General features: G+C 52.8%; 4 protein-coding genes across 5 annotated transcripts in view; all 4 read left to right on the plus strand.

The window, feature by feature from the left end:
- Positions 1–45530: 45530 nt before the first annotated feature.
- On the plus strand, positions 45531–92807 carry PLEKHA6 (pleckstrin homology domain containing A6). Its single transcript, XM_035010248.1, has 25 exons — positions 45531–45730; positions 47839–47919; positions 48573–48687; positions 53535–53639; positions 54321–54393; positions 57222–57322; positions 60728–60930; positions 62841–63326; positions 64567–65089; positions 65587–65673; positions 70807–70887; positions 71809–71877; positions 73175–73255; positions 73469–73618; positions 74670–74765; positions 76234–76345; positions 76933–77072; positions 79440–79569; positions 79786–79892; positions 81169–81345; positions 82325–82492; positions 82590–82723; positions 83241–83386; positions 88163–88286; positions 88914–92807. The coding sequence occupies exons 1-24, from the start codon at positions 45699–45701 to the stop codon at positions 88276–88278; spliced, it is 3513 nt and encodes a 1170-aa protein (XP_034866139.1). The 5' UTR covers positions 45531–45698; the 3' UTR covers positions 88279–88286; positions 88914–92807.
- A 4759-nt stretch (positions 92808–97566) lies between these two features.
- Positions 97567–111053, plus strand: GOLT1A (golgi transport 1A). The gene is made up of 5 exons (XM_035009520.1): positions 97567–97683; positions 106696–106787; positions 107807–107985; positions 110001–110064; positions 110717–111053. Exons 1-5 carry the CDS (start codon positions 97659–97661, stop codon positions 110753–110755), a joined length of 399 nt encoding a protein of 132 aa, XP_034865411.1. The 5' UTR covers positions 97567–97658; the 3' UTR covers positions 110756–111053.
- Positions 111054–114617: 3564 nt separating this feature from the next.
- Positions 114618–117241, plus strand: KISS1 (KiSS-1 metastasis suppressor). Its single transcript, XM_035009521.1, has 2 exons — positions 114618–115045; positions 116928–117241. Exons 1-2 carry the CDS (start codon positions 114943–114945, stop codon positions 117239–117241), a joined length of 417 nt encoding a protein of 138 aa, XP_034865412.1. The 5' UTR covers positions 114618–114942.
- A 14744-nt stretch (positions 117242–131985) lies between these two features.
- REN (renin) overlaps positions 131986–139452 on the plus strand; it is a 10214-nt gene continuing 2747 nt past the window's right edge. For both annotated transcript variants that reach the window (XM_035009523.1, XM_035009522.1), the window contains exons 1-5: positions 131986–132083; positions 135115–135265; positions 135826–135949; positions 136552–136670; positions 137645–137841. In XM_035009523.1, coding sequence (XP_034865414.1) covers positions 131986–132083; positions 135115–135265; positions 135826–135949; positions 136552–136670; positions 137645–137841 — 689 coding nt within the window. The remainder of the gene's footprint in view (positions 132084–135114; positions 135266–135825; positions 135950–136551; positions 136671–137644; positions 137842–139452) is intronic.

Below are 139452 nucleotides of genomic sequence, written 5' to 3' on the forward strand. Positions count from 1 at the left end.
TAGGGGTTGGACTTAGGGCTCAGACAGCAAAAGTTGTTTGTCAGAAATGTGTAGTAAGTTGAAGTAAAGCTTGATTGTCTAGCCCATAGAGCACTGCTTTGTGAGTTAACCAGGATTTTGGCTTCTCTTCTTTTCCCTTTATCTCCACGTCTCTGCGTGCGCTCACTGGGGCAGGGTGCATGGGGCCACAGAGCGGGGCAGCCGTACTCGCAGGCCTCAGAGCCTGAGCTGGGCCTGTCTGTGGATCTCCACTCCCTGTGCCCTCCTGTCCCTCCTTGGGTTCTGAGTCTGGGTCTTGACCGCCTCAGTCTCTTCCCCAGTGCTTTGCACACAGTTGGGCCCTGATAAAACATTTACTGAATTAAGAAATGACTAAGTTGTGTGGAGGCAGGAGAGAGACGCTTTCTCCATCCTGACGTCTCGAGCCCTGTCTCTTCTCCCTGGCCCTTGAATGGGGCAGACTGCCTTGAACGGACAGAGGAGCCGAGCGTCCACGCCTGCCTGTGGTCTCCATGAACTCAGGGCCCCAGTGTGAGCCTGGGCTCTGTTTCAGCTGGCAGAAGGGGCATGGAATTGGAACCTGCCTTCGGCCATGGAGAAAGTCGGCTACAGCAGGACTGGACACGTCGCGTGCTCAGCAGCCTGTCCCACAAAGCAGCTTAGGAGAGAATTAAGTGGATTCAAGCCAGGGGAAGTTCAGCTCATTGTGCTGGACTGGTTAGGGAGGGGGCTGCGCAGGGCGAGGAATGGGGCACTGCCCCCTTTTCTGCTCAGTCCTGTCTGTAAGTTAATCGCAGCTCAGCTGTGTTTGGCGCTGGAAATGGCCCTCATTGCTTCTCCCCATGCCCATCCTTTGACCCCTCGTTCACCCCAGCCACTGAGATCTTTGTAGGACTAAGTGACCTCTGGGGACAGCCAGGAAGCAGAGCTCTGCTCTATGGCCTTCTCCTGGGTTTGCTCACAGGCTCCTCCAAGAAATCACCAAGGACCTTTCTCAGGGTTCCGGGTGCTGAGCAACTTTAGTTCGTCTCTAACAGTATTTTGTCCTCTAGCTGGAAGGTAAGCTTAGTCAGATCTGGAGGAAACAAGGCCCAGGGCTACGCCTGCAGGAACATGCGTGCCAAGGGCTCACCGGGATGGGCATCTGGGCACTCAGCCCCCCAACCAACCCTGTGATGTGAGCTCTCAATATTTCTGAGCGTGAAAATTTCATGAGGTGCCCATGAGTGCTTTGCCAAACCAGAGGCTTAGTTCCCGTGTGAGTGCTTCCGTAAGATGACCGATGTGTCTCCGTTTTAGTACTGAAAGTCCTGCATTTGAGAACCCCCTCAGTGCTGGGCAAACTGGGAGGGTCGGCCACCCTCTGCCAGCCCTCTAAACCCAGTTTGCACTTCTCTCCGTGACTTAAATCACGGGGAACATCTCTTCCCACCGTTCAGCTTCTGTGCGCTGACCCCAGAGATGGGGGCTGACACATAACGGAGCAGAGATGTGACCTACCCGACAAGCACAAGGCATGTCTTCCTTATCTCTCACCAGCCGCGAGACAATCAAAATAGTTGTTCCTCTCCGCCTGCCATCGGGGCAGCCGAAACCCAGCCAGCCCGTGGCTCCTGCCTGTCCACGGCTGAGCCCTCTGCGCAGACCCTGCCTTTCCACATTTCCTGTCCTCTAGGCAACTCCAAGTGACATCTGGTCTCTGGTCTCTTTTACCCTCCCAAGTGCCCTCTGCCAGAGGACAAAGACACGTACAGGTGAAACAATACCCTTTTTTTTAATAAATGAAGACGCTGAAGTCCAGTATGGAAAGTTTAGAAAGCTGTTGGGCCAAGGTCACATAGAAGCACTAAGACCAGAACCAGCTTGTGAGTCAGCACCTTTCAGCACAAAGCCTCCGGCTTTTGTGACTTCTGGGAGAGTCTCCCCTGCTCCAGATCGCTTCTTCTGTGACTTATCCCTCCCAGTCCAGATTTTTGTCAGAGACACCCGGCCTTAGAGGTGATTATTTCTCCATTCTCATTCTTTGGCCCCTGGCCTCCGTCTAGACAGTGGTGACACTTTCCTGTCTAAGCGTCAGCCTCCTTTCTGGCGGGGCACGAAAATTAGCCTGAACTGGAGCAACCCAGCCCTGTCCTTCCCATCCCATCCCATAAAGGGGTTATTCACGGAGGCCCCTCTCTTTATTCTATTTATAAATCTTTTCAGCATGTTTTTGTCCCCTGACAAACACTGCTCTACCCTCCTTAACCCTGCCCTCTCCTTCAGCTTTGGTTGAGATGCTAGAAGTTTCCTTCCACCCTCTGCCCTTCGCAGTCCATGGCCCTGGCGCTTACCAGGCCTGTCTGGCCATCAGGTCAGAGAGGGGAGCTGCTCTTTGGGGGACGGGCCGCGGGTAGCATAGGGCATGGACACCAGACAGGATGCATGAAGTCCCACCCCCCTCATGACAGCGGGGGTGACTCATGCAGACTCCCGCGGAGCCCTGGGGTCCAGGGCAGAAGTGTGACTTCAGTCATCACTCAGCCCCCATCAGAACACTCAGTCGGTACGCGGGTAATGAGAAGGGAGCGGCTGCCAGGGATGGCGGGAGCGGATGACCCGCACTCATGGGGCTGCTGTTACTAACTAGCTCATCCCCTCTGCCCCTCACCTCTCCAGTGAGTGGCTCATTCATTCATTTGGCAAATACCTTTCAAGGGCCTGCCATGTGCCAGGAATACAAGGGTAAACTGGTGCAAAGTTTCCAGTTCCACCAGCACCCCTAATGCCCTCTATTTTTGCCCCAGCCTTCTTTCTTCCTTAAGGTCTAGGGGCAGTGAGAGAGGTCGAGAAATGAGTGGTCACGTAGGTCCCATCTGACTCTTAAAGAGCCTTGTCTGCGTGGTGGGGCAGAGGCCACTCTCCTTGGGAGTCAGGGGACCTGAATTCTGTTGATGACCTGGCTGGTAGCCAGCAGGAGGCCCTAGGACAGGTCACCTTATCTTTCTGGGCCTTCGCAGCCCCATCTTTAAAATGGAGTAATAACCCCTTCCATCCTACCTTGTAGGGGAAGCCATGCAGATACGAGATAATGGAAGCACAAGCTTTAGTTTTTTGGGTTTTTTTTTTTTAGTTTTTTTATTTATTTGAGTAATCTCTACACCCCATGTGGGACTCGAACTCAATCCTGAAACCAAGAGTCACATGCTCTTCTGACTGAGCCAGCCAGACACCCCAAGTGAAAGTGCTTTGTAAATGTCAGGGGCCGGGATGGACCAAAGAGGAGACAGTCCCCGAGACAGATCCCAACCTACGTGCAGAGGCGGGCCTCCCTCAGGAAAGGGCCTGAGCACAAACCCCTTGAAGGCAGTGCTTGGCAGAGAGTAGACACATATGAATGCCTCGCCCATAGTTGTAGACCCTTAGGAAACGTTTGTCAAATGACTGAAATGTAACAAATGGATCCAACCAACGTAAATGCAGGAGAGGTATTAAGTTCTGAGAAAATGCAAAGCAAAGGCAAGATCCAGATGGGGCATGGTGTATCAGGGAGGGCTTCCTGGAAGAGATGGTTCAGATTTAGGATGGGAAGAAGAGGAAGAACTTGCATCAGTAAGGTGACATCCCGTGGGACAGGGCGGGCCTTTGCAGACTCCCCAGGGCCGGCTAGCTTGGTTTGTGCTTGGCGTGGGGGAGGTCACAGAAGAAAGAAATGAAAGGAGTAGAGGATGTGGGGAAAGAGCCCTTGGAGCCCCGGCAGAGGCGTTTGCATGGGCAGCGGCCACAGCTGGGTTTTGAGAGAAAAATGCGTGGTGGGGGAATGCGGAGGAGTGTGGGAGAAGTGTGGTGGTGGTTGGTGGTGAGCAGACCCCAGGAGGCCCATTCTCTGCTATCTCTCCACTAAGGGCAGAATCCAGTGGCTGATGGCTCTGGATGATAGGGGCAGTGGTTGTGGCTGCCGGGGCCTGGGACCACCTGCCAGGCAGCCACTAATGACACTTTGAAGGTGGCAGGAGGTGGCTGGCAGCACTCTGTTGTACAAGCCCACTGGCTGCCCCGGCGGGGCGGCAAGCTGGCCTGGCTCATTAGTGTTCTGGGAACCTGTGTCGCAACAGAAAAGGAAGGGAATAGAGAATTTCCAGAAGGCCACCTAGGCAGCGAGGACTGAAGTCATGCAGTTTAGAGCCTTGAGGTTGACAAATCATTATTTCCTCCCTTTAAAAAAGAAGTCTAGGCGCACGCAGGTGCTCGTGTGTTAGTGTGTTTATATTGGGCAGCGTGAGACGGAGGGTGAGGGAGGATCCCACGGACCCGAGGTCCCGCCCAAGCTCTGCCACCTGCTGTGTGACCTTGAGCAAGTTTCTCAGCCTTTCTGGGCATCACTTTTCTCATCTACCAAGGCCTTTGTCAGAGAGTTGATTTGAGGATTAAGAAAAACCATGTGTCAGAAGCACTGACTATAGCTTAAAGCGAAGTGCTCGGAAGCGGTCATGGTTTCTGCTTTTGCTCTCTTCTTGCCTTTGTCCTCTGCTAAAGGACTGGAGGCGGAGCATGCCCTGCAGGGCCCTGGGGGCAGCTCCTGGCACCTGCTTTCCCCGACTCTGCAGCAGGCCGGGTCCTCAGCGCTTGCACTGTCATGAACTCAGGGGGCACAGAGAACGCTCCCGAAGTCTCGGGGGATGAGGCCGCAAGGGAGGCTGGCCTGCGAAGGGCCTTGACCGCCTGACCCAGGAGCGTGGATTTCACCGTTCAGGGCTACAGGCAGGCAGGGGCGCCGCTGGTTTCCTCTTCCTGCCTCCATCCTTACGGCCTTGTGCAGATGAGTTGCCTGAGGCTCAGAGAGGCTTGTGGCCTGCCTGAGGGTACACAGCAGATTTGCTGTAGGGTCAGAAAGGGAGCTCAGGGCCCTTGGCTCCCACTAAGTGGCGCTTTGTGTAGCAGACTATCCTATTGGTGTTGCTTGACTCCTTCTCCTGTCCTTGAGGACACTCCCAACGGTGACCTCTGGCTAACACTGTCCCCGATTCTACCTTTCAACATCAGCCTTTTCCATTCAGGGAGCCCAGTGTGATTGAGCTTGGACCCCCCCCCCTTCCCCACCCAGACCTTGGCACAAAGGAGAAGCCACAAGATCTCTTGGAATACCTTCCTGCTTCATTTCCAGGTGCCTGGCTGCCTGGCATGGGCCAGGTTTGGCTCAGGGACTTGTTTTTCAAAAGAGATGGGGCAGCATTTGCAGACTGTAATGGCATTATTCTGGATGTTTTGGAGAAGGCCGAGAACCCCCCTCTCCCCCAATCCTCCCTTCACCTCTTCCAGAGATCTAGTACCAAGGGTTTACCCCCAGGGCCAGCATGCCTTGCGCATAGTAGGTCTCCACAAACACGTGTGGGGGGTATGACTGATGTATGAGTAATGGACCATGTGGGAGGAGGTAGGGGACCCGGTACTTTCTAGAAAAGGAGATGCAGTGGGGGCCCCACAGGGGTTCAGTCTGCATAGCAAGTCCCCCTATCTCCTCCAGCGAAATTCCGAAGAGAAGCCAACCTGTTAAGTTGTGGTTTCCAGTGGTTTCTCTGGGTCATGCAGGGACCACAGCTGCTGCTCGGGAGCCCCTTCCTCTAGAAGCCACTCCTCCCTCCTGCCTCACAGCCCCTCAGGGAGGCAGAGCTTGTGTTGGTGGTGAATCCAGGTGGAGAAACACAGCTCCTTCCTCAGGCTCCTGCTGACACTAACTCCTCACCCAGGAAGGACCCCCAAAACACCTCCAGGGTTGGGGGTCCCACAGCGGAGTCTCCCCAGCTTATGTCCTTCATTCTCCTAAATCCATCCCATCCTCAGGACAGGCAGGAGCCTGCCTTTAACAGGTGGGAACAGCAAGGCGGGAGGGGGCAGTGGCGCATGGCAGAAGAAAAGAAGGAAAACTGCAAGTGGTTCTCACTTTTTGGAGGTGGGAAAAGAGGGAAAGAAATAATGATGGGCAGCCATGTCTGGAGTCCTGGGCAACTGTCTGGCCTCCTTGGCAGCTGAAAGGCTGCCCCTTCAGGTGCTCCTTACCTATGTCCTGGGAAGGGTCGGGGGCAGTCTGTTTCCAGCATCCCAGTGAGACCAGCAGAGGCCCCCGTGCTGTGGCCCAGTTCCACCGGCTTGACGTGCCCGTGATCTCCTGGAACCTGCTCACCCTCCTCCCTCGCTCCTACCTGCCTTCCTGCTCTCTCCTCTGCTCCCTGGTCTCCCTCCCTCCCCTTCCATTTCTTTTTCTCCGCCCCTTTCTCTTTCTCTATCCCACTTTCCCTCCCTCACTCCTGGCCGGTCTTCCCAAACACCAGGAATGCCAGACACCAGGAATGCAAAGATGAGTAAGACATGGCCACCGCCCCTAAAGAACTCTATGGGAGAGACAGACGCTTCAGCAAATCAGTGCTGTACAGGATGGACTCAGAAATACCTGTGTAGGAGTTGAGAGAAAGCACCGGAGAGGGAGGGGTCACTTCTGTCAGGGTGGGGAAAGGAGGATTTATGGGGGGAGTGGAAGTTTCTGCCTTCCTGGGCCCTGCCCTCACTTGAATTCACAAAGTCTGACCAGGAGCAAGCCCCCCAGCCTCTCCGGACCTCAGTTTCTCCGTATGTTTGCTGGTTTTGTTTTGTCATCAGGGTTTGAGGTTTACCACAGAAGGAAAAGATCCAAACAGAAGTCCTGGATGTTGCCTGGGATGAGGGGGTGTTCTCGAGCTCTCCTTGGAGAGGACAGTAAACGGGGACGCTGGGGATTTCAGAGGGAATGATCCAGAAGGCTGATGGGATAGAGGAACCTGCTCCCCCTGTTGCTCAAGCTCTGGGTTTTCCCGAGCCAGGTAAAGGCCGGGGGGCAGTCCCCAATCACAGCCCCTGTTGTCTTCTTTCTCCTCTTTCTCCCGTCAGAGGGAGCAGCTGGGTTTGATGAAACCCACGGTGGCTCCAGAGGTAAACTGAGGGCCTTGTGCCAGGGAGGCGGGGGTGGGGGGGAGTTCCCATCCATGTCAAGGCGGGAGCAAAACAGGGGCCAACCGGGAGAACCAGTGCCACCAGGCCCTTTGAGACAGAGGGGACCTAACTCCCCGGCTCCCCAGTCTTCACGAGGAGCTCACTCACTCACAGGATGACCGCTGGTAAGACTGGGCTTCTCAGCGCGGGGAAAACAGGACAGTGGGGCCCCTCCTGGCGTCCCGGGGCTGTGGAGAAGGTAAAATGAGACGAGATCGGAAAGAACCCGGGTCTTCTGGGATAAAGGGTGTGGGGGAGTCTGGTGTCTCTATGCAAGTTCATACTGTTGAGATTAATCAAGTAGGGAGCACGTCATGTGGTTATGAGCCTTGTTCACCACGTTTATACTTCCAACTATCATAGTAGAACTCTCTGGACTCTATGGTGGGAGCCGGGAAGTGCTCTATCCTCAATTCAAGCCATTAGAAAATGAAATTGCTTGCTTTTAAGGCGAGCGCAACCCCTCTTACAGCAGGGCCACCTCCTCAGAACCTTCCTAGGTCTCGCTTCCCTCTCCTGTGTGAGAAGTTGGCATTAAAGTGAAGCAGACAGTGGGCTATAAGGGTCAAAAGCCCTGATTTGGGAGGTAGAGCTCAAAGCCTAGCTCTAGGTCTTACTAGCTGTGTGGCAACCTAACCTCTCTGTGCTTCTGTTCCCTCTCTTGGAGATGGGATTCCTAATACCCTACATAGGGTTGTTTGTGGATTAAATGACTCAGTTGGGACGCACTTAGCATGATGCTCTCGGTACCCACGCTGCCCGGCCGTGTGTTCCTTGCGTGACCTTTGCCTCTCTCCCCAAACAGAGGTGTGCAAACACCTGTGAAGCCTCTGAGACTTGGGAATTTGTCTCTAAGCGAGTACTGTCCTTGGAGAGACAACTAGCTTCTCCCAGAGCAGTGGTTTTCAGTTTTTTTCTCCACACTACAGAAAGATGTTTACCTTGTAAACAAGGAAACATACACATCCATGCACGCACACACCCCTTTATATGTGTATATAAATATATGAAATTATACTTTTATATACAGCTCTTGTGCCAAGTGCTTTTCCAAATGCTTTATGTATATTAACTAACATTATCCTCACAATAGCCTTGTGAGGTGGGCACTGCCGCTGTACCCATTTTAAAGATGAAGAAACTGAAGCATAGAAAGCTCAAGTGGCTGAGTCAAGAGTCCAACCCTCTGTGTGTTTGTGTGTGTGTGTGTTATGGCTTTTAATACTTTCACAGAGTGCTGTGTGTTCTGATATTTTCTGTTCTGTTCCATTAAAATTTTAAAATGCCAATCTTGATTTACTAAATTGTAATTCAGAGATTACAGTGTGGGGGCGCCCGGGTGGCTCAGTTGGTTGAACGCCCGACTCTTGGTTTCAGTTCAGGTCATGATCTCAGGGTCTTGAGATCAAGCCCGGCGTCTGGGCTCTGCGCTGAGTGCGGAGTCTGCTTGAAATTCTCTCTCTCCTTCTGTCCCCTCCCTGACCTTGTTCATGTGTACTCTCTCTCTCTCAAAAAAAAAAAAAAATTCTAATGTGAAATTCACTATCCTTTGGAATGTACTCAGAAAGCAAGGAGGGTAGTGAGGGGGACACCCCTGAGGGGCTTGGAGTGGCTTCTTTTCAGAAATAGGTGGGGCTCTAGCTGGGAACGCTGGGGCTCTGGGACGGTGGGAAGGTACCTCGTGGTTCTCAGATGGGGGACTCTGAAGAGAGTGTGTTCAGACCCCAGGAGATGGCTGTAGCTGGGGTCAGGCGTTCCTTCCTGGGGCCCTGGCTGTGGGGATTTTGCTCAAACTCAAAGCAGGGGCTCCAGCTTGGAGCCCAGAGTGTGGGGCTCATTGCTGAGGGCTTGAAATACCTGGGGGTCTCTTAATGAGCCAATTGGTGTACTGTCGACATCCACTATATTTTGCCTTTAGATTTGACTTTTGAAATATTTTTATAATTATCAAGTTATTTTACACTCACAAGGGCTGAATTAGGTAAACCGAGGTTCTGTTCTGTTGCACAAGGGAAGGAAGAGAAGCACAGGTACTCAGGGATTCGGCCAAGGTGCAGAGCAGACCAGAGCACAGTTCTCCTGGCCTCCAGTTCTGGCGATTTCAGCTGCAGATTACACGGTCGATGATGTGATTCCGTCCGTATAAACTGTGGAGATGCTTCAGGAAGTGGATACAAAGAGGCCTCTTCACCTACCGCCTTCATCACTTGGTTCCCCTGTCCTTCAGCTCTGGCTGCCCGCTGGGGAGGTTCGGTAGAGTCATTCCCACCCTGTCCTATCCGAGCGCGGGAGCCAGAGGGGTGAGGACTGCACTGTGGCTTCCACCTGTCCTGTCCCTGGTGTCCTTCTTACCTGAGTAAATCTGACATTTGTATTGACTTCCCCAGGGGGAGATGGATTTAAATTCTGGCCAGCCAGATAAAGGTTAACCCAAAGACCGGGAGGCTGGAAAAGGTGGAAACCAGGGGGAATCTTGTGACCTTTTGGAAGGGACCCCCGTCTCTCTGGAATGGGTCTGCTAAGGTGCTGTCCCTGGGGGGAAGGAGGAAGGACAAGGTCAGTTCAGGAGGCCCTGCCCGCTCAGAGGTGTGCTGACGGAGCCTGGCTTGCACAGGTTCCACACTGACATTGGGGACAAGGGACCTCTGGAGAGATCGGGTCCCCCTGGGCTAGCCCATTGAGACCATTTCTCCTGGGTCCCTATTCTGAGCAACCCACAGCTGTCCTTTGGACAGCTGTCTGCCCAAGCCTTGCTGGGGTGTCTTGTGGGGCCAGGCAGTGCTCTAACACCTACGCTCACATCCTGCAGCAGGAAAGCCAGGCTCTCGCCCAACCAGTGCCTCTCCTCCGCGCATCGGCCCCGGTGGTGCTTTTAATAGTCTAAAACAGAGAGGAAAACATGTTTCAGAGCCATAGTTGCTCCCGAAGGATCCTGCCTTCCTTCTGCTGGGAGTGAGCCTTCAGAGATCATTTTATCTGTTGCTCAGTGAGAAAATATGAATTGAGCAGGAGCCACACTGTGTGCATGGTGGGACTCCACAGCCTGGCCCCCAATACTCTTCCAGCTTCAGTTAGCGATGAGGGATAAAGGAGGCCATAAATAGAGAGCAGGTCCAATAGTGTCCACGGTAAACACACAATAGATGTGTGTCTATTCCCTTCCTATTGTTATTCTTACCTCCCAGCATGACCCCTGACCTAGCCCAGGGGCCCCAGCATTCTCCCACCTCTTCATAGTGCCTTTCTTTCTGGAATGCCCACCTTCCGTCTCTCCGAAGCTCGTGGTCCCCATGCTGCTGCCTCCCTGGACATCTCCTGACTCTTCATTCATACCGCCCTCATCACAGGTGGCTTTGAGGGGAGGATGGTTTTGGGAGTTTGGTCTGTGTCCAGTCACTGCATTGGGGGTTCTTTGAGCCCAGGGACCCCATCTTATCTCAGACCCTGGCACTATGGATGCTTAAGACATGTCTAGGGAGGGGCGCCTGGGTGGCTCAGTCGGTTAAGCGGCTGCCTTCGGCTCAGGTCATGATCCTGGGGTCCTGGGATGGAGCCCCACGTCGGGCTCCCTGCTCAGTGGAGAGTCTGCTTCTCCCTCTCCCTCTGCCTGCCTTTCTGCCTACTTGTGCTCTCTATCTCTCTGTCAAATAAATAAATAAAATCTTAAAAAAAAAAAAAAAGACATGTCTAGGGAATGCATGACCAATACACACCTGTATCTTCATGGGGGGGCACTTTCTGTGGGCTGGGGTGTTTAACAGGGGCTTCCCCGAAGAGGTGGCCTTTGAGCTCAGCCTTATATCCATATCCACCTGCTTCTCCCAGGAGATTTACATTCAACAGGTGTCTAAGATGGAATTGGGGAATGGGTTTTGTAGGGGAGTTCCTCGGGTTATCAGATAATCAATTTGGCTAAGCTTAACCTTAAAGGTTGGCTCGCTGTGGTGACTGGAGAGGAGTGGGGCCTCCTGGTGAGAGGGAGGGGGTGGCCTGGCTGCACACAGAGATGACCAAAGCCTTCGGGGGAAATTTCGAGAAGCTGTGGCCTGATTAGAAAATTGACCCACAGGGCAGTGGAATATGCCGTCTAAAAGATGAACAGGCATGCGCTCTAGTGGGTGTTGGGTGCCAAGGAGTTAGTCCTTCCTGCGGCCAGGAGGGGAGGGGACAGCCACTGGGAATTTCTGAGCAAGAGCGTAACATGATGGAAACAGGCATTAAGCCCTACTCTACCGAGGGAAGTTGGCTGTATTTCTAACACACAAGGCAGAGTCCTAAACTTTCTCTTATCATTTGTTCCAAGTGCTTCTTGGTGTCTAACCTAAATCTTTCCTGCTGTAATCAATGCCCAAGTTGTCTCACTAGAGTTGGAAAACAGCTGGGCAGGGCCCAGCGACTGGAAAGAAATGTTATTCTCCCATTTCTGTCAGAGAGAACCCACCTATCTTGACGGAATGAGAGTGTGCCCAGGGTTCTGGGCCAAGCCGGCAGAGCCCTGGGGCACGGCAGCTCCCTGAGGCCTGCATTGATACAAGGGTGTGGGTTGGGGGTAACTGGAGCTCCCAGGGGACTAGAAGCCCTGGATTTGTCCTGAGGTGCTGTTCCCCCCCCCCCAAACACTGGCATACACACCGTCCCTTTGAAAAGCTCAAGAGCACCTAGCCTCCTCTGCCCCATTGCGAGGCTAAAAGAGATGAGGCTGACAAAGGTCTCTGGGCTGTGCGACAAGGCGACAAGATATGATTCAGGGAGGGGCACAGGAGAAGACGTTAGGGGGCCCTCATTGTTTGTTGCTCCAGCTTGTTGGGGTGCCGGTCTGACACCTGAGAGGGGGATCGGCCAGGATCAAGGGAGGCAGCAGGTGTCCTTCGCTTCCAGCCCGCTGCTTTGACCATCCCCAGGCTAGGGGGAGCGGGCACGAGTTCGAGTCCATCTTGTCTTCCCAGGATCCTCCTCTGCTGTTGTGCTTGTCCCATTTCCTGCACCTGCCATCCGCAGCAGTCTCCGAGGGAATCCTAGAGACTCCAGTCTCTAAAGAAGAAAGCTCTTCTTGAGCACAGAATTCCACCCCCCCCGGGCTCCCAGGGCAAGTGGAACATTCCATTTAAAGGGTGAAACAGGAACAGGTGAGCAGACAGTGCAGAAAAGGGAGAGGACTCAGAGACACAGGGGGGAGGAGTGCTGAGCCACCCACGCTGCCCACCTCCACCCCTGCCACCTTCCTACCAACCTGCTCGAGGGCTCCTTGCTTCCTGTGCCCTGACCCCAAAATGCCAGCCCAGCAGCATATAGCTCTGTGACACCTAAAAAAGCCAGGTAGGCAGACATCCTCTCAGAACACCCTGTCCCTCCCTCTCAGAACACCCTGTCCCTTCACTTTCCCAACTACCTGGGGCTACTGTGTCCCACAATTCTGGGGGCACCATTCACACATGCTCTATGTGAACGGCCCCCCTCCCCGGGGGTATGCCGAGTCTGGGAAGTCGGTGCCGGCAGATAAGTAGGAGGGCAGAATCAGACACTTTTCTATGTTCCAGGCAAACAATAGGGACCTTTCCAGGAAGCTCGGGGGAGGGAGTTGACTGTAAGAGGATCCCTGGGTGGATGCTCTGTGGGGTGGCTTGAACAGGTTTCTGCATTTGCTGCTGATTGCTTAATTAGGCACCTACATAGGACTCTCTGCTAATGACCACGTCTCCCGGGGAAATGGCAGATAAAAGGGTGGGTAGCTTGAGAGTGCCAGGTGCAGGTCTCAAGGACAGCTACCTGAGAATGGGGGCAGGAGAGGTAGAGCATCATGGGATTTCCTTGGGCCAGTCCAGACTAAAGACTAATCAAGAAGAGTGGGTGTCTTCTCTGCCACGATGGAGAAAAGAAGCAGTGGGCTCGGGGCCTGTTTCTGTCTCCAACATTCACATCCTGTGTGAGCTTTCAACTCCTGGCTGTGGTTTGCCCTCTTGAGAAACGGGGAGGGTCATCTCCTGTGTCTAGGTAGTCTCCGGGGCCAGATGAGCCCAGGCATGTGCGCATCTCCGGAGGTAGGCGCTTGGAGGTGGAGAGTAACCAGGTGTGTTTCCAGGCACCTGCAGGGTAGGTTGGAAAGAGAGCCAGGTAGGGTGGAGGAGGGCATCACAGCACTGTGAACCCCAGCCGGACAATCAGGAGCCACTCGGGGATTTGAAGCGGAGCTTCGCTAATGGGCTAAGAGCCTGGCTGCAAACATTTCAGAGCTGCTTGGAGGGTGTGGGAGGCGCAAAGCATGCAGGCAGTTCTCTGCTGAGGCCTGGAGGAGTGACTGGATCCAAGTGTTTGTGGTTCCTCGGTGCCTAGCCCCAGCGCTCCACAGCCCATCTTCCCAGAACCGGGGTTGTCGGGCTGGGGGTCGTCGTAGTGGCTCCTGGCCCGCTATTGGGCGAGCCAGACAAATATTTGCCAAAAGCAGGTTGCATAGGGAAGGTGCCAGGACCCAGGTCAATGTTGTGTTTGTGCTGCCCAAACAATGCCATGCTTCGTGGGCTCCTGAACGTCACAGTCCTGTCGGGAGGCCTGGAGCCGGGCCCCTGTGAGGCCTGGCTGATGGAAAGCACAGGGTTGTGCACCATGCGGGAGCTGGGGAGATGCCACTCTGCCCTTGGGGGTGTCTGGGGGGGGGCGGGCATCCTGGCGTTGGCCTGAGTTTGGCCTCATTCCTGCCATCCCGGGAAGGCCTGAATGCCTCATGAGGACGGATCTAGAAGGGGCTGCAGGACTGTTATATGTGGTGATCTCCCCTGGGCTTTTGATGGAAATATTCATTTCTGCCCATTTCAGAAGCAGGGTGAGGTTGACAAAGATGATCAAATGTCATGGAAACTTTGGACCTTAGGGAAAACACTGTGGCTTTTAAAGCTGGGCAGGCCTAGGTTTGAAGCCCGGCTTTAGAACATACTAGCTGAAAAAACAAAACAAAACAAAACAAAAAAGAACATACTAGCTGTGCGACTTTGGGCAAGCTAGCTAACTGCTCTCCTCATGGGTTCCCAGTAGCATAAAATGGGATGTTAGGACCCTCATTGCCATGGGTGATTGTGAAGTTTCCTTCTGTAAGGAAATAAAACCATTCCTTTTACTGCATAATCTGAATGCTTTCATGTTGAAAAGCAGGAAAAGGGACTCTATTCAGTTTCATTCAATAAACATTTTTGGGCAAAGGTATTTCCAGTTTCAAAGAGTCAATGATTTTGTGTCTTTAAAAACCCTTTGAACATCTTGGAAGGAAGAAGTATTTGAAAATGCTATTATATTTGGCAGTTATCATTAGTTTTTTGTTACCCACTCAGAAAGTCTTTATCTGTTTAGTTCCAGAAGTGGAAACAATGGATGGAAGCAGAAAGTGTGCTTAACCACACTCTTCAACAGTGGAACAGGCTTACCTGCAAAAGCAGTGAGCATCTCATCCCTGTGCGAGTTCGGGTGGCAGGTTCATCTTTCCTAGGTGCTGGAGAGAGCTTTTCCTGCATTGGATGGAAGGGCAGATTGCTTAGTGCTGAGGTCCTCCTGAAACATGGGAGCCTCCAATTCTGAAATCACCTGAATTCCCCAGCTGAGGATCGGGGGTTTCCCTACCATACTAGGTGAATGCATGAGAGATTGGGATTAGGAGAAAATCCCCCCACAGGGCTTCCAGACTTCCTTCTCCAGAGCAGAGCCCCTTTTATTTGGACCAGATTGACTCCAATGACTCTCCTCACCCCTCCTTGTTCTTTACTACGATCGAAGGCTTTGCGCCCGTGTGGACTCTTGCCCTGCGACGTGTCTCAGAACCAACTTCTGTTCTGGATGCATCTTTCCCCTGTGTTCCACACCGTCTCTAGTAGGATGGGGGATTAACAATCAAGCGACTATTTATGGCATTCCATTAGGTGTAAGGCCCTGATGTAAGAGCGGAGAGGGAAGGCAAGGAATGACTAGTCAGTCCCAGTCCTTCAAAGGCTTTAGTCTCTCTTGGAAACGAGCCTGACCCAAGTAGAAAGTCAGCTGAGGGAAGAAGGCTGTAGGACAGGACAGTGGAGTGGTAGAGGGCAATAATAGGCGTGCTTGGGAGAGGAATAGCTAGCTAGTTGTGGGCTGAGGCACTGGGGTGAACTGGGCCAGTGGATTTTGGGCACCGATTACTGTCGGGTAACAGACTTGGGTGGGAGAAAGACAAAGTCGACCTGGGGGTTACGAGCCTGGGACAGTTAACGTTGATATTAATAGAAGTAAGAGAACTTGGATGGCGAGCCCATGAATAATTGACCGCGTCTGACCTGTGTAGTTTGCAGTTTTCAAATGGCACAGAATAGTTTCCAGCGAAAAGTTTCCCTCCTGCTCCGTCGCGGATCTGCTCCCAGCTCCCTCCTCGGAGGTGACCACTGTTACCAGTGTCTGGTGTGTCCCTCCTGAGATGCTCTAAGCCAGTCTCAGCCAAGACCCACGGGCCAAATCCATCGCACCACCTCATTTGTTATGAACCATGAGCCAAAAGTGGGGCTTATATTTTAAATGGTTGAAAAAAAAAATAGGATTTTTGATTCATTAAAATGATATGAAGTTCAAGTTGTAATATCCATAAGTAGAGTCTTGTTTACAGCCACGCTCATTTGTTTATGTTAATTCATTTATGCTCATTTGTTTATGCGAATTGACTCATGCTCATTTGTTTATGCTGGTTTGTCTACATATTGTCCGCGGCTGCTTTTGCACAATAAAGGCAGAATTGAGTATTTGCAGCAGAGACTCCATGGCCCATGAAATATTTACTGGCCCTGAAAATATTTACTCTCTAACCCTTTACATAAAAAATTTACTGACCCCGGCTCTGTAGAAACATACAGGTAGTTACAGATTATTTCTTAATCCAGATGGTAGCATACCAAGTTAATTGCTCTGCCCCTCGCTATCCTCATTTCCTGTGTCTTGGAGACTTCTCCACATCAATACTATCATATGGTTGGTCAGGGCATGGTGAATCTTAATTTTAGACATGCTGACTTTAAGGCAAAGACTAGTTACCCTTGAGGAAGATGCTCAGTAGGTGGTTGGGCTCCAGGGGACTGAGGCTTGGAGCCTGGAGGTGGAGATGTGAGAAACACCTGCGGGGAGATCTTCAGTGCCAATCTGTGACCTCAGCCTCTAGGCCAAAGATCTCCCTTTATAGAAGCGAAGTGTTGCATTCTGAGCACTGCATCTAGTCAGCTATGGATGTTAATAGTCAGATTAACATAAAGACCATGCATGAGAAAGAGTAAACCAAGACCTGAAGGAATAGTAAATACTACAGGCAATTTAGAGTTACCTTCTTGAGTGAGAAGCAGACTGGTAACAGGTGGTGTGCAATACTGACCCGAGCAGGAGGGCAGTGGATCTTTCTGAGGGCCTCCTGCCTATCCACTGCTTCACCTTATTTGAATTGTTACTCTCTCGGGTGGTATATTTTGCTTCATTTTCCAACTGAGGAAATTGAGGCCCAGCAACGGTAAATGATTTTTCTCACAATCAGTGCTTCAGGTGAATATCTAGTTGTATTAAAATGTGATTCCATCTGCCTTTTTTTTTTCCCATATGACTTTGAAAGACTTCTCTTGGTTCTACCACCCAAGATGCCAAATCAGGCCGGGAGTCACTCCCCAGGTTTGACAAGCCGTTTCCTCTTTCTGGCCTCAGCTCCCTCATCTGCAAAATGGGGTCACTGTCCCCATGCTTTCCCTTCTCACTCTCATGTGGCCTAATCCTATTGTGGGTGAACCGTAAGGAAAAAGGGTGGCTCCATAAGAGCCAGATGTGGAAAATCAGAAGAGGAGTAGAGAGGAAGGTGAGTTTAGCAGTTAGTCTATGCCGGACCAGTTATCTGGAATCTGATCCTTAGGAAAATATTATTCCTTGATGTGGAGGAGGAGTCTAGAAATCTCTGCTCCTAAACTGAGAACTTGCCCATCGCTCTTCTGCCTTGACCCTGAGGGCCACTTGAGCACCCGGTCTTGCGCTGCTGGAGGAGTTAGGGTTGGGCCTGGGAGAGATGTGGACAGCGCCTGACAGGTCCCTTCCTGTGTCTGCCAGGCTCTGCTTGGCTCCGCTCGGGGTTTCTAGAGGAGCTGCAGCTAGAGGGCTGTCTGATGTTACCAAGTTGCAGGCAGGGTGGGGAGGGAGGAGAAGGGAACGAGGGCGGGTGAGCCATCAGACCCCAGGAGCCAGGGGTGTGAGTGTGTTTATATAGGACTCAGCCAACCTGCAGTTTCAGATTTCAGACCCCCACTTTATCAGGAGACTTTCCCCTGGTTTTCAGGCAATGCTGTAGCTGCGAGAGAGCTAACACCAGAGCCTTCCTGGAAGGCTAGGGAAATTCTGGATTCTCTGGCTCTCTCCCTGTCTCCTTCCTTCTCATGGGAGCTGCATCGGCCACCCCTGGCAATTTTCTCCCATCTGGAGTGTTGTTTCCTTCCTTCCCAGTCAGCTGTCTGCGTCTTCCAGTTGGTTCCTGACTTCCAGCATGGAAGGTAAAATCTGGGGTCCGGGGTACCTAGGCTAGGAAGAACTGGGGCTACCCAGACTTCCCGTGGAGAGGACGGGGGCGGGGGGGGCGGGAAAAGGGCGCACATGTTGGGCAAAGAGGAGTGGTTCACAATGAGTGAGCGACAGAGAGGAGGGAGGGAGGCAGGAGGGAGGGAGAGAGTGAGAGAAAGAATGTGGGGGGGGGGGCATGTGTACTGGGGGCACTTCTATTATATTTGGAAAGCAAATTTTCTTCTTCTTTCATTTAATTCCTTTCTCTACTAACAAATAAGAATGTCCCATGCATGTCCATCAAAAAGTTAGGAAAACCCTTCTGACTTCTAGAGTGTGACTATTTCCTTACTTGGAGGTAGGGGGCTACGGAGGGAGCTTAGGAACATGGGTCTGTCCTGGAGATAGGCATCTAGAGGACTAATGCCCCCAGAGCCAGCCTTGGTTTTTGCAGGCACTTGGAAACCCTCCCAAAAAAGCTAACTGTAAGTGCTGTAGCTGTCTGTGTGGTGGGAGGGTGTAACCAGCATGTGGAATTAGCTTGAACCAGGCTAAAGAGATCAAAGCTGTGAGAGACAAGTGCCAGGAGCCTTTTCTTCTCCGTGGCTCAGAATTGGGCAGGATGCAGGCCAATGCCTGGGACAAGGGGTGGGTGGGTGAGAGGGCATGGAGGACTTGGCATTCCTCCCGAAAGCAGAAATTTGGGTGGGGAGGTGATTGGTGGGTGGTGGGGTAAGGCTGGCTGCATGTGGGTCTGCCTTCCCAGGATTTGCATGGTGTTTCTCAGTGGCCAGGAGCAGAGACCAGAGCCTTACCTCCTACGGGGGCTGGTGGGTGGGCAGCCTGCCCTGGCTGCTGAGACCTGTTGGTATAGTCATGCCCATGGGCAGCCTGCCCTGGCTGCTGAGACCTGTTGGTATAGTCATGCCCATGGGCAGCACACCCTGTGTGGAAGGGTCCAGCAGAGATGGTGGGTGGGCCAGGCCCATGAGACTCGGCAGGAGCCTGGAGGTGGCTTTTGAAAAGCAGGTTTAGGGTGATGAGATAAGCATTGGAAATGGACTGCAGCAGAGTGAGCTGGAGGCAGAACACGGTGGATGGGAAGGAATAAAGAGAGAGGGCCAGGGAGTCCTAAGCTCTGGTACCTTCCAAAGCTGCAGCCAGCCAAGGGACCTCAACTCTCAATATAGATGTAACCTCAAATAGGAGAGAGAACCAGGGTTTATCTACTGACTTCTGAATACAATGAGATAGATGGATGAGAGGCGATGTGGGCAGGACAAAGGGAAGTAAAGACACATTCTCAGAAAGGAAATTGTATAGTGCGGTTGAATCTGGGATGCAATCACACAGCTATTTATTAGGCAATATAATTAATGGGCTGTACAGTATGGTTATATTTGAAACTATGGGCATTTAAAAATTATTTTTTATTTACGATCACCATCTACTTCCAAAGAGAATTCCAGTGTCTTTGTGTATTTGACAGATGGTGTGATGCATACATAATTTTGGCCAATGGATAACAATAACCCTTCCTTTTATTCAATTGTGCAGAGCTTCCCAGCACGGAGCGCGCTTTCACAGACACTCTCCCATTCTGGCTCTAAGTTTAGCAGATGTTTACCAATCGCTTTCCTCTCCTGGGTATTGTGTTAGATATTGAGGTCCAGATATGGATAAGACCTGGTTCTGGGGGCACCTGGGTGGCTCGGTCGATTAAGCGTCCAACTTTGGTTTCTGCTCAGATCATGATCCATGGATTGTGAGAATGAGCCCCGCGTCAGGCTCTGCACTCAGCGGGCGTTTGCTTGAAGATTCTTCTCTCTCTCCCTCTCCCCCTCCCCCACCCCACTTGTGCATGCATGCATACACAGTCTCTCTAAAAAAAAGAAAAAAAAAAAAAGAAAACCTGGTTCTGTCCTCAAGGGTCTCATAGTCTAACTGCAGTCCCATAAGGGAGACAGAGAGAATATCATTCTTACCATGTAGATGAGGAAACCAGAACCAAGAGGTACCATAGGACACATGGTTAGTCAGCAGGTGGTCAAGGATGAGGATCAAGATCCAGCTCCTCATCCAGGGCCTTTTTTGTATTTTTTCCTCCATACCACAGTGCCGCATCCACCTCTCTGTCCTCTTCCTCCCCCATGCCTTCCTTGTCAGAACCGTGAGCAAGAAGCGATTCTCTGTGGTAGGCAGAGCGGAGCAGCTGCTCCCTGGAAGAAAGTCCGTCCTCACTGGGCTCTGAACTGTATGTGTGAAATGGCATCAGTGGGTCTCTGTCTGTGTCACGCCTGGTTTGCTGCCCTTGACCACTCACCAGAGGCTGCCTTTATCTCTCAGGTCATTCTTGACTCGGTGGGGTAGATTGGCTTCTTCCCTCTTCTCCCCAGCTTATCTTGACAGGCGAGGGGGCTGAACAGTCCAGGGGGCTCCCCAAAACTTGGGAGGCTCCACGTGGAGGTCGATGCTCCCTGAACACTGAATTTATGAACACAGCAACCAACATCTGTTCAGGTCTTTGTAGCTGAAAGAGTGCGTTCCCATACGCAAGGCATAGCGTGTGTGTTCATTTCTCCCGTCTCCCTCCCACATTTGTCCAGCTCAGGTCTCCTGGGAAGGTCCAAATCTCTAAAGCTTAGGGTCTTTCTCTTAATTTCCAGGCTTAAGCTAAAAGGGGCATAGAGAGGTCACCTGGCCCAACGATTATCACTTTTGGGTCAGTGACAGAGTTTCACCAGTCTGAGGTGAAATGAGAGAAATAGGGAAAACATACTGATCTTTTATTTTTCCCCAGAAAACAAAATATATTCAGTTCAAAGGTTTTCTTTCAGGGGCAGAAGATCTGCTCCAATATTTATTCTGGGTTATGGCTTTTTTATTCTTTTCATGAGCTGGTGGTGAGAGTGGATGGTAGTTGGGCTCTTAAAATGTCCTTATTTGGCAAAATAAAAAGTTGGCAGCCTTATAGTGGTTCCTTAAATTTCATTTTTTGAAATTTAACTGGTGCACGGAATCCAAAAATCTTGCCTCCAGGCAGGACCTTCTCCAAACAGATGAGAATTTCCCTGATAACAGCTCTTTGGGGCAGATACCTGAAAACCTGGATTCGGGCCTTGTCACCACTCTTCTTTCCCTGTGGGTCCTTGGGTCATGATAAACTCATAATGAGTCTTGGTTTTCTCATTTTTAAAAGCTGTGGGAGGTTCTTACCTCCCAGAAAAGGCTACTCTCTGGCAAAGGAATATGCTCTTACTTCTTCCTCCTCTTTATCAGAGAGTCAAAGACTCCCTTCTCTCAGGGGCTCCAATATCAGGCTTTGCCAATTCTTAATTCCTGTAGTATCTTTTGGAAACAATGGAAATCATTTTCTATCCTTGGAAGAGAGAGGGAATTTGTGGATTGGATTATGGGAGCAGTATGAGGTATATTTTATATCTGGTGTCCAGTGTTAGTCATTTGGAAATACCCCTTTAGATGGTCAAGAGTTAAGGGCACTTAAAAATCTTGCCATCAGTTTTTGAAATGGTGGATCTTCTTGAACTCCCAAGAATATCAACTGTAATTTTCCCAAATCTGCAGTGCAGGCTCCTGGAGCCATGAGAACGTCTGAGTCTTCCACCTTCTGAGGAGTCAGGCCTAGAATAGCAACAAATATGTGGGAATCCCCAGGCAGCCCTAGCTGCCAGACTGAGTCACATGGTTGGGTGTGCAAGTGTGCAGACCTCTAGGGGAGAATGCGTTAAAGGGAAAATCAGTTTGGAATCACCCTAGACATTGAAGTAGATGCTCTTTTTGAGATTTCTCCTAGGACCGTTTTTCTGAAAGCAGATGCCAAGGAAAGAATTTTCTGATTTTTCCCCATTTTCATGTTCTGAAACAAGAGCCCTCCGAGCCTAGGAAAGCAACTGAGGTTTGACTCAGGTTGTTAAACTTGGGGGAGTGAGTAGCACAGCCTCACCTCAAGCTTGCTTGGGGCAGAGGGAGAAGTAGAACAAGCTGGTGAGAAACATGGGAGCCTCAGGTTCGGACTTGGAAGACCAAGCCCCAGTGCATGAAAGTCTCCTCTCCAAAAGGTTGCTGGGTAGTGATGGGTCAATAGAACAGCACAGGACTCAAGAACAGCTAGAGAAAAACACACAGCTGTGACTGATGACAGACACCATAGACCTATTCAAAGCAGCCAGAGGGAGGGAGACAAAGTGAAAAAGGATCGAAGACGTGCAAATCAAAGATCTCTGCCACCTGAGGAATTTCTGCAGGTTAGAGTCCTCCGCAGTCCATGTGATGGCCCTACCTGGGTGTGGGGCAGGCCGATGATGGTGACATGGCAATTGTTCTCTTAGCATATCTCTGGTCACCATCAATGGTGGCTTTCCTCAGGGAGGCTTTAATGAGGATTTTGTCTTAAACTTTGGATAAGTTTGGGACACAGAGTCAGGGCATACAGCCAAGTTCCTGGAGATTAAGATCTCTTCTGATGTTCAAGCCAGAAGGGCAGAAGGTGTTAACCACTCAGCATGGCTTTTTCTGGCTATAAAGGTCAACAAGTACATGATTGGGACCTTCAAGATGTCCCCATCCTTATCATGGTGAAGACTATGGAAAGCAAGCTCTGGACTCCAAGGCCACCTTTGTCTTCAACTGGCTGCCTGATCTTGGGCAACTCAGTCCCTCTCTGGGCCTCCTGATTCCTCATCTGTAAAATGAGGGGGGTGAATTTGATTGCCACCATCCTACTTAACACACCTCAGGTCTCCATTTGATTGACAGCAGGGCCTTTCCCAGAACTTCAGGTAGACTTACTGCTCCACGAGGTAGAGTCTGCAGGTCTGTGTCCTGCAGCTGTATGTCTGTTGAAAAAGTGTCTGTTGGCTCGAGGTGGCAGGATGAGACAGGTATTCTTGAGACAGCAGATCCAGGGTCAGAATTAGAAGCCCACCTGGATGACTGTGCCTCGGAATGGGTCAAGTCCTTCATAATCACCAGTAAATCCCTAAAATGTACAGCTAGAGCCAAGAGATCTGAGAGGACCAATCGCCCGATATTGCTCACAGTTATTGGCCAGGGCTAGTCTCCCATTTTAAAAGCCTCCTGGGGCCATGAAACAGCATCAGGAGAAACACGCCAAACCTGTTCCACTGTGTGCTGGATGTGTTTGTTTCTCACCCTAGAGTGGCCCATCTTCATCATCTTTCTCACACTCAGTGTCTCTTCCTTCCTTCGGCCCAACTCTCCACAAACTTTGGACCCCTCCACCCCTTAGTGTTCCCTGAGGCTTAGACACTTGTTCTCCTGGGAAGGCCTCTAGGGAGTGGGTAGCACAGATGGAGTTGTGGGGTGGTGATGGGGTAGAGAGAGGGCGGGAAGCCCAATGAGGTGGGGAGTTGGGAGGCAGGCTTGGAATATTCAGGCATGTCTATACCTGAAGTCCAACCAAATAACAACAACACGTGGCCTCTGCCCACTCTGTTCAAGTGGGAGGCAGCAATTCTTATGGGCTGATGGGCTGGTCTTTGGATCCTCTCCCTTGCCCCATGCCACCTTGTGTTCCAGGGACCTGGCTCAAGGCTGCAGGAACCAGGGACCCGGGAAAGATCCAGATTGCAATAAGGCAAGTGCAATGTCTGTCAGTATCTTTAGCCTAAATAACTCTGGTGGCTCTCCTGAAACCCCTGTCTTCAGGGGCCGGAGGAGCAATATAGACAGCCCACAGCCGGTCTGTGGGTAACATGATGCACATACTGTGTACTACATCAAACTTCCAGCAGGGTCTGGAGCAGCTCCCAAATCAAACATATTAATATTTCTGCAGCAACGCTTATCTAAAGAGTCACATAACTGGGATAAAGAAAGGCTATAAAGAGTCTCATGCCAGTTCAGGTCACGCTTTGTTGCTAATTAGGTTCGAGTCAGGTTGGGGTCTGCCATCCGTTGAGTTAGGAAAAAAATGCTTAATTTTTAGGTGTTTGTGGATTTGGGGATGCTGTTAAGGCATTGTGGTTCTGTACGCCTCATAGAATCCTATCGGGTGCAATTAGCATTCCTATTTTACAGAGGAGGAAGGTAGGGCTCAGAGAGAATTAGTAACTTGCCTAAGGCCATTCAGCCAATAAGGGTGATTCCAGTCCGGAGCTGTCTGCCTCCAGGGCCAGGCTTCTTCCTCCAACGTGTGGCACACTTTACCTCTCCAGCAGCGAGTGAAGGAGAGTTGAGGGTGAGGGTGGGGAGCTCTGACTTTGGAGTCATCCCCAATGAGGGAGGTGCTTTTTGCACATCTAATAGGGATCATTTATTGGCTTGTTCTTATTTATACATTGACTTGTGGGATCCCAGTAGGCTTAAAGCTCAGAAGAGAGGAAGCTAAAGTTCAGTCAACTTTGTGGCTTACAAGAAGAATCCAGCTGGCTTCATGGGGGCTGAGAGAGCCAAGAACAAATGGGGTCAAATTGGGTTTAGTGAGAGAAGCATCATCTGCAATGGAAACAACCCCCGTGCAGAACCAGAGGAATGCACAGTGCTTCCGGCTTCCCCACCCATTGCCTGACTGTGCAAGTCTTGCCTTGAGTAGGGACTGGTCTTCCGAGAAGGACTGTCTGGAAGGATCACAAAGCCCAGATATGGGTGAGAGTGATGTGCAGCTTGAAACAAGAATTCAATTAGGGGGTCTCACTGGTCTTCATTAGCGATGTGAAAAAAGGTCAAAGGAAGTGCTAATTTAATCTGAAGATTCACCATGTGCTTTTAACCCTTGATTGGAAAGACGGACATTGGTCTGTTGTGGGGGCAATGGCGTAGATAACCTCCCTCCTTCTACCTTCACGTGCTGTCAGAGGACAGCTGCCAGGCCTGGGCCATCTCTAGGTCAGATAAGATCTGAACTCCTAAAATCTAGGCACACAGGTGTCCGCGTGTTCCCGTGCAGTGAGGAGCCTGACGCCCGCGAACTCTGCTCTTGTAATGGAGTGGCTGTGCTGTGCCCTTCACTAGGAAGATACCCATTAGGAAGGGTGGTAGGTTCATTGCCATAGGAACAAGGAACATCTGCTCCAGCCAACTGGAGAACAGATAGGAAAAAAAATATTCTTAAAGGGACCGTTAGCTCATGGAATGGGTGCCAAGGAAGTAGTTTATCTGAAGGCCTGAGCGGTGGACCAGACCCCTTGGCCTGAGAGCACTGTGAGGCTCTGAGGCAGCAAAAGACCCCCATTTGCTTTGGAAAGTGCACAAGATTTGTTTTTTCTCCCCTGAATAAGGGCTGTCCTCTGAGAACATGTCTCAAACGTGAGTCAGCTTGTTGGCCCAGAGCTCCCCGACTCCCTCTGTCGGCAATGGTCACCTGCCCCCTTCCTTAGGGATCTTAGCTCCCCTCTGTGGTTGCCGGCTCCCTCCTAAACATCCCAGAAGCTTTTCTTTTTTTCTTTTTTTTAAAAGATTTTATTTATTTATTTGACAGAGACAGAGACAGCGAGAGCAGGAACACAAGCAGGGGGAGTGGGAGAGGGAGAAGCAGGCTTCCCGCTGAGCCGGGAGCCCAATGTGGGACTCGATCCCAGGACCCTGGGATCATGACCTGAGCCGAAGGCAGTCGCTTAACCAGCTGAGCCACCCAGGCGCCCCCCAGAAGCTTTTCTAAGCTGAGTAGTAGCAAACTTTCCTGTTTTCTCTGACCCTTACCCTCATCCTTGCCCTCTCCAATGACCTGCTCTCCAGGCTGACCTGGTTTTCTGCTGCCTTTGGGTGAGGATCCCAATCCCTTTCCTTCTTCCTCTGCTTACCTTCCATTTCGCCTCATACCAACCACGTGTGCAGAGTTGATGAGACGTTGGGTCCTCCAGAAGTCATCTTGTCCCTCTTTCTGGTATCAATAAGGACTTCTGAGTACATGTTGAAGCTACTCAAAGCAGCTTAAGCCCCAAAGGGGATTTTATTGTAAGGGTCAGAGAAATGTCTGGATCACAAGAACAAACGAGAACCAAGAAGCCGAGCACCACAAGTACAATGTTTTTTTGCTCCTCTCCTTGTGCTGGCTTCAATCTTTCCTCTTACTGCAGAGAGGCTGCTCAGCTTCCTGGTCCATCTACAGGGTACAAAAGATGGCCTCCAGCGGCTCCCTGGTGTACAGGTCACCTGGAGAAGGATTGATCTCTTTTCTCTCTCAGTCCCAGTTCCCATCCCTGGGGAGAGTTTCGGTTGGGTTGAGACCAGGTAGCTACCCGTCTAAGGGAACATGGTGTCAGGTTTAAGAACACGGCTGTTACCACAGTAGCTATGTGGGTGTTGGGGTGGGGACAGTTTCTAGAAAAGGTGGGTACTTTCTAGTACACGTTAGGCCTTCTTGGGCCTCCAAGCCTAGAGGACTTTGGCTTGAAGACTTTACACAGCCCTGACCTCGCTTGTTCAGCTCTTTTCCTGCCTGATCATGGGGACCGGTAGGTACCTAGTCGGTGGCCCAGCACTATGACCGAAGGAACCCAGGGCATGGCTGTGGTGTCACTGCCATTCCGCATGAGGGGCAAAGGCACAGAACCTGAACCTAGAAGGCCGATCAGGACCCCGCCTTCCCCATAAACTCTATCCTTTTAGGAGAGTCCTTTATAAAAGATTTTATTGTTCCATCAGACACTAGCGCGTCAACATCTAAAAGCCTCACAGTTGGAAAGCCCATTACTGTTTCTAAACTCAGTTATTCATAATGTAATTGAATCCATTGTCCTTCATTCCATCCTGGGCTCAGGAGGAGGACCGATGCCCACCATCTTGTTTAGGTTAGGATTGAATCAGTGACTATGAAATCATCCTCTTGCATGAGAGAACGGGAATCTGTGCCAGGGTATATAGGGGATTTGGAACCATTTCTGGCTGACTGCTGCCCTTTATCCAAATGAACCTCCAAGAAGAGACAAATTGTACGGGGGTCAAATTGTGTATCTTTCCATGGTGCTACACCCCTTTTTCTTGATGCCCTCCTTCACGCCTTCCTCTGCCAAACCTCTCCCCTCCATCTGCTGTAATGGCAGACATGGAGCAGAAGTCCTGGGGCTGGAAGGAGCAGGGGGGAGGCAGGCCCCACTTGGCTCTGTCTGTGAGGGGCATGTGGGAGGGGAGTGGAGAACGGAGCACTTCCCTCTGATCTTGCCTGACTCCCCTGGAGCCTGGGAGGTGGGGGTGTCTCCGAGTGGAGCAGAGGGAGAGCCTGCAGGGGCCCAGGAGCTGGGCTATTTCTGCAACACAGAACACATCTGCAGCCAGCCGCAGAGCAGGTCAAACTCTGGGCGCAGGGCTGGAAGGCAAGGGGCCAGGAGGCGGGGAGAGCTGTGGTGTTGCCCCTTCTGGCAGCTTGGAGGGCCCCTGCGACGCCCTTTGGGGAAGGTGGGGCTGGTGGAGTGGTGATGGTGTAGTGCATTGGAGGAGGCTTGTGCGATGGCGCAAAACCCAAATACCTCTTGCGCAGAGGTGGGGAGGAATGTAAGTCCGAGGTACGGGGCCAATAGTTTGCGCTCTCTGCCATGAAGAAGTCAGGTCAGGCAAAGCACGGTGTGCAGGGAAGGCGAAATCGGGCTGAGGTAGAGGCAGCGAGGCTCAGACGAGCACAGGTGAGTGAGCGTGCCCCAGTGCTCGGAGATGCGGACAGTGTGGGGGCCGGCTTACCATGAGCCGTGCAGTTCAGTTGCAGCCCCTTCCAAGACCCTATCTAATTTGTACTTGTCGTCTTTTTCTTTTTCTTTTCTTTTCTTTTTTTTTTTTAAAGATTTTATTTATTTATTTGAGAGAGAGAATGAGAGAGAGAGAGCACATGAGAGGGGGGAGGGTCAGAGGGAGAAGCAGACTCCCTGCCGAGCAGGGAGCCCGATGCGGGACTCGATCCCGGGACTCCAGGATCATGACCTGAGCCGAAGGCAGTCGCTTAACCGACTGAGCCACCCAGGCGCCCTTGTCGTCTTTTTCTTGATGAGGAATCCTCCAATTGTGTAAGCTTCAGACCCCACAAGAGCTGGCTCTGCCCCAGCATCCCCAGGCACCAACATTTTCCCCTGCCCTCATTCCTTTGCTGCCACTGAATTCACGCAGCCCTGTCCTCGAGACATACTCCTCCCGGTGTCTTCCATGCTTCATCCTCATCCCCACGCAAGCCTGTATGTGCTCTGGGGCTTCTCGAGTGTCTGTTTATAGTTAGAAAATTGCCCTGTTTCAGACCTGCCTTTGTCACAGAGGGGCCATCTTGGCTAAACCTGACTGGTGCTTGACCTTTGGCCACCCTGCCGTTGGCCTGCCTTGCTTTAGCACCTGCAATGAATAATCTGTTGGTTTATGTTCCTTCTTGTGCTATGGGTCCTCCCTAGCTGAACCCAAACCTCTGCAATGGGGACAAGGCTCCTGATGAGAAATTAGCCCGAGAGAGGGGCTTTCTCGAAGAACCTGAAGTCCTCAGGTCTCCAGGCAAGGTGATTCCCAGTCTCCTGTCCAGCAGGCTCCAAGGGGCAAGCACTTGCCTGCATTTTCTTGCTGGGTGGGTATAGTGCAAGCACTAGAACTTGGGTCTTCTCCGTTAACTCCTGCCCAGTGACGTAGTCCCTGGAAATGACTTGCTTTTCAACTTCCCAGTGTGATGTGACCCAGGAGAAAAATATCCATCTCCTAGTTCAAAGTATGCTAGGGGCAGACCTCCCTCCCATCAGAGATTCTCAGATGTTGATTATTCTGGCTCCTAAGGATGGGGGGACAGGTGACCACTGCAGATGATCTCTTGGTCTGAGGTGCATAGTGGCTTAAAAGCATTACAGACTAGATTTAGGGATCGCTAAGTGCCATCTTTTTTTTTTTTTTTTAAGATTTTATTTATTTATTTGACAGAGAGAGAGAGACAGTGAGAGAGGGAACACAAGCAGGGGGAGTGGGAGAGGGAGAAGCAGGCTTCCCACCGAGCAGGGAGCCCGATGCGGGGCTCGATCCCAGGACCCCGGGACCACAACCCAAGCTGAAGGCAGACGCTCAACGACTGAGCCACCCAGGTGCCCTGCTAAGTGCCATCTTGATGAAGAACTTCTCTCGGAGCAATTATTAAGCATCCTTTCTTATGTATTAACATGCCAAGGGGCTTTATAGTCAGAATTAGGCCATTGCTTGCTATGAATGAACAGTGCAAGGCAGAGGCATAGATAAGAATGATTACTGGCATTTACTGATCATATACTCGGTTGCCAACACCTCTCTTATATTCTCTACTTGCATAATCTCATATAATCCTATGACAAGCCTATGAGGTAGGTGCATATATTATCCCTTTTCACAGATGGGGGGATAAAAGCACAGAGAGGTTGAGTTACTCGCCCAGAGCCCTTTAGTCAGTCACTGGTGGAGCCAGGATTGTAACTGGGGCAGTCTGACTCCAGAGCCAAAAATCTCAAGACCAATGCAGATTCAACTCAGTAAAAATAAACTAAAGGATTAGTTTGTAGGATGATGCATGAGAAGGGAATTTCAAGTTGCACAACTAACATGAAGTGGGAAGAGAGCCGGCTTTGGACTGTGTCCTGGGCTGTAATCCCAGCTCTGCTACTTCCTAAGCCTGTAGCTCCAGGCTACTTACCTGACCTCTCAGGTTCCTGCTCCTTAGGCAGGATCACAGTACCAACCCCGGGAAGTGAAGCAGAGAATGTGCTTGGGTAGGTGTTAATTTTCTTTTAGGTGCCACTTGTCAAGTCTTCCTGGGGAGGGTGAGGAGTGATGTGGGAATTCAAAATTAATTCTTGTTTTGGGAGGAAACTGTCCAGCCAGTCCTCTAATACCCGATCTTTTGGACAAGCCTTTCTGCCAACCCCATTTCCTACTGTTCCCTCTTGGGACTGCCCAGAACAGGAGGAGAGCCGGACCAGAGCATGGGGCAGGGGCTGGCGGGGCGGGCTTCATGCCGCTCTCAGGCAGCTTTTATCCTCGGGGGGCCCTTCTTTCTGCATCATCTTTTTTTTTTTTCCCTTTTTAAAAACAAGGATATTCTCTTGCATAACCACGGTACAAATGAACAGATTTAGGGAACTTAACATTGATGCAGGACTAGTATCTAATATACAGTCCACATTTAAATTTTACCAGTCGTCCTAATAAAGTCATTAGAATCCAAATCCAGGACCATGTCTCTTTATTCCCCTCTAATCTAGAAGAATTCCTCAGCTTTTTTGTTTGTTTGTTTGTTATTCATGCTTAAGGTTTTTTGAAGAGTGCAGGGACCCTCCCTAGCCCTTTCTGGGCCTTGTCCAGTCTTCCCAGCTCCCTCCCAGACCGCCCCCCGCCCCCAGCCTCATCCTGGAACAGGGCTGACTAAGGTAAGGGATGGGAGTCCCCTTGTAGGTGCAACATTGAAGGAGTGTCAAAATACTCAATTATCAAGAGCAATATTTAAAAAAAAAAATCAAAATTAGTGCCCCAGTTTCATCAAGAACACAGTATCAACAGTTTTAAGTAAAGACAGGATCAATAGCCGTACTGCTCAGACAACAGGGAAATTCAGTAGTACCGATCCGGTTTCTATTTAAAACATGTCATTTATCATGGATTTTTTTTTTTGCATTTTTATTTTGAAAACTATTCCATGAATAAAATATTAATCCATCTCGATCACTGACTTTTTGGATGCCGCCTACATTTCGTGCCCCCTTGCCCTGCAGGGTAGGTTTCTCCCCCCCATCATCCTGTCCTCAGAACAAGGGAGAGAGAGAAAGGTGGGGCTCGCAGCCAGCCATGGTTCTTGTGCCCTGGCCACAGCAGTGGAGGAGGAAGGGTGGGGCACGGAGAGAAGAGGAGGGGAGGAGGGGTACAGAGGTCTGGAGCCCAGCCGGGTGGCTGGCCTGGAGCCCTCTAACAGCTTCCAGCTGCTTCCACACCCACCAGACTTCCTGCCTTGGGAGTGGTGTTTGGTTGTCCCCCTTCTCGTCAAACGTGTGATCTAATTAGGTCCTTGGATCCTCTCATCTCTAACAGTCTCCTCTCTCTCAACACTGCATGGCTCCCTTTAGTTGATCCTCTTCTGACCCTATATCTGCTCCTGTTTTCATCCATCCTGGGAGCCCCTTCCGGGTCTGTAACTGGCCACTGTTCGAGAGCAGGCACCTGGGGCAGGGTGAGTACCCAGACCTGGGTCCACGTTCCACACTCTGGCAGCGGAGCCTGGGCGGACGGACACAGGCGGGGTGTCAGCCCCACCGCGGACAGGTCTTGTGGCAAAAGGAAATAGCTGCGGACCCAGGGTCTAGCCTTCCCGCCCATACGGCAGGTGGGTCATCTTGGCCAAGACTCTTTACCTCCTGGAACTTCAGGGTTTTTGTTAAAATGGGAGGTGGTGATATTTGGCAGCCTACCTCATTGGACCATAAAAGAACCAAATGAGTTAACGATGAGGATCATCAAGGGTTATACTTAATATTTTCCCTTCTATCATAAGACAGATAATCCTTTATTTTTATAAAGACCATATTTCAGGTCTGCCACATTATTCTTTTTTTTCTTTTTTTCTCTCTCAGCCACATTATTTGACCTGACCCCATGAGAGGTGTGCAGGCTGATTCAGGGCCCATGCTCCTCCCTGCCTTGAACCAGCATTTCTGTCAGACTAAAGCGGGTCACTAGCAAAGCAGGAGCCCCTGCCTCTCCCCCAACCCACTGGCCTATAGTCCATCACAATGTAAACAGAACGGGTAGGACCCAGGAGTAGCTGTTGGGTTGTTTTGTTTTGTTTTAATATTTCAAGTGAAAGTTTTTCTCCTTTATTGAGGTATAATTAACATAAGATAAACTACATCATCTAAAGGATAAAATTTGATGTGTTTTGTGAAACTACGAGCACAATTAAGATAATGTGCCTGTGTGCATCACCCCCTGGTTTCTTCCTGCCTCTCGGAAATCCCTCCCTCTGCCCCTCCCACCACCTCTGATCTGCTGTCACTGTAGATTAGTTTGCATTTTTAAATTTCATATAATGGAATCGTACAGTATACATTTTTTATTTGAGGGGTCTGGCTTCTTTCACTCAGCATAATTATTTTGAGATGCATCCGTGCTGTTGTGTATATCAATAATTCATTTCTTTCTATTGCCAAGTCCTATCCCATCATATGGATGTAACACATATATTGTATTCACCTGTTCATGGACATTCGAGTTTTTTTGTAGTTTGGGGCTCTGACAGGCAAGCTGCTATGAACATTTGTGAACAAGTCTTTATGTGGACATATGCTTTCATTTCTTTGGGGTAAATACCTAGGAAGCAATGGATTGTATGATAACTATATGTTTAACTTTTTAAGAAACTGCTAAACTTTTCCAAAGTGGATGTACCATTTACATCCTCACCCGCAGTGGACACGTTCCAGTTCATCTACATTCTTGTCAGCACTTGGTATGATTAGTCTTAATTTTAGCTATTCCAGTGGGTGTGTGTAGTGTTATTTCATTGTGGATTCAATTTGCATTTCCCTAATGACTAATGATGTTGAGCATCTTTTCATGTACTTTATTTGACATTGTGTGTCTTCTTTGGTGGAGTGTCTGTTTAAATCTTTTGCCATATATTTTTTTATTGTGTTGTTTGCCATCTTCATGTTTAGTTGTAAACGTTTTTTATACATTCTAGATAAAAATCTTATGTCAGTTATATATCTCACAAGTATGTCCCCTTGGTTTATGGCTTACCATTTCCTTTTTGTCACAGCATCTTTGGAAGAGCGGTTTGTTATTTTGGTGAAGTCCAATTTATCGATCAGTTCTTTAAAGTTGGTGAATTTTGTGTCTCGTTTAAGAAATTGGCCAAGCCAAAAATCACAAAGATTTTTTTCTCCTATGTTTTCTTCTAGAAATCTTATAGTTGTGGCTCTTAGATTTAGCTCTTTGTCCATTTTGAGTTAATTTTTTATGGGAGGGTCAGGGGGCTTGTTTTGGGGTTTGTTTTGTGTTTGGTATACAGATCTCTGCTTTTTCCGGCAACATGTATTAAGAAGGTGGTCCTTCTTCACTGCATTACCTTTATGCTGTTTTGGCAAACCGAATGACCATATATGCATAGGTTTATTCCTCGATTCTCTGTTCTGTTCCATTTATCTATACATGGGTCTTTATGCCAATACCACGTTCTCTTGGTTACTATAGATTTATAAGTCTTGAAGTCAGAGAGTCTAAGACTCCTAACTCTGTACTTTTTTTTTTTAAGATTTTATTTATTTATTTGAGAGAGAGAGAGAGTGAGAGAGAGAGCGCAAGAGAGGGTAGGGTTAGAGGGAGAAGCAGACTCCCCGCCGAGCAGGGAGCCCGATGCCGGACTCGATCCAGAGACTCCAGGATCATGATCTGAGCCGAAGGCAGTCACTTAACCAACTGAGCCACCCAGGCACCCTCTGTACTTTTTTTTCTTAAAGATTTTACTTTTGAGTAATCTCTACACCCAACGTGGGACTCAGACTCACAACCCCAAGGTCAAGAATCACATGCCTAGCCAGCCAGGCACCCCTAACTTTGTACTTCCTTTTGAAAGTTTTTTAGTTACTACAGGTCCCTTGCATTTCCCTATGAATTTCAGAATCAGCTTACCAATGTTTACAAAGAACTTATAAGGATTGTGTTGAATCTATAGAAAAATATGGAGAGAATTGATAATCTTAGCAATATGGAGTCTTCTGACCCAAGCAAACAGTATATATCTTCTCTTATTTATATTTTATTTAATTTCTCTCAGCAATGTCTTATAATTTTTAGTATATAGGTCTCGCACATCTTTTGTCAAATATATTCCTTAATGTTTCATGTTTTTAATGCTATTGTAAGTAGTGTTTTTTTTAAATTTTGATGTTCATAGAGGTACAGCTGATTTTTCTATAGGGACTTTGTGTACTGAGCCCCTCCCCCCCTTTTAAAAACTCAATTTAGCAGAGCAGGAGCCTGGAAATACTGAGGTGCTAGGCATTTGCATGCTATGATAAGCATTTAAAGTGGCATCAGCCTCTTTCCCTGTTTTAAGTCAGTAAGTCATTCCGATAGCAGCTCATTTAAGCCTGGCTGTGAAAGGGCACAGGAGGGGGTGGGGTGGTGAATCTGACCCTCCACAGGCAGTGCTCTCCTAGATTTCTGGGGGTATTCTTAAGGTCGGACTAAGTGGGAATGCAGTGCAGCCCCTTTAAGAGACTAGGGACAACCAGCCATCAGGCCACTGGGAAGGCAGCCCGGGAGATAAGATAAGGCCCCCGGGCTGATTTAAGCCAGGGTCCTGAGCCTCGGTGGCTGGGCTGCTGATAGACAAACAGGAACCAGGGGTGATAAGGAGGAGGTGCCAGCTCCTAGACCCAGGCTGGCAAGGGGTGGAGCAACCAGCTCACCCGCTGGGACCTGAAAGGAGAAGGGGGTATTAATGGTGGGTGTGCAGGGGGAGGACACTTGCATTCTCCTGTATCCTAGAGATTTACAATCATGTTTTTAAAACCCTAATGGACTACACCTAAAGGCCTTCCATGTAGTACATGTTCAATAAATATGTTGGTTGAGTTCTCTATGTTCTCTCTACTGATATCTTTATGCTCTAACATTCCATCTATTTTTTTTTTAAGATTTTATTTATTTATTTGAGAGAGTGAGAGAGAGAGAGAGCACATGAGAGGGAGGAGGGTCAGAGGGAGAAGCAGACTCCCTGCTGAGCAGGGAGCCCGATGCGGGACTCGATCCCGGGACTCCAGGATCATGACCTGAGCCGAAGGCAGTCGCTTAACCAACTGAGCCACCCAGGCGCCCTGATATCTTTATGCTCTAGTAAGATGCTCTGATAAGCATCATAAGGTTTTGAGACTACCTGATTTCTTGCTCAAACTAGAAAAATCCTGGCAAGGACTTCCTCCGAAAAGCCCGGAACTGCTCATTTGCACATATCTGCATAGATTTGCATGTGTCCTACATGTAGATACTTTTATGCTGGATTTAGATTTCCCCAAATCAGAAGCCTATTTTTAAAAGGGATAAAGAGGGGATTTGTCTCTACTCATTCTTGCCCACCTTTCATCTGCATCCTCTAAAGATAAAAAAAAAAAAAAAAACAAACCCAAAACAAAAGAATTTCTGCAGCTCTGACACATAATGAAGACCACCTGTGGCTGGCATCGTTAATGTGGATACAAGCAACCCTTTGCCCATCAAGGTGTTTCCTTTCTTGGTTTCTATTCCAATTCCTGGCTCCACTCTCCAAACTCCTGAGTGAGGCAGGAGTCCTGAAGGCAAAGAAACCCTCTAGCTAGACAGCTCGGAGCTGAAATGCCCAGAAGCCTTCAAGGACTGTGCACTGTTACCTGGACAGAGAAGCTGGAGGCTCGGGAGTCCACCTGAAAGCCCCTTCCCGCCGCCTCCCGTCCCAGGGCTAGGGATGTGAGGACTACCTTTGTCTGTTCTCCCTCCTCCAGGAGTAAATAAAAATATCATCCCCTCCCCCAGATCCCGGCTCCTCTATTGGCCTGCTAGGCAAATATTTCATAATGTGGGCTCATCCAATTGGGCACCATGCCAGAGCCAAGCGCCTCAGGTTGTGAGTGCGCTCCAATCAGGCGGGGAAGCCTGGGTGGGACTAGAGGGCTCTCGTTCTCCACATGGGAGGCCGGCGTTACTCAGGTGGATGGCATCGCGGTGGGGGTTGCCGCTTTGCCCAGGACTGGGAAGAGGGGACGGGGCTGTCCATCAGCCAGCTGGAGGCAACCCAGCGTCGAAGGGGTTAAGGCCAGTCCGCCTGTGTGGCTGTTAATGATTGCTACCCACCAGGGACCTGGTAAGTATTAAAGGAAACCTTTTCCCTATTCCTGAGTGTGGAAGGAGTCAGGGCAAGAGCACTTGCAGGGGGACCGCGGAGAAGAGCCGGGGAGTGAGTGGCTATCTGTCGGCGGACTGTTTGTCTGGGTGGCTCAGGAACAGGTACGGGACCTAGATACACCCATTCCATCAGCTGGAGCAGGCTTTTGTTACAACCGGATACAAATTCTCAGCGTGGGGCCAGATTTCGGATCATGCTGTTTATTAGAAGGAAATGCGGAGGGTTTAGTGCAAGGGGGTGAACTACTTGGCACAGAAGCTGGAGATACAAACCATTGTCTGTCCTGCCGCCGAGACAATGGTCTTGTGTGGCCACCCTGCATGCACACAAAGCTGTTGTGGCTGCTCTTCCTCCCTCTCTGAGCCATTGTCTCCAGAGAGGGGCTCCGGAGCTCTGGGCAGAAGCGCCATCGGCCTCTTGAGGGCCGATTTCCCGGGACCGGGCAGGAGGGAAGGCAGAGAGGGCCCAGCCAGAGGCCGGGATAGCTGTGGCTCACCTTTCGTCCTTTTTGCTTAGAGTCAGGTGTAGAGAGGCGCAGGGTAGGACGGAACCGGTGGGAGGCGGTGCACGGAGTTGGCAGTAGGAGGGGGTGGGAAGGCGGCTCTGAAGTCCTTAAGAAGACAAAGTTTGTCGTTTGGGAGCCAGACAGTCCAGAAAAAGAGGGCCAATCTTTTGGGCTCAGGTGTCTCTCGTTCCCTTTCTCTCAACTTCCTATTCAGGTCCCTCCTTCCCTCAGCCTCCAAAACACGAGTGCTCTTTGACTCAGGCACCTCCTGACAAGTCAGACGCATGCAGGGAATGTGCACCGGAGCTCCTGGGTTTTGTTGGGAGGGGCAGATGGACTTTTTTTAGCTGATGGTGGGGTCTGTGTGCGTGTGTGTGTGTGTGTGTGTACTCACACATGCACATGTGACCAAAAAAATGAAAGCCTTATCTGTCTCCAGAGCAGAAATGTTGACTTGTCCCCCACTTGGCCGGGAACACTTTGGTCCCCTGCCTCTTTCTTGGGAGGGGAAAAGGTTCGATGACATAATGATGATGTTAGGTGGCCCTGGAGGGGTCTGTTGGGTGGAACAGAGAGCTCCCTGTGCCCATCTCGGAGGCAGATTCGAGAGATAAGGCAAACCCAACCCCCTGGTGGCTGCCTCCGGCCGGGCTGCCCACAGGCAAACAGAAACCAGGCACAATACAGGGGAGGGGCCGGGCCCTGGACCCAGCAGGGCCGGATCAAAAGCAGCCAAGTTTCTGGGCATGTGAGCCAAGAAAGGGGGGAAGTACAAATGGGAGGAGCGGGCCACTTGTTGTGTTCTGTCCTGCACTGAGACGGGGAGCCGCGGATGGGCACTGGCCCCCTTCCGTGCTCACACTGCCCGCGGAGGAGCACGGCCCAACCGGCGCTCCCAGGCAGGGCGGCCTTCCTGGGCACACACCCCGCACAGGTGCCCCGCACGCTCAGAGGGGCTTGCTTTAGTGCTCTGCTCTCGCCAGCCTGACATTCTGAATTTTCGAACAAGGGGCCACGTATCTGTATTTTGCACGGGGCGCTGTGAATTATGTAGGTTGCGCTATCCCCAGGCCCGGCCAGGAGTTGCAACCGCAGCATAGATTGCTCATGTGCTCCAGTAGGTGTAGGCGGACTCACGTGTTACTCCGGTGTCACCAAGACTGGCTCCTGTCCTGGCCAGGACCAGCACAGCATCCTTCTGCCTCCCCTCCTCTCCACTCCCCTCCCAAAAGCATTCTGTTCCTCCTTGTTGCAGCTTCCCCCCTAGTCTTCCTTAGGGGCTACTGCATGGCAGGCGGACAGGGATGGGGATATCAGTGTCCCTTACCTGATTCCCTCCTTCCTGTTTCCCTCTTCCCTTTCCTCCGCAGGCCTCCTCTTTCCCTTATCTGGGTGCTAGGCTGGGGTCTAGGCTTGGGAGCGCCTCTCCCCTTCCTCAGAGATCTTCCTCCCTTCCCTGAGCCTGGGTGATTAATGAATGCACTCTGGCACCTGCTGCATGTGCTGTTTGCTTAGGAACAGACTGCTTCCCTGCGATTACCACAGGCTCCAGGTCTGGGTGGTAGGGTGGGGGTGGGACGTGCAGGGGAAGGAAGACTCCCACGCCCACTCACTGGCCCTGGTGGCGGTCCCTCTGGCTTTTCCCTGCATGCTGCTCTTCCTGCTCTAGACCAGAGGACCCTGCAGACCCTGCAGACTCTGCAGACAGCCTCTTTCCTCTGCCAGATGTTGGCCCAATCCTAGAAGGAAAAGGAAGGCAGGGGAGGAACAGGTCCCCCATTCTCCCCTCTTTGCCGCCTCCCCTCTCCCCATCAGCTGGAGCTGCCATGTAACCTTCCCCCCAGGGCCTCCCCAAGCCTGCCCCCAACAGGGCTGTCAGTAACAATATTTTCAAACCTTGGAGGGGAGTCTTGATGCCTACGATTTAAAAATGGTGGATTATCCAAATTAATTTTGATGGGGCTTTGAAATGTATCATTTGACTTAAAATTTTTTAACTCTGCTGTTGGTGGCCACGATGCCCTTCTTCTTGGTTTAGCTGAGGACTAGAGGGGCCCCTGTATCCCCTGAGCACCCTGAGCACACATCAGCTGGGGGACAAACTGCGTTGGAAGGAAATGTTTCAGAGGATCAAACAATATTAGTGCTGGAAAGCAGCTTGCAGAACCTCCAGCCCCGTGTTGTCCAATAGACTAGACTGTTCCACAACAGTGGGACGTGCTAGGACTGTCCTGTCTGATGTGGTCACCCTAGTTACTGTGCCCATTGAGCCACACAGTGAGATGTGACTAGCTGAGGGACTGAAATTTTAATTTTATTTCATTTCCATGAATTAAAATGTAAATCGCTACCCATGACTAATGGCTGCTGCATTGGATGGCACCGCTCTGGAAGAACACTACTTGTTTTATGTGATTCCTTTACTTTATTAATAATTATAACCTCAGCTATTTGCTGAGCAATTCTTATGTGCCAGGCATTTTCCTCTGTGCTTTAAATTTGTGATCTTGTTTAACCCAGCAACTCCGGTATCTGTCCATGTTACAGCTGGGGAAACTGAGACCCAGAAAGGTAAAGTGATCGGTACTGGTCAGCCACAGAGACTCCGGACTCCAACACCACTGCTCATACCCTTTTCCTTAAGGCTAATCCACACGCTGTCCATTCTTTGTCTCCATGTGACAACTGTCTTCAACAGGTCTCCAAGTCCTTTCCCTTCCAGACCTCACCTTTCCTCCCTGGGATGGCAGAGCAGCTCGCTACAGTTGTCCTTGGTCCACAGAGGGGGAAGACGGCAATAACCTTCCCTAGGTCCAGCCGTTTTCTGGCTGGTTCCACTGGTGGCCTGTGTTCCCAGGCTCCCTTTGGATCCTCCCTACAGCAAACAGCAATCTGGGGAGATTCCTCTGCCCTCAGAGCCCTTGGCAAGCTCCCCAAGTACATGGCAAGTTCCACGCTCCTCACTCCTGGTAGAAGGAGGTGTTCAGAATTTCCCACAATCCACCTGTGTCATCCCCTCCCCCCGCCCCCATGCCCGTTACTCCCAGTCTAGGAGAGGAGCAGCTGAGCCCTCCCTGCGGGGCAGGGGCAGACTCAGCCCCCCCACTGCCCCGGGGCAGCTTAGGGGCAATACTAACACTAGAGCTTTGCTGCCATCCCACCTCGCTCATGTGACTCCCTGAGGTAGGGGGGCTCCTTCCCCCAGAAGCAGTTGTTGTCCAGGCTCCTGCTCTTCTGCTCCCATTGATTTAGTGCTCTCCTCATCCCCAGACAAAGCCCCTGCTTCGTAGACTCTTATCAGAGTCGGCTGGCCAGTTGGGAGGGGGAGGGAGAGGAGGGGCCCCAGAGCAGATGGAACCTGCCTTCACATCCCCCCAGCAAGAGGGATTGGAAGCTGAGCCCTCCTGCCTCTCTCACTCACAATCCAATATCCCAAAGCAGAATGGCATGTGTCTGCTCCTCCCACCGCGGGGGGACCACAGGCCTGCCTCTGCAACTGCCCCATCAAACAGAACCTTCTGCTCCTGCCGTGTGTCAGGTGCAGGCCCCGGAGGAGCAACAGAGAAGGCCCAGGCGGTAAGCAGCGCTTCCATAGCTCTGCACCTAGACAGCTGCACCTAGATAGACTAACGTTTCTGGGTCCCGAGGTCTATAGCCCACGGGGTTACGAGTGAGAGGGTTTGTGGCTTTCTTCCTTGTGTTCTTGGAGCTGGTGTCTACCCTCTGAATCATGCAGCTCTTTCCTCCTTCTTCCCTGGAGACAAGGAACTGAGGGTGGACAAATAGCAGGAACTTTGGCTTCTCTCTCCTGTGGCTGTAGTTGGAGCAATGGACCTCAGCTTCCCTGACTCTGAAGTGGGCCTTGCCTTCCTCCCAGTGTGAGGACCAGACCGCGGGAGCTTAACTTTTTCCCCTTGTTCCATACCCCTTTGTCCACCTGTATTGTCTACTTCGGAAGGCATACTTATGCCCATGGTTTCATTGTGAAAGCAAGGAAGCTGAAGTGCCGAACAACTTGACCCTCACAAATTGCTGGATTGGAAACTGAGAAGGCATTCTAGCTTTTGAGGGTGTGGAAGGAAGGCGGGACATCAGCCTGGTTGCATTGCTTTCTGAGCACTTACTTTGCAAAATTCTTTCCCTTGGGGTGGGCTGGGTTGGGTGGGGGTGAGACTGCTCTCTGTGGGATACCAGAACCAAATCTGCTGCGCTCGGAACAAGGAGAGCTGGTTTCAATGACCTTGCAGAGGCCCACAAGCAGACAGCTGGGCCCCCTCAGCTTCTGAAGCGTAGAAGTTTGGGATTCAGCTCAGAGCTGGGGGAGGGGGTAATTAATTATTGCCCTGTCCCTTTGCCTCTTGGGACCCTTGCTGACTGTCAGGAGAAGGCCACTTGGAGGCTGAGGGAGGAGACTGGGGCCTTCCCCCTGCCCCCATCTAGCTTAGCTGGGGCCACTCAGCAGAGGAGAGGAGGAAAAGGTAGAGCCAGGAATTTAGCCCTTCCTTCATTTCCTTCCCCTCAGCAGGGAGCAAAACCAAAGCCTGAGGGCCAGGAAGGCAAGGCGCCCCAGGGAGCCAGGTTGCCCCAATTCTTAGTTGGGTCCAGGGTGTGAAGGGGGAAAATCCCCCGTGATGACTTCTGGTCGCCAGAATCACAGATCTTAACACTTGCAAGGGCCGTCAGTGCTCTGAGAGTTCAGGCTTGGCTGTGCCAGGAATGACATTCGTCGACCAGAAAGGGCGCAGGCCTGGCCTCTCGGAGGGCCCCGTGGTATCTCCGGATGTCCGTGAGGTGGGGGGGCCCGGACGCTGGCCAAGAGGTGGGGAGGACGGCGCTGGAGAGGCGCGGTGCGACAGCTCTTCACCAACCAATAAGGAAGAATGTCAGCATTTTAATAACTGGCATGGTTATGCCTAATACCTGTCCTGGTTATCTTCATCTTTCAGAAGGCAAATGGAATTCCATAAAGTAAAATAGTTTGAAGACAAGCTAATCCAAGCTGGATTAGCATGAGATCAGCATGAAGAGTCCCCGTGAAGTTGCCCTGAGCGATAGTCACTACCCCCCCCACGCCCCCCCCCCTACACACACATTATGAAGTGTGACCCAGACTAAAGAGTACACAGCCTGCTTACCCTGCTGTCTGAGGCTACTTTCCAGGCCCAGGGCAGGGGCTAGGGGATGATACAGTGAGAGACCAGGGAAGGACACGGGGCGGGGCAGGGGGGATCCCGGGTCTCATCCCTGGATTTGTGATTTCCATCCCTTGGTTATTGAGCCAGCTCATCGCTTTCTATCTGAGGTAGGGGCCGAGCTCTGGGTGAACATCCCCCGGCATTCTGTAACTGGCCAGAGTAGGTAAGGAAAATGACTTTGGACCCTTTGGGGTGGGGCTGGGGGTTGTGAGGATAGGCAGAGTGAGGCAGGAAAGAGGGCGGCATGAGTCTTACCTCCTGGACACTCAGCCCAGTGGCCTAGCATTTTAGGACATCCCAAGCTTGCTTGGTGGGGGGGAACTTACCCTATTCTTGACGGTTTGGGAATTACTGTGGCATGGGAGGGGGGAGGGTGCAAGGGCAGAGAGGAGAGGCGAGAAGTAGTGCGAGTGTGAGGCTGGCAGCTGGTACTTTGCCCTGTAGGCAGCACAGGGAAAAGAGACGCTGCCGCGTGGAGGGGCTCCTTCCGCCCTGCAGATACCGAGGGGGGCCACCAGGGCCTGACCTCCTCTGGCCTCTTCTTGTGTGGCAGCACTAGGCAGAGGACGGAGGGACTTGGTTGGGGGGGCGGAGGAGAAGTTGGCTAGGACGGTGAATTTTTCCCTGGGAATGACCAGGAGCGCTCCCGGAATCAGGCACGCGCGCACGGTTGGAAATGTTCGCCGAGCTGGTTCTCACTGGGACAGAATGCTGGAGCAGATAAAGCTCCCTGAAACTAACGCTACGATCCAGAGGGGGACATGGGGGGCAGGAGCCAAAGTTCTCCTACCTTCCCCCCCTCCATCAGCAGCAGCCATCCCTGGAGTGCGGACAGTCCTGCTTGGAATCTGCTGGCCAGGGAGGAGAAGGAGGGAGTGCAAGGCCTGGGCACAGGCAGCTCAGCCCGGGTCCTCTCTCCCTGTAATGAGCTGTGATGCCAGAAGCCAGAGCGCTCTCAGGATGGGGAAGGCTCGCCAGGGCTAATTGTCTGTCAGCAGATTCTCAGGAGCCATGGAAATGAAGCAGCTTGGCGTCGGCCGATAACCAGGAGGCCCAGGGGATGGAAGGAGTTGAGCGTATTTTTCTAGTCATTCAATATTGATCACGGTGGGAGCTCCGGCTGTGCAGCCTGGGTGTGTGGATGTGCGCGCGTGTGTGTATGTGCGCGTGCGTAGGCCTGCCAGGGGTTGTGAAGACTTGGGCTGAATTTGCTGCTTTTGTGTTTTATTTTGTTTTGTTTTGAATATGCTGCTTTTGACTGCGTTGTGCCAGGGAACCCTCCAGATAGAGGCTGATTCTTGGAGAGTGTGTTTGGAGACAAATCAGCACTTGGTGGGCTCTGTGCTGAGGCTGTCGCTAGGACCTAGAGGCTGAGAGTGTCTCTGGAAGGAGGAAAGCTTGAACTAGATGGGGAGATTTAACTAGATGGAGAGATGCTTGCGAAGTGGAGAGGATTGGCCTCTGTTCTTTGTAATTTACTGGTCTTGGCACTTCTGGAATGCGGGCCCCCCGCACACGCAGCCCCCACTCCGTATGCCGCCTTCTTAGGCCTGACACGGTGTGGTTTCATTTTCTGGCTCCTGCACCTCGCATAGTTCTTGATTTGCTTTTAAGCAAAATAGTCATAGCCATTATCTCTTATGCATAAAACATTGCAGCTAGGAGCACCTGGGTGGCTCAGAAGGTTAAGCATCTGCCTTCGGCTCAGGTCATGATCTCAGGGTCCTGGGATCGAGCCCCCACTTTGGGCTCCCTCCTCAGTGGGGATCCTGCTTTTCCCCCTACTTGTGTTCTCTCTCTGTCTCTGTCAAATAAATAAATAAAATCTTTAAAAAGAAAGAAAAAAGAAAAGAAAGTTTACAGCTATTATTTCATAGAATTAGAAGGTACCCCATTTGCTCATGAGAAAATGAAGAGCCAACAAAGTCAGGTCACACTGCTAATTTGTGCTGGGTCTTGGACTGAAAGCCTGGTCTTGCCAAATCTCTTTTCACTGATGGTACTGCCACTGGGGCCACCTTCATAGGTCCAACGGATATGGTGACCGCCTAGTAGGCGACCCGGGACTTTCGGGATGTCACTGCTCCATCACAAAATCTCCTTTACTGCTTGAGCTGCTACCCCTCTTTGGGTGGAATTCAGGAGGTCCTTTTGGAGATGAACTTGTAACCCTTTGTCCCTGAGAAATGGAAACCTTTGACAATCCCCCCTCCCCCCCACAAAAAAAAAAAGGAAAGAAGAGAGAAAAAAAAAACTAGTTATCTAGCCTTGTTTTCCTTTTTAACTATTGTGGGCCTGGTAAGTTCTTCCTGATGTCTAACCTAAAATGAAAATCTATCATTCTGTGCAGTTTAGTGGTGAAGGAAAAGGAACCCAGCTAGACATTCGGTGTGCCTGAATCCTGAGGGTTTCCGAGCGCTCACCAAGCAGGGGAAACCCCTGAGCCTTCATTCCCTACCCCCTTGTGCTAGCTTCACTGGGCACGGGAGAAGTAATTTAACTTACAACTTAAGCAAAGCCTGTGGGAGGCCCCTGAGCTCAGCTTGAAGAGAAAGGGGATATTTTTGCCTTCTAGAGGAAGAAAACTCATTTTCCCAATGCACCCCCACCCCCTCCTCCTGTGCAGATGAGCTTAATTTTCTTCCCCTCTTAATGAAGATGGATCAAAGCCAAGCTATATATTCAAGGGGGAGCCAGTCAGGGGAGCTGAGTGGGGTGGGGGGAGAGGGCAGAAACAGAGTTTCTCTCATGGAGAGGAAGTAATTAATTTTAAGAGAGAGCAAAGATAGGGAAGCTCTTGGTAATAGAGTGTCGAACTCCAAATGCAGGTGGCTAAAAATTAAGTCAGAGCATGGAGAGTTTCTTTTGTTTGCTCATTCACTCACTCCTTGATTCAACAAATATTTATTAGGCACCCACTGTGCACAGGCAGAGACCTCAAGCTGGCATCAGGAGAGGGCCCAGATCTTCATAACCATAGCAGGGCTCAAGTAATCGGACTGGGACAGGGAGAGGTAGGATCTGGCAACCGAAGCCTCTTGTCACCATTTGCCGAAGTACCACGAAATGGTTGAATGTATCAACCGTTTGGATTTAGGATTCATTGCTTTGTTGACCCCAGCTACATCCAACCAGCTTGTCCCACCACGGGTTAGGTAATAATGTTGTCCATTTGCTTTTCCATTCACGGATTGCACTGTTCTCTGACTGAGTTCTGACCTCAAGCCAAAAAATTAGATTAGCCCTTCCCTTTTCAGTGTCTGTTGTGATATAACAACGGACTATGATGACAACAGACTGCTTAGTGCTGCAATAAAGAACCACGTTGATCAGAAAGGATTCTGCCATCCAAAGACAGAAATGGAATGATACAGAAAGCCAGAGGGACTGAAATTTGATATCAAAAAAAGCACATCTCGGCAGCAGAAGGTTAACAGTGGGTCCGGAGCCTCCCTTGCTAGAATGCTTTATGAGCAGCCAGGGCACTTAATGAGATTGATTGCAGAGTGAGCTGGCCTGTAGGCAGGGGGATGGAAGACATGACCTTCAGAAGGCCCTTGCAGTCCCAGGACCCTAAGACATGGAAGGCATCAGGAAAAAGGGAGATCTGACCGTCTTCGGCCCCCAGAGAGTTCGGGGAACTTCGCGGTGATGCAAACCTCCTTGCCCCTGAGCAGATCTGACAGTCGCCAGCTGGGATTTATCATATGGCATCTGGGAAGATTTTCAGAAGTAAACACATGGTGACCCCCTCTGAGCCTTGTGTGCCGCCCTCTTCCTTGCGAGCTTCAAGAGGACGCTTTCGTTCAAGTTCACCCGAGCAAAGAAGCCAGGACCTTGCCACCAGCTCTGGCTCCACGACACCCACGCCCATGGGCTCCACATGCCCCTCAGCTGGACCCCGGGCAGAGAGCCCACCGGCTGGGGCTGTGTCTTAAGGGAGCGTGCTGGGGACGCCGCACAGAAGCCCCGTTCACTGAACCCCGGCTACACAGAAGTCTGGGCAGGCTAGGAGGCGTGGGGAAAGTTAATCTCAGCTTCTAGGCAGCCCCACGAGTCTGGAGCCTCGTTGAACCCTTGTGCCCACATGATCAGAAGGGTCTCTGAGAAGCACGGGGATTGCAGCCCAGGGCCCTGCGTTCTGGGCTGGGGGTCGGGAGGCAGGGAAGACCGCCGTCCAGCTCGGGCTGGCTGAGTGTCTGCCGGGCAGATGGGAATGCAGCCCCAGACTGCTCCGCCCACCAGGCTACTCTGTGTCCTCAGCTCCGAGAGGTCGGACTACCTGGAAGTTGTACACCTGCTCTGCACACGCCTGCCTCCCCGTGTCAGCATTTTCTCCACGGGGACTTGAACTGGGACAATATCATCCCTGCTCCCTTATTCTGCCTCCGGCACTCAGACGGCAGCCTTGGGGCTGGATGCTAGGAAGCCACAGGCCCCCCTGGGGCACCTGGGCACCCCCTACCACCACCCGGGGAGAGCCCCTCCCCCTCCCCTAGCCCCGGAGCCAGCCGTGCCTGCCACGCGCCCTGAGCTCCGCACCAGCCCTGGGGACTGGAGGACTTACTTCTCAGAGGGATGGTAAGAGCAGGGAGGCTGGCAGGTCCTCTGAGGCTGCCGAACAGGGAACAGAGCTGCCAAAAGGATGTTGAAGTTTCGGGCTGATCGCCGGGTCAGGTAGGGAGCTCTCCTGTGGACTGTGAGCCGAGTTCAGCGAGCAGGCTGATTGGCAGCTCGTCGGGCGGGGGGGCTTCAGAGCGGGGGCCGTGCCAGCCCTGACCTGGAGAAGGAAGAGGAGTTAGGTCAACGGCTGCTGCATTGCAGTGCTTGTGAAGGGAAAGCTATTTTGAAGTTGGTAGTGCCGGGATGGGGAGAGGACGTCATTTGTAGGGGTTGCTGGGTAGGAGAGTCTGGGGCAGGGAAAAACTCGCTGTACCTTGAGAGACCTGTGCGGGCTGACAGCAGGCTGTGTGTGTGCTTCTGTGTGTGTGTGTCTGTGTGTCTGTCTGTCTGTACCAGTGCCTGCAGGGAAGGTTCCAGCAGTTAGCACAGGGAACATGTAGAGCAGAAGGGGGGCTGGGGGAGGGGGCGTGGGAGGTGGGGAGCAGGCGCTCTGTGCCACTGGAAAAAAGCAGAGATGTTGGCACCTTGAGGACCTTATTTTCACAGACTGCTCACCCCCCTACCCCAGATCGGGGAGAGCCAGGGGTGCGGGTGACTGGAAACAGCTACCCTTCCTTGCAAAGATCCCCTGCAGTTAAGTTGAGGAGAGCATCCCTGTTGGAGGGAGGAGGGAATAAAGTTTGAGAAGTGGGGGAGCAGGTGAGCAACATGTTGGAGTTACAACCCAGGCCTGGCGGACACCGGCCAAGTTTAGGGTCCTGGCCAGCAAGCCCGAGCTGCCAAACCCAGGGTTCCATAGACTGTGGCCACTGCCCCGCTAGGCTTCTATCTGCCACAGGCCTTTGGATTTGATCTGAACATGGCTGGTTTGGAAGCTGAAAAAACACCCTTTGATATTATCCTTAGCTTCAACAGACAGCCCAGGGGTTGGGATTCCTGGACTTTTGGAAGGGGGCAACAAAAGGTTACTTCGCTCTTGGAGCTGAAGGGACCGAGCTAGGCTCTCTTTCCTTGGGTACCAGCTGATCTGCCCCTTGCCAAGCAATCCTGGCTATTCATTTTAAGGATGCTCAAGTGGCCTGGTGTTAGGACCCCCAAGCTTGGTGTGGCCTCAGCACACTCTGTCCAGGCGCCTGCTTCTTGGGGTGGACTGAGCCTGTCCTGGGCTCTCACAGTATCTCTCAAGAGGGATGGGTGAAGAGGACCTTAAAACTCATCCAGCCCCCCACTGGCTGGATGCTTGAAGTCTATAACATTCTTGCCAAGTGGTCCCCTGCTTGCAGAATCCACCTCAAGTGGCTGCCATTTGTGGCTTAGACCCATGGCACCAGCCCCCCCCCAAGTTCTATCTGCTACCTTCCTCCCCGTCTCCCCACAAAGTCACCAGGAAGCTAGCCTGACATTCAGCCCAGCCAGAGGGCCACGGCAGGACTTCCCAAAGGAGCATCCACGGCTCTGCTCCCCATCTGCCTCTGCACAGACCCTGCTTCCTGGCAGGCTGTCCTCCCCATGCCCCACCCCACTCCCAGGCCACAGCAGCCCTTAATTAGATCTGACTGTTGAGCCAGCACTAACCTCAATGCCTGACAGCCCCTGACATCTCAGCCACATCTCAGCCCCTTAGACGCAGAAACCCTGGACTCCCGAGTGTGAGTAGGTCCCAGCCCAAGCTCAGGAATGGAGTTTCTGGATCCCTGGTTTCACTTAAAGAAAGAGATGGTACATAAAACAGGAGAGGAAGGAGTCCAAGGTCACAAGAGAATTTTTTCAGCAGATAATGAGTGAGCAGTTTTTATGTGGAACACTGGCCGGAGCTGTTCCTGGGAGAGAACCTGCCACACATGAAGTCTTGGCCCCCACCCACGTACACGCCCAGGGTCCCCACCGAAGGGCTTAAGTGGGGCTTATTTGCAGCCTCAGGGATCTCCATAAGTAGTTAGCACTGACTAGTAAAAGTGTCTCCCCACCCCCCACCTGCCTGAAGCTGCTTTTTCTACCGCCCAGCCCTCCGTCCTGCCTCCCCAGACCCCACAGAGGACAGAGGGACCATCTCCTATGTGGTCACCCCTGCCCGTCACTGCCCGGGGCCTGCCCACCCTTTCGCTTGTGTCTCTGCCTTCTCCATCCTTATCACAACTTCTGTCTGTTCTTTGCCCCCACAGCCACAATGAACGACAGAACACATTTCTACACCCAGTGACTGGCCAGGTCCCAGAAGAAAACAACAAATTTAACTTGAAAATGTACGTCTGCCCCCCGCTGGCTGCTTGGCCTTTCCACCCCCCTCAACCTCCCACCCCCACACTTTGCAGCTGAGAAGCGTAAGGGAGGGTGTGGAGAGCAGAAGGACCTAGGGTCTCTAACCCCAGTCCTGAGGAATGGAAGCTTCTGAGGGCCGTAGGTCTGGCTTGACGCCCTCACCCACTTTTCCCAGCATCTCCAAGATCTCAGGCTGGTGCCTCCCACAGGTTGCGCTGGAGGAGAGAGACAGGTCTGAGGTGGGCCTATCCCCCAGGGGCCTTTGAGGGAAATGCTGAGGGAAGCTGATAGAATCCTGAGAGCCAAATGCAAATTCCTCTCGCTGTGGATCTTGGCTCAGTGCAAGAAAGAAAGGAAAAAAAAAATTAAATGACTCCCATAGTCCACCGAGCCATTGTGTCTTTTCAGTTAGAAGGAAAAGGAGTTCCAGAGTCCTAAGGTCTAGGTTTTTAAAATAAATTTACAGGAAAGAAAGAGGAGACTGTTCAAGATTACTGGCATGTGGTCTCAGAAGAGCAGAGGGAGCAGCTGAAGTGATCTCGGTGGGTGGCAGGGTGGGGAATACGGATGGGGCTTTTCCATTCTTCTTGTGTTTTTGACTAGTCTCTTTCTTCTCTTTTGGTCAACCTGAAATCAGATCGTCTTTGGACATGTCCAATAAAGCAGGTGGAAAACGCCCGGCTATCACCAACAGTGACGTATCCAACCACAACATGGTGTCCGAGGTCCCCCCAGAGCGGCCCAGCGTCCGGGTAAGTCTAGCCCCCAAGGCCAGCTGTCAGGCAGGAATCCTAGGAAACATATGAGCCTGTCCAGTTGTCTTCACAGGCTCCACAGAGCAGGTGAGGTGAGGCAAGAGGAGTGGAGAGTGGGAAGGGAAGAGGGATCAGACCAGAACCTTGTAGAAGACTGATCTCTAGACCAGGGCTTCTCAACCTCGGCACTATTAGCATTTGGGGCCAGGTAGTTCTTTGTGATGTGGGACTGTCCTTTCACTGTAGGATGTTGAGCAGTATCCTCTGCCTTTACCCATTAGATGCCAGTTAGCACCTGCCCTGTGACAACCAGTGTCTCTAAACATTGTTCAATGTCCCCTGTGGGGCAAAACTGCCCCCTCCCCGCCCATGGAGAACAACTGATCTAGGGGGACAGCAAAAGAGGAATAATTCATAAGGGATATGGCAATCAAGAGCTCAGAAAGGAAGGAGTGCCTCAGGAGGAAGAAGTAATCCAGAGAAGAATGTGGCATAGAGGTCAAGTAAGATAAGGGCTGAATGTGTCCCTGGGTTTAGCACTGGAGACCCTGACCAGTGGTGGGATGAGGGCAGAAGGCAAGCCGGAGAGGGCTAAAGAGGAGATGGGAGGGGAGACGGAGAGACGATGACGAGTAGGGACTAGTCTTCTAAGAAGCTAGACAGTAAGTGGTGGTATAGTCATACAATGGAGCGCTCTCCAAAAATTAAACTAGACTAGAGCTATATGTATTAACAAGGATAAATCTTGAATATGTAATGTTGAGTAAGAAGCAAGCTGCAGAATATGAAAGATGTGATATCATTTATGTGAAATAGCCTACATGAAAGTGATACGATGTATGCACAGGTAAATTTGTGGTACGACCATGTAACCATGGACAGGCAGACTAGTTCTGGGTCAGCGGTTGCCTCTAGGAAGGAAGAAATGAGATTGAAGAGTGGCTCAAGGGGAGTTTCAGCTCTATTTGTCATGTTTTATCAGGGGAAAACACCCAGCACATGGTGGTGATTTATTCTCTACTTTTCTGAAATATTTGTAATATTGAAAAATATATATTTGTAAAGAAACTTGATTGTGAGGGGGAATGTGGGACAGGGGACCGAAGCTAGACGATATGCAAGATGGCAGGAGGTCTTCTTGGTCCATTTCATTTTGCTTTAAGATGTGCGAGCGGGAGGGAGATGGCCCAGTAGATAGGTTCAGGAGGAAGGGGACAGCTGTGAGTCTCATTTCCATGGAGACAGGAGAAGTCAGATGCAGAGGTGCTGTTAGCCTGCATAGAGAAGGGGTACTCCCCCTGAGCTGCAGAAAAAACGGTATGTGAAGCTTGGAGGTGCAGGTCTAGGAAGTTAAAGACATTCCCATCTGATATCCTCAACTTCTACAGGGAAGTAGGAGGTAGGGTTTTCCGCAAAGAGGAGTGGGGTGGCTAGAGAGGCATTGGGGCTTGAGAATATGCCCAGGGTTTGGAGAACAGGACCAGAGATCAACAAGGGGAATGTGAAATATTGCGTGATAACGTCGAAGGGTCATCTGAGGTCATAGACTTGACTCTGAGTGGCTCCAGTCCACAGATGCGTGTGGTTTTCCTCCAGCGCCGCTCCCAGACTAGCTGGTAAAGCAGGGAAGGTAGATGGTTGGATTAGCCTAAGGTGGGGCTAATGGCAGGGGGAAGCCGTGGCAGAAAGCTAAGGGGGTGAGGGCATGGAGGGGTGAGCAGTGGGAGCAGCTTCTAGCCTGCAGAGCGGAGGTGAAGCTGTGGCAGATGACCGACTGAGGAGGAAGGGAAGGATTTGGGGAGTTGCTTATTCTTCGGGTGGTGGGTGACTTCCACAGGTGCCTCATCTCAGCCTTTATATGTGGATTTTTACTAGTAAAGTTTAGAAAATAATTGTATTCCCCGGTTTGGGGTGTGCTTTACAATAAAGCCCAATTTCTTCTTTCCTTCTTTCTGCAAGTATGTACTAAGTGCTTATTGTAGACAGATACCTTGCTGGGCTCTGGTGATGAACAGACCAACAAGACTCAACTTCCTCCCTACAAAGAGCTCAGAGTCTGGAGAAGGAGTTGGAAGGCCAACTGCCCCATTGCAGTGTAACAAACTTTAGACCACACAAATGGACAGAGAAGAGGGACAGCTCACGGCACCGGGGGGTCCGGGGGATTTTGTGGAATTGGGGGGCCTACCCTGGGCATAAAGGATGAGTTGGGACTTGTCATGGGACAAGGGAGATGGGGCTCCCCACATCTCCTATGGGAGAGCAAGGTGAACATAGGCAGGGGCATGGCAGAGAACCACCAGGAGTTTGGCGAGGGACCTGTCTGGTAGAGGGGCAGAAGGCAGGAGCGTGGGCCCGGCAAACCTTACAGACTTGTCCTTGTGTGCCGTGCTAAGGAACTGAATTCCCTTCTAAGTGATGAGAGGTAGTAAGAAATGTTAAGAGAGCATCATGATGGCACTGTGTTTTAGAAAGGTAACCTTACTTCGTGGTAGAGGGTGCACAGCAAGAAGAGATGATGGCCTGAGAGGAAAGAACAGATCCGAGACCCATTAGGAACATGGCCCCATCTGCCCTGCGCAAATGTTGTATCAGGAGCGGAGGAAGGAGGGAACTGTGTGAGGCAGTTCAGAGTTCAGGTCTGGGCAACCGGGTGGATTGGGGTACCATGCGCCAGGTGAGAAATACAGAGCATCAGGCTTGGTTAGAAAGAGGATGAGTCTGGCTTTGCACTTATTTAGTCCTGGTTGGACAACCAGTTATAAAATGCGCTGAGGCTAGGAGACAGCTCTTAGATATGGATTAGAGAATTTTCAGCATACTGCTGGTAGCTGAGGCAATGGCTATAGATGAGCTACACAGACAATGAAGAACCAGAAAAACAAGAATTTGAAGTCTGGTTGAGGTCCACCAAGAGAGTAAAGGTGGAGCTTGAGAAGGAGCGGCCACAGATGGAGGAAAGAAGAGTTTCTAAAAGAAGAGTTTCAGGAAGGACAGAAAGGTCAGTGTTATCCAGTGTATTAAAATGGCCAAGGACTGAGCAGCTTTAATTCAATGACATTGCAATTGCCACCTCAGGAAAGAGGTGGAGGGGGGTTAGGAGTAAATGTGAGGAGCAACCTCAGGACTCTTCCCAGGAGCCTATTCCTGTGGGAGGGAGAAGGGGGAAGGTGTTACCTGAGGGCTGGCAGGGGATGGCAGGGGATGTAGGGTGGGGGGAGCAGTTCCGGTGGGTGTGGCCGCGTGAGAGCAAGGAAGAGCTGGTGAGGGGGAGAGACCGACAGACAGACAGAGACAGACTGATGCTTTAAGATGGAGAGAACTGAGCATGTTTGCTCAGGAGAAGCAGCTAGCGGAGAAGGAAAGGTTGAAGACAGATTTGAGAAGAGATTATCCATGGAGCAAAAGTCTCAGGAAATGGTAGGTGGAACGTGTTAGCCTTGAAAAGGAGGATGACATTGGAGAGAAAGAGGCGACAGTGGTAAGGACAGTGATTTTCTAGGTAAAAGGGTGTGAAATTGAGGAAGTGCATGTCTGATAACCTGGATCATCTCTGTGGAGCGGAGCTGGGTCCACTGCGGGGAGGGTATGGGGGAGCTTGCAGGGCTTGGGGGAGGGGGAGGGCAGGGAGTGGCATGAGGGGGCTGGGCCAGGCTGAGGTTGGGGACTGGGGGGGACAGGGGCTCTGCGGTGGCCTCATCCGTACTGCAGTGTGCTCTTCGTCCGGCAGATCTCTAATCATAAACCATAATCTGGCCATGAGTGCAGATAATTTGATTGCTCTGGGATTCTGAGTTTTAGAGAGGTTCCAGCTCTGACAACGGATGGAGTGTTTGAGAGTGCAGCTGACCTACCCCAGCGTGGAGCCTGGGCTTCGTAGGGAAATAACCACAACCAGGACGTGGCTGACGGGTCCAGAAAAAAAGGGAAGGACTAAGGAGCTGGGGATTCTAGTGGAGTAGAAAAGCTGGGGGTGTTGAGTAATGGAGTGAGAAAGCCCAAAGGAGGGGACGGCGTCAGGAAATGGGAACACCAGAATTGAAGATGTTAGTGGTGGAGGGGCGTGGGGCCGGCCAGGTCGCAGGTGCAGCTGTGGGAGTGAGCGCCGGGGTAGCAGTGAATGATTTTGGGATTGAGGCTATCACGGTACTATAAGGTTAGGGCACTGGATCGGTCCTCATCAAGTACAGTGCCACAGGGATGGCCAGACTTAGAATAAAGAGGATGATTGATACCGCAATTCTAAGACTCTGAAGGAATGATCTAGAAGCTGACAGTGATGAGAAGGGCTGAACAGTGGAAGACCAGGGGTGCTTCCAGAGAGATTATTGCCAGAATGTGGGAGGATGGCAGTGTCCACGTAGCAATAAGGAGCCAGGAGAACCCTTGCATGTCCTCTCTGCTCTGTGCTATGTTGGACATTCGAGAGTGAGCAGGACTCCAAGAGGATGATGATGTAGGGAATTTACTGGCATTTGAGTGGGTTCCAGAAAGCATTATGAAAGAGGAGGGGAGTCAGGACAGTTGAAGAAAGATAGCCCAGGAGTGAAATGAGAATTCTTATTTTCTCCTTAAAACAACAACAACAAAATCCACACCGCTGTGAGACAGGTCAGACTATTATTTTGAGCCCCATTTTAGAGATAAGAAAAAGAGTCCAAGAATTGGAAAGCTGCGCCCTTGAGTTAGGAGCAGATCCAGGAGTCACACCTGGTCCTCTTAGGGTGAGGACACCCCAAGCACGGAGAGAGCTACAGCTCCCAGCAAGGGTCGCTCCCACGGCAGAAAGAGCGGAGGGGAGGAGAGGAAGAAAGTCAGGAGGGTTTCTGTGTCTGCCTCCCCAGGCAACCCGAACATCCCGCAAGGCCATCGCCTTTGGGAAGCGCTCACACTCCATGAAGCGTAATCTCAATGCACCTGTCACCAAGGCGGGCTGGCTCTTCAAACAGGTGAGGCCTCCCCTGCAGTCCGCCCACCAGGACCTCCACTTTCTCCTCATTGCTCTGCTTCCTCTGTAGTTACAGTAATAGTCCCTGCATGTTTTGGTATGTCCTCCCGTGACCTATTTTTGGTATGTTATATCTCTGTGAATGAATCTCCTAATTTTATGAAGACTCAGAGAAGTTGAATATCTTCCCAAAGTCACACAGAAAAAATAGTGTCACATTTGGGAACCCAGTCAGGTCTCCTAATGGGCAGATGGAATGACAGAAAGATGCTGGGTCGCTAACCCCATCAGAGCAACCCACTGGCTCGTTCTCAGGAGGTCCCTCTTGCTGTGAAGGAAGGGGGGTGTCCTTAGTCCCGGGGTCCACTAAGTCTTCCCAGTTTGACCTCACCACCCTCCCTGCCCACCCTCTGCCCACTCATCCTGGCTCACCTCTCACCCCTTTTATCTTCCCTGGGAGAGACACTGAGGCCTGGGATGACAGAACTGGAAGGTGACAGACAATAATCTAATGTCACTTTCCTGCCTCTGAGGTCCCCAGGGGCTTGGCTGCGACTTACTGGCTGCAGAGCTGCGACCAGAGGCAGGATGGCCTTGAAATTAGTGCCACGCTCCTTCCCCTGCATCCTCCCTCCCATGCCCAGCTCACAGTCCCTCCCCTCTGTGCCCACGTGTCCCGCAGGCCAGCTCCGGGGTTAAGCAATGGAACAAGCGCTGGTTCGTCCTGGTGGATCGCTGTCTCTTCTACTACAAAGGTGAGCTTGCCTCTTCTCCTGGGGCTGGCCGAGGCCGCAGGAAGGCAGGGCCCACCGCTCTTTCTCATTCTGCCATACCACCAGGCTCTGCTTCGGGTGGACGTTGGTTGGTGGACATTGGTGGGGGTGGGGGTGGGGGTGCAAATCTGCCCCATAGCCTCGGGCACCCGTGGGGTGTGACAGTGGGATAAAGACAGAGCCCGCTTGCTCACGTGGTCACTCACTTCACATTCAACAGTGTTTACGGTGCGCCCTCCAGGTTTCAGGCAGAGTTCTGGGTGCTGCTGGGGGACACGGTGGGCAAAGTGAAGTCCTGGGGTGGGGGATGGGCCAGGAGGAGGAGGAAGAGGAGGAAGAGGAGGAAGAGGAGGAAGGCCCCTAGTCACTACTAGCAGCTGCCCTTCCAGTCGGAGCTTGTGTGTTGATCTGCCTCCCCCTGGAGTGTCCGAGCCGATTCTACGAAGGCAGAAATCTCGGTTTCGTTCACGGCGGTAGTCCCAGCGCCTAAAACGGCGCGTGGCACAGAGTAGGTGCTCAATCAGTGTCGAGTAAGTGAATATCCCCAGCTTCCACCATCTGTGCGCACCCCAACACTCACTCCCAAGCCACTCAACAAAAAGAGAGAGAGAGAGAGAGAGACCTAATAACTTTGGTGAGGCAGCCTCTGGGAAGTTATTTTTAAAATAAATGTACAGCCGTGTTGTGTCAGGCAGGTCCTGAGGGAGCTAGTGAGGCTTGAGGACAGGGCCCCTGTCACGCTGCTGTGGGGCCACAGGAAGAGAAGGGTAAAATGGTTCTGCGGCAGGAGAGGCTGATTCCTTTCCTCCAGGCCCTGGGAATGGCAGGGCCCTGACTTCCCTGGGCCTCCTGGGAACAGTTCAGTGAATCATTAACTTCCACAAACAAAGGTTATACCCAGTGACCCCTCCAGAGTACTGCTGTCCCTGTGCCCTGAGTCGCTGCCACCTGGGCCCCAAAAAGAGAAATCAGGAAGGGGCTGCAGGGACAGGGTCCAGCCACAGAAAAAACCCCAAGACTGGGGGAGAAGAATCTGCCCGGGGCGTGGCCCCTGGTGCTGGGCCTCTGGGACCCAGGGCTGGCTGGAGCCAGAGTCTGAACGAAGCTGAAGGAAAGCCAGGATCTCCGCAGAGGAGAGACTGTGGGACTGGCCGGAGGGGAGAAACTGAAAAGTTGTGAACTCAGAGGGCACTGTGATGAGGGCCACCATCCACTGAGAGATGCTCTCAAGTGCCCCTGTAAACACTGGCCCGGACACTGCCAGGCAGAAGGCCATTGCCTCTAGAGGTTGGCAACCTCCGCTTTCCTGAAGAAGCCCTGGGTCCCCAGCCCCGGGCTCCTCCTGATCCTTTGGCTTCACCCTTCCTCTGGGTGCCATGCTGACTCTGCAGAGGAAGCTGGACCTTAAGCCAAGTATCTTGTGTGAGTGATGACGAAGCAAAGAAGGGGAGCTCATGACTCTATAATCCCCGAGACTCCTTCTGACACCTAATGGAGGGTTTTCCAGGGTTTCTAGCCTCGGGAACAAAGAGCTATCCCAGGGAAGTGGGGAGTTGCCCCCTACCTGTTCCACAGAACACCCCCACCTTTTGAGGCTCCTGCCGACAGCTGGGGGACCGACTAGCTCATCCATCAGGCTCCTTTGGAGATCCAGGATGGATTACTTAGAAGCCTGGTTGTTAGCCTGATGCAGGGACCAGAGGGCCAAGGGGTTTTGCAGATGCGTGTCTGCCTGTGGAGACACGGGGCCATAAAGGGGAAGACCGACACCTGTCAGGAGAGGACAGAGCAAGCTGCTGGGTGCCTGGGAGAACCTTAGAAACAGTTACCCAGAAGAGCCAGAGCCGAAGATGGGACTGCTCTGCCATGCCCAATCCCATTATTATCCCATTACATGTATCCCCGCTGGAATTGTCTTGCTTGGGGAGGCTCTATAGATAGGAGAGTGGTTAAGAATGCTTGCTTGGGGGCGCCTGGGTGGCTCAGTTGGTTAAGCGACTGCCTTCGGCTCAGGTCATGATCCTGGAGTCCCTGGATCGAGTCCCTGGATCGAGTCCCGCATCGGGCTCCCTGCTCGGCAGGGAGTCTTCTTCTCCCTCTGACCCTCCCCCCTCTCATGTGCTCTCTCTCTCTCATTCTCTCTCTTAAATAAATAAATAAAATCTTTAAAAAAAAAAAAAAAAGAATGCTTGCTTGGGAGGGGCGCCTGCCTGGCTTAGCATGAGACTCTTGATCTTGGGGTTGTGAGTTTGAGCCCCACGGTGGGGGTGGAGTTTAAAAAAAAAATGCTTGCTTGGGAGTCAGACTTCTTGGGTCCAAAGACCAATCCACCACTCTCTACTTCAGTAGCGTTGGACAAATTACTTAACCTCTCTGTGTCTCCACCTCCTTACCCATAAAATGGGGTAATCGCAGTACCTATTCATTGGATCGTGGGTAGGGTTAAATCCATTAAGTCATTTAACTTAGAACAGTACCTGATGAATAGCAAACCCTCCATCACATTAGCTGTTCCTTATTTGTCTACCTGCATCCCAGAAGGTAAGCTCCCTGAGGGTGGGTGGCACTTCTCTCCCATCTGCCTCTACAGTCCCAGCATCTAGAACAGTGTCTGCAGGGAGTGTGCCTCTCCGTGTTGTGCAGAGCACAGCCTGTGTGCTGGAGGGTGGTGGCCCTCGGGGCCTGACCAGTGGTAGATGAGCCACATGGGCATATTGCTGTTCATCACTGTAGGGCTGATAGACTCCACCCCTCTCTGTGCACACGCACTCAGCAGGCATGCGCATCTCACCTGTGCCTCTACCCAACAGATGAGAAGGAGGAGAGCATCCTGGGCAGCATCCCCCTCCTGAGCTTCCGGGTGGCCGCAGTGCAGCCGTCGGACAACATCAGCCGAAAACACACCTTTAAGGTCAGTTGGCCCTTCCTCTCCCAGGTCAGGTGTGGAAGGGAGGCCTGCTCTTCTAGAGCATGAAGGAGTGGAGAAGGGTCCTGAGCCACCTCCCCAAGGAGTGCCCAGTGGTGGTGGAGGGAGGGAGAAGGCAGTGGCTACTGGAGTCAGTCCCGGCTCTATCAAGACCACCTCCTCTTATCTTGGGAGTCAGCCGGGTGGTTCTCCTCAGGTTGGGCTGGGAGAGATGGGCCTCAGTGGTACCCCAGTTTTTCCTGGGGGGAGAAGTACGTCCTGAACCCATGAGCTCTCCGCCCAGTGGCCTGGCAGCAGAGGCAGGGGCTGTGGGCTGATGGGGTTCTGACAACCCTTCTAGAAAGCAGTCCTCCCTACATTGGGCCCAGGGAACTAGACCCCCAGTCAAACCTACTCAAATTTCAATCTCTAGAGAAAATTAGGAGTTGAGTTTGATTACAGTCGAGAAAGACGGACTTCACGCAGACCATAGTTTGGGAGAACAGGAGCACGGGAAGATGGGCCTCACACGCCTGCTCAGTGTCCCCCCCCCCCCTTGGAACCCCCCGGGGAATCCACCCATCAAAGATGTACTTGCAACTGGCTCATTGCAAGCTGGTGTTTTTCTACGTTTAAAAATTCATGACCCATTAAAAACAATAAAATCCCATGCCCTTTTTGTATTTTATAATGCCAAGACCAGAGGCTTCTTTTTATTTCCAAATAGAAAATGATATACCGGCTGTGCATTTTCTCAGCACAATGTAGCCCTCCCTTCCCCTAGTTGAGAATGGCCGTCCAGGTCCCTGAAAATCAAAAGCTATGGTGTTGGATGATGATAGGAACTGCAGGTAACGCCAGATCAGTATCTGAGCCTGTGGGACCTCAGAGACTCTGCCTCTTCCTGTCCTTCAGACTCTGGTCACCTGACCGTGGAAAAGAGTGGGGGTGGGGGGGGGGCAGGATACACAGGTGCTGCTCTGGGGAACAAGGAGGGGCTTCTTTGGCACATAATTAGTTCCTAGCCTCCTAGGGTCCTGTCTGCCAGAGGTGTGAACAGAATGAACAATTAATAAAACTCTAGCTCTAGGGAGCCGGGTTCTAGCTGGGGAAGTAGAAACAGGCTGTTTAACCAACAACAGAGAGTCCTACCGTACACATTCTCGCCCACACCGCCACACAGCCTGTCTCACCCTCTAGACCTGTGCACAGACACATCCACACTCCAGCTCGGAGCTGGGCCAGCAGCAGGCATTCGGGGAGCATCCCGAGTGACTGACACACACACACAAAGACACAGACACAGACACACACGCAGACACACACACACACACACACCCGCCGTCAGCCCCAGCTCTCTGCGCCCCGCTGCCCCTCTCCTCCTTCCCAAGGAGCGCACTGCCTCTTTAAAACCCAACGCTGAGGGCTGTGCTCAGTGGCCCACAAAGGGTTCCGATTGTGGCTATTCAGTGACCCTTCCCCAGGGAAGGGAGGGGAGCAGAGACAGATGGGAGGCTTGTCCTGTTACGGCCACCAAGTGAAACTCTTGGATGGCTAATAATGAGCTGGGCACTAGTCCTGCCCAGCCTGCTGCTGAGTGCCTTAACCTCTTCCTAACCCAGCCGCATGGGGGCTCAGTGGACTTCACCGCACTGGGGTACCTCCCTCGGTCTGTGGCCCACCTCCATGGTGCCAGCCCGGTGTCCCCTCCGGCTGCCCGTCAACCGCCCTGTTTATCCCCAGCCCCTCCCCCTTCCTCTGTTGCAAGCAGTATGCTCCTGTGCCTTTGCTCTCCCCTTGTCTCCCTGTGGGCATGTTTTGTCCTCTAGCTTGACCGTGGGCTCTTCAAGTGCAGAGAGCATGTCTGTTTCGCTGTGATTGGTGCCCAGAGCAGAGCTCTGCATGCACAGGTGCTCACTAGCAAATTATTTCACTTGCTGCCCACTCCTACCAGCGCCACGTCACACCCACCAGTCCCGCCTGTCTCCCTCTTCTCTACAACAACCCTGTGTCCTCCACACTGGAGAGCTCGCCAGGTCCCCTGCTCTCCGTATCCAGGTGGCTCCTTACAGCTTTGCTGGCTGGAAGCACCTCCCTGCCTCTGCCCACAAGCTGGGCCCCCTGCTGGAGGGTGGGAATGGGCAGCATCCAGAGGAAGTAGGACAGGTCACTGGGTAATGACTCCCGTCAGAGAGGAATCGTGTGCCGGGCAACGGTGGTACAGAGGGTGAAGGTCCAGCCAGGGAAGCATTTGGAGGGTGTGGACTTGACACTGCTCCTTCCGAGAGCCCTGGGGCTTGGTCTTCTCTCCTTCCAAGCCTGAGACACCCATGATTTCACACTCAAGGGACCAAAGAGAGGTTCACATCTGAGACTATTAATCACTTGGATTTCTTAGGTTGAGTGGGGTAAACCAGGCTACCTGCTTTTTCTGCGAGATTGAAGGTCTCACCTGGGGAGTATGCTGAGGTCCCAGAAAGAATTCAGCTCTGGAGCATTTTTCCCTTGTGTCCTAAGAACTTTGACCTTCACCAGGAAGATCCCTCCCCATTAGACAGATGCATCCCTTCAGGCCAGAACAAAAACCCAAGTCATATGCAGCTGCAGAGCTTGTTGGGAACAGAGCTAGAATCAGCACTGGGATGCCCTGAATCCTCTCCGCCAACAGCCCCAGTTGCCTTGGGGCAAGCTCTGCACTCCCCACCCTTGGCGGGCCATCCTGGGCATCACTATGTGCTGTCGTCCCCATGGCTGCAATAGCGAGTAGAAGGAGATAATCTAAATAGCCTCTCAATTCCCTCTGCTCCTCAATATTCCTGCCACGTCATCTTCTGTCTCTCCCTCTGGTGTCTGGTTGACCTGTTCTCTGCTTCTCCTCCTTCTGACTGCGTGAGGACCCCTCCTCTGGACAGGAGCTCCCTTCTGGGTTCCCGCCTGCCGCGCCTGCTCGCGGCCGCCAACTAGGTAGCGTGCTCTAACTGGCAGTGCATGCCCCTTGCATGCGCAGGGAGGTGGAGGCCTGGCTGTCTCTCTGTACCAGCTCCTCAGAGGCCAAGCTGGGGCCAGGACTGGCATGGGCCTGGGGGCGGGGTGGGGAGACATCTCTCCCAGACATCAGATAATAATTGCCCTTCAAATCAAAGTTGGAATTCGATGGGAGAGTGGGCGTGGTAATTGTCCTTCCTGTTTATAATCACCTTAGGTGGGGCAGGTAAGCTTCCCTGGCTCCTGGGCCGCTGGGTGGTATGCAGAGAGCTAGCCCATATGCCCCAGCTAGAACACTTGGCATAGCGGGGGGCTATCCTCCTCACCTTGCTCCTGAGCTGCAGGGGGTGGGGGGAAGAGCTACAGACCAAGGAAATGGCCTGCCTGACCACCTGTTCTGTGGATGTGGCTGTCTTCTCCCTACAGGTGACTACGTGCTGGGTGGATGAGGCCGGGGCCAGTTCCACGAACTGCCTCTCCCCACAGGCCGAGCACGCCGGGGTCCGCACATACTTCTTCAGTGCCGAGAGCCCCGAGGAGCAGGAGGCCTGGATCCAGGCCATGGGGGAGGCTGCCCGAGTACAGATCCCCCCAGCCCAGAAGTCAGTGCCCCAAGCTGTGCGTCACAGGTGAGTTCCAGGGCACTGGGCATGGGCGTGGTGAGTGCCAAAGAAAGAGGAGTGAGGAAGCACCCCACTCTATGACCTCCTGAGCCCAGTGCTGGCTCGAACCTCTGAGGACATGTGAACCACTCCTTGCCTCCCAGCAGGGTGCCTGGCTAAGTGATTTCGAGGCCTGGGGTCTCTCTTCCCCTGATTGAGTCTACCTCTTCTCTCTGGGCTGGTAGAGGCCAAGAGAGAAGTCAGGTTCCCTCGGGGCCTGGCCAGGAGCCAAAGACCAGGGTCATTCACTCGTTTATTCTTGGCTGTGCACATTAAACCCATGACTTCTGGAGGAGGGTGGACTCGGGTTCGAATCCCCACTTAGCCCCTTGCCCACACTGTGACATCAGTGTGAGTTACTTAACCTCTCTCAACCTGAATTTCCTCTCCTCGAAGACAGCAGTTAGAATCCTCCCTCACAGGGTGGCTGTGAAATCTGGATGTGCAGGGAGCACTCAGCCCATGTTGGCCCGATCCCCGTCCCCACCCGCTGCCCCCTGCAGCCTCGGGGCCTGTCTTTACTCAGTATGTGGAGTCCTGAGGTAGATGTTAACAGGGATCCAAAAGGAGGAGGTTTTACAGTATAGATAGACTCCAAGTCTATTTTAGTGTCTTAGAAGTGTTTAACACAGGGAATGTCGCAACAAGGATGCTTGAATATGTTGGGTTTGGGAAGCCACAGGGAAAACATAGTCACTCCATCTTCACATCAGCGGAGGGGCGTACTTCCAGAAGTTCACTCATTCAGTTCGTAAATATTTACTGTAAGTAGATATGTGTCAGGCACCAGATCGGATGCTAGGGAAACAAGGGAAGACAAGTCTACACGCTTCTGCCTCGTGGAGCTTACATTCTGACAGAGTCAGTCCTGGAAGAAGCTTGTTCTGGAGACGGGAACTAGCATGTTTCTGTGCCGAGGATGTTTGAGGCAACAGCTTTGGTGCCTGGCGCCTGCCACGTTTAAGCTCACGGTCCTGCGAGGGGAGAGACTGGTACACCCATCCTGCCAACAAGGAGCCCAAGGCTCGCTGAAGTTAAGGAACTTATACAGGACACAGGACTGACCTGTAACAAGCTTCTGTAGCCGAAACATCAAGGACAGTCACCATTATGGAGATTTGGTAGGGCGTGTATGGAGCTTTCGGGGCTGGAGTGGAGACAGACTGCTGGGGAGACCAAGTCTGGGGGAGGTCAGTGGCTGGATTCAATGCAGGTCAGCAGAAGGGAGCAGAGAGTGACCCATGGAGATGACCTGGAGGGTAAAACGAGCAAACTGTGCATAGGCAAGATTGGACTATGTTTTATAGTGATTGTCCAGGCTGGAGCAAGAAAGCAAAATGGGGGGATTGGGGCGCCTGGGTGGCTCAGTTAAGTGTCTGCCTTCAGCTTGGGTCATGATCCCAGGCTTCTGGGATCGAGCCCTACATCGGGCTCCCTGCTCAGCAGGAAGCCTGCTTCTCCCTCTCCCACTCCCTCTGCTTGTGTTCCCTCTCTCACTGTGTCTCTCTGTCAAATACATAAATAAAATCTTGAAAAAAGGGGGGGGGGCCTGGGTAGCTCAGTCGTTGAGCGTCGGCCTTCAGCTCAGGTCATGATCCTGGGGTCCTGGGATCGAGCCCTGCATCGGGCACCCTGCTTGGTGGGGAGCTTGCTTCTCCCTCTCCCGCTCCCCCCGCTTGTGTTCCCTCTGTCGCTGTGTCTCTCTCTGTCAAATAAATAAAATCTTAAAAAAAGGGGGGGGGAATTTAGGAAACAAAATTGCAATTCACTGACTCCCATTTCCATTGCTACCTTCCTGCCCACCGTTCTCCACTCCTTTTTCCTTCCCAGTCTAGAGCTGGGCAGGGGTCACTTACAACATCTCCCTTGGTGTCCAGCAGCCACGAGAAGCCAGACTCCGAGAACATCCCACCTAGTAAACACCACCACCAGCCATCCCACAACAGCCTCCCCAAGCCTGAGCCCGAGGCCAAGACTCGAGGGGAGGGTGACGGCCGGGGCTGCGAGAAGGCCGAGAGGAAACCCGAGAGGCCCGAAGTCAAGAGCGAGCCTCTGGTGAAAGCCAATGGCATCCAAGCCGGACCGGAACCAGCCTCAGAGCCTGGCAGCCCATACCCCGAGGGCCCGAGGGTCCCAGGGGGAGGGGATCGGCCCGCCCAGCCCAACGGCTGGCAGTATAGCTCCCCGAGCCGACCAGGGAGCACAGCTTTCCCACCTCAGGACTCAGAGAGTGGGGGACACCAGCGGAGCTTCCCCCCGCGTGCCGACCCCGACAAAATTGCCCAGCGCAAGAGCTCCATGAACCAGCTTCAGCAGTGGGTGAACCTGCGCCGAGGGGTGCCCCCACCCGACGACCTTCGCAGGTGAGTCCTGGTGGGGCGCCGGCGTGGAGCTGGGGTGGTGTTAGGGCTGGGCCTGGGGAGGGGGGCACGTAACATGTGTAGCATCCCCTGCCGGAAATCTTCTGGAAGCCAGGCTGAGTTGGGACACCAGGAAGACCCTCCAGCCCAGGGTTCCCAGCTTGTCCAAATCCTGTACTGCCCCGCGGCTCCAGCTGTGGAGTGTGACCCCTGCCTGGCTCCTGCCCCGTCTACTTTCTTCAGAGACAAGACCAGAGCACCCAGCGCCTCTCGGCGAGGATGCGGGGTGCCCGGGAGGCGTGCAGGCACTCGGAGGGAGGGGCCTTCGAGTTGTGCCAGTCAGAGAGCCATCCGTGCATCTGGCCCTCTTACAGCACCCTCGGTGCCATCCGGTGTCTCTGCCACCACGAGCCTCACTGGCCACCAAGCCAACTCACCCCAGTTTTGAACGGCTCTAATTGTTTGCAAGTCTTTATATGCAGCTTAAGAAAAGGAAAAGAAACAGAATGTTGCCATAACTAGACCAATTTATTCCTTTGTCCAGTGATTGACTTTCAAACACCGGAAGACATTTTTTGGGCCCGGAGCATGCATCAGAGCAAGTGGGGCTACGGCCCCTTCCCTGCGGGGGTGGGCAGCTCCCCGGAGCGCAGGTTCCTGCCACAGGAAGGCTGCTCACATGCTCACCACTGCTGCCCTGGTGCCTGGGACGTCTGGCCTGCCCCAGGGCGAGCGCCTCACTTGGGATGAGTCCCAGGAACCTACTGGTCCCGTCCTTGATGGATGGGAAACTGCTCTTTTGTCCCTCTTCTGTCACCCTCCCCAGTGCCCAGTACGCTCACGTTCTTTCTGCTCTTTCTGCCGTTCACCTCTCTGGAAAGGATCTGATACATGGGTTCATGGTGGGATAGAAATAGCTAATAAGGCTTAAAGTTTCTCCCCAGGGCTACTTCATTTTAAAAAGACAAAGATGGAAGCTCTGAATGTGAAATTTCCAGCCTCGGGTGGCTGGTTGAGGGAGGAAGCTATGGGGGAGCTTTCCCTGCACCCCCGGAAGCAAGGCTCAGCGCCCAGGCAGTGGCTGCCTCCGTGGGCTCCCACAGTCGGCCTGGGGCACCGTTCACCTGGGCTCACCCTGCTCTAGGCTGGAGGACCTGGAGGTGGGGCTGGGGCACAGCGGTGGGGTGGGTGGGGTTGCGCTCATTTTGTCTGGCTTCCTTACAATGTCCTCTCTCTCTCCCAGTCCCTCTAGGTTCTACCCCGTGTCCCGCAGGGTCCCTGAGTATTACAGCCCCTACTCCTCCCAGTACCCCGATGATTACCACTACTACCCACCAGGGGTGCGGCCGGACAGCATCTGCTCGATGCCAGCCTACGATCGGATCAGCCCACCCTGGGCGCTGGAGGACAAGCGCCACTCGTTCCGCAATGGAGGCGGCCCTGCCTTCCAGCTGCGGGAGTGGAAGGAGCCCCCGGGCTACGGGCGGCAGGATGGCACCGTCTGGCTCCCCGGCCCCTCCCCCTCCCGGCAGCCAGTCTATTACGATGAGCTGGATGCCACCTCCAGCTCCCTGCGCCGCCTGTCCTTGCAGCCCCGCTCCCACTCTGTGCCGCGCTCGCCCAGCCAGGGCTCCTACAGCCGTGCCCGCATTTACTCCCCCGTCCGCTCACCCAGTGCCCGCTTTGAGCGCCTGCCACCTCGCAGCGAGGACATCTATGCTGACCCTGCTGCCTATGTGGTGAGGCGGTCCATCAGCTCCCCCAAGGTGAGCCACCAGCCTGCCCTTCCTTCCTCATGCCCTGAGACCCCCCAAGAAGCCTACCACCATCTGCAGAGGAGAGGTGGAGGGGGGGGGCATCTGGGACTCGGGGTCACTGTGTCCCCCAGGGACACACACTGTGTGTTGGCAGGAGCCACGATGATGCCCGGGGGAGCTTCTGGCCCTGCGGGTCTGTCCGTGGGAGAGCTGCTTTGGGGCATTTGCTTTGACCCCTGAGGAGGAACATTGCTGTTGGTGCCCATCCCCAGGTCATGCCAGGAACCCTAATCCTGTGTTTGAGGGCAGAGAGGGTTCTGTCTTTTCACATCTTGAGGACAAGACAGGTCAATGCAAGGATACTGCAGTGAATAAATGCTGTCCATTTTCATTTGGCATCTGCTCTGGGACAGGACACAAACATCCCTAACCTTGAGCTTCAGTTGGTGGGGAAGTCTGTGTCCCAGCCAGAACCCCTCACCTCTCCAATTCCCTTTCTCTTCCAGTATGATTACCTGGGAGACAGGCGGCCAGTCCCTGCAGGACTGTTCCCCTACAACTACCCACCATCCCCCACGGTCCACGATAAGATGGTACGTCCTCTCCTCCCATCCACTCCCCACAGAACCTCTCCTTCCAGGGCGGGGCCAAACTAGGGCAGCCACAGGGATGCTCTGTGCCTGGTGCCTGGCCCTCCTGGTTTTTAGCAGCCTCTGGATACTCCTCCCTCCCGGCCACGACTCTGATCCCAGTGCAGAGTGTGACGCCAGTTACCCCATCTCTGGGACACAAGGTAGAGGAGCAGGGACAAGATCTGGAGGCGTGTGATGTCCTGATTCTCTCGACCCCGCAACAACCTCCTGCCCAGCATGCAGAGGGGCCCCCATCCAGGGCCCAATGAGTGTCCGATAACAGGCATTTTCTCCAAGTCTGTCCTTGCCTGGAGTGCTACTTTTGGGGAAAGAGACAAGTAGTGAGATTAAGGAAGAAAATAATTTCCATATTACGCCTTTTCCTTCTTTTCTCCCTGCTTTCTACTTGTCTCTTCTGGGAATTTGTTCTCCAGAGAATTTTTGTCTCCCTCCTGCCCAGAACTGGATGCAGATGCTCCACCTGGGATGGGGGCGGGTACACTGGAACCAACAGGCCGAGTCCTTGTCCCCAAAAGCCTGTTGCTGACACCTTCCCTGCATAGCCCTGGGAGGCCAGGGTGGAGGAGCCTCTACAGGCATGGAGGGTGCCCCTCCCCTCCTTCCCCTTGATCCTTCTCTGTCCAAGCTCTAGCCCTGATACACAGCTCAGCACCCATCTAGGAACAATGGATTCTTCCCGAAAACTCAGGAGCTGCTAGGGAGGGCCGACTAGATTGTTTCAGGGTTCTTCCCTCTCCCAGGGGAGGGCCAGGCGGACCAGGAGCCCTGGAGTTGGGGCCCCAGTGAGTCCCTCCTCTCGCTCGGTATCCGGTATCCGGTAGACAACTTGGTGCCTGCCCTCAGTCTCATCCCTGCCCTTCCCTAGAACTCTTCAAGGGCCGACAGAGGGCTCTCTTTGACCTTGCCCCCCAGCTAACTCTTAACTGCTTTGCTTCCTTTTTATTGTTTTCTGTTGTCTTGTTCCTGTTTGTGTTGCCGTTGGGCTCCGGGTAGGATGAACTTTTAGACCTTCAGTTGCAAAGAAACCTAGAGTATTTGGATCAGCAGGTAGGCAGAGCTGGTGCCCCCTCGCCCTCCCCCCCCCCCCCCCCCCCCCCCCCCCCCCCAGTCTGTCTCCCTGCTCCTCCCCACCTCCTCGCCCATCCATTTGACAACCTTTGTTGGCACCACCAGGACACAACAAAGTGGCTTATATTTTGGTTTGCGCATTCACACCCCTTCTCCTCAAAGCCCTTTAGGGCAGCTGGGAGTTTCCTGGGGACAGGAGAATAAGAAATGCCCACATGAATAATTAATGCCACCTCCTATTTGTTCAGGCCAGATGGAACTGGGGGGGCAGTGGTGGGCAGGCGGGAATTTGCATTTCTGCTGGAGAGCGCGGCAGGGGCGGTGGAAGGGGGAGGGGGTGAGCAGCCAGGCTCAGCCTAAAAATGCAAGGGACTCTGCGGCCTGAATCTGGGAAACTATCTATCCTAGTTCACAGGTTGTTGTTAAACTCCACAGTTCATAAACTGAGGACTACAGACTTGCCCTAGGATGGTTTTTTAAAGTTATATTAGTTCCATATATTTGTTAGTTCCTCTGCCAAGTTCTTTTGCACACGGGGCTCGTGTTCTCCTCATGAATTCCGCATGGCAGACAGAATGTTAGCAACCTCGTTTCATCTGGAAGAGGCCATGAGTGTTCCCGTAAATGGAAGTGATTAGCTGCAGAGACCCGGCTCCAGGCTCTAATCATTGGCTACCTTGCCTTTTGAACCTGAAGGGTGTTGAGACACACTTGAGGGTCAGGATGCTGGGCCTTGATATGAGCGCATACTCTTACCTAAGTCCAGATCTGCGCTACAAATCACAGGGGACCTGGGCATCTCCAGTGTGGCCCGGTGGAGCGGCCCGAGGTGATGAAGTCATTATAGTAGGAGTCGTAGTAATAGTAGTAGGAATAGCGGCCACCACCATAACTGGGTGCTTTCTCTGTGCCTCATGCTGTTCTGAGTTCCTTATAGATCCTAAGCCATTTAATCTTTGTAACAACACTGCAGGGTGGGTACTGTTGTTATCCCCCTTTAGAACTGATAAAACTAAAGAAACAGAGAGGTTAAGTAACATGCCAAGGACGCACAGCCAGCAAATGGTGGAGCTTGGAATGTGACTCTGAGCTTTTGATCCAGTTTATGGCTGAGGAGATGTCTAATATACGAAGAAGCAGGAGTCAAACCTCATCAGGATGATTTTATGCTCTTAAAGTTGCAGAAGGAACATTAAACTTGAAATCAGAGGCTGTTGCTGAAACAGTTGGTGGTTCTAGACACAAGTCATTTGCCACATAACCTGTCGTCTCACGGGCCTCCGTGCCTCGGTGGGATCATCCTCATAGTAGGCCTTGGGCACTGGGGAGCCCTGATATCCACATTTTAATCAGCAGGGACAGCTCCCAGCCCTCACGAACCTTGCATTTTAGTTCCAGAAGCAGCATGTGGTGTCCACACCACGAGTATTCCAGCCCACATGGAGACGAGGCTCAGGATGCCAACCCAGACCGGCAGTGGGAAGTGCGGGCTCTCGCCTGCAGGAAGCAGGGTCTGCAGTGCCCAGAGCAGCGAGGAGCAGGGCTGAGTGGCCTCGGGGCTCCTGGGCAGGCTTTCCTCTCTGCAGCCCGTTTACAGTGCCTGGCTGTGCCAGGCTTCAGTGCCACTGCGGGGCCCCTCCTGGGGCTTCTGCCCTCATGGACAGGCTGGGCCCTTAGGCTGGGAGCTTCAGAAATAACCCTTCAGAGGACCTCCTCTAGATAAAGGATAATAATCTTAAAAGGGAGTTTTATCTGATAAGAGTCTAGGGGCGCCTGGGCAGCTCAGTCAGTTAAGCGTCCGACTCTTGATTTCAGCTCAGGTCTTGATCCCCAGGTCGTGAGTTCAAGCCCCATGTTGGGCTCCATGCCAGGCATGGAGCCTACTTTAAAAAAAAAAGGGGGGGGTCCAGAACGTGGAGTCAGACATTCTAGTCCAGCTCTGCCATTTACAATGGGTTTTTGTTGTGGTTTTTTTTTTTTTAACTTCAAAATGTTGCTTCATCTCTCTGGGCCTTTGTTTTCTCACTCATAAAATGGACATTGTAGAACCTGCCTTTCCCACCTCCCAGATTTGCTGGAGGATCAAGTAAGAACGTGCGTGTCAGCACTGGGTCAGGTGGCGGTGAGGAGCGCTAACTGCTGCGATGATTATTTAATTCTTTTCCTTCTGACATTCAATTTAAAATATTAACTGAGCACTTTATGATGTATAAGGCACTGTGCTAGGTGCTTTCTCACAAAATTTGACATTTTGGACAGACAGAAGGTGACATAGAGGAATCCTAGAGGCAAAGCCCACGTGGGCCAGAAGATCCCCAAAGCCACAGTGTGAATGGGAGCAGACCAGGGTGAGAACATTCTGGCTTCCCTTCTTTAGTGCTTGAGATCCACCGGTTGGGCGAGCAGTGAGATCAATGCGTGTCCAGGCAAAACCTGGGCCTCTTTGCCCTCTCAGTGCCTGGTGTGTTAGCAGGTCCTAAACACACACGCACACACACCCAGAGGACGCAGGCATGGCTCACAGGCAGCAGACACACACACGTATACACACACCATATACAATCACACACACACCACCCATGCACACCCTGTGCACCATAAACATGACCTCATACACACAGGATTCCCAGAAGATAGGGACTGACTTGAGTTCAGATCCTTCCAGGAAATGGGGCTGATGTCCTGTTGACTGTGAACTATTTTATGAAGCCTCAACCTCCTACTACCACTGCTCTTTGGAAAGCCTTTTAAATGACACTTGATGCCATTGAAAAAAAATTCCAAATGGGCTAAAGAGGTAGAGAGATCAGATCCTGGGAAAGCCTTTCAAAATGCTATGGACCCTGCAGATGGAGATGGCTGGGTGCCACTCGCCCTGTCCCCAGCACACAGAAGCAAGGCCGCCTTTGGGTTGCCACCTAAACGGGTAAGAGGGAAAATACATGTGGGCCCAATGAAGCTGGGGGAGGTAAGAGCCAAAAATGTGAGGGCCTCCTGAACCGTGACCCCAGAAACTCTGCCCTAACGTGGCTCTGTCCCTTCCCTCACTCACCTCCTCTCCCCAAAAAGCTTTTCCCACACGACTTCCCTCTGTCTTCTGCTACCTTGTCCTGTAGGTCATGAGTTAAAGGGACATAGCCAAGGACACGCCCTAATGTTTTCACTCTTTGATGCCCTTAAACTGGAACCAGGGGGCGGAAATGATGGCGTCTCTAGTTGATTTGCTTGGCTTGTCTTCCCTCCCTCCCTCACCCCCTCTCCCCCCTCTCCCCTGCCCTTCTTCATCTCTCTCTTTCCCCCTCCGTGTTCCTAATGATTCTTGAAACACAAAGATTACATGTCAGAGAACAGTGTTCGAGTATCTGCTGTCCCTTTAACGCGGCTTGCTTGTTTTGGCCTCCTTATTTGCTCCCTAGCGTCATCCAAGATCGGCATGGATGCTACCAGCCCAGCTCTGGAAACCGTGTTTAGCAATCCTTTCTACTCTAGAGCCAAGAGGTGGGCCGGGGTCGGGGAGAGAGAGCTGTGCCTCTTTGTGAAGGCCCATCCAAAGAGCAGCCCCATGGTTTCTTTCTCAGCTGTTTGATTTAGTTCAAATTTGGGGAGAAGCATTTTCCTACCTGCCGGTGTGGTCTTTGACCAAAGCAGTGTGAGGAAAAGAGGTGGGGCAGGGAGTTGACCTTGGCCAGTGAGGATGAGACCTGCCGCACCTCTCAGGCACCCTGGGGAGAGTGTCACTGGGCAAGGGGTCTCTTCAGGGCCAGCGAGCAAGGGCACAGCAGCCCCCAGCCCCCCTTATGTGACCTTTCCTCGGGGGACCTTCAGTGCTGGTCCTGGGACGGAGCTCACAAGGGGTGAGCGACAGGTAAAGGCAAGCAGAGGGAGCTGGAGACCCCAGGACAAGCTGCCCTTTCCTGTTTCTGGGGAAGTGAGCCCAGGAGGGAAATGGGGAGATAGCTCCATGGGGGTCTGAGTTTGAATCGTCCGTTCCTTCCTCTGCTGCAGATGAGTGAGAGCGAGACTCTTATCAGTATGGTGAACCGCATGGTGGAGAGCTCCTCCCCCAGGGCCCAGATCTTCATGCAAGTAAGACCTCCGCCTGGCAGCATGGTCCCCATCAGCACCATCTCAGCTGCTTGTGCATGGTCTAGTCAAGCCATTTGGGCTGGGGTTTGCTCTGCCCTACCCACTCATCCACCAGGCCTCATCTGCTGGGCCCCGCCTCGTCCCGCTCCTCTAATTCCACTGTGTCTCCTCCATTCTTCATGTTCATGGGTGAATCCAAAGCCCATTTCTCAAACCATCAATATAACCAGCACCGACTCCCATACCATGCCAGCGATTGCAAATCTGCTTGCTCAAGTCCAGGACTTCTGTTTCATGTTGGGTATCTTCTTCACAAACATCTTCGGGGTTCAGGGCACAAGGGGTGTGATATGGAACCATCCGATGCCCCAGTGGTGTGGAATATGCTGTGGTCACCGGATGTAGCACCAAGGCTGGGCAGCATTTGCTGGACCCAGATGTACTCCTGGTTAAGCACACCCCCGCAACCCCGCCCCGTGACTGGTGTGCAATCTACCAAGATAATCATTCTCAGATGTTTTCGGGGCTCATTCCATTTTCCCATGTCTCATCCTCAGAAACAGCCATGGGTTAACTGCTGTTCTCAGGGTTGTTCCCAATAAGCCATCCGGGATCTCTACATCTCCGGAGTCCCTCTCCACAGGAGATCTAGAGGTTGGCGGGGAGAGAGGAGATCCCGAGTCAGAGCTGAGCAACATCACTGTCTCCAGAAATCAGCCTAAACAATAGGGAAGAAACTAGACGGGGCTACGCCAGGCTTCCCAGCCAGAGACAAAGAATTAGCTCGGGTTCCCGAAATGGAAGCTACCAGAGCTGATGGACCATGGTCCCTGACAAGAACGGAGCAAGGGCTGTCTGCTTTCCCGTCCCCACGCTCCCTACCTGTCCCCTGCTGCTGTAACCAGCCTCGTGTTCCTGCAGGTCCCTCCGTACCCAGAAGTATTCCGGGACGGTGTCCACACCTACAAGTTAAACGAGCAAGACACAGATGTAAGAGCACCTCTCCTGCTCCCCTGTCCTCTCCAGTCCCTCCCGTTGTCGTCCTCATCTTCGCTCTCCTCCGCTGGGGCTTTTCCTCCGTTCATCTCTGTCCTTCTGGTGGCTCTTCATGCCTTTGACCCATGTCCTCTCTCAGCACAAAGACAACATTCTGCCTGCCCCTTCCTCATCCCCCTTCTTTTCTCGTTCTTCCCCCTTCCCCCCCGCACTGCCCCGTGCTGGCCGTGTGTGTTTCTCCACGGAGCCCTAGGCCCTCTTGTCTCCAGCAGTGGGATCTGCTCATTACAGGAACACGGACTTCGTTAGGAGGTGCATCGGCCAGGCTACGCTGTGCCCACGTTAGCAGTCGCCCCTAGGCTGCTAGAGAGAAGCACATGGCCCTGCCCCTGGCCTCAGGGAGCTCCAGGGTAGTGGGAGATGCCAGGTAGCAGCGGGTGACAGCATATGATTCCTGCGCCAAATGGGATGGACAGTGGGTTCTGCAGGAGGGCAGGACAGTGAGACCATGTGGGCCAGTGGGTCAGGGACAAAGCAGGTAACAGGTGAGCTGGGCCTGGAAGTTGAAAGGCCCAGAAGACAAGATGTGGCCAGTAGAAAAGAGTCAAGGGGGTATTTGAGGAATGGCATGAATAAAGGTGTGGATATTGGACAGGCTAAGTCTTTCCAGAAGAGAAGCGTGGCCTACCCTGCCTGCTCCCCATCATCACTGGTCTTGCCTGGGTAGTGGATCTGCCCAGTAGGCCTGGGAGAGTTTTCATCCAGGCAAGGGCCAGACCTCAGGAGGATCCCAGCGTCAGCCATCCTAAGACCCTGGGAGGAGGGGAGAACAGAGTCCTGTGAGCCTGGGGAACCAGTTTACATGGTTCACTGGTTTTCCTAAGACTGCTGGTTCAGGCACCCTGTGTACTCCCCCAGTCCATGCCCCTCTGGGAGGCCTGGGAGGCCAGGCCACATTATCTCCTCAACCCTTCTGGAATTGGAACCCCCAGGAGGAGGGGGATGCAGGAGCTTAACATTGAACTCCCCTCTACAGCTGACTCACTTCCTCAGAGAATAAGCACATCTCCCCTCCCAGTAGGTCCTTGGGGAGTCTCCTGAGGTGAAGACCATTTCCTGTTCCCAGGAGCCTCCAAGGTCAAGGTGAAGAAGGCTTAGGGTTCCTCTGCAGGGGAAAGGAGGCAGCATCCAGAGGCCAGGCCCTTCCGACCCATTTCCCAGGTCTCCATCAAACCATGTCCTTCACCCCCTTCTCTCTCCCTCCCTTCCCCCTACCCCCTCGGGCCCCCAGAAGCTGCTGGGCAAATTGTGTGAGCAGAACAAGGTGGTGAGGGAGCAGGACCGGCTGGTACAGCAGCTCCGAGCTGAGAAGGTGAGAGCCGGGGGGTGGCCTGGAGTTGGGGGCATGTGGGGAGGCTGGCTTGGACAGGTGTGGGGTGCTGTCTCCCCGCTAAGCTGCCAAAGCCTTGTCTTAAACTTCTGTCCTGCCCTTAACTGGAACTGCTGGGGCTCGGGCCCCTGCTGCTTAGAGTCCCAGAGAGGAATCATCAGGGCTGCTGATGGCCATTCCCCTGCCTTCTTTCAGGAGAGCCTGGAAAGTGCCTTGATGGGGACCCACCAGGAGCTGGAGATGTTTGGAAACCAGCCTGCCTACCCGGAGAAGCTGCTGCACAAGAAAGAGTCCCTACAGAACCAGCTCATCAATATCCGCGTGGAGCTGTCGCAGGCGACCACGGTACTGCTCTCCCCGCATCCCTGGTCCACACGTCAGCACCAGCACAGGAGGGCCTCCCCTCCCAGGCTGTGCTCACTCCTTCCCGACTCTCCTCGGTGGCCAAGAGCCTGCCCTTGGCCAGAAGGGGCAGAAACGAAAGACCTTAATAGTGCCTTGCTGGGGCGCCTGGGTGGCTCAGTTGGTTAAACATCTGCCTTCTGCTCAGGTCATGATCCCAGGGTCCTGGGATCGAGCTCCGTGTCGGGGTCCCCGCTCAGCGGGGAATCTGTTTCTCTCTCTGACTCTCGCCCCTCTCGTGCTCTCTCTCTCTCACTCATTCTCTCTCAAATAAATAAAATCTTAAAAAAAAAAAAGAAAAAGTGGTGCCTTGCTGATAGGCAGCAAGCATGCCGGCCCACTCACTCCATAGAGTCTCCTGCAAGGAAACGGGCTTCTTTTTCCACAAACTGTTCCTGCCCTGGGATTCATTCAGGGCAGGGTGAGGTCGAGGGCTCCTGATCTCGTCGGCTGCTTTCACAGCTTTGCTGCCTCCCTCTGTCCTCTCCCCTGGAGAACCAGGACCCCCGCGCAGGGCTGCTGGCCCGGTCATTTGCCATGGGCACAGGGCAGACCCTGCAGGACCGACTGCCTGGACAGGAGTTCTGGGGTGCCGCAGCAAAAGGTCCGGAAAACATGGGCCAGAAGGGTGGAAGGTCTCTAACCCCCAGGGAGCGGACACCTCTGGGTTTCCTCTCTTTTTGCCCTCCACTTTGGGTTACCCAGTCTGAGGACACCAGGAGGGGGTGGGCATGGTATGATCCCCTTTTGGCATACCCCCACACCTGGAGAGGATTCTGGTTTCTCTATTTTCTGGCCTGCAGTCGGATGGGCCACTGTTGGGCTGTCATCAGAATGTCTCAGCCCTGGGCCCTCTCCTCCGGTCCCTCTGTGCTCTCCTCTGAGCCCTGCCAGACCCCAGCTGCCCTTGCCCCGGGCCCTGTGGGGGGGCTGGGGAGGAAGGCTTTGGCAATGGCCACTTTCTCAGTAAAACACCCCCCCCCCTCCATTGCAGGCCCTGACGAACAGCACCATAGAGTATGAGAGCCTTGAGTCAGAGGTGTCTGCCCTGCACGATGACCTCTGGGAGCAGCTCAATTTGGACGTCCAGGTGAAGAGGGGCCTGGGCAGGAGGGGGTCAGTGTGCCCCCCCTTCTCCTTTGGGCCAAAACAGACCAAAGTGGCTTCCTTTCTTGCTTTCGAGATCTCAGAGACTTGAGACAGGGAGTCGATCCTGAGACAAAAGACAAGGTTCACATCCACTTAAAATAGATGCTTTTGGGATAAAGACCATGTGGGATCTTTTTTAGTTCCAGCAGATCGTGAGGGAAGAGTAAAGCGGAAACACAAGTGCGCTAGGTTAGACAGAAGATACTTTATGACTGGAAGGCTTTAACACGTCGATACAGATACAGATGTAGATCTGGATGTAGATAGAGATCCACATGCGGGGGAGATGTGGGCATATGTGCAGCTGTCTCTCGTGACCTCCGAAGGAGTAGGCTGTGTGGGAGCCAGCCACTCAGGCCCTTTAAGATAGGAAAGAGGCTTCGCTCCCAGGACGGGTTAGAAATACTCTGCTTGGAGGCAGGAAGCTGCACGTATTGACCTTGGGGAGTTCCTGTTCTTTTCCTTCCTCGAGCTTCTCTACCCGGGCTCTGCCTCTTCTCTAGCTAGCTTTGCAAACTCTGTCTCTCTGATGCAGTTCGCGCCCCCGACTTCCCCTAGTTTCCTTCGGGTGACGGAACTCACCACCCCACACTGCAGCTGGTTAGGGAGGCGGAGGTGAAGGCCCTCCTGGTCCAGAGCACCCGAATGCTTGCATGTCCTGTGGGCAAGCCTGACTTTCAACATGAACATTTTAGGAGGTAGGAAAGCATCCTGGTCAAGGGCACCAGCTCTTGAGACAAATAAACCCAGGCTCAGATGGCGGTCACACTGCTTACTAACAGAGGGTCTTGGGCACAAGTCTCTTCATCTCCAAAGTCGGGACACCTGCGGCCGGTGCCGCACAGAGTTCTCCAGCAGCTGAAAGGAGTTAGTGTTTGCAGACCCCCTAGCGCCGTGCCTGGCACGTGGGGTGGAGGGGCATGGGGTGCTAAAGAAGTGGTAGCTATGATTTTTCAAAGAGTGCGAACTCTAACTGAATATAATTCATGAATACTTAGGCAGACATTGGGTGTCGGTATTACAAAAGGACCGTTGGGATGGAAAGAACACTAGTCAATTGGAAACCCTGGCCCTTGACAACAGGCTACCATCAAGGGTCCACCTAGAGGGGCATTTGCTCCAAGACCAGCCTGATCTCCCCGGGGAAGCTGAGGCTGCATGTTCACCTAAAGGGGCTCTTGACTGTGATGACAGGTCCCTCTCCTCTGGCAATTCCCAAGTTCCCTTTCGTAGAAGCTGAAGAGGAAGAGGCTTCCCACGGGGAGGATGAATGTGCGGAAGGGATGTGTGAGCGTGTGCACGCGTGCAAGGCTCCTGCCTCCTGCTGGCCCGAAGGGATGCGGGCGTGGGGGGGAGGCTGGGGCACTCCTCACAGCCACTTCCCTTGACCCGCTCTTGGGCGGTTTCAGAATGAGGTGCTCAACCGGCAAATCCAGAAGGAGATCTGGAGGATCCAGGACGTGCTGGAGGGGCTGAGGAAGAATAACCCATCCCGGGGCACAGACACGGCCAAGCACAGAGGTGGGTACCTTCTCCACCAGCCTCCTGAAAGGCTCACCAGAAATGCTCTGGGGCCTCTGGCGTCCACCCCACATCTGTCATACTCATCGCGCTCCAGGCCCTCACACTGTGCGCAGAGCTAGTCAGGCCCTTCTCGGGCCTCTGGGATCTTCCCCTAGGATGGTGGTTAGGGCTCCCTTTGTCCTCCCCCTCCTCCCAGAACAGACCAGGTGGGCCACTCAGAGATGTTGTTGACCCTGATAGTCTAGATTCCTCCCCAGAAAGGGTCAAAGAGCTCCTGTGCCTCTCCACCCCCACCCCCACCCAAGCCCATGGGCCGGGTGGTGATCTGAAGCCCTGGGACTTTGGGCTGGCTTTCTTTAATGTCTCAGAGGCAACAGTGTTCTTTCCATCCATCATCTAACCCCTGCCCAGCATGCTTCTCCACGGCCAGCCTGCATCCCAACCCCTGGAATAAGTCCCTCCATCAGGCCCGGGTGGCCCTGAAACCTCCCTCCCAAGTCCCTGAGTCCTCCCCTGCCTCCTCCACCTACGGAGCCCACCCCTAGCCCATCCATCCCTCATCTCTCCTCTCTGCTTGCCCCCAGGAGGACTTGGCCCCACGGCCACCTACAGCTCCAACAGCCCCGCCAGCCCTCTCAGCTCCACAAGCCTCACCAGCCCCCTAAGCCCCTTCTCACTGGTGTCCGGCTCGCAGGGGTCCCCCACCAAGCCCGGGTCCAGTGAGGTAAGCTGAGAAAATGGAGTAGAAGGTAGGTGGGGGAGGGAGGGAGGACCAGGTCCTCGTTGGCCTGAAGGACACAGACTCTGTGTCCATCTCTGCCCCCAGAGGCCTCCAGGCCTAGTGCTTTGGCTTTCTGTCTAAGGTGGTCATTCTTACACCCAGTCTGGTGAACTTCCTTCCAGATTTTTCCTTTACTTGCTCTCATCGGCATTTGTCATCTTTAGCCTCCTTCTGGGGAAGTCTCTTCCTGAACTTCAGGACAGTTAACAAAGATACCCAACACTTAGTAGGAATTTAAATCCAGGACTGTTCCAGCATGTGAGAGGGTTGAGGGTAGGCATGGGGAGCAGTTTCCTAGCTGGTCAATCAGCAGGTGTTTACTGGGGCTCTACATGGGGTGAGGGATGGGGTGAGGCCCTCTCAGAAACATATATGCGCATGCCCAAGGCCCTTCTCCCGGGGAGTCCAGTGTCCAGGGGGGACCAAGACCAATTTATAGAAAGCAGCCAGCCTCTGGAACTTGGCAGTGTGTGTCTCAGTGTGGACCGTAAATGCCCTGGTGTTCCAAGGAGAAGGTGGAACTTTCATTGGGACAGATAGAGGAACAAGAAGCATCACAGACAGGAGAGGGGGCAGAAGCAAAGACACAGGGGTGCAGATGTGCCCAGGGTGATGGTGAGGCCAATGAGCAGAGAGCTGTGGAGAAAAATTGGGGAAGAGTGGGGAGTGGTGCACAGGTCGGGGCTCTGCCAAAAAGAGCCCTGAAGCTAGGCTGAGAGTTCACTCCGGAGCTGGAGCTCCCTCCAGGCTGCGGGTGGGAGTTTGGGGGTCCAGGGGCCCACCCCAGGTCCCCACGATGTCGTCTGTCCCCTGCTAATGCTCTTTTCTTCTGCTCTCACAGTGGCTGGTCTCCTTCCTCCTAATGCTCTGGCTTCTCTCTGCCTCAGGAGCCCGGCCCACCGCGGCCCCCCCTCCCCAAAGCCTACGTCCCCCTGGAGTCTCCTCCAAACGTGCCGCCACTCCCTAGCGAGAGCCGCTTCTGGCCATACCCCAGCTCCCCTTCCTGGCACCGCAGTGGCGAGCCAGCCAGGGGTCAGGTACCCAGCACCCTTGGGTCCTGGAGGGCAGGGGCGGAGGGAGCGGGGCAAAGGGTCAGACGAGGGGACCAGGCAGGACACGGAGCCCTTTTTCCCCCGTTGCAATATTAATTTGCCCACCGTTGCCTGGTCAGACTCTAGGATAAGGAAAGGGATGGCAGAGAATGCTTTCCCCTTTCTGCCCTCTGTGGACAGAGGGAAAATGAGTGTTGCCCCACCCCATGCCCGGGCTTCTGGGCAGCCCCTGGCTGTGAGTGGTGGTGTGCCCCACCTCCTACCAGCACGAGCAGGCAAGGGAAATCGAGGGACCCGCAGCGACGGGTGCCATTCCAGTCCCTTCCTGCCCGCCTCAGACCCCAGTCCTTCCATGCTGTCTGTTTCTCTGCCTTGTGTGTCCTCTTGGGTCCCATCGGCCCTGGGGTGTAAGCTGCCCTGTTCTGGCTCCCCAGCCTCTCTCGCCAGGTGAGAGGTACAGTTAGGCTGGGAAGAGGTTGCATGGTGAGTAGTCCTGTGTCTAAAATCGGGAGTCATCTTTTCATCCTGGCTCGGCTGCTGGGATAAGCACAACCCTGAGGGGCTGCCGGTGAGCGGGGCAGAGAGGCAGCGTCACCTCCGCTTTCCAGACGAGGGGAGGCGAAGGGCCTTACCCATGCTCTCTCACTGGACTCCAGCTGGTGCTTCTGGCCTCTGGCTCAGTCTTTCTGTGTGTCCCTCATGAAGACTTAGACTCTTTGGCTGCACCACGGGAGTTGGGGGGGTTGCCGATGCTGTCTGAGGCCCCTTCTAGTCTCATGATTCTGCAAGCCCTCAAGCTAAGTGCACATTTCTGTCCCCCAGAATCTTGGTACCAAAGCCCACCTGGTTCTCTGGCTCAAGTTTTGGGTGAGATCGACAGAATCCTCAGAGATCCTCAGCCTTGTAGCGCCCCCCTCCTCCAGCCTTCCTCCTCTCTGGCTCACAGCAAGTCTGTGCTTCTTGGCGCTCACCAAGAGGCCTGGTCAGGTTGAGGGGCCTCTCTGCTGGGCCTCGGCTGAGGGCCTCCTGGAAGCCCTGAGCCCTCACAAGATGAGCTGGCATTGGCCAGCCTTAAGGTGGCATGGGTGGGAGGCTCCATGGCGTCCCTGCCCACTGCCCAGCTGACACACTTAGAGTCTCCTCGTCCTGTGTTTTCAAGGGTTTGTGCTCCACCCATTGCAAAGCAAAGAAACATCCCCGAGGGCCAAGTTCCCAGCAGTCCCTACAGCATGGACCGTCTTCTCCTTTTTTCCCCCAGCCCAAGGCAAGCCATGAGCAGAGCAAGAAAGACCCCCACCAGACATCACCCCTGGATACTGCTAGAGACACCAGCCTTGTGCCCACCAGGCAAGAGGTGGAGGCAGAGAAGCAGGCAGCTCTCAACAAAGGTACTTCCTGTCCCATCCTCCCCTAGAAGGAAGGCCACGGGTCAGAGAGGAGCCCGGAGAGGTGCTCCTTCACAGCCAAAGAGAGCGAGTACCCACCCATCCTGGGCCTTTCATCTGTGCCACAGATGGGACTGAGCCTCCTCAAAGAAGCAGGCTCCCCGACTCTCTGCCCTCCTGCTCTCCACAAGGCCCACTGGCTGTTCTGTCTCCCTACAGTTGGCATTGTGCCCCCTCGGACAAAGTCGCCCGCTGATGAAGCGCTAACTCCATCAAGGGTGGTGAGGAGGAGTACCAATGGGCTCACCAATGGACTGTCCTCCCGGGTGAGTACAGCCTGTGGGCGCAGAGGCCCGGATGGGCCTGAGCTGCGCTGGGGGCCCAGGGGCCTATGTGTGTCCACCCATCTGTCCACCATTCAAGAAACCCAGGGCGGGAGGAGGAAGGCAGGACAAGTGGGAGGAGGGCAACAGCCCCACTGGAGAAGTCTTCCATCAGGTAGACATATCAAGGGACAAGGAAGATACACATAAGAAAGATAGAAGAGGGGCGTCTGGGTGGCTTAGTCGTTAAGCGTCTGCCTTCGGCTCAGGTCATGATCCCAGGGTCCTGGGATCGAGCCCCACATTGGGGCTTCTCCCCTGCCTGCTTCTCCCTCTGCCACTCCCCCTGCTTGTGTTCCCTCTCTCGCTCACTCTCTCTCTGTCAAATAAATAAATAAAAATCTTAAAAAAAAAAAAAAAGCAAGAAAGAAGAATAGCAAAATTATTTTTTTTTAAGATTTTATTTCTTAATTTGAGAGAGAGAGCATGGGCGGGGGGGTGGGGTGCAGAGGGAGAGGGAGAAGCAGACTCTCCTGCTGAGCAGGGAGCCGGATGCAGGCTCCCAGGACCCTGGGATCATGACCAAAGCTGAAGGCAGACGCTTCACTGCCTGAGCCACCCCCCAGGTGCCCTTCACAAAATTATTATAATGTGCCAGCGATGAACTACAAATCCAGCAAAAATCAGCCATCAGAGTCAAATGTGCTGACCTAAGGCAGTAGACTCATTTCCTGGGGCTGCTGGGAAATTAACAAAGCCCCCCAAACTTGGGGGCTTAAAAACAACAGGAAGTTTATTCTCTCACAGTTGTAGAGGCCAGAAGTGCAAAATTGAGGTGTCAGCAGGGTTGGTTCCTCAGGAGGCTCTGAGGGAGCATCTGTCCCATGCCTCTCTCCTAGCTTCCGGTGTTGCTGGCCATCTCTGGTGTTCCTTGGCTCATAGACACAACACTCAAGTATCTGCATCCGCCTTCTACTCTGTGTCTTCTTCTGTTCTGTCTCCTATAAAGATACCTAAGATTGGATTCAGGGTCCACTCCAATTCCCGATGATCTCTTCTTGAGGTCCTTACCTTAATCACATCTGCAAAGACCCTCTTTCCACATCAGGTCACATTCACAGGTCCAACGGGGTTAGGACGTGCACATATGTTTTAGGGGCCCTTCTTTAACCCACTACAGACAGGCTTCCCAGAGAAAGGACACTGAAGGCATTAGGGCAGATGAGGAAGCTGGAAGTGGGGGATGCACACCCACCAGAGCCCTCTTCTTCTGCTGTAGCAGGAGCGCCCCAAGAGTGCTGTGTTCCCTGGCGAGGGCAAGGTCAAGATGAGCGTGGAGGAGCAGATTGACCGCATGCGGAGACATCAGAGCGGCTCTATGAAAGAGAAAAGGAAGAGCCTGCAGCTCCCGGCCAGTCCTGCCCCTGACCCTGCTCCCCGGCCTGCCTACAAAGTGGTAAAGTCCTCCCAGCCACCCCCAGCCCGTGACCAGCCTGGACAGGGGCAGCTGTGTGGGGGGTATTGAGAGAGGGGCTGGGAAGACCCAAGCTGGGCACCTGGGAGAACGGGGACGGGGGGTCTCTCCCCACTAGGCCGAAGATCTACTGCAGCAAGCGTTCCTTGCATGTGTTTAAGGAAAAATAACTCACAAAAAGGAATGTATTGATGATTTTAGGTGAAAAGAATTATATGAAATTCATTTAATAGAGAATGGTGCAAAATTCAGCACCCAGGGATAGCCATCACTTACACATGTTTCTAGAGCATTTTCTGTGTATTTAGCACTGGGCCAGGTCTACCGAAGGTAATCGTAATAGCACACTGGTGCATGGCACCGTGCAGTTCTCGAATCTCACATTATTTTGTTTAGATCTTTCAGCAATGCCAGCTTAGGAATTACCACCCCTGTCTTAGAGATAGGGAAACACAGTCAGGAGAATTAAGGATTCTTGGACCACATGGCTATCGAGTATGGAGCTGGGAGTAGCCCCAGGCATCTGCCTAATTTTTCTTTCCACCACATTTCGGAAATACAGGAAAATTATGATCAAAAGTCCTACCCTCAAACAGCTTACACTCTCCTTGTTGGATTGGAGCTTCTATAATAGGAATCCACTAAAGATCAATGTAGGACACACTAGTCCAACTGCCTAACATATATGGCACAGACTGTGAACACAGGGTACAGCCAGATGGGAAGTAATGAGTCCCGATGAGACATATTGATGAGATTTGTCCTCTGGGGGGGGGGGGGCAGGCTTTGGACAAGCAGCATGGAAGGAGGATAGCTGTCCCGCAGTGGGAACGGTGGGGTGGCGGCCAGATTGGGCGTGATGAGCAGGGACAGTGAGGACACGTGCCTGCTCAGGGCTGCCTGGAGGCACGGGTGGCAGGGGACAGAGTCCCTGTGTGGTCACGGTGCTGCTGTCCCCTAGGTGCGCCGTCACCGTAGCATCCACGAGGTGGACATCTCCAACCTGGAGGCAGCCCTGCGGGCAGAGGAGCCTGGTGGGCAGAACTACGAGACGCCAAGGGAAGAAATTGCCCGGCTTCGCAAAATGGAACTGGAGCCCCAGCACTATGATGTGGACATCAGTAAGGAAGTGAGTGAAGTCCAGGAGGGCAGAGGGGGAGAAAGCCTGGGGAGGGGGGACGTGGGGAGGGGATGGAACGGAGGTGGTGACCTAGGTCCCTCCCCAGCTCTCCACACCAGACAAAGTCCTCATCCCCGAACGGTACATTGACCTGGAGCCTGATACTCCCCTGAGCCCTGAGGAGTTGAAGGAGAAGCAGAAGAAGGTGGAGAGGATCAAGACACTCATTGCCAAGTCCAGGTAATGTGCCTGGGTGAACCTCAACATCCTCTGCCCACCCTGGCACGTGGGGCACCAGTGCCCCTGAATCCAGCACCCCGACCCATGCCAGTGGGAGCCCTAAGGCTCCCCAGCGGAGGGCAGACGGAGGCAGTGGCTCAAGGCAGCGGACCAGGCCCAGCCCTGCGGCCAGGGCAGGGATGCTGTCACTGCGTGCCAAAAAGACCTGCTGCGTGCAGGCGCATGCTGTCATCAAGACAAACTGAGGGGTTGCCCTCTGGTGACTTCTCTTCCTCATCAAGGCTGCCCTAAATGGTCACTTGAACCTTCTCACTCATTTTAAGACATTGCAGTAGGGGATCCCAAAATGTGTGTTGCCAGGGTCCCACTCCCCCCTGGGGACAGCCTTGCTGGGAACCAGAGCCTGCCCACTCACAGGCCTCTGGCCACCCTGCCAACCTCAGTCCACAGGCCCCCCCCAAGCCAATTGGACCATCCTGTCCCCCCACTCCATGTCTGTGTGTCTGTGCCTCTTCAGTATGCAGAACGTGGTGCCCATCGGCGAGGGGGACCTTGTGGACGTGCCCCAGGACTCAGAGAGCCAGCTGCAGGAGCAGGAGAAGCGGATTGAAATCTCCTGTGCCCTGGCGACCGAGGCCTCCCGCAGGGGCCGCATGCTGTCTGGTGAGAGGGGCCGGGCCTCGCTCCTCCAGGGAGACTGGCTGACCAGGTGCAGGGGAGGAAGCTCATTGCTGCGACGGGGCTAGGGACAGAGAGGTACAGGGCCAGGGAGACTTTCCTCAAGGTCAGGATGAGCACTTACTGAGCACCAGGTACTGTGCTAGGCTCAGCGGGGTGCAGATGGGCCCGAGTTGCATCCGGGAGCTCAGAGCTGGGATGACCCTCCTATAGCCGCTCTATGGAGGAATGGAGGAATGGCCAGAGGCCATGCAGGCAGCCAGGGCACCACCCTCCCTGGGCAGCTTAAGGAAAGGCACGGCAAAAAGGCGATCCCTGAGCTTGGTTGGGAAGGATAAAAGTATTACCAGTCGTGGAGTGGGGCCAGGCACTGCAGGGCACCCTCTCACTTCCCATTCTGGCTGCGTGCGGATAGGAAGGTGAAGGTGGGGCAGGTAGCCAGAGTTGAGGGCGATTCAGTCACCACCCTGCCTGGTGACCCAAACCCACTTTTCTGCTAAGAAAAGATGAGCATGAGGAACGGACTTCACGCTGATAAAAAAGCTAGAGGGTCCCGAGCAGTCACCGTGAGGTTGAAGTCAGCCTGAGATGTCTCGCCCCAGGGAAGGTGAGACTGGAATCAGGAAGAAACGGAAGAGACTCTCTTAAGGGGAGGGTGAAGGATAGAGGAAAGACAGTGCCTACGTCATGAAGCCAGCCAGGGGGCGGACTACGTCGTCCTCCTCAGGACAAAAGGTGGTTAGGGCAGAGAGGGAGAGGGAGAGCTCTGAAGGCCAGTCCAGAGGGATGCCCAGGAAGGATGCCAGGTTTGCACGGACTTTGCTAGAGGAGGAGGCGGAGAGACAGGTGTGCTGGCCCACAGAGCAGCCTGGGCGAGGGGCCGGCAACGAGCAGATCGGGACTACGGCCAGGAGCCCGGCGGAAGGGGTGGCATTTCGTGTCGGTGATCAAGAGGGGTTTGAATTCTGGCTTTCGGGGACTCCATTGCCGCATCTGTAAAATTCAAATCAAAATACCTGCCTGGTGGTGTGAGGAATGGCAACAATACATGCTAAGCGCCTAGCACAGTGCCTGGCACTTAGTAAGTGCTCAATAAATGCTGGCCCGATGTGGGCGTGGTGGCGCTGCTAACAGCTGTAGGACTCGCTGACCTAGCAACAGCTGGAGTGGAAGTAGGGTCTGTGTGTGGTTTTTCTCACTATTTGAAATACGGATATTTTTAGAAACCAGAGGGTTTCAGGCTACAACAAAGGGAATTTACGCCTTAAGGAAGAACCTACTGGCGGTTAAGTTTGAATGGACATTAAATGGGCGGCCAGGGAAGACTGCTGGGGGTATTTCAGAGAGAGGCGGTCGGTTGGGCTGGAGTTGAGGACAAGAGAAGGGATGGGCTTCAGACAGTCCCATCCTGCAGCCAAAGGCAGCAGAACCAGTTTGGCTGCACAGAGGCCTCTAGCCCACCTCTCTGTAGTTTAGCTGTAAAATGAACTCGAAGCTTCCAAGGATCAAATTCCTCGTGCTCTGGGCAAAAGGCAACTTCCTGTTTCAAGGGTTAGCGCACACAACACTGTTTTTAAAACTTCCCTCTGCCCTCGCCCCAGCCCCTGGCTCTCTCTACTGTCATTTCCCAGCCAAAGGGTCCATGAAAACAAAACCCGTCCTGGCCTCTCAGATTTCCCTCTCGATACACACCAGCTTACATTTCATGGTCTATGCGTTGAAAGCAAACTGTCACTTTGCTTTTGCCAAAACCCCAACTATTTAAAAAATGGCATAGCAGGGCCAGACCTCAGACTTAGCCCACGGTCCCCACTGCCCCTTGGCCTCTGGCCCAGATTCCCAGAGCTGCAGCTCTGCCAGGGACCGTGAGCACCGTGCGTGGGCATAGGTTCAAGCCTGGGACTGTGCGTCTGGGGGTGCCGGGCACGGGCCCTCGTGACAGCACGGCGTGCACAGGGTGGAGAGGCCGTGCCCGAGGGTGGGTGTGTGGCGTGGATGGCGTGCTCAGGAATGCTTGTCGGTAGACCCAGAGCGTGCAGACTCAAGCAGGAGGTATATGGGAAGACGTGAGGTCGTGTGCAGCGTCTGTGTTGGGGGATGTTTGTAGAGGCACGTGCATTTGTGTGTATTCAAGTGCGTGGGTGGAGGGAATGTGTGAGTGCAAATACAGAACTATGTGTGTATATGTCTGCAAAATGTCTACGGACACTGTGTGGAGACCACGATTTATGAGTACGGGTGGTATTTAGGAAGCTGTTGGGGCTTATATATGTGTATGCCAGTGTGCAGTGTAAGGATGGAGGTAGTGTTGATGAATGCACGGATTTATGTGACTGGCTGGTTCTGCAGTCTGGGGAGTGATGAAACACATTTGTGTGTATGTTGGGCACCGTGTACACACTGCAATATTTGTAAATATGTATCTGTGCAGGGTGGGTGAGAGCAGGTCTCATGAAGGTGCAGGATGGGAGAGCAGGTGTGACTGATGAGTTATGCATGCAGATGTGGTACTTGCGGACACACGATTTTATTTTATTTTATTTTATTTTATTTTATTTTTGATTTTATTTATTTAATGACAGAGAGACACAGCGAGAGAGGGAACACAAGCAGGGGGAGTGGGAGAGGGAGAAGCAGGCTTCCCGCAGAGCAGGGAGCCCGATGCAGGGCTCGATCCCAGGACCCCTTGATCATGACCTGAGCCGAAGGCAGACGCCCAACGACTGAGCCACCCAGGCGCCCCAGGACACACGATTTTAATACCGCACCTGTCCGATACATAGCTACTATATATATGAACTTCAACTATTTCCTTTTTTTTAGGATTGTATTTATTTATTTGAGAGAAGAGAGAGAGAGCATGAACAGGGGGAGGGGCAAAGGAAGAGGGAAAGGCAGGTTCCCCGCTGAGCAGGGAGCCCGATGCGGGGCTCGATCCCAGGACCCCAGGATCATGACCTGAGCTGAAGGCAGACGCTTAACTGACTGAGCCACCCAGGCGCCCCTCAATGGATATATTCCTAATATATATTTAGAATAATATATATATATTCCTAATATATATTTAGAATATTTAGAATATTATATATTCCTAATATATATTTCTGCCTTCATAAAGAAGTTCTATTTAACATAATTCATCTTTCTTGTTCTTGTTCATTTAGTATCATTATAAATATCCTTCTTTTCCTGATCCGTTGAAGGGGTGCCCTCCAGGGCTCTAGTTGGTATAGACCGTAGCTCCCAGATCGTAATGCTTTCAAAGGTATTATATCTGCTTTTTACAAAGGACTTTTATGCCCCAATTGTGCCTTCTTCTAGCTGTCAGTGGGCCTCCCAAGTCCTCTCTCTCCCTTAACTTCCCTGTTTCTGATCTCCCATGGGGTAGACCCCCAGCAGGTCAGCTCCTCAGAAGTGTGTAGAAATAAGAGTAACTGGACTCCAGGGAGCCGGTCTGTGAATAATTGTAAGAGCGTCACCGCATGCACGTTGCAATAGATATTTGGCTTTCTTAAAACAGCTCTGGTTTAGTTTTTTACTTTCTGACAGTTTTAGAAGTCGAAGTTGCCAAATGACTAACCGCTGGGTCTGCGATACAGACATACACACAAATGTGTGTTCTGAAAGCGTTTGCAAATGTATTTGAGTGTGAGGTCACACGTGTATCAGTCCCCATGCAAGAGTACGGGTTTGGAAGTGCACAAACACACATATCTGAGTTGTGTGCAGTGAGAGTCGAATGCTGTTGGATCCCGTGCACAGACTATGTATTCTGTGTGGGTAGATACAGCTTCCTGCTCATGAGAAAGTTTCCACATCTTGTGTATATCTGTGGCTGTATGTATACACGTGATGGGAGCTGCACAGAGCGCAGGGAGGTGATGGGGTCCAGGGCAGGGTGGAGAGCAAGGAACTAGAAGTCAGATGCCAGGATCCTTCTGTTGGAGGAAACGGTGTGACCCTGGCTGAGGTCTGGTTCTCCTCTGAGGCCAAGTGAGCATGTTCTGTCTGCCAGGCTCCTGCCTCACAGCGGCCCTGAGGGTGCCCAAGGGTCTGCAGACTGCAGAGAGCTCATCCCTCCTCATAGGACCCCCCTCCGCATTGGCCTTCCACTTTGCTCTTCTCAGCATGGAATCATAATGATAATAGAGTAAAATCCATTCATTCAAATGCCACCACTTTAAGGTTTGTAATGATTTGTTCAGGGGTGGACCGAAGGTTGCCCCTTCTGGATTGATGGAAAGGGGGTCCCCAGGGATAGCGGGGGGGCCATGTTTCTGAGACCGCGAGCTGGTCTAAGTTCACGGTACTCGCTTCAACCCTGCCGGAAGCCTCGGTTTGCATGGAGGTGATTCACGTGGTGATAACTTGGATCTAGTCGCCAGCGGGGGCCTGATGATCTGGGTTAGTGCAGTTTTACCGCACTGTTCATCCTCATCGCCTGCGGAGCACCGCGAGTAAGGTGCGGTCACCTGCTCTTGTACGGATGCGAGTGGAGCCTTGGCCCAAAGGGTCCGGCCTCGCCCACAGACCCACTGGTTCTCAGCAGAGCCTGCAGTGGCCCGGTCTCCTCCTCGGGGACCCTGTGCTCCTCCATGGCGCCTGGGACCGAGGCCAGGTCGGCCTCAGCTCTCCTCTCTGCTTGCATCCTGCCTGGCTCCCCGCCTGGGGAAGGACCTCGCTTGCTCTGGGTGCCCAGCCTCCCCACCCCTGCCACCCCCACCCACCCCTATTCACCTCCCTGTTCATTTCTGTTTCCAGTGCAATGTGCCACCCCAAGCCCTCCCACCTCCCCTGCTTCCCTGACTCCACCAGCCAACCCCCTATCGTCTGAATCCCCACGGGGCGCCGACAGCAGCCATACCATGCGGGTCTGAGCTCTGACGTAAGAACTTTTCTACTGTATTTCGTCCACCGCGGGGAGTGGGACCCCCACCCCTCACCCCCATGAGCCATCTACCCCCCCCCCCCCCCCCCCCCCCGCCCCATGCCGCTCTCCCCACCCCTCCATCTGCTTGAGCCCGCAGCATCCCCGTCCCAGTCCCTGTCCCCGTGCAGTGCTGGGCCAGCGCCGGCTGGCGGGGCCGCCCCTTGGATGCCGCAGTGCCCGTGGGCTTTGCTTCTCCAGAAGCAGACAGGGACAGAGCCGAGGCCTCCCCTATCCCGCTGTCCGCCAACAAGCCTCTCCACCGCTGTGGAGATACACAGCAGTCCTGCCTCAGAAGCCCCCAGATCTTACTTCTCCCAGATCAGCCCCAGATCTTGCTGTAAATCACAATACCATGGGAAACTATGGCCAAGGGCTGTGTGTGTTCCTTGCCCCTAGCACACAGCCGCTTGGTATCAGGCAAGTGGGAAAGAGCAGGGACTTCCATTCATTTGCTCCCCTCTTGGGGCTGGGGGCGTGGGGCGGGGTTGGTGTTCTGCAGACTTGCGTCTCCTGGGAAGCTGGGCTGGGGCTGCTGCTCGGCGGCGGCGAAGCGCCCTTCTCACCCGGTTCTCTTCTCTTCAGTGCAAGCTCTGGCCGAGGCCAACGCCGGGAAGCTGCACAGAACCACGTTCTGAAGGCCTTGGCCCCCTGAGGCCCCAGCTCCCCAGCCTGGCCCCCTGCCCCTGCGCGCCCGTGGGAGGGCTGCGGGGAGCCAGGCTGGGGGCCGGGGTTGCTGCCCACATGTTACCTCAGTGTCCACACGGCCCGCACGCCCGGCCCCGAAGCCCTCGCGCCTCAGATGGCGGCCCCAGGCCGGGGCCCGAGATGGCGGGCAGACAGCAGCCTCCGGCGCCCGTGGCCCAGGGGGCTAGGCCCTGGCTGGTGGTGTGAAGGCCATACTGGAACGTTTCCTGCTGAAGAGGATGCCCTGGTGGGGAGACGCTCTGGGCTCTCTCAGGGTAGGACTAGGCTGAGGAGAAGATGGACGCTCTGCCTCTTCCGGCCCCTCCTCACACCAAGGGCGGCACCTTTTATGTACCTTCCCCCATCGACACCCCCCCCACCCGCTGCCCCAGTTCCCCCCCCGGGGCTTTGACACGTTTCTGCTTAGGGGTGCTCCTTTGGGGTCCAGTGGAGACTGACCACCCTGCTTGAGCCAAAGACAAGATGACAAGAGCTGGGGAGAGGCTCCTTGGCTCCCAGGGGGGCACAGTGCTGGCTGTGGGTAGAGAGCGGCACGCAGGTCTGTGCAGGGTCTGAGGACAGGTTGAGAAGGGGGAGAGGAAAGAAAGGGAGAGATGGAGGGAAGTGGGAGGACAGGGAAGCGGCAGGACTCATTTGCAAGTAAAAGGGTGAGGCGGAGGTGGAAAGGGGATGTGGGATGGGTGGGTTTCCCTAGGATGGAGCCTTAGCTTAGTGCCAAGTACAGTGCCAGACTGTGGGCCCTGCTCCTGCACCTCGTCCCTCGGGTCCACGGGCCTGCCCACACACTGGCTCCAGGAGGACCCCCCAGCGAGCACAGGATGACCTTCAGCTGTAGCCGTGGGGACGAAGGTGTGGGGATGCTGGTGCTGGTGAGCAGGTGGGACGATGGCCCTTTCTGGGTCTGGGCCTGGTGTCTGCCTCCCCCTCCTCAGCTCAGGGGCAGAGAGAAAGACCTCTGTCACGCAGGGTGTCATTAGCCTTGGGGCCTTTCCTAACCATGTTCGGGACATTTTCTTGTCCCCCTGCCCCCTGGAATGTGCTGTGGGTCAGCTGAGAGAGTGCCCCAGAGAGGAAATGCAGCCTTAATCTGGCAGGCTAGATTCTACGGCCCCACCCCGCGTCCCGGGCATCCTCGAGGAGGACCAGGTGGGGCTGCAGGGAAGGACTCCCTCTTCTGGCCTGGCTCTTTCACCATCTGCCTACCTGGGGAGGTCAGTGGAGGAGACACAGAAGCAAAGCTCATTTTTCCTCCTTGCCTTTCATCTGGGGAGGATGGTAGTCAGGGAGGAGGGAGGGGTGAGAGTGAAGCTGGAAAAGACTGTGCCCCTAGGCCTTCTCTTTACCAGAGTTGATGCTCAGAGACTTCAGCCTCCAGTGGCCCCGAGAACAATGACTTCATCTGCCACCAGTTCTCCACTCCTTCACAGCTGGGCCAGTGACTGGTTCATATGCAAGTAAAGATGGCAACTCATTCAACAGATATTTATCGAGCACCTTTTATGTACCAGCACTGTTCTAGGTGCTTAGGATATTCTTGTGCTTCGGAGGGATTGCAGGCTGGGGAATTCCACTTTCCTTTTAGCAGATTTTTTGAACATGACCTTTGGCTACGTTTCCTATCTTTAGCACTGCTCAAGCACCCCACACCTGTTTTCTCCTTCCCCGCCGACTGGCCGGTGAGGTTGGCCCTCTCCATTTTTCCAACACCTTTCTCCATCCACAAGAAACGGCTGTTTCAGGGCCTCCATGCCTTTCCCCTTTCTTTGTCTGTCTCGCCTTTTTTTTTAAGTGGTATTTTTAGAAATACGTGTAAAAGACCAAGGATTAAGGTCTGCACCTCTACCACCTCTCTCTCACCTCTTATTTCATAAAGCTGGCTCTTTATGTTGCTTTACATGCCTTAATATATGTTTGATGAAGATTACACATATTATAGATATATACATAATATATATATTTGTTTGGACGTCTGATCCTTTCCCAGAACTCCTGCCCAGGCCCATTTTCCCTCCTTTACTTTCCACACCATTCCTAGCACGTGTTGGCCACACCCCATGCCTTTTGATCCAAAGAAGGGGAGAAGACAGACTTATTTTAAGACAGATCTATTTTACGCTTTTATTATAAAAGCAAATCTATTTTCAAAATGTGCAATGTCTGAATGGAATCGGCAAATGATACGAGGAGATTGGGCGGCTGCCTCCAGGTCCAACCCTCTTCCCCCGCAGCTTCCTCCTCCCGTCTCCCAGTCTGCAAAGGCCTGGGCCCCAGAGCTCACCCGGAGAGCATCTCACCAGGGCAGGACATTCTCTTGGAAGTCCTGGTCTAAGGATTTGATTCCACTGTCAACTCTTGACGACCCTCTAGGGTTACGGGATGTGAAACCTCTCAAAGGAAATGTTTACAGCTGTGTGCACAGAAGTACAGCCCAGCGGGCACCCCCGCCACCCCCGTATGCTCCTGGACCACCTCCCATCACCAATCTGCTGGAAACGGCAGACAGAATGGGAACCTACACCAAACGGCACCAAGAATCCTACTCCCTGACGGAGCCGGGATACAGTGCAAAGGCCAAAAGAAACGGTTTGGGACCACAGGTCCTTCAGCACAGACACATTCGAGTTCCTTGGACTTCTCACACTCTTTGATCCCTTTCTGGTCTGGGTCACATCTATGACATCCGTCTCCTTCTGTGACCTTTCCTCGGGGGGCTGTTGTTAAGGGGGACTTTGGCTCAGTCTGGCATCCAGACTGCAAAGTCAGCTTCCAGACTGAAGTGGGTCCCACGGACAAGGTGACAGCTCAGCCTTGCCCAAGAAGACCCCAGGACTGTCCCCTGGTGGGCTGCCACTGGGGTGCTGAACTCCACCAGCTCAGCCTTCCAAACTGCTTAGTGGCTGACAAAGTAGGCAAGGGGATCTTGCCTCACAAGGATTTGGGCAGAATGGAAGTCTTCTGTCCAGATCTGGAATCAAGGGTTTGGGACTGTCACAGAGCTCATGGCCAGCATTTAAAGCCTGACCTCCCAACTTTGACATGTCCTGGCACCCTATTCCCAGCCTAGAGCATCTTGTTATGAAAGAATGGGGCCCAGATGGAGGCCCAGGGCTAAGTGACCCACCGAGGGGCGGGGGGGACAGCCCTGGTTGCTATTCTGGGGCCTTGCCAATTAGCACATTACCTCCCTGATCATTAACCATGAGGCTGTAATCAAATACTGCTACTGTCACTTTAAAGATTTTTCTGAGGTCGCAAGCTGTGCACACTTGCTCTCCGGCCTTGGTGAGAGGCATGTTCTTGGGGCAGGGCTGACTATAGCAAGACGGAATCGATCCCTTTCCCCTTTAGGCAACCCCCTACCTGGCAGCTCTTAAAACTAAGGAAAATATGAAATATACATATATATACACATATCTATTTATGCACATACTGGGGCCAATTTGATCTGCTAGTATTAGACAATAAACCATACAAGGAAATGTATGATCTCAGTGTCTTTATTTAGTATAAAAGTGACCTTAGAAGAAAAGGTTAGCCAAACAGAGGGCATCTCTGTTGGGGGACCAAACATCTGTAGCCGCCCCATAGCATCTTTCTAGCCAGCGAGCCCCTCCCCAGGGAGGGGCATCCTGAGTATAGGTAAGCATCTGCTTCCCCGCTCCCCAGCATTCTTTCTAGATATAAATACTGAAGAATCCCAGTGAGCTCTGCGTTTGTATCTTGCAAGTTTGTATAAACCCAATACAGGAAATAAAATGAACGGTTTGTACAGTGGCGTGTGTCTCGCACTCTGTCCGTGACTGCCTGTGGCTGAGGCTGGTCTTGTGGCTCATGGCAATCTCCAAGCCTGGCAGAAAAGGGGAGAGGGTCTGGGGTCGGGCCTCCCCTGACTAAAAGCAAAGCTGGGTCCGCGATATGCTGCCCACCGTGCTCATCTCCTCTGTCCAGGTAATCTCAAATCAAGGCTTGTCCCAAGGTCCTGTGTGATGAAAGTTACCAGAACAGTGTTCAGATCCTAGGAACCTCCCATTGATCTGTCTCTGAGACAGAGGGTAGAAGAGTAGGAGAAGAAAATTACTTCTTAAGTTTCCTCGACTACTACACAATGGCCTGTATTTCTGCTTTGGGGTACAAGAAGTTGTATTGATTTGGCGAGGGGCATCAGAGAAGCCACCCAAATTATTCTCATCCAGACTCAATGCCTTTGGTTTATGTCCTCAGTGGTTATCCTTTCCGGATCCTCAGTGTGAAGGCTGCTCAATCTGAAATCTTTCAGTGAGCAAGAGTCAAGAAGCCCTGTGAATTCTATGCGGTGGAAAGGACAAGAGAAAGTGAGCCCAGGATAGTGGTAGGCTGCCTCAGCTGGGCCCCTGCAGCATGTCTGGGGAGAGGTGGAGGCATTAATTCGAGGAAGAGAAGAAAACTGAGAAGAGATAGGAACGCAAGGCTTTTCTAATTCCTGATTTTACCTCGCCCTGGTTCTAAGGGCTGATTTCGAATTCTGGACACCTGTTGTCCTTCCTAAAGCGCTAGTAGTGTGTGTGAGTGTGTGAGTGTGTGTGTTTAACAAATAATATGACTATATTTGGGGTTTTGTAACATCCCAGGAGAGCTATAAACCCTGATGTCCTTTGTGAATCAGACAGAATTGGGACCGATGCAGACTCACGACAGAGGTCTCTGGAGCTGGAGGAGGGCACGGGACCGCTTGTGGCTCTCCAGGACCTGCGTCTCTATCTGCAGCGCCCTCTGGGCCAGAGCCAGCGGCTTGGTGAGGAGGCGGGGTGTGAGAGCACCGGGCCCGCTGGGTGTCGCTGTCCCCACAAACAAGGACTGGCTCTTCTTCAAGAAGGATGCCCGCGGATTTCTGCCTGCTGCAACACCTGGCCCAGATCAGCACTCTGATCAAGCCGGGCTGGGGTTGTAAAAGCGGGCGGCAACCAGGAAACGTAAACGACAAAGCACCTAGCAGAATGCCCCTAAAGGAGTGGTGCTCTCTAACAGCGTGGTCTTGTTCTGTTCTCGGAGAGACGCAGGACGGGTTCAGGCAGGCAACCAGGCTTCAGATCTGCTGCTGCCAGGGACCGGGGGCTATACCACATCTCCCTCATCCCTGAGCCCCCACTGAGTCCTGGTCCTGCTCCTTCTAGCTGCCTGAAGATGGGTCAGGTCACTAAAATTCTTGAGCCTCAGTTTCCTGGTCCATGAAATGGGGATATTAACCACCACCTTATGGAGCTCTCAAGAAAGTCAAATGAGAAAATGAATATGAGAAAAACACGTTGAAAGCTCAAATTCATTTACAAATGTGAGGAGGTGGTGGTGACATTGTGTGGGCCCCTTGGCCACCTGCAGGGGCACGATGAGGGAAAAGGGAGAATGTCTCCCAATGTCCCCCTCTTCGCTGCCTCCACCGCCTTCGATGAAGACATCTCCAGGGCCCCCACCATCCAGCCCTATGAGATGTCGCCCCCTGCCCACCTCTATTCCTCCAGCTCCCGCATTCTAGAGCCTACATCCTCCTCCCTGGGGTTGCCCCCATGAAGGGGCTCCTCTCCAGGACTGTGGGCTCTGTGGACAAGCCCCTCTGGGCCCAACTCCAGCACCCAGCACCTGCCATCGGAGAATCAGGCTGGGAGGGCCCTGTTTGAGGAGAGTTCAGTTCCTCCAAGCTCACAGATGAGCACCATGGCGTGGGGAGGGGGGGAGGTATTCCTAACTGCTATTTTATGCACCTGTGGGAGCAGTTTAGAACCACATTTGAGAGCAGAAGTCTTTCGTATAACAGCATTTAATAGTATACTATAGTGTCCTAATATGGTAATATTAATAACAATATTATCATAGCTATACTAGAAGAGTAATAACACTGGCTCATTCAGTATTTGCTATGTGCCAGGTACCCGGTTCTGTGCATTTACTCAGCTGTCCTCGTTCTAGCTCTACGTGATAAGTACTATTATCATCCCAGACGCTGAGGCGTGGAAAGGGTAAATAAAATGTCTAAGTTCTCCCGAAGCTACGCTGAAGCGCAGAGCACTCTGACTTCAGAGCCCAAGCTCTTAACCAACCAGTGGTTTTCAATGGTGTGGGGGGGCGGGCGGGGGGGCAATGTGGGGGGGGTGATAGCACCCCCTAGGGGAAATGTTGGAAATTTGCTGGGAGCTGAGGTTATCTCAGCGACAAGAGGGCAAAGCTCTTACTGGCAGTTAGCTGCAGCAATGCACCAGGTAGATTTCCAAAACGGTAACCGTCCTCCACTCTGCATGACTTTAAAATGTATAACTGAACTAAACGCCTTCCAGTACACGTTGGTCATACTGCAATTCATAATAGTACTAAGAAGTTCTTACCGGCTTCTAAGGGTTTTTTTTTAAAGATTTATTTATTTGAGGGGGGAAGGGCGGAGGGAGAGAGAGAATCTCAAGCGGACTCCCTGCTGAGCGCGGAGCCCCACTCGGAGCCCCATCTCACGACCCTGAGATCATGACCTGAGCCAAATCAAGAGTCCTACACTCAACCCACTGAGCCACCCAGGTGCCCCTGAGCTTTCTGTTTTTTTAAGTCAGTTTATGAATACCTCGGTAAGTTACATGATCATCCTAATGGAGAAGAAACTGAAATGGAATAAAGACATTGTCTCAAAATTGTTGAATAAACCACTGCACGCATTGTCTGCACACTGTAGTATAACCTCATAAACAAGTACTGTTTATGAGGCTGAGGACCGTTCCGAGGCAGTAGGGTCTCACTGAGCAAGCACAGACTCACTGCAAATAGTTAACGGCGGAGATCCGAGAGAACCAATCATGAAAGCCAAGATACCTGAAAGGCAGGAGATCTCATTAGATCTCCTTAATAGTTGTTTTTAGGGATGATTTCATAGGATTGCCATTCTTGACATTTGTAAAGTTTTTGCAGCCCTGGGACGAACACCGATGTTGTAAGGATTGCGCGTGGAAATGTTTGGGGGACTTGCATATTGTGTGTCTAGCTTTCTCCACCACTGTCCCAGGCGCACGCACGCGCATGCACACACACACACACACACACACAGAGGCACGCGCCCTCAGGTGCCTGTATCACGTCTCCCTGGCCAGACCACCCTCCATTCCCCGTTGTCTGTTGGAAATACACAACCTCCAAGGCCCACAGCCGCAGTTTTACCTTAACGCACGACCGAGGACATTTCAAGACAGAGGTCCCTGTGCCGGTGATATGCCCGCGCTACCCTGCTCCGGGGGGCTTGGGGAGCTGTTTGAACAATACACACAGAAGACCCGGTTCATCTGCATTCACAGCGCACCTCCTCGTTGTCTCCACTTTGCCTTGCTATGTTATCCCTCCTTCAATTAAGACTATTTCCCTCTTTCTCTTAAGGCTATTTCCCTCTTTTTATATGTAAGTACATCTGGTCTGTTATTACTTACCTAACATTTCATTTCCTACTGCTCTCTCATTTTCTTGGGGTGGGGTTGTTTTTGTTTTGCAATACAAGGACGCTGGCTTTCTAGTTCTCTTAAATTTAAGCATATTTATTATAAGTAGGTGCAAGCAATCTGCCTGTTTCATTTATGTCTTCTGGGTAAGTCTTGCCTGAGCATTTATATATTGAGAGACAGTGTGCTCTATTATAAATGCTTCTTTTCCTTCTTTATTATAATTAGTGTTTTTAAAAATGGCGTGTGTAGATTGGTCATCTCATCTATGAACTTCATTTCAGGATAGAGGAGACATTACAAAGGGGATGCTGGCTCACAGGGTTGAGAGTCAGGGCTCCACAGCGGCAGAAAGGATGTTAGGAACTATCTACCCCTCTTTCTGCAGGCCTACAGAGGGAGGAAAGGATGCACCCATGTCTATACAGCTGGTAGGTCAACTAGAACCAGGCTTCTGGAAGTGTCCAGCCCTACCCCAAGCCCAAATTCATCTTTCGTCGTCCCTAGCTCAACCTCACTGTCCAAAGCTGGACACCGCTGGGGAAAAGGAGGTGGAAACCCTCCCTGGGGCACTTTTGCCCTTGATGTAACCCAATCCCGCTCTCCCAGAGACGGCCTGCAACAGGTTTTACTCAGTGACTTGCCGCCCCCTATTGTCTAGTATGGGTACTAGCGCAAAGCAAGGGGACTTGACCTGCAGGATGAATTGAGTGCTTTTCCAAAGAGAAACACGGATTCCAAGTCTTCCCAGAACCCCACTCCCCCCCCACCATCAAACCAGGTAAGGAACCTGGGTAGCCCGAGATCCCAGTCCCCTATACGGTCTGAGCTTTGCGGAGGACTTGGAAGCAGCTGAACTCAGCCTCAGGGCGCCGGAGTGGGGGCGCTGGAGGGGTCGGTGGAGGGGGGTGTTGCCTCCTCCAGGTAAGCGAGCGTGTGACAGGGGCCAGTGCCCTCTGGGACGACCCGGGAGAAGGGAGCCTACGACTTTAAGCAGCCATTTGGGTGAGGAGGGGGGGAGAGGTGGGGTTTGGAGAGGGGAGGGAGTTAATGATTTACCAGAGGCTCATTTCACAATTTATCAAGGGTCAGCTTCCCTGGAGCATGCACAAGAAGTCTGGTCCTCTCTGCTCCTCAGCCCTTGGCAGCTTCGACCCGGAAGGCCCCCCAGGCAGCCTGCGGCATGATCTCCATCACCGAGTGGCAGAGTGAGTGCAGGGGCCGGTGCCGTGGAGGGGGCTGGGCTGGATCGGAGGCTACAGGCTGGGGGCGGGGGGGGGGGGGGGGGGGGCGGAGACGCTGCCCCTCCCAGCCCCGATCTCCCGCTGGGAACCTGTAAGGCGACCTCTGGAGCCGGTGGCCTGGAGCTGCTGTGCTGGCATCCTGCTGGCAGCATGGCTACGAGCGGGTGTGGCTCCCCTGCCTTCCAGTGGGTGGGTGTTGCTCGGGACAACCCCCCCAACTTCCCCGGCTAGCTAGACGCTGGTGCCTGGGGGAAGCGGCAAATTCACCACCCAAGCTGGTCCCTTCCCCATCATGGTTCTAGACCTGGGATGCTGCAAAGGTGGACTCAGGAGGTCTCTGCCCATTGAGACATTTTCCCCACAAACTTTCTGGGTCCCCTGTGGCCTTGGGGCCCTTCTTCTTCTTCTTCTTTTTAATTTTTTTTATTTTTAAAGTAAACTCTACTCCAAACGTGGGGCTTGAACTCACCACCCGACTGAGCCAGCCAGTGACCCCACCTTGGGTCCCTTCTTACCAGAAATTAAATTCCACCCCTGTCCCCAAATTACTGTACCCTCACTCCTAAATATCCTTATCCTTACCCTTCCTCGTGGGGAGATGGCAGGGAGGTAGCCCACAGGCCTGGCAGGGGCCAGGAGAACTGTGACTTAAAGCCTCTGAGCCCAGGGTTTCATCTGTGAACTGGTGATTCACTGAACATTCACTGAACAAATTTGTCTCGACTACGTGCTGAGCCTTGTGTTGGGCATGGAGTATATGAGAATATACTGAAATGGAACGGACATGTTCCTGCGTACATGCTGGAGTGGGGAAACAGGTAGTTAACAGATAAATCAGTAGGTAGTATGTCAGATGGTGATGGGTCCTCCGGACAAAATGAAACAGGCTGAGGAGCCTAGGGAGAGTGAGGTAGGAGGGGCTACTGTGCTGTGTAGAGTGGTTCGGAAAGGCTTCGCTGAGAAGGTACCTTTTATACAGAGACCTACAGGAAGCAAGGAAGCAAAGCTATGCAGCAGTCTGGAGGGGAAGCTGTTCCAGGATAGGGAACAGCCAGTGCAAAGGCCCTGAGGCATTAGTATGCTTAGTGTGTGCTGTGGCTGCAGCAAAGCCAGGAAAGGGGAGAGTGGTAGGAGTTTAGGTCCAGGAGGTCACTGAAAGATGAAGCTGTGTAAGAACTTTGGTTTTATCTCCACCAGATGGGAAATGACGGGAGAGTTTTGTGCAGAGAAGTGAGTGATGTGATCTATGTACATTTTTAAAAGATCACTCTGGGTGCCAGGTTGAAAATAGGCTGTAGAAGTGTGAGGTCAGCAACCGGGAGACCAGTTCTGAGGTGAGAGATGGTGGAGAACACCAGGACAGTGGCAGTGAAGCGGTGGACATGGCGAAGGCCGGATCAGCTCTGAGAAAATTGCTGGAAGGATTTGCTGATAGATGTGGGTGTGAGAGAAAGAAGGCGAGAATCCTGCCAGTATTTTTAGCCTGAGCAATTAGAAGGGTTGAGTTGGGTTTTAGACATGTTGAGTTTGATGTGCTAGTAGACATCCAGGTGAGATGTCAAGTAGACAGTCAGGTATGTGAGTCTGGAGTTCAAGGTCAAGGCCTGAGTTAGACAAATTTGGGAATTGCCAGCATATAGATGGTATTTCAAACCATGAGAGTCCATGAGGTCACCTAGGGCACAGTTTCTCAGTTCCTTACTACTGGCATCTCGGAGCAGGATAATTCTTCGTTGTGGGGGTCTGTCCTAGATGCCAATATGTCCTACTCCCAGTAGTGACAATGAAAAATGTCAGCAGACATTGCCAAATGTCCCCTGGGGAATAAAATCACCCCTGCCCATCCCTCCAGTTGAGAACTCCTGACTTAGGAAATAAAAATAGAGAGAGAAGGGAGCTGTGGCCTGAGTCTAGTGGCAAGCCAACATTTTATTAAGCCAAAGTGTGCTAAGTCCTATGAGAGGGAGAGATGAGAGAACCAGATTTAGGTCAGGTAATCATGAGGGGACCAGGTTTCCCTAAGGAACCTTAAGACCTCAAGGATGAATATGCCTTAGGCAGATAACACATGGGAGGAAACCGCATATACAAAGGTCCTGAGGCAGGAAGGCTCATCATAGAAACAGTGGTGAAGGGAAGGGAAAGGAAGGGGAAGGAAGGAAGGAAGATGTGGTTAGAGTATGGTAGGCAAGGGGGATGGTGACAAGAGAGGAAGATTAACAAGCAAGCTGAGGCCCCATCATGCAGGGTCTGTAAGCCAAGGTGTGGCTGGGAGGACACTTTTAGTCGAGGCCCAGTGGGAAGCCATGAAGGATCCTAAGCAGCGCACTGACACGATTGGGTTGTATGCTTTCCAAGCCCCTTGACTACTGTGTGGGGATGGGATGAGAGGGGGCAGGACTGAAGCCGGGGACTAACTGGAAAATGTTGTAGAAATCCAGGAAAGAGATAATGGTGGCTTGGAATTAAGCAGTAAGAGTGGAGAAAAATGCACCACTTTCAAGATACCTCAGGGAAGAAGAAGCAATAAAACTTAGCTGTGGTTTGCACAGGGAGGAGCAGTGAGCGAGACTCACAGATGGCTCGTGGGCTTCTGCCTCAAGTGGCTGGCTGCGGGGGGTGACATTTGTATTCATTTGGGGAAAACCGGGAAGGGCGCAGGGTGAAGGAAGAAGCCCAATAGCTCAGTTTGGACCTGTTGAGTTAAAGATGCCCCAGAGAGAGAAAACCAAATGAGCAGGGATGCCAAGTCAGCTGCTGGGTAGGAGCTTGGCAGCTCAAAGACAGGCATGGGCTAGAAAGATAAATATCGACGTTGTCAGCACCCGAGTGATATTTAAAGACATGGGAATGAGTGTGAAATAGAATGAGAGGAGAAGCGAGCTTGGGCTGAAGCCCTGAGCAATTCAAACCCCAAGAGGAAGAGGAAGAAGCAGGAGCCAGCAAAGGAGGCTGGGCAAGTGCGGTCAAGAGCAGCAGGATGAAAATCAAGGATAGGGTGTCACAGAAGCCAAGAGAGGATATTTTAAGAAGGGAGAGGCCGAGAGCGGACAGATGAGCGCCAGCGTCCGTCCATTGGATCTGGGAACACGGACGCCGTTGTGGTCAAAGCAGGAGCAGCTCCTGTGGACGGCCTTGGGAGGGGAAATGGACGGGACTGGGCTGGCTAAAGGCACTTAAAAAAAAAAAACTAACTGAATTTATTTGAGAGAGAGAGAGAGAACGAGCAGAGGAGCGGCAGAGGGACAAGCAGACTCCCTGCTGAGCATGGACCACCACCCCCCATGCGGGGCTCTATCCCAGGACCTGGAGATCATGACCTGAGCTGAAGGCAGACACTTCAATGACTGAGCCACCCAGGCGCTCCTAAAAGCACTTTTCCTAGAGCCAGACAACTGGGTTCAAACCCTGGTTCTGCCAGCTCCTGGCTGTGTAGCCCCGGGCAAGGACTTACCCTTTCAGTGGTTCCATTTCTGTTTGTGAAATGGGACTAACAGAGCAAGAGGGTTTCCTACATAACCTACTTCATAGGCAGATATAAAAATCAAATGAGTTGATATATGCAAAGTACCTGGACTGTGCCTGGCACAGGGTGCTTATTAGCGTTAGCAGTTATCCCTGTTAATCACTGTTGTTAATCTTGAAAGTGACCTGGAGGGCTCTTTCTTCCTCCCTATTCCCATTCCTGACTCAGTCCTAAAACCATTAGGTCGAAGGGGGAGGGTGCTGCCCAGGGCGGGTGGCAGAGCCCTCACTGGGTGACAAGGGTGTTCTCACTGGGGGCCACTGTCTGCCAGGCAGGATGAGAAGGACATCCTGGCAGGGGTGGGGTAGGGGCTGGAGAGTAACTTTATAGTGTGTGTGGGGGGGTGCGTCCCAGCAGACGCCACCTTAATCAAGCGATGGAGAAACATCAGCTCTAGCTTATCTCCAGCAGGGGGAGCGCTGCCCCATCTGTCTGGCTCCCAGCAGGCACTTCGGTCCCTCCTGGTGACAGGCCCCATCTCCTGCCCTCTCTGCCATGCTTGCTGCCCCTAGAACTTCAGGAGCATCCCCAGTTGGTAACAACTGAAATCACGAAGCTTCTGGAAGCAAGAGGCAAAGGAAGGTCTGAGGCTTGCCTATGAGAGACACAGTTTGCGACCGCTTTTCTGCAAGGTGTTGTGTCCACGGTGCAGTTTCCCCACTGAACGCCGGAAGCAGTAGGTTGCCCCCATCACAGGAAAATTCTAGAATTGTATCAGCCCTTGAAGAAGAATGTGGGGCAGGGTGGGAAAGTAATAACTATGCAGGCCAGGAAATCACTGTTGCAGGAGAAAGTAGAATAGAGGAGACAAGACATAATGTGAATTTAAGAAACTTCTGCTGTCTCTACAAAATGAGTAAGAGGCTCTTCTGAAGTGTTTACAGGGGGGACATATGGATATTTTAACAAAACAAAATGAAAACCCGGTAAGATATTTACATTGTGTTTCCACACAAAAACATCTGCTAAAGCAGATAGAGGGGAAGGTGTATCATCAGAATTGGAATCAATGACGTATTTTTATGGCAGGTGTAAGCTGATAACAGAGACTTTTAACACAGGCATAAAAACTTAAAGTACTTTGCCATTCAGATGAAAGAAGCAGGGTTATGGATGGTCTTCCTCCACGATATCCTAGCCTATATAAAATTATCATGATGAAGTAGTTGTGCGCCTAGATCCTCAACTTATTGTCTCTGAGGATGTAATTCAAACAGGTGTTACTGGGAAGTAGATGTAGGAAACCAATCCATTTATATCACAGAGGTTTGTCAGAAACAGGAGGAACCAGCCATTAGTAGAAGATGGATTCCAGGCAGCTGGATGATGTGTTGAGAGAGAGGATGTTGCCTTGGGTCCTAACAAAATCCAGCTCTGCCAAAGAGAAACCCAGTGAGAATGGCATTTTTCTGTACATTTGGTCTGTAATCTGAATGATAAATCTCATCTCTATTTTTTTTTAAGATTTTCTTTTTAAGTAATCTCTGCACCCAACGTGAGTCTCAAACCCCAAGATCAAGAGTCACGCACTCTACTGACTGAGCCAGCCAGCTGCCCCTAATCTCATCTCTCTATATTTTTTTAAAGCTTTTTTTTTTAAGATTTTATTCATTTATTTAATTGACGGGGGAGGGGAATACAAGCAGGGGGAGTGTGAGAGGGAGAAGCAGGTTTCCCGCCAAGCAGAGAGCCTGATGCGGGGCTCAATCCCAGGACCCTGGGACCATGACCTGAGCCGAAGGCAGTCACTTAACCAACTGAGCCACCCAGGCACCCCTCATCTCTATATTTTTAATGATTCTTTTAAAGAAGTCCTTTGGCCTTATTTCTGTACTGACACTGATCCCAATCCTCTTAAGATCTGTACAGTAACAGATTATGAAAAATGACCAGAAGGTAATGGTGTTGTTTCATTTACCTTCTGTTGTAAACAGAACTTAACCAGTAGGTCTAGTCTCAAAAATTTTATTTTTGTTTTATTTTTACAGTCTGCCTCTGAACAACCAGACTTTTAACAGCTTTTTACAACTATCTCTAAAAGCATGGCAATAATTTCATAGGTATTGTGAGGCCCGATTCTAAGATGTTAGTTAATGAGTTCAGTAAAATTTTTTTTCTTTAAAAATTACCTGTATATTCCCTTTTAAAAAATTAAGCCAACTTCAATTTCTAAAAATTAAGCCATTTTTTAAAGTTTATTTTTTTAGTAATCTCTACACCCAATGTGAGGCTCGAACCACAATCCCGAGGCCAAGAGTCGCATGCTCCACCAACTGAGCCAGCCAGGGGACCCTAAAAATTAAGCCATTTTTAATAAAGTTATACATGTTGTGGTTTAAAAAGACAGTCTTGCCATATCCCCAACTACCATGTAATTTACAATAAAAAGAAAATAAGGCATTCTAGCTATATGAAGTAGATAACGTTGCAAGACTATACAATGTAAACTTGAAGCGGTACAATATCATCAGTAATATTTTCAAAGGAGGCAACAGAATTCCATTTGCAATACCATCAAAAAGAATAAAATACTTAGAAACAAACTTAACCAAGGAGGCAAAAGACTTAATGAAAACCACTAAATGTTGCTGGAGAAAATTTTAAAAGACACAAATAAATAGAAAGTCATCCCATGTTTATGGATTATAAGATTTAACATTGTTAAGATGTCAATATTACCCAAAGCAATCTATAGATTCAGTGTGATTTCTATCAAAATCCCAATGACATTTTTTTGTGGAAACAGAAAAATCCATTGTAAAATGCACATGGAACCTCAAGGAATCTCAAATAATGAAAGCAATCTTGAAAGAGAGGAACAAAGTTGGAGGTTTCACACTTACTGATTTCAAAACTTATTACAAAACTACAGTGTTCAGAACAGTGTGGGACTAGCATAGAGACAGACACATAGACCAAAGGGATAGAATAGAGAGCCCAGAAATAGACCCAGGCAAAGATGGTCAAATGATTTTCAACAAGGGTGCCAAGACCATTCAGTGGGGAAATGGCAATCTCTTCAACAAATGATGTTGGGCGAACTGGACATCCACATGCAAAAGAATGAAGTTGAACCTGTACTTTACACCGTCTGCAAAACTAAGCTCAAAGTTTATCTTAACTCAAAGCAAGAGCTAAAACTATAAAGCTCTTAAAAAAAAAACTTAGGAGAAAAGCTTCATGACACTGGAATTGATAATGATTTCTTGGATTGGATACCAAAAATATAGGCAACTAAGGAAAAAGTAGTTAAATTGGAGTATATCAAAATTGAAAACTTCCCTGCATCAGAGGACACGATCAACACAGTGAAAAGGCAACCTATGGAATGGAAGAAAGTATTTGCAAATCATGTATCTGATGAGGGGTTAATATCCACAATATATAAAGAACTCCTACAACTCAACAGCAACAACAAAAACCCCCAAACGACCTGTTAAAATAGACAAAGGACTTGAATTGACTTGAATTTCTCTAAAGATATACAGATGGCCAACAAGCACATGAGAAGATGCTCAACATCACTCACCATCAGGGAAATGCAAATCAAAACCACAGTGAGATGCCACTCACACCCATTAAGATGGACGCTATCAAGAACAAAACAAAAAACAGAAAATAACACGTGTTGGCGAGGATGTAGAGAAATTGGAACCCTTGTGCCCTGCTAGTGAGAATGTAACTGGTCCAGCTACCCTGGAAAATAGTGTGGAGGGCCCTCAGAAACTTAAAAATAGAACTACCATATCATCCAGCAATTCCACTTCTGGATATATATCCAAAAGAAGTGAAGGCAGAATCTTGAGAAGATATTCATTCATCCATGTTCACAGCAGCATTATTTATAGTAGCCAAAAGGTGGAAGCCATCCAAGGCTCCACCCACAGATGAGCAGATAAACAAAATGCATTATAAACATACAATGAATTATTATTCAGCCTTAAAAAAGGAAGGAAATTCTGACACCTGCTACCGCCTGGATGAACCTGGAGGCCATTATACTAAGTGAAATTAGCCATTCACATGAAAACACTGTATCATTTCCCAGATGAGCTTCCTATAGCAGAGTCAGAATCATAGAAACAGAAAGTAGAGCTGTGATTGCCAGGGGCTGGGGAGGGGAGAATGGGGAGTCAGTGTTTAATGGGACAGAGTTTCAGTTTTGCAAGATGAGGAGTCCTGGAGATGGATGGTGGTGATGGTTGCACAACAATGTGAATGAGCTTCACACCACTGGGCATATACTTAAAAACGGTTAAGATGCTAAATTTGATGTGTATTTTATCATAATTTAGTATATGTGCTGCCAAAGCGAGCACAATTTTATCACAATTTAAAGTGGGAGTTTACTTCAATTTAAAAATGAAACAACACAATGAATTGTCATTTGTTGAGTATCAGAATAGCAAAGATAAGTAAAAATTAACAATTTTTTGTGATGGAGAGGGTTTCAGAAAAAAGCAACTTCATATCCTGTTATTGTTACAACCCTTCCTGAGGGAAGTAATTTGAAAAAAAATGTATCAAAATGTCAAAGATGTAGCCCTTGACCAAACAGGGGGTCCCTAATATCCTGTGCTTCTGCCTGTGGACTCACTGGCTCTCAGCCAACTCCTACAACTTCAAAGATTACCCTGAGACTTAAAGCAAAAACACACAATACAAAGTGGGGTGGGGTGTTGTCAGTGTGGGTCCAACCTGGTGCAGAACTGCCCAGCCATGGGACTGACGTTAGAGGAAGCCCAGGGGTGTGGGGGGCTGGGCACCCGAGGTACAGCGGCGGGAGGGAAGGTGCAGAATGGGGCAGCAGGTGCTGGCTAGGGTGCAGACTCTCAGGTAAGCACATTCCTTCTATTTTTCCAATCAAGTGTGAGAGGTCATCACCTGAAAGCTGGGGACAGCGGCATTTAGAGGAGGAAGCACACCGTGTGAAGAGTTATCTAGGAAGGCAAACCTGTTGAGAAATCGAGTGGGACAGCTGGTTCTAAGCCTTTTCTGGGCTGGTGGTCGTGAACTGTCAGTGGCACCCTTCTGCCTGGGTATTGAGTTGGGCATCAGCGGCTCCCAGCTGCAGGAAGACAGGATGGGAGGGACCCAACCCTGACCATTATCTGGCCACTGTAGCATTTGCAAACAAGAGGAAGCTGAAAAGAGAAAGCAGTGAGGCAAGTGTTAACTACCTCGCAGAGCCGTGGTGAGGACAGAATGCCACAGAGTACAGAACTGACCAGCAGTTTGCAGGTGCTAAACATAAATCTGTGCCCACCTTCCCTTTCCTTTCCCGTCCCATCATTCCCCTTGAGCGCAGAAGCTGAGATTCCTGGGTAGAAATGGAGCCACCCCATCCCCCACTCCCCAGAGGGCAACTGTCCAGTGGCAATGGGGGAAACTTCCAGCATCCCATCTGCTCCCCAAAGCCCATCCCCCCCCAACCTCCTTGCCCATTGCAGAGATTGGCGTGGGTACCACCGGCTTCGGCATCTTCTTCATCCTCCTTGGAATACTCCTGTACTTTGATTCCGTGCTCCTGGCCTTCGGAAACGTGAGTCCCCCAGCCTGTGTACTTTCCCCACCAACCTACCTGAGGTCTCTATTGCCTGGAAGGTCAGCCCCAAGTTCATTCAAATCGTGCCCATCCAAGGGTCAGTACCATCAAGCCCTGGAAGGTGAGGGTGGCTGGGGATGCACAGTGAGGCGCGCGGGGCACAGAGAATCTGAGGACGTGAATTCTCATGGCAAGCTCTGGGTGAGGCCCTGCAGCTACCAAGACGAATCGGCCACCATCCCTGCCATTGTAATCCCCCCCACCCAGTCGAGGGATAGGGACACAACCCGAACGTCCATAACTGCGAAGGAAGGCAGGGGCAGCCATAAAGTCACAGTAAGATAAGCACATTGAATATAAAACATTGGAGGAAAGAAAGCACGCCCAACTGCAGAAGGATGAGGAATTTGGAAAGGAAGTGGGTGTGAAGCGGGATGAAGCACTTGCAGGCAGATGAACGAGAGAAAAGGTATGGAGAAGGGGAGAGAAGGCATGGAACATGCTGGAAGAAAGCCAGAGAGTTCAATTTGATGGACACCTAGGCACTCCTAAGGGACCATTAGGAGCCAAGCTGAAGGTAATGACTGGGCCAGACAGCGGAGTCCCGAGGGTTCCATGTGACTCTGGGTATGGCTGCCTACACCTCAGCGTTCATGTCTGTAAAATGGACAGACTCTATCTATCCCTCCTTCCTTGCGAGGTGTGTGGAGAGATGAAGTCATATATGAAAAAGTGTCTGGGATCCAAGAAGTTGGGTTGAATTGGGTGAGCAGTTGGGAGACCAAAGTTCTCCTTGTCCATCCACCTATCTCTGGGCAGCTCGGTTCCTAACCAGCAGAAATGACTCAAGGCTCTGGGAGTTTGCCACACTGTGGGGTCACTCTCTCTGATGTGTCCCTCTTTGAAGCATTAGCAAGTCCTGCCCCATGCCTGACGTGGGGCGCCAGGCCTGACCCCTGACTCCCAGGGGCGTTGCTGTGTTTGCTCTCATGCTTCTCTCCCTCCCTCCCCCGCAGTTGCTGTTCATGACCGGCCTCTTGTTCATCATCGGCCTGAGGAGGACATTTTCCTTCTTCTTCCAGAGGCACAAGCTCAAAGGGACCAGCTTCTTTCTGGGGGGTGTGGTCATTGTACTGTTGCGCTGGCCCCTCCTGGGCATGTTCCTGGAGACCTATGGATTCTTTAGCCTCTTCAAGTGAGTGCAGGTCTCTTTCCCCTGGACGAGCCCCACTAGGGCCTCTGAGTAGCTGAGATCAGCCCACCGGGTTTGGGCAGCACGACCAGCAGCAGGGTGTGCAGAAGCTGGGACTCTATCCTGCAGATGGGGGTCGTGGAAGGACTGAAAAGGCAGGAGGGGCATCAGGCAGACACTTTCCAAGACATCCTACTCCAACAGTAGGATGAAGGACAAATTGGAGGGATCGGCCCATCCATCAGCAAACATTGAGCACCTGCTGTGTGCCTGGCACTGTGCCTGCCCCCAAGGAGGAGATAGAGGGCCTGCCTTCAAGTTGAACAACCCAGCAGGGAGGAAGGGCAGTGAACTAGCATCTTCCAGGCCCGTCATATGCCCCAAGCACGCTCACAATCATCACTCACTTTGTCGTCCCTACGACACGCTGCAGGACTGCTTTCTGCAGATAAGGAAACCATCTCAGAGAGGCTGCCCCCTGCCCAAGGTCTCACAGATTGTATGCCGAGGATCTGGACTGGATCCAGCTGTGCCTGGCTGCTGGCCCCACATCCCTCGGCCTGGCCTGCTGACAAGCGAGTTGGAAGTCAGCGAAGATGTGTGGCCACTGCCAGGGCCAGGGGAGGGGTCCTAGAGGAAGCAGGACCTGGAATAGGCCCTGGGGACAGGCAGGCAGGCTTTAAGAGGAGACTACAGGGTGTTTAAGGAGAAGAAAGGAAAGGCTGCTGAGGAAGGAGGGGCGAGGGAGGGAAGACTCTCAGTGTTTCTGGGGATGGGGATGACGGGGGCTGGAAGAAACATGGCTTATGGAATCATGGGAAGGAGCCAGGGTCAGGACCTCGGGTTCTCATAAGGCCTTCCGTTTGCTCACTGCAGCCTTGAAAACACCTTGATGAGCCCGAGTGCCCCAGACCACCTAGACATCCTATAAAGTGGTTTCAGGAAACTAAATTTTCTCACACACGCTCTGCCATTCACTTACTTAATATTCAAATATGTCATCATTTAGTCATTTATTCAAATAGTCAAAAATGTAAAAAAAGGACCCACTGCATGCCAAATCCAGAGCTAGGTGTGGGGCTGTGGTACTAAACCAGGAGAAACTCCCTGAGGAACTTGCAACCTAGTTGAGAAGACAAATTCTGACAACAGTGACCATCTTCTGAGGGACTAGAACCATGAGTGGGGCCACCGCAGATTCCGTAGTTTGAACCAACAGTAAACCTTGACGGAGTCCCCTGGCAACAGCATTGCTGGGGGCAGAAATCCCAAATGGGACCTCTAAGGGATGTCAGAGATGCCCCCGAACCTCAGGGAAATGAAGCCCAAGGAAAGGAAGTAGCTCAGCCAGAATTCAAAGTTCTAACCCCCTCGCCTCTGCACACACGCAGGGCTCCCTCCCCATGCTAACCTCAGTGCCTCCAAGCCCTTTGAAGGATCCCACACATGCGCCCAGCCAGGCCTTGCCAGGGTGTGTCTGAGAAGAGTGGGCGTGCCAAGAGCAAAGACTTCACGCACGGGATGCCGAGGCGAGCGGGAAAATCATCACGGGCACAGCCTCCACCAGCCGCCCATGCCTGGAGCCCAGGAGATCTGCGGCAGGCGGTATACACCCAACCTAGGGAGGTGCAGACAGTGACAGTCATGTAAACGAAAGCTTCCCCAACATTTCTTTGTATAAGGCCCTATGGTGTAGGTACTATTATTATTAATGCCATTTACAGCTGGAAACTGAGATTCAGAGAAGTTAAGGAATTTGCCCAAGTTTATACGGCACCAGGAAGTGGTAGAGCCAAGATTTGAATCCAAGGAGCCTGACCCCAGCCCCTTTATTCTTACTCTCTCCACATGGTTGTCTCCCCAAAACCAGGGGTGCAGAACCAAGCGGGGTCCCAGTGCCCGGGGGCCCGCTTTCTTGGGAACCAAAGCTGGAGCCTTTGGGTGGACCTCAGCCTGGATACCCTCTCCCCTCTCCCCCAAGGCCATCACTGACCCCTCTCCCCACCCTCTGCTCCTAGGGGCTTTTTCCCTGCCGTCTTTGGCTTCCTGGGCAATGCCTCCAACATCCCCTTCCTGAGCGAGGTAAGTGGATGATGCATGTGGCTTAGTGGTGGTGCCTTGGGGTGGGGGGCCCTGGTGAGACTGCGGCCCCCGCGCAGCGGACCTTTCCCCATCTCCCCTCAAGCCCCTTTCCCCAGGTTGGCCAGCCTCAGCACCCCTTCCCGTCCCCACACCATCTCCATCTGCCCAGAGCAGCTGAGGAGAGGGGACCCGGGAGCATTGTGCCTGAGGCCTGGGTAGAGAGCAAGGTGGCTATTCGTAGCTCCTTATTAGAGCCAAAGAAACAGATTCAGAGAGTCTAGGTGACCCAGCCAGAAAGTGCCAGGGATTTCTGGAGAGCTGGCTGAGTCAGCCCCAGGCATGGAGAGGATGTATGACAGCCAATGACAGCAGCAGTGGGTGGCACATTCCGCCCTCTCCATGGGGCAGGCATGGGGCAGTTGTCCCCAGCCGCTGCCCCTCCCTTTCTCTAAAGCATATTTGCTGACAGAATGGGAGCTCTCTGAGAAGCTCGGGGCGGCCCTGCAGCCAGCTGGCTCATCCCAGTGGCCCCCTCTCCCTATTTGCACTTGGCACCGCTCCTGGCCCTAAAGACCCACTCCACAATAACCAAGATAGAGACGGGGTTTGCTCCTCACTCTTTGTCTGGAGTAATGATTCTTGGCTCCCACAGCTGTTCCGGAGGCTTCAGGGCACCAGATCAATGGTCTGAACAGCAGAGATGAGCTCCTTGAACTTGGATCATTGGTTGAGGGGGCTGGAAAGGAAATGGGGTCCGCCCCCACCCTGCACTGACTCATCTCCCGCATCATGCCCAGACCGCTCCAAGTCCAGAAGGAGGGACGGAGTTGAATGACTGACTGCAAATCCCCAAGTCAACTCAAAAGGCTGTTGGCATGGCTGGGAGCAGAGATCCGGGGGGGCCCCCAGAGAGACCGGACTGGGGCTGGTATCACATCCTGCCCTGCATTTATGGGAGGAAAGCAAAGATTAAATCCCCAAGCTGTGTGTCTGAGACTCAAAGTCACTGTCTCCAGCCTGTCAAGTCCAGTCCCTGACTCAGGGCAGGCCGACGCACGGCATTCCATGGAGTGAGGGGCAGGCCGGCTCCCGGAGGCTGTCATTTTTATCCTGGTGGTTAACAGTCCTAATGAGTGAGATAATATGTTTGTAAACCCCTGTTAGCAGTAGGCATCAGACAAGTGATGGGTATTAATCCTTCATACTGGTGGGAAATGCTACTCAACCATTAATTAGATGGATGTGGGCACAGGGCACCCACAGGTAGCCCCTGTGCTGAGAGAGCTTCCTGTCTGAGGGTGGAGACATCGCCCCTGCCTTCGGAGAGCCCAAATCTGATGGAGGAGACATTCTCTGTCCTGGCGAGCCCCTCAGCCCAGGGTAAAGAGTGTTCTTGCAGGCCCAGGTAGGAGACGAGTGCCTTGCAATGCGTGCATTTAGTAACTCCCTGTGAGGGCCCTCGGCGTCTATACCGAGCACAGGGGTGCGTGCTGAGGGTGCAAAAGGAAGCCGGTCGCTGCAGAGCAAGGTACACAGCAATCCCAAAGCAGTGTGATCATGAGACGTGCAGGGGGACCCAGGAGCAGCAGGGTCAGGTGCGTCAGGTGCTGTACCTGGAGGTTAACTCTCTGGGTTTCCTGGGCACTTCCCAGGGACACCCACCTTCTAGAGCTGCTTTCTTCGTCCCCTAGGTCAGACTGTGCCTTTCTCTCCCTTCCGCCCCCTTCATTTTGCTCTCTTCACACGGGGTGCTCTTGTGGCTCTTGTCTGAGGGCACGAGCCCCCCCTTCCCCTCCCCCTCAGATCATCCATTTCCATGTCATTTGGGGCAGAATGGGTCTCCCGCTAAGTGGGTCTGGGGCGAAGGGGGTGAGGAGGTTGGAAGGACCAGTGGGAATCAGAAAGCCAGCCTTGGAGGGCTTCTGGAGGGGGAGAAAGAGGCTGATTTGTCCTGAGAGCCAGGCGGTGGGAGGCAGCAAACGCTGGGCTCTCCGAGGGGTCTGAGGAGGGGGAGGAGGCAGAGGTGGGCCTGTGCCTGGAGACGTCACCTTGGGCTTTATAAAACGGCCGTGATCAGGCCACTGCGGGGCCCAGCTCCCCTCTCTGTGCGTGTTCAGCGACCCAAGCAGCGCCTGGAGACCCCACGGAACTCCGACCCCGCCCGACAGAGCCAAGGTAGGTACACGAGGGCACCCCCACTTGGAGAGGGGTCTGCCTAACCCCAGGGAGGATCCCCAGGGAGGAGCAGGAATTTCCTTCTAAGACTGACAAGACATATCCCTGGCTGGCAAAGGGGGCGCTGATCTTTCCTGATTATCAGGTTGGCCAGATGATTCTGCGATGTCTCGGTGAATACCCTGACTCGAATTTATGAAACCAGGACCTTGGAGAATCCCTTACTGTGGAAGGAATAAAAGCAGTGAGCGAGCTCTTGCTGGGATGAGAGGCCACAGAAGCTTTTGGAGGGAGCTGGGGAACCCCTCAGGGCTCAGGGGCTCCACAGGACTCCTCCAAGCCTTTCCCCCGACGTATGGATGGCAAGTACGAACCTAACCAAAGAGCCCCTACGCGCCCTGCTGGCCCCCTGCACTAAGAACTGCGGGTTACTCCAGCAAGGAAGCCACCTCACTTCAAAAGCCTTCCCACCACGCCTGGAATCTATTACCCACTAGGTATAAAGCCTGGGGCGAGGGCACAAAAATTGCCCACAGCAGGTCAGCCTCTCCAGGCCCCGTGAAAGCTGTTCTTTTCCAAACAATTCAACTCTACCACATGTTAAATGCTTCTGTGCTGGGAAGTGAACTCAGGAGTTGGGTGTATGGGTGTGTGCGTGTGTGTTCTCACCTGGCCAGGTGCTAAGTGCTATCTATGAGGAGGAGGAGGTGCTACGGGTGGGAGGAGCTTGGAAGAAGGAACCCTTACCTAACCACACAGCCTGCCCACCCCCCACCTTCCCCACTCACCGCCCTGCTCCTGCAGAGCGGCCAGAATGCCCCCCCTCAGGCTCAGCCTACTCGGGGATAAAGCCCCCCTGTGCCCCTCCTCCAGCCTCACCACTGTCTTTCTCTCCAGCCAAGCTCTGCGCTCCCGGCAGGCTGGAGGGCCTGTGGTCCCCGCCCCGCCCGGCCCCTGCAGCCCAGCTCCAGCGCCCCCTGCTGGAAATGCCTTCCTTAATCCTGTATTCATGGGGCTGATCCGTGCTCAGAAACTCAGCTCCGGAACCACCCCCCGCCCCGGGGCAAACCCGCCTGCCCCGCTCCAGGGTGAGCTCCCATGGGCTCCCACAGCTCCCTGGGTACCCACACTCCCCCAGCCTATCATTTCCGGTCTTCTTTTGAAATGGCCGGCTAAGACGGCTCAATTTCTTGAGCTTGATCTTGGGGAAGGGCTGGAAACAAGCAGCCCTGGGTCTTAGCACACCTGTGCCCCCCCAGCATCTAGCACAGCACCTAGCTGGTGCTGTGATCAGGTATGATCTCTGAACTAACCTGGACCCTGTGCATCCCGGGTTTGAAGCCATAAAAGAAATGGTTTTCCACTGCTCTCTCTAATGAACTGATCCTGCCTCTCCTCTTTAGAGCAGGTGCAGAAAGACTTGTCTGGATTTCAGAGTGTCACAATCAGTCTGTAAGGGAAAGCGACTGAGGGGATAGTCAGTGACCAGTCTGATACAGTGCTCTTATTTCACAGAGGAGCAATATGGTCCAGAGATGGGGGTAACTTGCTAACGCCCCACGGGAGTGGGGCAGAGCTGGGGCCAGACTTGAGTGTTCTGTTTGTTTTTTTAAAGATTTTATTTTATTTGACAGAGAGAGACACAGCGAGAGAGGGAACACAAGCAGGGGGAGTGGGAGAGGGGGAAGCAGGCTTCCCGCTGAGCGGGGAGCCCGACGCGGGGCTCGATCCCAGGACTCTGAGCCGAAAGCAGACGCTTAACGACTGAGCTACTCAGGAGGCCCCAGACTTGAGTGTTCTTGATCCCATTTCAGGAGCCTTCCTCTCTGCCCCCTGCCTAGGTCCTGCAGAGGAATGGGGGTGGGGCAAGAACAAAGGTATGGACAGGGCGGAGCAACCATTAGCAGCCCACGGGCACCACTGATAGCCCCGCCCCTCCCACTTGCCCCCCTGGACCACAGAGACTCCGGCCAACACCCTTTTTGTGCCTTTGGACCTGCCTCCCCACCAGTTTGTCTTTACTCATGTTTGTGGGACAATCTCAAAGTGCCTGATGGCTTTTTCAAAGACAAATTCAACTTGAGAGCTGGAAGGGCTGGGGTGGAAGGCAAAGGGGGTGTAGTGAGGGTCAGGGTACGCAGCCCCCATCTCAGCGGCCAAAATCACGAGGTCAATTCAGTTCATATCTTCTTGGAGCCCACGAGGAATAGAATAAGGAGAAAACTGACCCGATCAATCAGGGCAAGTTTTTTCTCTTCTTTGTATTAGAGACAATGAGACAATTTAGTGACAGTCCTCAAGGCTGTGAAGGGTTATGAGAACAAGATGATTGCCTCTTTCTTCCTTTTTTCTTGAAAAACAAAGGGAATGAAGTCCCTGTTGCCACAGGAGGGAGCTGGGCCAGGTTCGGGAAGGCACAGTCTAACGGGAGAGTTGGGCACAGCAAGCCCAGCACGAGCTCCTAGGCTCCAGAGAACGTCTGGACCTCAGGGCGCTCCACTCAGTGGAGCTCCTTGCCCTGCTTGGCTTCACCCCCCACCCCCGCGGCCCTCATTGCCACACTGCCCTTCACTCCAGGGCTCTCCTCTTCACACTGGGCTCTGCCCCAGCACCCAGCCCACACCGTGCACCTGGCTTAGTCCTCCTCCCCCTCCCTCTGTCTCAGCCTCAGGACACTGTCAGGACCTGTGCCTTCTCACCACGATGAATTCACTGGTTTCTTGGCAGCTGATGCTTTTCCTCTGTGCCTCCTCCTTCAGGGAGACACTTGAAAAGATGGCACCTGTGGAGAATCCTAGACCGACAGGTATGCTTTGTCTGGGAAGAAGGGTGGGAGTTGTTGCAAAATGAGAGTCACCCTATTTTTCAGAGTGAGGCTAGTCTATTGATGTGAGTTTCACACGGCATTTAATGGGAACCTAGGACTAGCACATGCAACTTATTTGGGGGCCCATGAATCTTGCAGGTAAGGGATGGCTTACTGCTCTTTATGGGCATCAGTAGGCTCACCTAGGTTCAGGTGCTTGTTAACCACTGAGCTCCTTCATGGTCTTCTCACACTGTGTTCTCTGCTCTACGCCAACCACCTGTCTGAGGAGATCTGTTGGGAAGAAATTTACTATGCAAGTTTCTTTCATCAGTGACCTCAGACCCTTTGTGGGGAATTTGGAAAAAAAGAGAAAAGACTGAAACAAAAGGACAGATCCTTAATACCTGTCAACCTTATGAGTTCGTTGTGCAACTGATTAGCTGGAGAAACTGAGGCCCAAGGAGGTAAAGAACCCCCCCCCAACCAAGTCAGCCAAATGCTGCAGCAGCCCAGCAGGTGCTGCAGCTGCCAAGAGTGTGTCTCTGAGGGGCACAAGCCAGTCCCCGAAGTCCCTGAGACAGGAGCTGTGGGTTTAACACTGCTTGGTGGTCAGTTTCCTGGGCAAACTAGCACATGGCTTAGCCTCTCCGGCCTGCAGTTCTGGCTTTGGAACTTGGAGCGTACCCTTTATGCAGAGGTTAGCATCAAACCCATAAAATATGCCCCCGGGTGTCCTTGGCCAACAGTGTTTTCTCTCCCGGGATCAGGTATTCTTTCTGGTTGAGGGAGGCTCCCCCAGAGAATAACCTCGCTGCAGCCCCAGGGACATTGACCTGTTGGTCAGCAAATGGCTTTAGGTGAGGCCACAAACAATAGCCTGAGTGGTTATCCTACTTCAGGGATGATGGGCTTAAGCGGGAAGGAAGCCATCATCCCTCCCTGCCTCAGCCGGGCCCTAAGCAAGGTGGGAGGGGCATTCTAGGAAGAATAGCATTAACTCTGAACCATGCCCACACTCCCCTTCTCCAAAGTATGCCAAGGCATTGAAGAGCAGGGCCCAAAGCCAACTACCCCCCTCAACACACACCCACTCACACACCAGGCCTCATTTCCACTAATCTCATGCCACAATTGGCTGGGGTTCTTGTCTACTCAGAGCTAGTTGCACTATTTTACTGCCAAAAATTAGAGTGAACTTAACAAGCCTTTTGCATGTGAAACGCATTCAAATTAGCCTTGTTAGCCCTCAGTGTGCAGGGGAGAGATTATACCTACAGTGGGGGGAGGTGAGCAGGTTAAGGTGACCCAGATAATAATCCATTCTTCACTGAGTCCTCCTGTAGCTTATTAATGGTCACAGTAATTGGGGAGGGGTGTGGGGCACAGTGGTCCTAGTTCTCTCGTTTCTGTAACTACAAGCTGTTCACTTGCTTTTATATACTTAACAAGCATTTGAGGCCCTACTGCATGCAGGTCACCGTTTCAAGCACGCAGATAGAGCTGAATGAACATGGCTCCCACCTGCCCCCAGGAGCTCAGTCCCGTGGGGGAACCTGATGCAGAGACAGCAAGTCCTGCAGGCTTATTTCCAAGGTCTACCCTGTTTGCTTCCAAAAAGGAAGTAGCTTAATAGGAGATGTTTAAGATCATCCTGGAAAACCTTTGCAACCAAAGCTATGTTCAAAGAGAGAGGAGCCAATGACCTAACCATCATCTGAGCTAAGACGCACCTGCAGGTGGTGCCCCGCTTTGGGCTCCGGGCTTCCTAGAGGTCAAGGAAGGAAAGGGAAGCACGGGATAGGGATGTGAGCCGGGGTTCCAAAGCCGTCTCTCCTGGGCCCTGGCCTCACCGCAGCCTCTCTCTGTGGCTCTGTCCTAGGCCAGCGGCTCGGACCCCAGGCCCTCCTAGCCCCGTGGGAGCAGAGCCCGCGGTGGGCAGAGTGGAAGCCCGCCGGGGCCCGGCCCAGCCCGCGGGAGGCCTCGCTGTGCCCGCCTCCGGAGCGCCCCGCGGGGCCCCAGCGGCCAGGCCTGTGCGCCCCCCGCAGCCGCCTGATGCCCGCCCCCCCGGGCGCGGTGCTGGTGCAGCGGGAAAGGGACCTGTCCGCCTACAACTGGAACTCCTTCGGCCTGCGCTACGGCAAGCGGCAGACTGCGCCTCCCGCAGGGCTCAGCGGGGGCGCCGGGCGTGGCTGAGCGCGAGGTGCTGGGGGCCGTGACCTTCAAACCCGGACCAGGGAACCGGGCTTGCGGGGTTGGTGCGGGGGGGGGGGGGGGGAGGGCAGTGGGAGGGGGACTGGGGTTTCTGTCCTGAAGTAATAAAGGGAATGCTGCCGACACACCCGGGAGTGATTTGTGGCTAATTTTTGCAAACAGCGCAGATGAGATTGTTTTCCTTCTCTCTTCACTTGGAGCTTTTGCTGATTTTAAGATAGCTTTTAGTGTTATCAAGCACAGATAACAGTGCTTTTCAAACTAGAGATGTGAAGGGCCAGACTGTTTTTCCCCAATCTGGGGCCGATCGATACTTACAAACACACACACAGTGAATCACTAAAAAACTGAAAAATTTCAAAATAAAGAGAAACCCAGACTGGATGCTGCTTCGGTGTTTCAGCAATATCCAATTTCTGTTAAAATTTCTGAAGCAGTCCTCTTCCCTGCTAGACTTCTCTCATTGCCCACAGGTTACAACATTTTGCAGGGGGGCATGAGCCGTAGCCCACACCCTGAGTAGCACTGATCTAGGCTGGGGGGAGACAGCATCAGCACGTCTCCCTTTCCAAGGGAAGCTTACAGCCAGTTGGACAGCTTGATCTGGAAGACGATGCCAACCACTGCCCTGTCCACTGAAGTTTAAAGATCACTGCAGCCCCACAGTCAGACCGCTGCTGGGGTGCTCAGACCCAAGGTCCTGGTGCCCCACTCTGCATGCAAGGGGATGTCACCAGTGGCCTCGGGGCCGTCCATCCCCCTCCCCCAGGGAAAGCCCTGGATGGGTCCTGTTCTTGACGTGTATCTCTTTTCTGCATCCTCGGACTCACCCAGAGGGCTGGGCATGTGGTAGCCCCATTTTCACAGGTGAGAACCCTGAGGGTCAGAAAGATACAGAACTCCCTGAAGGCACACAGCCAATGAACGGTGAGCCTCATCAGGCTCCCAACACCAGCACCTGGCTCCCCGGCTTCACCGTCACGCCTGAGGGGGAAGGGTTTCCATCTGAGTCAGCCGTGCTGGACATCAGGAAAGGTCGGTCTGCTTGTGGGGACATTCTTGGAGGCCCCCAAGAGCCGGGGCGTTGGTTGCTATAGTAAGAAGTAGAGGCTTGTTGGGAGGGAAACTGAGAGGAAATCCACCCCTCTGCCCACAGGAAAACCCGGCCCTATTTGGCAGCCTACAGCTACTCCTACCCTGCTTGGTCTAGGATGGAAATGTTCTTTCCCAGAAGGATTATGGGGCCACCGCCATCCTGTGGAGCGCCACAGTGTTCCACCCATTACAGAAACCAGGACTCCACTGAATGAAGGCGGACGTGTTGCTATGGCAATGAGATAGGCTGCCATGGGAACGGGACAACCGGCCCCACCCCCATCTCTACCCTGAAACCGTCTTCTAGGATCTTTCAAATTATCGCTACTGCTGTGAGCTCATGTCCTAGCGTGGCATGACAGGGGGATGCTGTTGATATCTAGAAGGCACTTCCTCCCCCAAACAGCCTAGGGCACGTCTCTGTGCCTCTGGGAGAGGAGTCATAAACTCAGCACCTATCTGAGAAGTGAATTATTCTACTCTCTGACCCAACCCTTTCTCTGATGAAGCCTGTGGGTGGGAAGAGGCTGGAGGGGTCTCTGAAATGTGCTCTTAGGCAGCCCAGTTTTACAAAATTCCCTGCGACACCCCCCAATCCTTCCTCACAGCCTTAAGTTTAGGCAGATGGGAGATAGGAGCACGCACGTGCTGCTTCAGAGAGAGGGTTCTCTCTTACAAGAAGCGAGCCTGTCTGTGTGGGAGAGGGCGCATGTAAGGAGTAAATATGAGAACTGCGTGCACATTCATACACACATGTCTGTGTGACCCTGTGTGTGGTGTGGGCCCCTCTAACTACATTTCAGGCTTTATCAAGTGCCCGCCAGGATGTCTGTTTTGGTTGATCTAGAGGCCCCGCTTCAGCAGGCAGCAGGAGGGGAGCTGGTCCCCGGCTTCTTGCCCCAGGACTGCTGCCTGGAAGACTCTGGGCTTTCCAGTTCTTGGCCCCGTATCTTGGGACAAAGGGATCTTTGGTTTCATGGGGCTCGCAGCCTGACTCTGCTCCCTAGATTGGAGGGAAGGTTCAATGCCGGTTGGAGGCTGTGAGGGACTATACACGTTCCCAGCCCCAGGGGCTCCCATCTGCCTCTCCAGACTTTCTGGGTGAGCTCAGCTAGCTAGGGCACGGGAGCCCAAAGACATGGAGGTAAGGCTACCTAGGGGCACTCAAACCCACTCCTTCCTGGGATGTCCGGACAGTCCCCAAGGGACGAATAATCAGGAAGGCCGGGACATCCCTCACTGGAGGAAGGGGAAGTGGGAGGGTCTCTTCCCAAGTTCCACCTCTTTTGGGAAGTCTGTTAGAATGGCAGGGAGCTGGTTTCACATCCCTGTGGAAAAGAAAGGGGGGCAGGGACGTTTCTGCCTCTAATCACTCCTCATATACAAACAAGAAATGTTCGAGTACCTGCAGTGGGCTAAGCTGCCCCATTTCACCCTCACAACAACCGCATGAGGTGGGCAATATTATTCCCACTGGACAAAAGAGAAAAACCGTGGGGCACCTGGGTGACTCAGTTGGTTGGGCATCCGCCTTCGGCTCAGGTCATGATCTCAGGGTCCTGGGATCGAGCCCCGCGTCGGGCTCCCTGCTCAATGGGGAGTCTGCTTCTCCCTCTCCCTTTGCCCCTCCCCCTGGTCTCTCTCTCTCTCTCAAATAGGTGGATAAACTCTTTCAAAGAAAAAAAGAAAGAGAGAGAAACTGAGGCTGGGGGAGGGTAAGTGGCATGCCCAAGGTCACATAGCAGAAAAGTTCCAGGGCCGAGAGGCTGGCCCCCACATTCTCACTCCAAACACCACAGTCTCCCTACACACCGCGGTCGTTCCTTTCTCAACAGCCCCGCTGTGTGTCAGGCCACCCCTTTCCCTGCATGATTTGTCTTGGGAAGCAGGGCTAGCAGCCATTGTGACCCCAAGCCAGTCCCTCTCTAATCCCTCTCCAGCTTTAATAACAACACCGGTGAGATCACTGATGCCAGGAGCAGGCCTCCTCCCCTCCAAGCTCCTGTCAAGGGCCAGGCATCTGAATTTTGCCCCTGTTGTCTCCTTCTCTCTCCGGAAGCGGCCTCCACAGTCCAGACTTGGTCACAGGGAGTGACGGGCAGCAAGTCCAGGGAGAGCTAACCCGGCCTTCCTCCCTTCAGTGCCGGCTTCCATGTTAGAGCCGTCAGAGCCCGGGGCGTCTCCGTGCTTGGCTCAGAGCGGGACACACAGCCCCTCCGTCATCACCTTCTCAGATTTTGTTTGCTTCTCTTTTCTTGAAAGCTGTGCAAAATAGTCTTAACAACTGTCCCTTCGGTGTATTACCTTCACAAAACCTTAAAGAAGGACCGCTTTGGACACATGGCTGCCTGCTCCCTCCCAAAGCCCCTTACAAAAGACACCAAAGGAACAGAAAGGTATGAATTCTCAAGGACAAAGAGAAGGGAGAGGAAGCCTCAGCAGTTGAGAAATGAGCAGATTTTGAAGACGGCAGGTAGACAAAGGGCTTGGCAGAATGAGGGAAGCTACGACCTCAAAGCCAGCAAAGGGGGTTACCGAGGCATGCCAGGACCCAGTCTCAGGACTGGGAGGTACTGGGGTGAATCCTGGACTGAAAACAGCAGAGGCAGCATTGCGGGGGGCGGGGTGCTGGCTGGAAATCTGTACACGGAAAACTCAGACTTCCTCTCCCCAGCCCACACAGCCAGGCTACGCCCTGGGAAGAGGCTAGAGCTTCGTCTCTTGAGGACATAGTAGAGACCTCACTCATGGGGACACAGGCACCATGATGTTGGAGCTGAAGAGAGTGGCTAAAAAGAGAGGAACGGTCTGAAAGTCTGTCTAAGTCTGTCTGTCCAGCCCCATCCCAAATCTCTGTTCCCAGATGTAGGTAGTAAGGTGTCACCTACTCAGGGAGAAGGCTCCAGAGAGAAGACCTCAGATGCGGACATTGGAGGTGCCTGTCTTCATCCATCTGGGCTGCTATAACAAAATACCATAGACTGGGTGGCTTATAAACAACAGAAATTTGGGGCGCCTGGGTGGCTCAGTTGGTTAAGCATCTGCCTTCAGCTCAGGTCATGATCCCGGGGTCCTGGGATGGCCCCGTATCAGGCTCTCTGCTCAGTGGGGAGTCTGCTTCTCCCTCTGACCCTCCCCTCCTGGCTTGTGCTCTCTCTCTCTCTCACTCTCTCTCAAATAAATAAATAAAATCTTCAAAAACAATAACAACAACAACAGAAATGTATTTTTCATAGTTCTGGAGGCTGGAAGTCCAAGATCAAGGGGCCCCAGATTCACTGCTTGGTGAGGGCCCACTTGCTGGCTCACGATGGCTGTCCTTTTGCTGTGTCCGAACATGGTAGGAAGGAGGAGGGACCTCTCTGAAGTCTCTTGTCTTAGGGGACTAATCCCACTCCTGAGGGCTCTACCCTCATGACCTAATCACCTCCCAAACGCCCCACCTCCAAATACCATCACTTTGGGGGTTAGGATTTCAACATATCAGTCTATGGTAGTGCTCCAGGGAAAAGCCAGCTCAGGACCCCCACCTAAAGTGGGGTGCACCAGCATGAGCCCGCTGTGCACACTGAACTTCTAGGCTATTCCACCTGTCTCTCTCTTAATCATGCACCTAGAGACAAGGAGTCCTGGGGATTTGAAGAAAACCTCCAGTCTGGATGGAGACCAAACCAGACAAACACAAAGAAAACAGAGACATCCTTTTTTTTTTTTTTTTTAGATCTTATTTATTTATCCGAGATAGAGAGAGAGAGAGAGAGCACAAGCAGAGGGGGGAGTGGGAGAGGGAGAAGCGAGCTCCACACTGAGCAGGGAGCCTGATGCGGGGCTCGATTCCAGGACTCTGGGATCGTGACCTGAGCCGAAGGCAGTCGCTTCACCAACTGAGCCACTCAGGCGCCCCCAGAGACACCATTTAAAAAAAAAAAAAAAATACAAAACTAGTCTGTAATTAATATCCTCAGGGGGCATAAGAGATAATTCTGAATCCATAAAACAAGTAGTGGATGCAATAAACAAAGAAATAATCAAGAATTAGAAAAGGCCCTTGGAACTAAAAAATATAGGAGAAAAAATGTGTAGAGGAATTGAAGAGTTGGAACCTAAAGTTAAGGAAATCTCCTAGAAGGTAGAACAAAAAGAATTCAGGATCGGGGTGCCTGGCTGGCTCAGTCAGTAGAGTGTGCGACTCTTGTAAATTCGAGCCCCACGTTGGGTGTAGAGATGACTTAAAAATAAACATTTTTTTAAAGAGAGAACTCAGGAGATAAAATATACAATACTTAGAAAACAAACAGAACTTGCAATATGCTACTAATGTGAGTTCCAGAAGAGAGAAGAGAACATAGGAGGGAAGAAATGATCAAGGAATCAAATGCAGGACAGTTTTCCAGAGTGGAAGGACACGAATTTCCAGATTGAGGGCATCCACTGAATGCTCAGCACAGGAATGGAAAAGACCCACACCAGGAACAAGGGAAAGGTGACCAACGCCCCCAGAGATAAAACCACAGGAGCGACGAGACTCAAGGGTGGCACCAGACTTGTGAAAATCTGAAAAACAACTTCCAGTTTCAGAGGGAAAATAAATTTCAACCTAGAATTCTATTCACACCCAAACTATAAAGAGTAAGCGCGAAACAGAAACATTTGTAGACATGCCAGGCCTGGAAGCGTTGGCTTGTCAGGCACGCTTTCTTGCAAAGCTCTGGGAGCACATGCTCAGCTTCAACAGCAGTGCAGCCTGAGGACGAGGAGCCCCCAGAGTCTGGACACAGTGGGGAGCCACAAAGAGGGCCCCCTGCCACAGTGTGCCCCCAGGGGGCGCCTCGCTGGCTCAGGTGGTAAATTGTCCGACTCTAGGTTTCCGCTCAGATCCTGATCTGAGAGTCCTGACATTAAGCCCCGCATGGGGGGCTCTCTGTTCAACGCGGAGTCTGCTTGAGATTCTTTCTCTCCCCATGCCCCTCCTCCCTCTCCCCCGCCCCTCAAAAAAAAAAAAAAAAAAGACAGTGTGCAGCCAGCCTGGGAACAGGTGGCTTCCAGGAGAAAATCCCACTGAACGGTACGTGAACATGGCACCAGGCAGAGAAGGGGTTTGGAGGATCTGGGCAGAACTCACAGGCTCATAGGAAAACAAGGAGTGGGAAGAAGACGAAGGGGTTTTCAGTGATGAACTTAATGAAAAGCAAAAAAAAAATTACATATGGAAGGAATTACATTATACACTGTGAACAATAATTGAATTATAATCATGTAAATACTGACTTTTGATTTTGCCAGAATCGGAGGGGTGGAGTATGAGAGAGAGAAATCATCTGCCATGAAAGGAGATCAATAAATAATGTATGAGATTGAAAAATTAAGAAATGGAAGGATAAGCATAACCTTGGGAAGTATAAATGAACAATAGCAAATAGTCCAGAGAGTCCAAAGGTGTTGCCCTGGGGCGCCTGGATGTCTCAGCCAGTTAAGTGTCTGCCCTTGGCTTGGGTCATGATCGAGGTCCTGGGATGGAGCCTTGTGTTGGGTTCCCTGCTCAGCAGGGAGTCTGCTTCTCCCTCTACCTCTCTCCCCCACACCCCACTCCTGCTCGCTCGCTCTCTCTCTCAAATAAATAAATAAAATCTTTTAAAAAAAATTGTAAAAAGGTGTTGCCTCTTTGCAGCAGGCCTGGGGGCTGGGAGCTGGGGGGTGGGCAGCAAGGGGGCAGTAGGGGAGCTGGGGCCTGGGGCAGGACTGGTGACTGCTAGGTTTCATTATCAGCCTTTTAGTTCTACTGTTTTGTTTTTTTTTAAACTAGAGTATTTATTTTTCTGATAAAAAGTAAGAGATGGCTGGCTCAGTTAGTAGAGCATGTGACTCTTGATCTTGAGGTTGTGAATTCAAGCCCCACGTTGGGTGTAGAGCTTGCTTAAAAAAAAAAAAAATAGGTGGAAGAAAGGAAAAACAGGAGGGAAGGAGGGAGAAAGGAAGAGGTCCATTTTCTAGGAAGTGTGTTCTTGGGCTATCCTTTCCCTAACAACCCTGCCCCACCCCAGCTATCCTCCTGCTGGTAATACGTCAGCACACAAACACTGTCCATCAGACACATGGCCTGCATCACCACCACCGTCCCCACCACTCTCTCTCTCTCTCTCTCTCCACTGAGCTGCTTCACTGGCATGCCCTCCTCTGGCAAGGGATCTTCCAGTTTAAGCTTTTTTATAGACTTCCGTTGCCATTTGGGGGAAAGCAGTTTATCATGTGTCTCGCTTTCGTGCCTCAGGGTTTGGTGTCTGATCCCACGACCCTGGGTGCATCTCATCTCAGGATCTCCCACAAGCCCCTGCCAGTCCTCTCTTCCCCTCAGGCCCCCCGCAGCTCCCAAGACCTGTGTGACCTGCCTTCCATTTTCCTGGGTCATCACCTGAGCAGGCCTCAGGTTGGGATCACCCCAACCCCGTGGCTGAATTCCTGTTCCTCCAAGGTCCCCAGAACAAACGGAGAAGGATACTTGATTTTCTCCACCCCTGCCCTGCAGATCCGAGGCTCTGCTCTGAGCCCCGGTGCCTCCCCCAGAGCTCTCCGAGTAATTACTCCTGGAGGACCTGCCCACACATGGCAGCCTGGGCTGGTTATTAAACTCCATTCTGGGTCTTTCTTTCCCTTTCAAGGCCCCAGCTGCTCAATGCCGCTGAGCTCAGTGCCCCCATCTGATTGAAAAATTCCTCTGAGCAGCCAGCTGGGGCCCTCCAGGGTTGGGGAGTCCAGCATAATGTGTACAGGATGTCAGGTGGAAGAAAGACATGGTCGTTTTTTAATCTTTTCTCCAGCTTCCCTGTTCGCTCTTTATGGACAGAAGCAGGACCAGCCTGAAGATGTTTATCTCCCTAGCTCGAAGGCTCAGTAAGGTCAATTTCCACCTCCTTACCCCCTTCCCCGGGGCAGTGGTCATGGCAAGAGTTTTCCACTAAACTAACAATGGCCAGGGATAAATCCATGCCCGGCTCCAAGCAGCATAAATCAGGCTCTTGGAGTGGCCAGTCTTCTCTCCCTCCATCCTCAATCTCCGGCTCGGCACTGCCAGCCTTGGTCACAACACCCGAATCTCCTTGGGATCCATATCATGGAGCAAAGTGGGATTTGGGGCCATTTTTAGAGAAACCCTGGGCACCCCTTGTCTCCTGAGAGAGACCTGGCCTCCAGAAGCCCTGACCCCACAGCGCACACACGGCCATGGGATCTGACCAGAGGGCCAGGCTCGGGCTGGATTTATGCTTCCCCTGACGGGTTCTCACGTCCGGGCTCTGCCCCACTGGGAAAGGGCAGGTGCAAAACAACCCTTCCCTCGGCCTCCACCAGCTCCATGACCCCTGACCTCGAGGTGACGCAGCCTGGGGCCTAGATGTGGGATCCTGGGGAGCCTCTGTGAGAAAAAGTGGACCCTGGGCTGATGGGGGCTTGGGAGATAGCCCGATAAGGGTCCTGCCCGCTCTCCCTCCCATCCCACAGTCCACGGCCCTGCAGAGCCACAGGGCGGAGAGGAGAGATGCCTGTGGTAAAGCCATCTTCCTCTGGATTATCCCCAAGACAATGGAAATGGTAGAGTCACAGATCGGGCCACCTGGCAGGGAGTCGTGTCACACGGCATCCTAGATCCCAGATCAGGGGTCCTAGAGCCTAGATCCCATGGTCAGAGCGTACCTCCCTGCCCAGCACTTGCTCTCATTGGGCAGTGCTGACTGCTAGATGGTTCTTCCTTGGAAGCCAACTAAACCCGGGCTCTTTCTCCCTGCCACTCCTCCCCCCAGGGCCTCAGTTCTGCACTGTGGGGCTGAACAGGTCCGGCTCTGCTTCCCTGAGAAGATCCTTCCAGGGCTTTCTCTCCTGGCTTAGCCACCGCGTAGAGAGCCCTCCAGTAAACCTCAGGATCCTTGCTCATTCCCACTCCAGGCCACGAACCGTCCTGCTTGGATCTGGCACCTGGTCCCTGGTGTCAGACTCCCCGGCCTAGGAGTTCAGAAGGGGGACTGAGAGGAGCCGGGAAAAGGGCAAGGAACAGCCGTCTCTGTCCCAGCCTCTGAGCTTTAGTGACCCGGGGAAACCAGAGACCATTACTTCTGGACCCGGCCACCCTCTTGGGAGCTGATGCCTCACCTGGCCTGTCCACCTGCCTCCTGGGAGGCCTCTCCTCCATCTCAGAGCTGCCCTCCGGTGGGTTATCCCCACTTCTTATCCACACTTGTGTCCCACTGCTGGTGGCATTTGGTTGGAGAGTGCCTAGGGCCATAGGGCACCCCGGCCTGCGGGCTGGAACCCCAGCCCTGCCTTTGCCACAGAAAAGCCCTGTCCACCCAAAATGTACTTGAGGACCCTGCTGCCCCGAGCTGTCACCGCCACCGCCACCAGATGTCTAAGCTACAGCTGGGCTACAAAGAGCTCCCCCCCCGTGGGGTGGCAGCGCTCCCTACCACATGGCCACAGCTCAGCACCCCCTCTTTTGAATCTCATGGCTCTGCCAGGCATGTCTGACACCCACAGCCACATAGAGGGGCCAGGAGTCACAGGCCGAGTGCTCAGCTCACCCCTCCCTGAGCTCTCTGAAGCCCCAGCTTCCTCATCTGAACAGTGGGTACCAGAGCACCCCCTTCCTCGGGCTGCCGAGAGAATAGAAAATACTTCACGGCGCAGGGCAGGTGCTCCATAAAGAGGACTGGGGTCACTCGCATTCAGGGGTAGCCTCCGGGCTGACTCCATCTTGCCACTTGCTCTCCCCCCCCCCCCCCGCCCACCCTCATGCTCCTTCTGCTCTGGGGCTTGGGGAGGGGCCAGGGAGGGAGTGGTCGGTCGCCTGCTCTGGCCAGGACAGGTCACAAGCTTGTCAGGGTCTCGGGCGGGAAGGGAGACCATCTCACTCTTCAGTCCCCCTCTTGAGATTCCCGACTGATCCTCCATCAGCAGGGCACCTCGGGGTGGGGAGAAGTGAGATTCTGGGGCAGGACCCCAGACCCCTTGGCGGCTTGCCCCCCATGTAACACAGGATATGGCGCAGGGGAGATGCGGGGCCCCACTCTGCACCAGTTATGAATTAGGACCCATTACATACACCCCTAGGTCTTGGTTTCCTCCTGTGTTAGAGGAATACGGGTCCACTCGCCTCCCAGGGCTGACGTGGACATTGGGAGGAGACACTTCTCCCTCCAGGCCCTTGCTTTTTTGCGTCGGAACTTCCCCTCCCCCACTCGCTCACAGCTGTCATTTCGGGACGTGCAGGTCCCGCCCCCTCGTTTATCAGAGACTTTGGCTTCTGACTTACAGCCTTCCTCTACCCTATGCCCTCTGCGATCCTTCTGGATGACATCACCATCCACGCAGACGGTGACCCGGCCAACACCCTGGCCTCTCGGCTCCTTGAGTGCCCTCCTGCCAAGGACCTCACCCCCGCATCCTGCTCTGGCTTTGTCACCACCTGTCACTGCTCTACCTTGAAAAACACTCTCTCAAACATCCCACTCTTGACCAGCTCTTTGTCTGCCAGCTTTGGGCTTTGGCCGTTCCCACCCCCGCCCTTTCTTCGCCCGCAGTCCTCTGCTCCCTTCCCATTCGTCCATCCTGTCCTGGGCTGTCCTTCTTTCCCACATCCCCCTTCTAGGCCACACTCTATCATCCAATACCATTTTTGCCAGGACCCTAAATCCCTTTGTCCCTCCTCTTTGATCACCACACCTGACACCACCCCAGCCCTGGATGAAGCCAGCCACACACTGTCCTCGTGTCCGTGCCCGAGCAGCCAAGCACTGTGGTGGGAGCAGGGAGGCAGAGAACAGGGCAGACTGGCTTCCTATGAAGGCGTGATCTCCAGCCATTAAATGTCCTCCTTCCTCCCAGAAACCCTCTCAGTTTCCCTAGTCAGCTCCTTCTCACTTTCTATAACTATCTCAAACCTCCTCCGTGTCCCTCATGCCTCCAAACCCCATCCGTCCCCAAGTTTCGGCAGAGGTCCTTTCTCCCTGCTTGTCTGAGAAGGTAGCAGTCACTGCACAGAAAGGCCCTCAGCTTCCAGGACCTGGCAGGTTAGTGACTGCGGGCACGTGCCCTGCCTGCCCGTCTTCCTCACTGCCACCCGCTCAGGGGCTTTACGGTGATGATTATCCCTCCTCTCCACCGAGTCCTTTCTAGGCCTTTAAATATACACTCCCTCCCACCATTCAAAAGGAAGGAGGGAGAGGGGCAGGCCAGGGAAAGGAGAGAGAAACCCCCTCACCTGGTCCTCATTCTCCTCCAGCCATTACTTCTTCCTCCTTCATTATCCCCATCTTCTCAAAACAGCGGCCTCTGCTATATCACCTTCATCTCCCTATTTCCGGTCACTCCTCCACCATCCCTGTCTGGATTCCCATCCCTCTGCATCACCAAAACCACTCCCATTAACAGCCCCCATGGCCACCTGTCTACATTTTAACCCAAGTCTTGCCTGACCCTGGAGCGGCACCAACCATTGCTCACTATCCCTCCTTTAAAAAAAAAAAAAAGATTTTATTTATTTATTTGACAGAGGGAGAGAGACACAACGAGAGAGGGAACACAAGCAGGGGGAGTGGGAGAGGGAGAAGCAGGCTTCCCGCGGAGCAGGGAGCCCGATGCGGGGCTTGATCCCAGGACCCCCGGGATCATGACCTGAGCCGAAGGCAGATGCCCAACGACTGAGCCACCCAGGTGCCCCTCACTATCCCTCCTTAAGGGCTCTCCTTGTTCAAGGACACTTAATGGTTTCCTTCTGCCTTTCTGTCCTCCTCTTTGTGGTCTCCTGTGCAGGCTCTTCTTCCACCGCTGACCCATGAAAGCTGGAGTCTGAGGCTTCCTGGCTCTTTGTTTTGCCCCTGGCTAATTTTATTCGCATCTGTGACATTAATGAGCAACTGCAAATAACACATAAATCTTTCACCCATGTCCACATGTGCACCTGCCATTTCATGTCATACCTGGGACAGTTCTTTTTTTTTTCTCCACCCCCCTTCCACCTGGGATATTTCAAAGGAACCTCATACTCAACAGGTCCTCAAACTCATAGTCTTCCCAGACCTCTTTCCCTTCTGGAATCCTGATTCTCTTCCCCTCCACCCTCAGTATCACCTCCCTCTCCCTCACTCCCCATATCCCGTCCATCACCCAATTTTATTTCCTGAATTTTTCTCAAAGCCATCGAATCTTTTTTTTATCTCCACCATGCCCACTTCCCCTGGTCCAACCTAGTTCTGTGGCTGTGGCTAATTGGCATATGCCACATGATTCTGGACCATTCTAAAGTCCCTGCTAAGCCACACTGTAGCTACCATGTCTTTGCAAAACACATCTGGTTACATCATCATTCCTTTCTTCACCTGTTTACCCCTTGTGCTCTTCAGGTACACAGAGTATGGAGCTCAAGAACTTTTGTGGTTTGATACTCGAGTCAAATGTGTGATGAGTTCCGGGACATACCACCTAAGCTTACAGGCTGACTGCGTCACTTATTGTCAGTGTGACCCTTGGCAAGTTCCTTTCTGAATCCTCCCGTATCTGTTTCCTCATCTATAAAATGGAATAATAAGGGAACCACCTCCTGCGGTTTGTTAATGAGAGTTGAATGCATTAGGCACTGAGGATGGCATCTGGCACATAATAAGCATTCAGCAAGCATTCGCTCTTCCCACCCTCTGCCTCCCATCTCATCTCATCTCTTGCTCCACTTCCTCTGCTCTCTGTCTAGCCACGCTGGCTTTCTTTTGGCCCTTATTCTCATCATGCTTCCTCTCACCACAGGGCCTTTGCACATGCTGCCCATATCGGGACTCCATTTCTTTCCCTCTCCAGCTATTCATTGCCTGCCTACGTGGCCTTCAGATCACAGCTCGAGTGTTGTTTCTTTGGAGATGCCTTCCTGGAGCCCCCTCACTTACTGGTCATCATCACTATTTTACATTTATGTTGTGATGATAATCTATCTCTCCTACACATGTGGGATCCACGAGAGTGGAAATGTTTATTTTTGTCACCTTTGCAATCCCAGCGTCTAGAAAAGCATCTGACAAATAATAAATGCTCAATGAATGTTATCTAATGAAGAGCACCAAGACCTATAGGAATGCTTAATAAATATTCTTTCAATCTGCCAAGACAGATCCCCAACTCTGAGGGGTTTAAAAAAGTTTGCCCCTGCCCCCAGATAGTTCCCTCAGTGCCAGCCACAGTGCCTGAAAATTCTCTGATAAGAGTCTACACCAGGAAACACCAGATCCTCCCATCATTTGGTGAGAGTGTTAAAATCTCAGAGGACCAAACATATTCATTAGCCAACACATTAGTAACAGAGATTAGCTCCTCTAAGTCTTCTGTTTTTTTCTTTTAAGTAGGCTCCACAACCAAAGTGGGGCTTGAACACACCATCCTGAGATCAAGGTCAGATGCTCTACCGACTGAGCCGCACCAGCACCCCATCTCCTCTAAGTCTTCACTGCTCCCAGCTGGTGCAGAGAGCAGCAAAGAACAGAACACTAGAGTGTCTGGCACCCTCAGGGCCATCCAGTCCTGTCTCATGCTACAGATTTAAGGACTGAGGCCCAGAGAGGGGAAGAGAGGGGCCCAACGTCACATAGCAAGTTCATGGTAGAGTCAAAACCAGAACCCAGGTCCCCGACAATGAGCCCAGAGCCAGTTCCCCAGTTCACTCATTTGATAAGTGCTAAGCACCCCTTTGGGCAAGAGGCAGACACACGTCTACAGAGGTAACTCTGATAGGGGACAGCTGAGGTCCGTGCTCTCCTGGAAGGGCTCGCTTCGCTCAGTGGAAGCCCACAGCAGAAGGCAGTCAGTTCCAGGCTGAATCGGGGCCTGCTGCCTGGAGCAGGTGGTGGGTGAAATTTGAAATGCACGTGGAAGAATGAGCAGGGAGCAGCCGGGAGAAGACATCGGAGGCTGAATAAATAGCACCAGTCCTGGGATTTAGGGGCCAGGTGTGTGTACGGACAGCTGGCCCAGACTGTAAACTGCAAGGAAAAGGGAAGGCGGCAGAGACAGGGCCTGGAAGGGACTCAGGGCCAAGCTGGAAGGGAAGGAGGAGTTGGGAGACCAGACCCAGGGGCCCCAGGTCTGGCTCTCCCACGGAAGAGTCACCCAGGTTCCAGAAGGGAACTGAGACGCAGCATGGGAGAGGCCAGTCAGGGACACAGCCAGGGTTAATGTAGAGGATGGAGCTTGAAGGCTATGGAGGGGGGAGTCTGGCTGGGAGGTGGGAAACCTAGGTTTTGTGCCTGTCTGGGCCCTGACCGTGTTCCTGAACACGGCCGTTTCTCATCAGCCTCTGCCCAGTCAGGCGTCGCAGGGCCAGGCCGAGATGGGGTCGCTGGTGTCACAGGGCACAGTATTGCTTTCCCACAGCCCTTCTTCCCCTGGTTCCTCGGCTCTGCGTCCAACCCTGGTCACCCTTCACCCACCTAGCCCCATCCCCTGGGGGGATTTATTACTGGCTGCCCTCCATCTGCCCCAGGATCATAAATCCGGGCAGAGCAAAATCACGACCATCCCAAGTGCGGAGCGCATAAAAGGAGAAGGGCTCTGGGAGCCGCAAGGCTTCAGGGGATCCCAGAGAGAGCCGAGCACCCAGGCCAACCATGGACCAAAGGAGCAGAACGCCTCGCTGGGGACTCCTGCTGGTGCTCTGGGGTGCCTGCGTCCGCGGTCTCCCCGCAGACACTGGCGCCTTTGGACGGTAACTCAGGCTGCGAGGGTGGCGGGGGCATGGGGGTTCCCACCTTCCTGACACCCCTGGCTTCCAGATAGGGGGCGTCATCCAGTCTCCACGACCAGCTGGGCAGGGAGGTGCGTCCCATTCAGAGAGGTGACTCGCCAGTGTCCTATGGTCAATAGCAGCACCCGACCTGGGCCGAAAAGCCATGTTACCTGGGCCGAAAAGCCATGTCATCTGATCTCTGCCCAAAGCTTTTGCTCCTGCTCAGCTCACCAGGCGAGGCATTGCGGAGATGATTAAGACCTACCCCTTGTTCTCAAGGAGCTCACAGCCTAATTATGAAGGAGGGGGTGCTATGGGGAAGCCTACCAAGGAAGAACAATATATATAGTGGTTGGATACAAGCCTTCTAGAGTTACATTGTCTTGGTTTAAATCCTGCCCCAGCAGCAGACCTGACTAGCTCTGAAAGCTCGGCCAAGTTACTTAACCTCTCAAGGGCTCCGTTTATCGTTCTTAAAACAGATAATAACAGCACCTACTTCACAGATCTGCTTTGAAGATTTAATGAGATAACGTATGTAAAGCTCTCAGCGTGATGCCAACATGCAGTAAAAACCAGCGGGTTTTTTGAGGCTGCGTCCTCACCCGTGTTAAAAGAAAGGCTTAAGGCAGTCCAGAGGAGGGAGGAGGAAGACCGAACTAGCACCCCCATCCAGGGCCAGGCCCTGTGGGAACTGGACTCATTAAGTTCACTAGGTTCATTAAGGCTGTAGAGGGGGGAGAAGAAGGACGATGAGGACCTCGAGGAGAAAGGGTTTCAGGTGGGGAGGGCAGGGGGAACCAGAAGACCTCAAGGTAAAAAGGCAGGGTGGGGTGTTAGGTTTTTTTAAAGATCTCACCTTTAAGGAATCTCTACACCCCACGTGGGGCTTGAACTCACAACTCTGAGATCAAGCGTCACATGTTCTAAAGACTAAGCCAGCCAGGTGCCTGGAAGAGGATAGGTTTCAACAATGGTTATAGTTGCTAAGCCTGTAAAATGCCTAGGATTTCACAGGATCTTTCCACGTATCTCAGAACCTCTTCCCAACAACCCAGCAGTCCCATTTTACAGGTGAGGACCCCCGACGCTCAGGGAGGTCGCGTGTGAGAGGCTCCCAGAGGGTAACTGCTCGGGTAGGGGTGTGGGGTGAGAGTGTGCCTGGGCGCAGCCCCCACCCCCACCCCCAGGGTAAAGGCAGAGCAAGGTAAAAACATTCTCCCTTGATCTCTTTAAAAAGAAAAGAAGAAGGGGTTGGGCCAGGAGTGGAGAAAGAGGCTTTTGAAATACAAAATGTTACCACCTGCTTTGTGCGCAGTGCCGTGCAAGGTACTTTGGGAGATCTGAACACAGGACCCCATTCTCGGGGTGCTTTCCTAGCCTCTTGCACACACACTTTCCATTTATTGAGCAGTGGGCAGCTTGTTTGATCTGCACATTGATTTCATAGAGGAGCTCATGGGGGCTCACAAAAGGCCCAGAGAGGTTAGGTAAGTTGATCCGAATCACACAGTAATAAGGGATTTAAGCATGTGCCCACAACTGCCGTGTCCTCACCACCAGACAGCACCACCTCCATGAGCATGAGGCTGTGCTTGCGGTGCCGGCTGGGAGCGCCCCAGGGAAGATGAAGCAGGGGCCCAAGCAGAGGTGGGGTGTGGGGGGAAGGGACTTTCTGAAAGGAGAATGGTAAAAGTAAAGGTCCAGAGCAGAGGCTGTTCAGGGTAAGTGGTAGAGAATGCACCCTCTTTGGTATCAGGCCTTCTCTGCCCCTCCATTTTCCTGTCTGTAAAATGGGAATAATCACCCACCCCATGGGATGGCTGAGAATAAGATCATAATTGTGAAACTGCTTTGTGAACAGTAAACGGTAACATGACTATGACAAGTCATGTCCATTAAGATAGGACCCTGGCTAGCAGGAAAGCTGCACTGGGGTCCGGGGGCACGATGGGGTCCGGGAGTGCTGGGTGTGAGCAGGAAAGGATACTATAAGTAGGCGAGCAGCTAGAAAGGAAGATAGTTTCCCCATAAATTGGGCTGCAACCCCGGGACCCCCTGGCCAACAGCTAGGGACACACACCCCCCTCCCCGCAAGGCTTCCTTGACGAGCCTTCACATGGGAGCCCTGGGGACGCTCTCTGGGGAACATGACTAGACACACTGTTTTGAATCCAAGCTCCATCCTTTCTGAGTCACCATATCCCTGCGAACCTCTGCTTCCTCATCATAGAGGGAGGACAACGATGGCTCCGTAGGGGCGAGTGTGGTGTTTGGCGCTCACCAGGGGGCAGCTTGGTCTGCTTTACCCCCCACCCCCAGTGTCTTTAATTCTGTCTCCCGAAGGTGAGAGGCAGGTGTTAGGGAAAGAAGCTGAAGGACTGGGACTCAGGCTCAAGAAGGCACATCTTTCCAAGGGCAGGGGGCACAGGCCCTCTGGGGATGCTGGCTGCTCTCCCCACCCCACCCCCTGCTCCTGCCCGCAGCCCAGGCCTGGCATCCGGAGCCCCGGCAGGCTGCTGTGGGTGCCTGCTGCCACCTACAGGCCCCCCGCGGCACTGCCTCCCCCTGCCCAGCCTTGAGGGGAGCGCGCCAGTGGTCCTCTTAGAGGGGATGTCATTGCTGGGTGTCCTCCTCTTCCTCCTTGGGCTCCCCGCCTGCTGGAGCTCCCTGAAGGCAGCGATGATCTTTAGCTTTCTATCTCTAGCATCCAGGGCAGTGCGGGCAGAGAGTAAGTGTTCGGCATGAGAGAAGGAACGCACGAACGGCTTTGTAGTGACAGGGATCAAAATCAGACAGCAGAAGGAAGTGCATTGAGGATTATTTAATTCCAGTGCCGTTGGCTTGAGGAGGCTTGCAAATTCTCCTTGCGAGGCCTTAGAGCACAAGAGCAATGCTTCGGTGTCTGGGCGAGGTTAGGGAGAGTTGTACTAGAAGCTTCGGGGACCCCACCATTAATATGGGGGAGTGCAGAGCTCTTCTGGTTTTTCCCTCCTTCACCCTGGACCAGGATCTTCCTCAAGAAAATGCCCTCCATCCGGGAAAGCCTGAAGGAGCGAGGCGTGGATGTGGCCAGGCTTGGTGCTGAGTGGAGCCAGTTCGCCAAGAGATTCTCCTTTGGCAACAGCACCTCCCCCGTGGTCCTCACCAACTACCTGGATGTGAGTGCCCGGCTGGGGCCTTGCTCCTCCATCTCCTTTCTCTCTTGGGCCCAAGGCTTTCTGTGCTCTTTCCACACTGTCTCTGACAGAGTTGCTGAGACACACTAGGCAACCTATAAAATTCCCATTTCAGAGCTGGGAAGGCAGAAGCACAGAGGGCAGAAAGGAGCCCAGAGGCAGAGTTAGGTTGGGAACGCAGGAATCCAGGCTCTGGGCCTCGAGCTGAGGTGTCCCTGGTGGGCAGGATGGGTACGTGACCTCAGGGGCAGGTTTCTGTGACCGGGCAACGCACAGCTTGACTGCTGATCATGTCAGTAGCCCCTCTAGAGGTGGGGCACCTCCCTGTTTCATTTTCAGTATTTTTATTTTGCCCTCTTGTCTCACTTCCTGGGAAGTCCGAAGATGGTGCTCAGCCTTCCACCCAGGCCCTGCCAGAACACGGAAACCCAGAGAGGCTGTGCGATCTACCCCATCTCACCCCCAGTGCCAGAGGGGGTATCAGGCAAAACCACAAGGCTCCTAAGCCCCTTCAGCTGCCTCTTTCCTCCCCCCGCCCACAGACCCAGTACTATGGCGAGATCGGCATTGGCACCCCACCCCAGACCTTCAAAGTCATCTTTGACACGGGCTCGGCCAACCTCTGGGTGCCCTCCACCAAGTGCAGCCCTCTCTACATGGCCTGTGGTAAGCCCCCCGTCTCTGCACAGCCTGTGGTCCCTCTCCCCCAGCCCCCTCCACACCTGGCCAGTCCTGCCTCACACTCTGTGCCACCATCAGGGCTATCTCCTCTCTGCCCCTGTTCCCACTGTCCCCAAGAGGAGAGACGAAAATGTCTCCCATTTTCCTGATACGACCACCAAGGGAAAATGGCAAGCGGGAAGCGTCCCCAGCCCACCTGCAAGGCCATTTCTCCCCTTTCCTGGGATTGGGGAGGACTGAATTCTCAGACCCACCCAGGCACTTAGGGTCTCCTACCCCTTTCCTTAGTCAACAACCTCTTAGTGACTGCTTACTGGGACTAGAATCTTTTCTTCATCCCTGTATTAGAAATTCCTTTGAAATGCTTCATTTGAGACAAAATTCTCACAGATAATGGACACCTGACAGGGGCCCAAGAAACACAGTCCTTGATTGATGAAACACATTTTCAAGCCTCCAGCCTCAGGGCCACCCCACCCCTGCACCTAAGCCCTCAACCACCAGGACCATACGCCCAAGGCACCTTCCTCCGAGCCCCCTTGCCCAGGCCTCTCTTGGACAGACCTGAGCCTATGTCCCTCTGCCAGAGATTCACAGCCTCTATGACTCCTCGGAATCCTCCAGCTACATGGAGAATGGAACAGCATTCACCATCCACTATGGAAATGGGAAGGTCAAAGGCTTCCTGAGCCAGGACATGGTGACTGTAAGTGGGAGTGCCCCAGGTCATCTGACCCCTGCCCTTCCTGTCCCCAAACATCTTCTGCCACTTGAGGGCCCATACTTAAGGAGGGTACAGTTCAGCCCACCTTGGAGCCTGGGGAGGGGAGGAACCCTGCCCCGCCGCCTGCCACAGGCTGGTGACGCAAAGCTGCAGTGCCTGGGACACAGCAAACCTGAGCTCCTGGCTCCACGCTGGGTGATTTATGGAGCCTTTTACATTGAGCTCATGGGAGAGCTCGTCCTGAGCCCTGCAGCCTGCAGTCGGCTAACCTGCCTGAGGTCACCCAGCTCTGACTGGGCTCTTCTTAACCAGAGCCCAGACTGAAATCAGGGTCCGAGGCAGGGTCAGCGGTACTGGTGACATTAGGGTCAGAGTTAGTTTTAGGGTCAGGCATAGGTTTTAAGGTCACAGCTGAGGTTAAAGTTTGGGACTAAGGCCAGGACTTGGTTTTCTTTTTCATTTGGTTTGCACCTGACTCTCTCATTCTGGGGTTTCCCCAGCTTCTGTCAGAGTTATGGCAGGGGTACACGTGGAATGCAAGAGCAAATCAGTAGGACTCCTTACCCTCCCCTTGTCTGTGAAACCGGGGGAGAAAGCCTGGCTGGGCTGAAGAAATCCTTACCCACAGTGGGGCTGGGGAACGGAGGCCCAGTCCTGCCCGTGTAGAAGCTGGGCCCCTGGGGAGGCGTGTGGGAGCTCCTGGAGCCTTTTCTGTTACTTCCTGGTAGTCCTGCCCTCTCAGCCTCTGCCCCTCCCAGTCCCAGGGCAGCCCCGTTTCTCTCTGGACCCCCACCGCCTGCATGAGTATTAGAAGAGAGGATATGTGGTGGGGGGGTGGAGATTGATGAAATGGTCTCATCCCAAATCGCTGCACCCTAGGGCACGTGGGCCCTAGACTAGACCCTGGGCAGGAATGGGGCAGTAGGCTTGGTCTCCTCTGGTCCTTCCTCCCACAGGTGGGCGGCATCACAGTGACACAGACGTTTGGAGAGGTCACAGAGCTGCCCCTGATCCCCTTCATGCTGGCCAAGTTTGATGGGGTTCTGGGCATGGGCTTCCCCGCACAGGCTGTTGGCGGGGTCACCCCCGTCTTTGATCATATCCTCTCCCAGGGGGTGCTAAAGGAGGATGTCTTCTCTGTCTACTACAGCAGGTGAGCCTGGGACTCGAGGGGCCGAGGCGGGGGGTGGGGTGCGTGGGGCAGCGGGGGAGAGGCAGGAGAGCTGGGAGAGCAGGAGGAGAGTTGGGACCAGAATTTTGATGTGTTCATGATTAAGTGGTATTCAGTCCATATGCAGAGCTCCACTACCCAATATGGAAACCATCACTTACATTTAAATTAATTAAAATTTTTTTAAAATTCAATTCCTGAGTCACACTAGCCACATTTCAAGTGCTCAGCAGCCACATAACTAGTGGCTACATACTGGGTAGTAGAAATATAGAACATTTCCATCATTATAGAAAGTTCTATTAGCACTGCTCTAGAACAAGACGAAAATGCAGGGGGCGGTAATGGAAAGTAAAGCATTACTGTGAGGGGCCCATGACCCGCTCACACAGAAAGCTGACTTCATTCATTCATTAATGGCTTCATTTATTTGCTCCCTCATTGATTCAACAAATATTGGGTGCTTATGTGCCAAGCACAGTGGGAGGTTCTGGGGTGCAGCCATGAACACGGTGTACAAGACAGAGTCCCTTCACTCACAGAGCCTACGGTCTGGAAGGAAGACAAGAAACATCACAACATTCTGAGCAGCAACAGGGAGCGGGGGCGCTGAACCCCATAGGTGTCTGGGCTGAGCTTATGTGGAGTTCAACCAGCCTGGGGGAAGCCCTTGTCAGCTGCTGAGCAGGCTGTAATCTGCCCCAGGCTGCTGGGTTTGGAAAGACAGTAAGAGCTAGACACGAGGGATCCTAAGGGAAGGAACATAAGGCTAGTGGAGGGGAGGGTCAGGGCGCAGAGAAATCATACAGGTAAAAAGGAGAAAAGAAAATGCAAGGCATTGAGCAAAGGCCACCACTGGGCCCTGTATCCGGGGCAGTCTCTGACAGAGCTTTTAGAGGTGGAGCATAGCCAGATGACCAGCAGTTGAGAGGTAGATGTGGGTGTCAGGAGGTGAGGGCAGATGTAGAATGCCCTGAGAGATTTGACAGGGAAGGAAATGTCAGGAAGGGGGTGCAGGTGGAGGTGCAGGGAGAAGCAGAGAGGAGGGTGGGTGTTTGGAAATGCTAGGGGAGGCCCGAGCTTGCTTGTAGGTGGAGGAAGAAGCCAATGGAAAGCGAGAGATTGAAACTGTGGAAGATCCTTGAGGGCACAGGAGCCTGGAGGCCACGGGAGGGAGGAGAATCCCACAGGCGGGAAGAAGAAGGGCCTTGTTGAGAAGAGGGCCTGCCTCTTCCTTGACCCTGGGACAAGGAGGAGGGAACCTCAGAGGGATCTTGCAGTGTTGGGAGCAGGGCTGAGGTGGCTGGTGTGTGCATACATGCCTCTGAACGAGGGCGGTGACGTGTGCGTGCCCGCAGAGCGTGTGCCAAACCCCCACGTGCACGGATGCTGGAGAGCCCCATCCCGCACATGCACAAGAGAAACCAGCCCCCCAGGGTAGGCCCTGAGCTGGGGGAGGTGTTGTGCAGCAGGGAGGAGAGGAAGGCAAGGGGGTCAGCTGTGGAAGGGGCACCGGGAGCCTGGCTCCGCTCACCCCACCCACCCCTTGCGTGACTTCAGGCAAGTGACTTCACCTAAAAGGTAAAAAGAGGG

Source organism: Mirounga leonina, unplaced genomic scaffold, assembly GCF_011800145.1.
Source record: "Mirounga leonina isolate KUSES-001 unplaced genomic scaffold, KU_Mleo_1.0 Mir_154, whole genome shotgun sequence".
NCBI lineage: Eukaryota > Metazoa > Chordata > Mammalia > Carnivora > Phocidae > Mirounga > Mirounga leonina.

What these genes read in the sequence shown, in the direction of transcription:
- PLEKHA6 (XM_035010248.1), top strand. Translation starts at nt 45,699, where the DNA reads ATGTTGAAGTTTCGGGCTGATCGCCGGGTCAG. An exon ending in CTGTCTCTTCTACTACAAAG is followed by an intron (nt 54,394 to 57,221) that starts GTGAGCTTGCCT and finishes TCTACCCAACAG; the next exon opens with ATGAGAAGGAGGAGAGCATC. An exon ending in CCACGGTCCACGATAAGATG is followed by an intron (nt 65,674 to 70,806) that starts GTACGTCCTCTC and finishes CCTCTGCTGCAG; the next exon opens with ATGAGTGAGAGCGAGACTCT.
- GOLT1A (XM_035009520.1), top strand. Translation starts at nt 97,659, where the DNA reads ATGATCTCCATCACCGAGTGGCAGA. An exon ending in CTCCATCACCGAGTGGCAGA is followed by an intron (nt 97,684 to 106,695) that starts GTGAGTGCAGGG and finishes TGCCCATTGCAG; the next exon opens with AGATTGGCGTGGGTACCACC. An exon ending in ACATCCCCTTCCTGAGCGAG is followed by an intron (nt 110,065 to 110,716) that starts GTAAGTGGATGA and finishes TGGCTCCCACAG; the next exon opens with CTGTTCCGGAGGCTTCAGGG.
- KISS1 (XM_035009521.1), top strand. Translation starts at nt 114,943, where the DNA reads ATGAATTCACTGGTTTCTTGGCAGCTGATGCTTTTCCTCTGTGCCTCC. An exon ending in GGAGAATCCTAGACCGACAG is followed by an intron (nt 115,046 to 116,927) that starts GTATGCTTTGTC and finishes GCTCTGTCCTAG; the next exon opens with GCCAGCGGCTCGGACCCCAG.